Raw genomic sequence first — 120089 nt, forward strand, 5'->3', positions numbered from 1 at the left:
CACTGGCGTTGTAACAATCCCATCTCTTAACGGATCAAAATCTGGACACCACCTTTGCACCATAAGATAACTGCCAAAAACCCTCCATGGTCCGCTAGTCAGCGCCGCCATATACTTCTCCTTCGCTTCAAAACGAACCATGAAAAACTGACGAGGAAGATCCGTAATAGACATCCCCCTCCCCACTGGTTTCCACATCTCCCTCAACCTCTGACTCAAAATCGAGACAGAAATATTCCGACCTAGCACCTTCACGATCATATAACATGTCCATAACCTATTTATAGCCGTCAACACTTCCTCCACGATATTATCACCGGTTCCCCGTCCTCACCATCCGGAAAAATCAGACACACTCGTTCTTAACAAACGCATCATTCATCACCTCCTTTGGTGTTAGTATCCACCACCACTATTACCCTTCACTTTGTTCACGCATGACATAGGTTGGTCAGGTAGATCTCCCATAGGCCGATCTCTCTCATCCATATCTGCCATGGTAGCATCCTTCTCGATCATAGCTGAAACCCTAGACTCAGTCTCTGTAGCAGTCATTAGCTAACTTTTTAATGTATACATGAACTATGTTTATACATGTAAATGTTTTTAAGAAAATATATCCTATAAATCTCTTATAAATAGTTTTTAAATTTTATATAAGAACCTTGTAAAACCTTTTAAAATATATTGTAAACACTTTTTAAAACCTTATGTACAAAAACTTGGATTGAGTCTCCAAGTAGCAACTATCGTCAAGAAATAACCAAAATATCAAAATATTCATATATTATTTATTATATTTATCAAAACATAACCAGAATTATTTAAATTTAAATATTTGTATTTTTTTTTCAACCCTAAGATTTGGATATTAAAAATTCAAATCTAAAGTACATACAAATTTTTTTTTGAGATTTTTCTTATATAAAAATTCTTCAAACATGACCTCAAAAGAAATAATAATAAAAAAAAAAAAAAAAAAAAAAAAAAAAAAAAAAAATTATTTTTTTGAACGTAAAACATTTCTGTTTGAGGAGGAAAAAAAATAGAGCAGAGAGCACAAATCCACGTGCCAAAATATGAGTGGGCATTATATAAAATCTCAAAAAAACAAACTTTAGCAAATCGCCCAATTGATTTCTCTAACCGCTTTCAATTGGTTCTCCGTTTTGATCAATCCAAATCGGAGACGGTGGTGCTTTCGCCGCGAGTCTTGCTTCTTACGGTGGTGCTTCGCTGATTCGCACCGAGTTCTTGTTTAGTAGAAGGTCGTGGTGCTTCGTCGATTGGCGCCGCGTCCAAGGCGGTGGTGGTTCGCCGATTCACGCCGCGAGTCTCTTTTCTTCGAAAACGGTGGTGCTTCGCCGATACACGCCGCAAGTATCTCTTCGACGGTGTTACTTTTACGATTCTTCTTCTTCGAAGACGGTGGTGGTTTTCGAGTCTTACTTTTTCGAAAAGGTGAGTCTTGTGCGTTTCTTGTTTATATACTTTGAACATTCAATGAAAAGATTCTTGTTTCTTTAGATAAAAGCCTTTTGGCTCGTAGTATTAGTCGGAATGATACTTTGAAAGAGTGTATTAGTTCAGTGGGATGATGCCTTAGCTATTGTCTATGATCTTTGACGCAGTGTGTTAGTTTAGTACTCGTTAGTTGATGTTTACTTGAGATTTTTTTTTTTGATATTGTCCTGTGGAACCTTTTCAAATTTGTCCTGTAATCGTTAGTTGATGTTTGCTTGAGATTTTGGCTTTTGGTTACATACTTTAATGATTCAATGTATGGTACTTCCGTGTTGAAGTTTTTTAGATGGTTTCTCTTTTAGTCAATCTGTACACTAATTATGAAAGGTTTTGGTCTGATTTGTATAGGTTCGTGTGAAGATTGAACATTGCAGCAATGGCCGCTCCAATTCAACAGTATGTGATGTTAGGATGTAACCTGTCCGTTCCCAGATTGAACCATCTGATCGGTCTCATCAATGAATGGTCGCTAAGCAGCGTTGAGTACGATAATGGAGTGCTTAGGAATGGTATGTTTGCTTGGACTCCGGGTGAAATAGCACCGTATCCGTATGTTGGACTTGAACTAGACAATTTGGGCGGTGGAGGTGGCGGCTTTGATGGTGGTGGAGGTGGTGGTGGCTTTAATGGTGGTGGCGGTGGTGGTGGTGGTGGAGGTGGTGGTGGCTTTAATGGTGGTGGCGGTGGTGGTGGCTTTAATGGTGGCTTTAATGGTGGCTTTGGTGGTGGTGGCCGTGGTGGGGGTGACTTTAATGGTGGCTTAAATGGTGGCCGTGGTAGGGGTGGCTTAAATGGTGGCCGTGGTAGGGTGGCTTAAATGGTGGCCGTGGCCTTGGTGGTGGAAATGATCAACAAGCTGCCCAACGTGAAGTCGTTGATGTTCCCGATGATGAAGCAGAGGATGATGCTGCCCTAGGTGATGAAGCTGGACCTGATATTCAAAGCAAGAAGAGGAAGCGAAAGACAGAAACGACAGAAGTGAGGAGAAGAAGTGTGAGGAGGATAAGGAGGACCTGAATCTGCTGCGACTCATTTCTGTCCCAGTGAAAGTACACGGTAAAGAAGACGTAGAGTCGCTTTAGATATACTATACATAGTCTAGAAGATTCCTTCAGTTCATTTTAGGTAATAGAGGCATGGTCTTTTCTATTCTTTTTCCAGACTCGAGTTTCGATGGACTGTAAAAAAAAAAAAAAAACATAGAAGTGCGAGAGAAACAGAAGAGTATAGTAGAGTAGTGGAATGTATACGTGCGCAAAAATCAAATTGGTTTGCTATGTTTCTGCGGTTCTTCCAAGGGTAACTATGATTTTTGCTTGTTGGTTTACAAGTTTATGAAACTAATTTTGAATCTGATTTGTGTTCTTTTCATATTTTCTTGCACGAAGATTAATGACGATAACCAATTTGCTAGATGGTCATCAAATTGTTTAATATATGAAAACTTGAAGAGTTACAAATTATTTACATCAGACACAATAATTCAACAATCAAAACCGGGCCTTTTTTTCCTATCTAAATCACTGGGTCTTCTAATCGAATTGGTATTGTTGGACGTCAACGGTTTCATGAATTTTTTTAGTGAATATATCCTTACTTAATATTGATAGTATTTTTACCCGTTTTAATGTGGTATATTATGAAAATACCATCATATTTTAATCTATAGAATAATAGTAATCTGAACAAATGCAAAAAACAGTTACAATTTTTCACTGTGAATTTTAATTAAAAACAAAATATTGTATTATATTTTAGTAAAAAGTTTATATGGTTACATATTTTAGAAAGTTGTGTTTTTTAGGCCATCCTTATTGCTACAACACATATTGTGTTCTTAAAGATTTTAAAATAATAAAATGTTGAATAGTGGGTATAACTGTTCTTAAGTAATTGAAAATTGTTCTTATACAAGAACTGTTGAATGTGTGTTCTTAAGTATAGACTATTATTTAATTATTCTAGTTTTTCTAAGATCACTACAACTGATCTACCGTTACAAATAGTTGTGACTTTTTTTGTAATAATAGTAATATGAATAAAACAGTTGCGTCTTTTCATCGTGATTTTTCATTAAACAAAAATTATTATTTCATTATTTTTTAATAAAAAGTTTATACAGTTATATCTCTTTAGAAAGTTGCGTGTGTGTTGTTTAGTATATGAAAACTTAAAGAGTTGAACAACTGATATCATCAGAAACAATAATTCAACAATCAAAACTGGGTTTTTTTTTTCCTAGCTTAATCACACGTAGCAATTTTTGCATCATACTGTGGATCTTTGTTTTCCTTATTTCCCGTAGTAATATCCACTTCCCTTGTTTCACGGGATGCCAAATCCTGTTCTAATCTTCCAAAACTGTTCAAAACCGAAATAATTCCAAAATCACTATCTCATACCAATCCTCGATTATGTTGATCTGAAGCACAACCTGAACCTCGCAAACACCACCGAAATATTTTAGGCATTGATCTTCTACCCTTTGATATGACCAAGGTAAATACCTCATCTTACCTGAGGTGGATTCGTCACAGCCGGCCGCGCAGTAGGGCTAGGCTAACAGGTGCCCCTCTTTCATGCATCAGCCGTGGACAAGAATAAACCAAATGACCATATATTCCACAATTGGAATTTATGTTCGTTAAACCTTCGTACGAGAGAATGTAGCGCTCTCCATTAATCATCATAGTACCCTTAAAAGGCTTTCTCAAATTTACTTGCACACAAACCCTAGCAAACCGAGTCCTCTCAGAGTTTAACGTTGTTAAGTCCACCTTGATCGGTATCCCCAATCCCTCTGCTATAGTCATAAGAATCGAACAGAAGATGAGCCAAACAAAACCACACTGGCGTTGTAACAATCTCATCTCTTAACGGATCAAAATCTAGACACCACCTTTGCACCATAAGATAACTGCCAAAAACCCTCCATGGTCCGCTAGTCAGCGCCGCCATATACTTCTCCTTCGCTTCAAAACGAACCATGAAAAACTGACGAGGAAGATCCGTAATAGACATCCCCCTCCCCACTGGTTTCCACATCTCCCTCAACCTCTGACTCAAAACCGAGACAGAAATATTCCAAGCTAGCACCTTCACGATCATATAACATGTCCATAACCTATTCATAGCCGTCAACACTTCCTCCACAATATTATCACCGGTTCCCCGTCCTCACCATCCGGAAAAATCAGACACACTCGTTCTCTAACAAACGCATCATCCATCACCTCCTCTGATGTCAGTATCCACCACCACTATTACCCTTAACTTTGTTCACCCATGACATAGGTCGGTCAGGCAGATCTCCCATAGGCCGATCTCTCTCATCCATATCTGCCATGGTAGCATCCTGCTCGATCGTAGCTGAAACCCTAGACTAAGTCTCTGTAGTAGTCATTAGCTAACTTTTTTAATGTATACATGAACTATGTTTATACATGTAAATGTTTGTTAAAAAATATATCCTATAAATCTCTTATAAATAGTTTTTTAATTTTTTATAAGAACCTTGTAAAACCTTTTAAAATATATTGTAAACACTTTTTAAAACCTTTGTTTTTTTTTCAGCAAAAATGATTTATATTAATGAATTTTGAAAGTCATTACACAAATAGCTTGTTAGCCAAGTTGGAGGAATAAATTGTTCAAAGTAAAAATTACTAGATGTACAACCATGTTTTGTTAAAATATGAGCAACTGAATTACAATCTCTAGGTGAGTAGGTAAATTGGCAACTCTGTATCTGTGAGGCCCAATACTTGATGTCGAGAGTGATGCTTTCTATAGATTGATCAAATGACTTATTGTTTAGCATTTTTGTAAGCGTATCATTGTCCCCTTCAAATATCATTGAGTTGAAACCCTGAATCCATGTTTGTTAGAGTGCAACTAAAAGAGCCTTTGCTTCCGCTTGTAAAGGAGACATAGTGTATCCAATGATGGTAGCTCCCCATCCATGAGTACTCCCATGATGATCTCGTAAAACCCATCCACATTTTGTTTGATGTGTAATAGGATAAAATGCTGCATCATAATTACATTTTATAAGGCCAAAGGGTGGTCTTGTCCATGTTTTCCTTCCACTCTGTGTTCCATCTTGTACTTGTTTGTTAGAAAAATGATGTACTTGCTGACACCATTCACGCATATCCGATCGTGCTCGTATGACAACCGTATTTGGATTTTCCTGTAAGCCTTCAAAAATGAACTTATTTCGAGATTTCCAAAGATGCCATAATATCCAAAAAGGAAGGAACTTGAGGTTAGATGGCATATTGTTGTTCTCATAAAAATCAAAAATAGATGCCAATAGAGTGTCAGTGTCTAAATTAGAGTAATATAAGAAATCAGCCTGTATATTGGCTTGTTGCCAGATAGAAGCAGCATAGGGGCATAAAACTAGGTTATGTTATATCGTTTCATCACTTTGGAAGCACCTTCGACATATTGGATCTAAATTCATTCCTCTGGTTGTTAATCTTGTCAATGATGGTAAAAGCTTTCGATAAGGCTCTCCATAAAAAGTGTTTCAGTTTTGGCATAATATTAAGACGCCAAATATTTTGTTTCAATGATATTGATCCATGTGGTCTTGGAGGCAGATTGTTTGGTTCGGTGACATTATTCATTGCTAGCCAGTAACCTGATTTTACTGTATACTCACCTGTCTTTGTATAATGCCAAACTATTTTATCTGGAGGATCATTACGGGGTAGATAAATTTTGTTGATGTGTTCCTGATCTTCCTCTGTAAAGTGAAACCCTATTTTTTCTGTGTCCCAACAATTGTATGTTCCCTGTGATATCATTAAGTCCCTTACGCAGGCATTGCTGTCTATAGATGCACTATGAATTGGCATTGGTGGGTTTGTGATAGTAACATTGTCAAGATTTATACGGACAGATTCACCATTTCCTACCTGATATTTGTAACCAGTTTTTATGAGTTTGAGTCCCTCTAAAATAGAGGCCCAGCCGTAAGATTGATTTGCTCTCTGTTTAGCATCAAGGATACAATCATCTTTGTAATATCTTGCCTTAAAAATCCGAGCAAACAAGGAATTAGGATGTTGTATTAATCGCCATGCTTGTTTTGAAAGCAAGGCATCATTGAATTTTGTCAAGTCTTTAAAGCCTAGACCACCTTCTTTTTTGTTGTGTTGCAGGCGCTTCCATGCTATCCATGAGATGCCTCTATCCTGATTTCCTTTCTCCCACCAGAATTTTTGTAATATTGATTCAACCTCACTAATAATTCCCATAGGTAGTTTGAAACAGGACATAGAAAAAACAGGTAGAGCCAAAGCAACAGATTTAATCAAAATCTCCTTTCCAGCTTGTGATAGAAATCGACCGCGCCAAGAGGATGTTCTTTCTCGTACCTTGTCTATAATGTATTGGAACATCTCATTCTTTCTTTTATCAAACTGTTCTGGTAATCCTAAGTACTTACCCCCACCACCATAGTTTGGTATTGGGAAAAATGCCAAAAAAATACCCAACTTTCAAAAATGGGACAAATAAATCCCGAACTTTCAATATGTCATTTTAATCACCAAGTTTAAGCTGACGTTTACATAAAATAGCAAACTTTGTTTGACCATGTCGATTTAGGCATCACGTTAACTCTGTTAATTCTTGATGACGGGGTTAATTGCCCGTTACTTGCTACCGTTTACTCAAAACGACATCGAATGATTATTTATAAAACGACGTCGTTTTACAAACTGAAGAAACAAAAACCCCCAAATCGATTTCTAGGTTAACAATTCCCAAATCGATTTGGAAAAACCCTAAAAAATAATCCCAAAATTCTCTCTAATTTTTGTGGAATTGTTGCCATGGCGCGTACCCGTGGAGGAGGAACGCGGCTTCCGTATCGACGGTCGCCTCGGCTGAAGAAGGCGACGACAAACAAAGAAGCTGAAAGTAGCAGACCTGAACCCGAGACGGTGGAGATCCAATCGAATACTGAGGAAGATCAAACCCCAACAGAGACTGAGGCGTTACCACACACTGATGCGGTTCCTCTACCTAAACGTAAACGAAAGAGGAAGAAGACTGGTGAAGATATCGAAGAGGATCATGAGGCTGTGTGTGGAGACGATTATGAGGTTGTTGGTGATGACAACCTTGATGAGGTTAGGTATGCTGACGAAGGTAATCATGAAGAAGTTCATGTAGACCAACAATGGAGCATTGTAGCTGTTCCAGCTGTAGATGGAGGTGGAGTGGCTGATGGAGGTGGAGTGGCTGTTCCAGCTGTAGATGGAGGTGGAGTAGAAGATAATGATGAAGGAGGTATAGGTGTAGAGGAGGAAAATTGTGAAGATTTTGAAGCCGAGTTTGGACCAGGTGCGAGGGATGACAAGGGAGACGAGAGTGATGCAGATAGTGGAGATGATATATGGGATGAAGAGAGGATTCCTGATCCTCCTTCACATAGTGACGATGATGAAGAATTTGTCGACGAAGGTGATGCTCCCCAACTTGAAGATCCCGAAGAGATATTGAGCTTGGGAAAAACGTTTAATGGCCCAGAAGAGTTCAAGATAGGTGTGCTAAGGTACTCTCTCAAGACTAGATACAATGTTAAGCTTTATAGATCCCAGAGTTTGAAGATAGGTGCTAAGTGTTCTGCGACTGATGTAAAGTGTCCATGGAAATGCTATGCTTCTTATTATAAGAATAAGCATAAGATGGAAGTAAAGATCTATGATGATGAGCATGCATGTGTTAGGTCCGGATTCTCAAAGATGTTGAAGACTACAAAAATTGCTTGGTTGTATAGAGAAAAACGGAGAAAGGATCCTAAAATTACTAAACAACAGATGGTTGCAGAGATCATGAGAGAGTACAAGTTTGAAGTCACTGAAGATCAATATTCAAAGGCGAAGACAAAAATTATGAAGGAAAGAAAAGTTACTCATGAAGAACACTTTGCACGTATATGGGATTATCAAGCTGAGATCTTTCGATCTAATATCCTCGTGTTTTACCTATATACTAGAATTTTAACTTGAGGTATAATTGTATTGTTTAACGGTGGAGAAAAATCCGAAAGGTCTTCCTAAATGCTAAGGGCTCCTTCCTAAATTTCAAGGATTCCTTCCTAAATTTCAATTAGTCTTTCCTAAATGAAAATAACTAAATATTGGAAGAAAGTTATCGAAACTGTTATACATTAACGTCATCTCAAACATTATACAATCCTTAGATAGATGAAAACAAACAAAAAGTTAAGTAGGCTTTGACTTCTTTGATGCAATCGTAGTTTGTAAACTAGTTTATCTTCAATTCAGATCATGGCTCATCTCCTATGTTGAAATGGAGCTTAGAGTTTGATATTTGTAGGGAAAGAATCTTCCATGTCCTGCAAAAAAAAAAAAAAAAGAGCAGATCGTGTCAGGAAAATCATCCTAAAATATATAGATCATTTCCTGAATTTTCAACAATGTTTCTCAATTTTCAACTATCTTAATCAATCAACGTTTATGTGAGAAACCGCATGGTATGAATGACTTCATGAGTTAGCAGAAAGCAAAAAAAGTAGTCACAAGAAACCACCTTTCAATCAATGTAAGTTTCTAAATTAAGAAAAAACACAGATGGTGTCAGAAAAATCATCATAAAATACAAAGATCATTTCCTGAATGTTCATCAGTGCTTCCCAATTTTCAAAAATCTTAATCCAATCAACGTTTATGTGAGAAACTACATGATATGAATAACTTCATGAGTAAGCAGAATGCAAAACCGGTGGGCCACAAAGAGCCAAAATTTCATTATGAAACATATCGTATTATGAAAGTCTTCCTAAAATATATATATATATATTTTCCTGAATTTTCAACAGTGCTTCCCAAATTTTCAACAAACAAGAAATCTACAGTAGTCAGTCAGGAACAAGAAAACACTAAACCATGTCAGCAAACCAAGCTTAATATATAAAGATAAAGTAAACTGAAACATAAGCAAATCCAAATTGTATAACTGTGACATGTATAAGCTAATCCAAGTTGTAAGTAGTTCTTCTTGAATGATCAAATCAAGCATGCACTGGTTAATCCAACTAGAATGACACAAAACCATCTCAATAAGCAACATGAACATCCAGTTGCAAGACTTATCACAATGACACTTACAATTAACTTGTCTATGCAACATTAAAACGACCAAGTCAAAGTACACTAAGCAAAGTTATAGTTAGAAAAGACAACACCAATGGAATAAAGTATAATGCAACTGAATAAAAACTACCATCAACCAAACTCTAGCTAACAAAACTAGCATTGTATCTAACGAAACTAGCATCACCATTGTTACACGGATAAGAAAATCCACAACAATTTACATGGTTAGGAAGAACAAATCGTTACATGATGAAGACAATTCACAACAGATAAATTTTAGTTGAAACCATAAGAATCTACTAAATTTTGCACCCAATAGGTTTAGGTTTTTTTGGATTTAGTAAAGTCAAAATCACACACACACACATAAATCTTATAATGTTTTCAATTTCTACAGTAGAGAGAGAATGAAATGAATCTTACCTATAAACTGCAATGACCAATGCAAAAGCGTTGTGTGGAAAAGATTGATCAACGAAGAAGAATAACCTCAAATACAAATCGCAGCGACGATATATAACGGCAGCAACGACGATGAGGAAAAGCAAGGCCGAAACGAGGCGTAAGGATGGTGGTGGCTAGGGCGATGCGAATCGAAGTCAGGAGACCTCGAAGACAAAGCAAGACAACAGCGTACCAGCGAAGCGGTGAAAATCCAGCGAGATAGACCGATGATGCGACGAGAATCCGGCGAGATAGACCGGTGATGCGACGAGTATCCGGTGAGATAGACCGGTGATGCGATGAGAATCTGGCGAGGTGATGAGAATCCATTAACCACCGTATCTGTTTTTTCGAGTGAAGGGAGGCAACAAGAAGCGATTTAGAAACAATGAGGGTTTGTTTGGAATTTAAATCTCTCTAGCCCCTTTTGCTCTAAGACCATCATTAATTCCATTCTAAAAAATCCCTACTTATTCTCACTACCCCCTATCTTTAATGAAAAGACGAAACTACCCATCTAACAATTTGTAAATTAAAATTGCACCCAGTTGCACCCACATAGTGGGATTCAAACCCTGGGCGTGCGTGCATGCGCATAGAGCTCGCACCACTGAGCTACTGTGTTTTTCGTTAAACACTTACTGGTTTAATTATATTTAACCTAAATCAGCCAAAAACAACCTTCATTAAGGGTAATATTGTCTTTTTACCATTGAGGGGATTTTGAGAATAAGTTTTGATGAATGGGGGATATGAGATTTTAGTCCATTTGTTTGAGGGGTATTTTTGTCAAATGGTTTAATGAAAAATGTTAGAAATGAAAATTGTTTGGGCTTATGGTATTTTTGACCCAGAAACTTAAAATGATGGTATCCATGATAATTGCCCTTAAAAAAGTACTTTTTATTTTTATTTATTTAATATACCCAATCCATAAAACAATGATCTGATCCATAAAACAATGTATCGACACTGTCATTAATAGCCTCCACGACACAATCTTTCCATGCATTGGTTGCAAACTCGTAGATTGATACTCTCGGGTTAATTTTGGTGTTACTGTCGTCCATCGCTTGATAGTAACCATAACTTAACCCTAATATCTTGTATTCCTTAGCAGGTCTACCAATATTGTTAGTTTAGTCTTTGAACTTAGTCAATAAGAACCGGTCAAGTAGGAGTAGTGGCTAGTGGAGTTGTTGTTTGAGTTGTTGTTTCATGTTGTTAAAGACCTCCAAGAATGTAGGAGACAGTTGTTTCATGTATTTGGCTATTTAAGGCCCTCTATGAATAAGAGTAGAACAAGCTTTTTGTTCTCATCATTCAGTCTCGTTAACTTGATATAACAATTATCATATCCTAGTCCATACAAATTAAATATATTCCTCTTCGGCTCGATCCATTTAGTTTGTTGTCTCAACCATGGATTCGGGATTCCAGATCGCAACCACGTGAGGCAAAGCAGGACATAACAAAAACCTGTCGCAATAAAACAGGTTTCGATACAACTTAAGTTTCTTATGAGGACCCTCGTGAGTTTCTAGGTTTAGCTCACACACCTTTTTAATGAGTCATTGAGATGGATGCCTATTGAATAAATCTTGGAATTCTAGGTCCGTAAGATGAATTGAGGACGGATGCAAGCCAAGTGATTGTTGATGAATCTCTTGTCGTTGAAGAGTGTGTTCCATTGTTTGCAAACGGTTCTGAATCGAGCGAGAGATTTTTTGTTTACGATCGTAAAAGTGAAAGAGGAGTAAAGAAAAAAGGGTTTTTATGGTTTACGATTTGGTTTACCTATTTTGTTTTTTTTTCTAATTTTTGTAAATATATTAAGTTTTTATATTTTTTTGTTATTTAAGTTTTTAAAAAATTGAGGGTAAAACTGGATTTTAATTATTATAAAACCTATATGACCAAACCTATAAAACTAAAGTCTATATGGACATTTTTCACGAAAAAATGTCTTTTTTCCAATTCTCCCAAAAATATAATTAAAAAGGAAAACAAGTAATTTTTTAAAAAACCATTTATAGTCAAACTATTATATATTTTTCATTTATATTAAAATAAGTTATCACAACAATTTAGGTAACAACAGTGTTTTTACTCTGTTATAACGAAAATTTTTTATTGTCGTAATTTTAAAACTATTGTGATAAAATAATTAAAATATATTGAAAACGTTCAAGACTTATAAAGACTAGGTTATAAACCCGCGCTATGTGCGAGTATTCTTATATGAATTTGTCTTAAAAAAAATAAAGATTAATTATTTCCAAATTGTGCTATATTTAAGGATTAATTTTCCTATAGTATAAAATTTAATCAAAAAGAAAAACTATATATAAAGAAAACAAAAACTTTAGGATAAAATTCTCCATTTTTTCCATATGTCATGAACAAACAAGGATAATCTAAATTTGATTAACTAAAAGAATTGCATACCTAAAAATTTTGAGTAATAGTTTTTTCAAAATATAATGATTTGAGTAACAAGTTATTTGAAAAAAAAGTAATATTAATATTTTTTTATTATCCAAATCATTATATTTGTAATTTAATATTTTATATTTAAATATTTATTTTGACAATGCTAAAAAAACAGTTGGACTATTTAGTTAATAAAATATTGAGGACTTTTAAGAAAAAGACATAATCGATTTTCACTTAAATAATTTTAAATAACAAAAAAAAAAATACTGGCAAAAAAATAAAATAAATAAATAACAACTAATCCCGCGTGGCCTGCTTTCAAGACCTATCTGGACGTTATTGAAGAAGACAAGGAGAAATTCTAATTATTTTTTGTAGTTCAGATTCCCAGATCACAAAATGGTAGGGCGGACAAACTGGCGCATCGTGCTAGAGTGGATCCGCATCCAATTATCTTTGTGAACGATTTTTCTATTCTTGTTTTCTGCTGGACCAAAAAAAAAAAAAAAAAACTAATCCCGCGTAAAGCGCGGATCTACTACCTAGTTCGTTTCCTAAAGAGAATGGCAAAATGCGCTGTCATTTATATTCAGTTTTTTTTTACTACATTCTGAAATCTGAAATATGCGGTGTCATGATGGTCTCTCTCTCTCATTGCATACTTGCTCTCCTTGGCTATGGATTTTTGGATTTTATAAGCTTTGTGATTACAATTCAAGCGAAGAGATACTGGCCATAAAGTTTCTCCTGACCGATGATCCATGTGTTCGTTTTAACACCATGAATATTGTAAATAGTATGTAGTCGTTTTAAATTCATGGTTTAGCTCTTCTTTTGCAATCTGACTTAGATCCTTCTATAGAGGCTGACCGATAAATCAAAAAAAAAACATGTTTTTCCAATACAACAGTATCCACACAATTCCAGTGCAATGATCAAAATCTGGCCCAGTTATTGAGAAACAGAACGCAATGAAAATGACAAAACTTCTAAACAATTTACTTATCTTTCTCGAACAAAAAAAAAGAAACCATGGCCGACTTGCACAGGCAAAGAGCATATATATTCAACACAAAGGAAATCAAGAATACGTGTACTATACTGACAATTTCAAGCTTGATACCGTAAATGTGTGCCATAAACAAAAAGAAAAAAAAGGCAAATGATCCTAAGATCACGTCACATAACTCTCTACATACTACAACATGTGTATTCAGTTCTGTAAGGTTTAACGCGTCCATCTTACGAAGAAATACAATATGACAACAGTTGCGATCATACCGACGTATTTGATCCAAGTGTCAACACGATTACGCCTCTCGATTAGCCTCAACACAGAGTTGGAGAGCCCTACAGTGTTGAGAACATCCAAAGCCTTACGTTGTGCGCTCTGATAATTCGAAAAAAATACAATGTTAGAAACAAAAAAGTTTCCCCATTGACTTGTGCCAAATACAATGCAGAATATTATTAAGCTTGAGGAGGTTTAGAGTGAGTTAGTACCTTCAAACGATCCCGTTGTTCAGCGTATTTGGAGAGGATAGCAACTCCACTTGAATACGACTCTTCGAGCATTCTCTTTGAATTCTTGACAGAGTTAATTGCTTGAGCCTCCTCATCAAATATTTGCAAAATGTGAGCTCCTTCTTCACTCCTTCTACCTAACAAATCAGCTCTCTCTTTAGCTTCCAACATCTTCTTCTGATTCCTCCACATATATTTTTCCAGACTTTGGTTCAAATACTCAGCCTCTTCTCCTACTTGTTCACTCTTTCTGCAAAAGTAAATGGATTATGTTGGGGATGTGTGTGAAACTTGGATTCAAGAATGGATTCCTCACCTTCTCCAAAGATCACGCTGGGACTTAACAGGGATTGAGCGCCAGAGACCATCCATATTGGAGCAGAGAGATTGAATCTCAGTAATATCTCGTTTCACAGAGGAGGCCAGGTCGGTAGGATCAGAGTCGAGCCTTTCCAACCTATCGATACCGTCGCGAGCCCTCAGTAGAATTCTTTTAGCACTGCTATATACCTCAGACAACCCTCCCATTGTCCCAGACGCCATTATATCAGTAACCACCACAACAAAGAGACCAAATAAACCACAGATCTTCTCCTTTCTGGAACATATACAAAAAAAAAAGCAATTAGGTGATTTTCTGCAAATTTAAACCAGCTTTTGAAGAATTGCTTGTAAAATCAAAGTAATGCAACTTCTTGAAGATCAAGTAAAACTTAGGATCAAAAGCACCTTTCAATAAGATTTGTCTAAACTCTAAACCCACAAGATTGTGCAAAAGAAAGAAAACACTTAAAAATATCCAATTGAAAGTACAAAATCTAGAGAAATCACTCGACACCGAACCAGCAAATACGATCAAAACCCTAAAAAATTTCCCATAAGAAATGGTTCATCCACTAAAAAAAATTCATTAAATTCAATCAACGAATGAAGAAACTAACAAATCCAAGAGGTACGCAATGAGGTAAATCTAAGAAAAGCTAAAGAAACTCATCCGCGTACCAGTTCGATAGAGGCGAGAATTGCGACTACTGTTTCGATTGAGATGACAAAGTATATCTAAGCAGAGCGATTCGTGACTATGAAAAACCAGATCCAAGGAAAAAAAAATTATGGAAATTGTTGGAATAGATCACAGCACCTGGAGAGATTTATCTCTGGTGGTTTCGACGCGCAGAACATACAGACGATGAAACAGCAAAGGACTGGTTTACTTAAACCGAACCAAATTGGTCGCGTCTGTATAATTTATGTCGATCCTGGTTTAGTTAATTATGAAGTTAGTTGGATTGGACCCTTCGGAATATATGGCTGGTCAAAGATCTGACTAGACAAACTGTCCATATCTTATTATATAAACCTTGGTTCTCAAACTTAGTAACTCATCAGATCGTGACACGTGTTAATTTTAACGATCAGTAATCAAAGTTAAAAATTCGCCAGATCATGACACATGTCAATTTTAATGATCAGAGATCAAAGTTAGTAACTCATCAGATCGTGACACAATTCAATTTTAAAAAGTTAGTAACTCACCAGAACGTGACACGTGTTAATTTTAACGATCAGAAATTAAAGTTAAATACTCACTAGATTATGACATGTGTCAATTTTAACAATTAGAGATCAAAGTTAGTAACTCATCAGATCATGACATATGTCAATTTTAGTAACTCACCAGATCGTGACACGTGTTAATTTTAACGATCAGTGATCAAAGTTAAAAACTCACCAGATCATGACACGTGTCAATTTTAACGATCAGAGATCAAAGTTAGTAACTCATCAGATCGTGACATATGTCAATTTTAAAAAGTTAGTAACTCACCAGATCGTGACACGTGTTAATTTTAACGATCAGAGATCAAAGTTAAATACTCACCAGATTATATAATAAGATAACATAGCACATTAAATTTTATGTCTTTGTTTGCACAAAAAACAAAAATTATGTCTCTATGGTTAGCCAATTTCGCACACTGAGAATACTGCAACAAGATTTGTGAAGGAACATGCGAAGAAAACAAAGATCATGGAAAACCGATTGGCATTCTTAGAAAAAAAGGTTGAACTAATCTTTTTATTATATTAAAAATCTTATTATATAAAGTTGGGTTTTCAAATTAGCCACATATCAAGTATACTGATGAAATGTTGACATGTGTCAAAAATTATTATTTTTCAAAACAGCTAATTAAAAAATAACATTAAATCTAAATAAAATTTACATGTTTATCTAAAAAAAATTCTAAATCAAAAAGGAAAATTAACAAAACTAATATATTTTTCATTGTAAGCTACTTATGTTATACATGTTTTCTCAATAAGATTTTGACATGTATAAACAAAAAAAGTAATTCACTAAGCATGTATATTATTAATAATAAATTATGCCAAAAGAATAAGTTGAAAATAATTAATAAATTATCTCCCTCTCTAGGATATCGTCGCCCTACTTTTGATTCGGATAAAAATAAGTTAAGAATTTATGATTCGAGAATATTTGAGACGAGGTCGTAACTTTAATTTATTTTGGTACAATTAGATACTTCTGAAGAGTAAATAGGTCGTTGATCCTTAATGTGATTATGATATATGTCATGTTTTGGATTGTATATAAAGTTTCTATTTTGTATATCTGAATTATCTAAGACCTATATACCATCATGATTATAATTTTCAAATTTTTATTTTTATTATATTATATGAAATTTCTTTCAATTTCTCAATTTTTATTGGGTTAGTCATAAAATCATTGTAATTGAGTAGATAATTTTCACCAGTTGTTCATCCAATATATTTGGAGTTAAAAAAACTTCATGGTTAAAGAAATTATGTCACAACACAATTTTAGTAATTATAAGAACTATAATTATGCCAAAATGAAAGTAAGCAACATAAAATTTGTTTAATTTGTTTAGAGTACATTTTATAGGTGGTGATAAAGAGCATACTTTAACAATAAAATAATTTTGGGTGTAAGAGCATATTGGTAAAACATAGAGTAAAATTGTATGTGTTTACTTATTAGATGTTGCTTTGATGAATTTGTTGCATGTAAAATATTTTGTGAATAAGTTATGAAAACGTTTTTGAAATTTGACAATAATAATATTTGTAATGACGAATATTTGGCAAAAGTTTTAGTGGGATATAATTTAGCTTTAATTATTATAATAATTATTATAATATATTAAAAATATAGAAATATAAATAACTGTATGAAGGTAAATACAAATATTCTCTAACTCAAATTATTTATATATTTACTTTAGAAAAAATTTCTTTATATATTTTTGAAAAATTATTTTAGATTTAGGATTTATTTTTTCAAATAATTTTTAAACTCGCACGATGTATGGGCCCTTATCTAGTAATAAATAATTTGGGGTTTAAATTTATTTTAAGATATAGTACGTTACTAGGTTATATAGATTTACTCTATTGAATAAATTAATTACTCCACCAAGATTTAGCTTCAATAAGATTTCTTAAAGTGTGTCTCTATTTTATACTAGTTCTTTTGTTTATACATATCATAACGTTCTCTTAGAATTAGAAGTGATATTAAAAAACCTTTATAGTTTTCACTTTTATCAAAATCCAGTTGTAAAGAAAGATATGAATGCCAATGGAGAATTTTGTTGTTAACAATTATCTATGTTGTTCGTCATGGAGCCTTGTAACAATACATGAAGTAGCAAAGAAAATGTAATTTAAGCTTCATTTTTTTGTAGAGGAATATCTTGAAATTTACCACAAAAATGTGGTTCTCCAAAGTTAAAGGTATTAAATCACAAAAGTGTAAGAAAAAAGTAGTTGTAGTTAAATGATTACGTTTCGCAATTTTGGTTTATAAAAGAAAGTTCTTTATAATGTATAAATATATATAAATATATGACATTTTTTATATAAATCATTGTATATGACATTGCCTTCAAAGTTCAAACTTTGAATTTGTAGACTGCATTTTTGATTAATGAGGTTTTCTTATTAATATTTTAAAATATAATCCTCTGACTAGTATTGTAAAAAGAATTGTACTACAATTTTATATCAATTTTCGGATTTAATAGCGATAAATAATGCTTCAAAAGTTATATCGTTAAAATGTTAGATCAAAAACTAGATTTTACAATTGATCAAATTTTCTATAGTGAAACTCAAACTCTTATATTCCCATGAATCTCAAACTCTTACATATAAATGATATTTTGTTTTGCAATTTTCCCATGCAATTACTAAGTTCCAATATATTTGACTGTCTTTTTTCTCTCTGCAAAGCTTTGGTAATAGAACCAAAAAAGGAAATAAAGTAATGTTGATGCCTTAGCATTAGCATAGAGACAAAACACAGCTGTTCATGTTTTAACTGCAAACATTTGGGATCTCATGAAGTTGGACTTACTAATATTGGTAAACGTGTATACATGTGCTTGTGTGAAAGTGAGGACACTCAATATCAGTGAATGTTCCATAAATTAGTTGATTAAGATTAAAAAAAAATATCTCACCATCTGAAATGGGCGATTTTGCGAGATAACCAAATAAAAAAAAGTGAAGAAGAATATAGCACATTAATGTGTGAAATTAAGAAAATGGCCAAGGCCCATTGTAAGATTACCAAAATAGGGTAGCGTGGTATGAACGTGCTATGTAGAAAGAAGTGCTGAGTATGACGTGTAGCAGCTACTGCTGTAGGTTTTATAGTAACATGACATGTAGTATTTTATGTAAAAAGAATATAATAATAACAAATAGTGTTGGTAGTTAGATACATATAGTACTATATAGAATCTGGATAAATATAATATTATACTATACTATTTAAGTATATTATTAGAAATCTAAATTAAAAAAAAAAAATAATAATGAAATAAAAATTATTTGTAAATACAAAATTTCAGTTTAAAAAGAACACATAAATGGAATAGTATAAAATAAAAAGAAAAATATGAAACAAGTCAGATAAAATCTAATATGTCAAGTTGAATATTTGTTTAATAAAAAACACTATATACCATAAAATATCATAAAAGTATACAATATAGAGAAATCAAACATTTGACTCAAACGCATATTGAATAAAAAAACGTTAGACCCTAAAAGATATAATATTATCAATCCCAACAACTAAATTAAACATTTTAAGAAAGCACATATAAATCGTTTACAACATTTCAGTTTAAATAGAACACATAAATGGAATAGTATAAAATGAAATGAAAAATATAAAACAAGTTTTTTGTTTAGAAATATATGATATGAAACGTAATTTGTCAAGTTGGATATATGTTTAATAAAAAAACACTATACCTTAAAGGATACAAAATAGAGAACCCAAACATTCGAGTCATACGCATATCGAATAAAAACGCTATATCCTAAAGGAATAATATTGTCAACCCCAACAAGCAAATTAAATGCTAAAAAACAATAACATATAAATCGTTTGCATACTTCTAAATATAATTTAAATTTTGTAATTATGCCATATAAATATAACTCAAAAGTTGTGAATGATATTTATAAAAAAAAATATAATGTTGTTGTGTTCTATATATTATAAATAATTTTATTATTTAGTTATATAGTGAGTTAAAATTGTTCGTTTAAAAAAAAGAAATAATTAGATAAACTAAAAAAAAGTTTGATTTTAGAGTGAGATTGTAAAATCCTAAAATGTGTAAATTTTTTTGCAAACTATAAATGGATAAATAGAAATATATAGAATAAGAAAATTAAAGGATAAAGAAAGAAAAAGAAAAGAGAAAATAAAATATGTGTACATATATAATAGAAATGAGGGTGCATGTGAATAGAGGGTGAGAGGGAGAATGTGTTAACCACTGTTAGTTATGTACAAGGGATAAAATTGTCATTATTATAGAAAATATAGAATATGAGAGGGTTATGGTTAGAATAATTAGCCAGTTAATTAAAGTTTTTTTTTGGGTTATATCTGCCAATTTCCCATAAATGATTCGGAAGAAAAACGAAAAAAAAAAAAACTAAGTTCACGTGATCAGATCTCAAAAAGTCATAGAACCAATACATATCCTACAAAGCAAACAAGCTTTACAACTTGTCTTTCTCTCTAGACTATCTCCCATTCTCTTTTAACTTAACACATCTCTCTACCCAAAAGTTTTCTCAAGAAACAAAGAATAATAATTCACAAATGAAGAGATTTCATCCATCAAGATCGATCTCAGTAGCTCTGTTTCTGGTTTTGTTAGCTTTCTTCAGTAGCAAGTTTCACACAGAGGGACTCAGAGATTTGAGAGATTTGCAGATAAGCAAGGAGGTGAAGGAGAAGTCTCTTGGAGGTAGCTTACGAAAAATCCCAAGGAGTCGATACAGCCCAATACAAAACAAGTAAGTGAAACGCAATCAAAATATTTCAATCTCTACACCAAATTGTTTTTGAGGTAATTTTTGACATCAAGATTGTGTATATATTGTACCAGGAGAGGTCCAAGTAGGAAACATCAGATCACATCAAGAGAACCATAGATTCTTCACTAATTCTTGTTTTTATTTTTTAACTTAGATCTTTTGGTTTTTTTCTTTTTTCTTTTTTTTTTGGTTGTAGAAATAGTATTGCCTACACTTGTTTGTGAATGCTTCAATGTAGAGTTTGATACTAATACTCTTCTAAAAATGTCTTAATTTGACACTGTTTTACTGAGTCCAGGCTCATTGTTTAGACCTCTAAGGAGTGTTTATTGGATTTTGTAGAATTGTAAAACATCTTCATGTTCATACAGAATTATTGTCTGAGAAATCTTCCAGAACTTGTTGGGAATTTTTATAAGCCTGCTTGTAACGATAGATCTAGTCCGGGAAGGGCTTCAACTATATATGCAAGCAAGGTTTTTGTTCTTGCTTTGTCCCATTTTCATTCGTTCTGATAAGTTCTAGGTGACACAAATATTGCAACAAAGTAATCCTAGGATTAATTCCAAATAAGTGAAGTTATAACAAAAGTAGCTATGAAACAAATAGACGAGCAGTTTAGCCAGAAACGGATCATTGGCTCGAAGATACTTGATCGATCTCTCCCTCTCCCTTAAACATTTAAGTATCCAAATATGTTCGCGGGTTTGCTAACTGGTAATTTAATTTCTCACTTTTGTTTTTTTCCTTATGTTCCAAGAAGAATTTGTTTGCGGATACTTTCTGTTGCTTCTGAGGATATTATACAATCTTTAATAGTTTCATTGCGTGGATACTCTGGACCAGAGTCTCTGGTGTTGCTGTTACTTTTTCTCAAACTCTCTATAAAGTTGAAAAGTGAGACAAACTTACAATCTTGGCAGACAAATTATAGCAATACTGGAAATGGAAGCAGAGTTTGGTAGTCATATCAACCATGAGGTATCTTTTAAAACAAGTAATGTGTGTGTAAGATTAGTAGAAACTGAGTAATTATGTTCGAATGTATATAAATTTAGTAGAAATATCACAAAATGATGCAAGAGAAGAGATATATAGGTAGGGTTTCAACAGAAACAATAACATGTCTAGGAGGGAAGTTATGGTCAATAACTTTAGTCACAGCCAGAAAAAAAAAGAAGGAGCAGCAGCTTGAGGTGGCAAGGCTGTGTGCCGCTTGATGGAGCCACAAGACTACGAAACAGACCCACAACAAATTAATTATCAAAACATTAACCATCGAGACCAGATTCAGAAATAAAGTAGTAGGGTTTAAAGAAATTTCTCGAGACTTACCACTTGCAGAGTAGGATTAGATAAGTGATGGGCTTCACATGGCACACCGCAAACAACATCAAGGATTTGAGTAGTCATCCAATGGTCTCCTTCATATTCAGGAGCAGGCAATCCAAAATCAGGTTGTGGAAAAACAGTTTCATCATCCTCTTACAGTCTTACTTAGTCTTGTAAAAGAAAAGGTCGTCCTATACAGCAACATACCATATGATCACTACGAATTTATGTAACCACATAATCAAACTCTTCAGCTTTGGAGATTGTGAGATATCACACTTATTGTGACATCCTCTGTGAGCAAGACGAATGGTTCAACGTCTCTGAAGGACCATGCAAACCTGAGGACAACTCTGTTCGTAAGGCCTAGTAGTTCACTGAACAATGATGTCTTGTGGTTGGTTCTTTTTGTTATTCCACTATATTAGTAAGTTCGGTTTGGTGGTTCCAAACCGAACCGGTTACCAGATTTCTATGCTTCCTCTTATACATTGGTTTTGTTTATCTCAAAACCGAAACCAAATCGAATTGGCCAAACTTTGTTTAGGTTTACGATTCTGTCAATTTCCCGCACATGCTAAACTTTTGCTCTTCATGGCTTTCTCGTGCCCTTCTTACAAAGAGTCCGTAGTTTAAAAGTCTTGGAGCCTCTTGTCTTATTGTTACTTTTCGGGTTAATGAAAATATCAAATTGCATTCTTTTGGAATTGGGGTCTCTATGCCGAATTTGAAGATTTTAGTTAATTGTTTACGCCTATATTGCTCATTATGCTCTCTTGTTTATATCGGAATATGCAAATTAAAATATACCATATTGTTAAAAAGTAACATGTCATGTCAGTAGTATTAGGGAACTCAGAAACGCCATTAGTCCAAACTCCAAACTAAATTTAATTAAGAAAAGAGAATAAAAAAGAAAAAGACAGAAAAAAGCTTAAAAGGATTCTAAAAAAATAAAAATAAAAAACTCAACGGTCAAAGAGAGACGGTTACCGCTCCGCATGATTATCATCAGCATCATCATCAATGACCACCGCTTCACCGTCGCCACCAATCTCCTCCATCGCCACAGCCGCCGCCGCCGCCGCAACCCAAAGATCCAACGGCGTACATTCCATCTTATGCTTCACTCTCCAATCCAACGCTTGACATCCACGCGAACAATAATTAACCTTCCCGCAAACAGAGCACCTCCTAAACTCATGAGCACGAGTCTCGGGCCTCCCGCAACCGTCATGCGAACACATCCTCAACCCTTCCGCTAAACCAACACGACCCGGACCAAACCACTCTTTCAAAAACCGGTTAACCGGATGAATCTCATGAACCGGAACAGCGCTCAGATCGGTCAACAACATCTCCTCGTCTCCCTCCTCGGATTTGAGAGAGATGTAAGAGCGTAGAGAACACGCGAACTCACGCGCGTTGGCTTGAATCAAAAACCTACGACCTTCAGAGACGTTACGAGGGACGCCGTAACCGTCTTGGAGACAGTGACCGAGCTCACGAAGCGCATCGACGTAGCCTACGTAAGCGGAACGGGCGCAGAGAGCTACCCCGGCGCGTAGATTCTTATCGGTTTTTGAACCGCCGCTTCCGTTGAACTGAATCACCGCTAACGCGTAAAGCGCCGGCGCGTGAGATTGAATGGCCGCTTTAGCCATAAACGACGCGCCGCTCCCATGGTTTTGAAGACAGTAAAATCGGATCTGAAGAGAGAAAACACAAAATCAAAATTAGATTTCACTAAAAGAAAAATCGAAACGGAGAGTCACGAAAACGAACCATTCCGAGGGCGTAGCAAGCGTCGGCGTTTCCGGCATTAGCGCAGAGTTTGAGGAAAGCGTGAGCAGAATCGGACCATTTCTCCGCCGTAACGGCTAAGGTTTGAGTACCGGCTTTTGATAAAACCAGAGGATGTAACGCTAACCGATTCAATCTCTTGCATCTGTGTAACGACAAAAAAGAGACTGCGTCAAAAAAAAAAAAAAAAAAAAACGAAGGAGATGGAGATGGAAATGGGAGAGAGACTTACGTGGGGAGAACGGTGAGGAAATCGGAAGGAGAAGAAGCGGAGGAAGAGAGTTTACAGAGGATAGAGATGATGAGATCGTCAGGTAAGTCGTCGAAATGGTTGACTAGTGTGTTGTTCTCTAACCTTGGTTTTTTGTTGAGATGCGTCGTCGTCATCGTCATGGAAGAAAGATTTTGAGTTTTTTGATTTGTTGGGTTGTGGTTAAAAGATTTGAGAGGAGAGAATCACAAAAGGAAGGGAGATACTAGTGTACATTTATAGGCAGGCACACAGGTTTTTTTGTTTACATGTATACAAGTCGTGATTAAGAAACTGTTTTGGCTTTGGCTTTGGCTTTTATAAAAAAAAGGCCCTCGTGGCTCTTTCTTTCTCCTTCTCTTTTTTTTTTTTTATAATACAAAATCAGTGAAAATTTATGGTCAATGGCCTCAAAAGGGGTAACAAAGTATGTATTTTTTACCTTAAGACCAGTAACATTATAGATCTTGCAATATATTTTGTTGAATTAGCTTTTATTTTATTTGAATTTTTTGAATATAATTTAGTTTAACGGCAGAAGTCTATATATCAAAAATCAATAAATATACTTTTGTTTTGCATTGATATATCATATTTGTACTAGGACCCGTGCTAGAGCACGGGTTGAAATTCTTTTTATTTATATTATAATTTTAGAATAAAATACGATTCTGAAGATCACAATTAATGTTAGATTATGATTTTAAAAACTTTTAATATCAATCATATAAATTATATTTTATTCTAAAATTATAATATAAATAAAAGTAATTTCAACCCGTGCTCTAGCACGGTCCTAATCTAGCATTAAGGTTTAATTTTGAATTTCTGAATACGATCTCGAAGATCACGATTAATCTTGTTAAATTAGCGAGATTTGATTCTTTTTTTATGATTGAGAGTGTATTTTTATTCCTTTAATAAAAAATTTCTTGATGTGGTTTATCAATAAAATCTGTGAAAAATAAATTGGTAATATTGTGATTCTAGATATTTGGAACCATATAAGTGATCTTCCGAAAATAAAGTTTAGAATATCCATGAACTATCAATTTGGAATATAACCCATTTAAGATTTAATGTTACAATTAAGATTTTATTTGTTACAATTAATATATGAATTAATTTATAATCTATATATAACCTATTTGTAACCATTTATTAAAATTATAAAGTCTACCAAAATAATGTTGTGTACTTGCCTTTTATTATAAAGGGAATATAAATAACTAAAATAAGTGGGAAATGTATATTTTAGCGTCAGTTACTTTAACCATAAACCATCATGAGATTTTGATTAAAGTAAATTTTGCTATTTTAACCGGCAACACACGTACGAAGCTATCATATATATTTTGTACATAAATTCGAAAACTGAAACATAACGTTAGCAACTAAGATTTGCAGCAAATTGCCAATCAAATGACCAAATAGATTTTCACCATCGTTTAAGTTTTAAAACTGAGATATTATAGCCAATAATCATGGTGATTAAGATAAATTTTGATACATTGACTAACAATTAATAGAATAATGACAAACGTATTACAATAAATAAATAAATACGACAGAAAAATGTATAAAATTGATAATTTAACAATTTTTTTGTAAAAAAGATATCAGTAAAAGTATATTGAATTATTAAATTTCGTATAATAACATCTTATTCCCTACAAAATGTTGTAGAAAAGTTAACTTCTCTGTATTTTAAAATGATAACTTTACCAATCCCCTATATATTACTCCCTCTGTCCCTCCAAGATTGATGTTTAAGGTATTTTACACAGATTAAGAAAAAATGATTGTTTTCTTATTAAAAAAGAATTATATCTTTATAAACCAATGACTATGGAAATTTTTAAATTTTTTTAATGATCACTTCTTGAAATTAACAAAAGTTTAATATTTATTAATTAAAAATAGTAAAACATCAATCTTTGTGGGACAAAAATAAATCATAGAACATCGATCTTTGTGAGATAGAGGGAGTAATAGAAAAGCATTCTCAAGAAAATGCTGATGTGTCTTCGCTAGAGAGCTTTAGACACCAATGAATTTTTTGCTCTCATTTTTATGGATATTTACACATAATTACTATTTAATGATTAAGGAATATTCCTTTCCAATTAATTAAAAATCAAACATTTCAATTTAAAAATATATTTTAGTCATTTTATAACATATTTAATTATTATAACATTACTAGATCTAAAACATTTTCAAAATCCTAATTTATTCACCTATTAAAAAAATAGATTTTAGCATACTTAAAATCTCTAAAATAAAATTATCACAATAAACATTATTATATGATTTATTTAATACCATTGGTATAATATTTCACGGATGAAACATATTTTTACACCAAAAAAATTTAAACAAAATAAATTTTTTTGCATAGATTGAAGAAAGAGCGGATTATATATTTAGTTGATACATAGTAGTTTGATCTAAACATATTCTCACGGGTTATATATTTTGTTTTTACACAAACAAATGTTAGATCTTCAAAAATAACTTTACTTATAACACTAATTTTATCTGCATATATTTATCCCGCACATAGTGCAGGCTGTTGCCTAGTTTATAATATTAAATAGTAACTACTAATATATTTTAAGAAACAGATTTAAAATAGATGTCATGTTAAAGAGATAAACATAAATTTGATGAGATTTTTTTTCCTAAATATAACCTATAGGTTTGAATTTTTTAAAATACCATCTGTTTTGGAAGGCAACTCATTTTCATTTTTCATTTTTCATATAAATAACATTTATTTCGCTAGTTAATAATTTTAACGTTTAAAAATTTGAGTCGCCAATCGTTTAAACTTATCAATGAACTGGCAACTACGAAATGAACTTATCATTTTTGTGAAGGTGTCAAATATGTAGTTTTAGGTAGGTACAGTAGACAAAAAAATAGAGAAGAACATAAAAAAAAAAAAAAACAGTTAAAGGCCATTATTGCTCGTTAGTTCCAAGATGCATCCTTTAAATAATTTACAAACAAATAGATAAAATAGAATTTAATCACATGCTAATATAACAATTAAACAACCACGTTCATAGAAACGTCTTGTGGTGTGAGCGGAGCATTGTACATGATCATATTCATGCTGACCGGGTTCGGAGGAAGCAGTCTCTACTCTTGCTTTTACCGAACAAAACTAAGAGCCCAGTACAATCTCAAAGAGAGACCTTGTTGTGACTGTTGTGTCCACTTTTGCTGCGAGCCATGCGCTCTTTGTCAAGAATATAGGCAACTTCAAAACAACAAAGCCTTCGTTTTGTCCATCGGGTGGCACGGGAATATGGAACGACAAGCACGACTGGCGGCTGCATCTGCATCTGCGCCTTCCGCTCCTCCATCGCTTCAAGAGCCCATGTCTAAATTGAATTAGTTTTGTTTATCTATATATTAACAACAAGTTACATATCTACGAGAAACTATGCATGTCTATTAAAGTTGTTTGGATCCCGTGACGTTATTTGTATTCCTTCATATACATTTGTATCGCATTTAGTGTGTTGAATATTTTGCTGATTAATAATTAATATTCTCTGCGTGAAAAAAAAAAAAACAACCACGTTCATCTTATCACACTATCAAATCGCAAAGCCACGATTGAGAAACTATCATTAACCGTTATGCAACCACGATCAAGAACCTTAAACGATGATCAGTGTGGATACGACCATTTTCCCTAATAACGGTTCACTAATAAAAAGGTAGAGTGTTACATGTGATTGACTTTGGTCAAAATCTTACATGGCTTTGGAAAGACATATCAATAAGCAAAGGTGAAGAAGAGGGACACATTAGTACGGAAGACAAAAAAAATCATGTGGCCGTCACATATGAACACATATAGTTGGCCATCGTTTAATTGTAAGCAAAGTTACTAAACACGTTTTCCTTTGATATTTTTTTGGAGTGAACTTGCACCCTAATCATTACATATGGGTGTAGACTAAGAAAAACAATATAAACCTTTCACTTGTATAAGGTTATCTCTTCAGATAAGAATATGGAAATAAAATAGAAATATCTTAAAACCTGTGAATAGATTAGTCAAAGTTTTGTTTTGTTTGATCTACATATATTTAGTCAGAGTTAAAAGGTGCAAATAGTCGGTTGCTTAGTTAATTCGGTGGATTAGGACATCAAGTTTAGAAAAGCTAAATATAGCATATTAGCTAAACCTTAATTATATAAATTGATTTTGACTCTCCAATATATCACGATTTTAATACACTTAAGAAGAAGAACCATTACACTTTTTGGTTGTGTTTATTTCTAAGTCCGGAACAAACATTTACTAATAATATCGATAAATGTCAAAATTTAGATATAATTTGTTTGGTGTGTATTTATTGGAACATCATCCTTATCTAGATGCACCAAGCATGCATCCCCAATAAGAACACGCATAGTCCAAGTTGAGAGACAAGAAGGGGGAAAAAGAGTTTTGCAATACAAGTTACCAATCATCTAAGTAAGATACTTTTAAATTTTTGTAGGGCCATTGATAACACAACAAACGATTACAATATATTCATGTTCTAACTTCAGCAATAGGAATAATAATAATAATTAAGAATCATAAAGAAGATATCTATTTGACAAAGAATAAAAAAAAAGATATATATCTTATTGATTGATATGAAAATAGAAGGAAAGAGCAGGTTTATGGATTGCATGTGGATAAGATTTCGAAGGATGAAGATTGGAGTTGGTGGAACACTCGTCCTTTTCAGTTTTCACCACCACCAGAAACCAGACAAACCCAAAACTAAAACTTAAATACAATAACAAAACAAAATAAATAAATAATTAAAATGATTTATTTTTGAGAAATAAAAAAAGATGAATATAACTCCTCTTTATTTATTTTGGGGGGGTCGACGAGTTTGGTTGGTAATGAGTGTCGCATTTTGTTCCCACAACTGTACCATTTGCATGCCATCATCATCTTTAGTTCAAACTCTTTAACTTTATTTTTAGCAGAATCAATTAAAATTATACATAGAATAAGGTTTGCTTGCAAGAATTGCAATGAACATAATTAATTTAATCAACGTGGGATCTATTTCAGTTTAGTTCGCGTATCAACATACGCTTAATTCTTTAAGAAAATGACTAAACACTTATTTATATTCTTTCAGAATTCTTTGTAGCACTTTTAATTATTTACGTACCGTACTTATCCTTGTATTTATTTCTTATTTTGTCTGGTCAACATAGTTTTCTTTAACATCCTCGCGCGTAAATTTTATTTCTGTTTTACTGAGCCAAGCTAAATAAATTTTATTTTTCGTAATGAACCAAGCTAATTTCAAGCTATGCCTTAATTTAGCCAACTTTTGTTCACTCTGTGTAGCAGTGGCCATCTATTGAAGTTCAGTATACGTATAAGAATGAGATATAGTGATTTTGCTTCTTTGTTTATCATGACATAAGATAGTCACTAAGCAAGTTAGTATAGCATGATGATGTAGGAAGACAAAACCGACGTGTTAATTAAAGACAAGCGGCTTAGTCCAATTATCATAAAGCGGACCAAAAGATCGAAAGTCGAACTTAGCAAAGAGTCTTTTCCCTCATCCTTAGAGATAGCGAATAGCCTACCAATGATGATACGTCACCGTGCACCTAGTAAAATTATCACTTGTCTCCTTGTGCTAAACCCATAGTTACGTTTTGTTTAGTAGGAAAATCAGTTGCTCCAAGCAAACAACAACATTCGGAGATGATGTCAAGCGCGTATATACGTTTGACACATAGAATACTAGCTAGTCATGCTTCTAAATACTTCCAAACCTAGAATATACGACGTACTTTAAACATGGTTTTTATTTTAATATCAATATTATCTTTGTAAATGAAGACATATATAGTATGGATGAGTCACCGCTGTTGTAGGAGAACAAGAAGTATTCATAACAATTTTGAAGAAAACCAAACTAAGAAAATGTGAATAGTTATGTTGTAGCTTTGTACCGCGCGTATTCCTTATTACATATGGCTGATCATGTTTTGTACTAGCTAACATATGTAGTATTAATGCTTTCCTAGGATACAAAACTAATAAAAAAAGTTAGCAAAGCGATCTTTATAAGTGTAACTGTGTAAGGCTCTTAAAAATTTTGATGTTACAAAATATTAATTGTTTATTTGTAAATCTTGTGAGCATGGAACAAAAATTCAAAATTTTCTGATTAGAAACAACAATACGTAACTTGACGGAAAAAAAAAATACGTAACTTGAATTAACTAGGATAATTTGTGATTGACGTTTGCATAATTTCAATTATACACTCCTAAGGTATACACATGATTCCGCACACAGTTTTCTCCTGTCTCCGGGTCACCACCAAGCGTCAATATGAGTGTCTATCGATCTGTCGATATAAATATCTAAGCATTACGTAGATAGACGAACATTACATATTAACTTTAGTAATTATATAAACATTAATAATTAAAGTAGAAAGGAATGTAATAATTTAAAATGTAACGCAGTTCAACCAAAACGTGACGATCATAACATAACAGTTCTATTTTATTTTCTTGGATTTCAAATCATAACATAACAATAATGTCATGGAAACGCTTTGTATTTTGTACGTCTGTCACAGACCAACATGTGTTATTTTAACTCCCAAGTTTTGAAAGTATAGGTATTTTAGGTATTATATATTGTTATTTATAATCATGACGCTATTTGGAGACATTCGCCATGTACACAAGCAAACTTAAGTTCTTGAAACGACACATATATCTTTATTTATTTTTAATAGTGAAAAATCTTTCAGGAGTTTGGTAGATCAGCACCCACAATAATGTAATTAAATTAGAGTCGAACCGTACCTCAAATTGTCGGGACTTACATATTTGAATTAGTATGAGACATATATATAGAGAGTGATTATTTTGGCCGCAAGTTTGTATAATTATTATTGTGTTTGTTTCTTTTTGTTTTCATATGTTTAGAGCACCTCAGAAACGTAAATGCAACTTAAACACAAATAAACAATGATAAGAATTCTCTAAATGGCATAAACAAATCTATATTCATAGTTTTAATGTAATCTCTTCAAGTTTTTTTTTTTTTTTTGAGTTTTTCAACTCAAAACCACAACTAATTATACTGAATCGATTGCTTCATGCTTTAAATATTTGTTGAAGTCCAATATAAATTTTGACGTGGAGTGGGTTCTTGATACGTGTAGTCTCTCTTTGCTAACTTGGAGACCAAACTACCAGTTTGATGAGATTCTAAACCATTGGTTTCGAGATTCAATAATGCAAATCGTATAATAATTATATATTCCAAGATAGAGAGGGAGAGAATATAACGAGGAGGTCAAAATGGCAGAGAAGTTTCTTTTGATCACTTCCATTAAACACCGTTAAGAAATGCAAGACGAGTCACATATGAACAATGTCCAACGGCGCACGAAATAACGATCTTTTATTTAAATAGTTTTTATTATATATGCCAATGATTTATTGGTATATGTTACTTTTTATTGTTATTTTATAGCGAGAATATATAAGACTCCTTCCAATTAATTATCAATTCTAAGCCAACCAGCTTATCAGCTTGTCTAAACCCCTAGACATGCTTTCTCGTATTACTTGATGTAGGTTTGTATAAAAGTGGTCACAATAGCCAAAAACATGTAAGTACTACTTGGTCTTATGGTTTTCTTGTAGCAATTAAATATTGGATCTTAGATATTTTTCTATAACGTTATGATCAGATGCTAAACTAGAGGCTTCTATGTCGTCGATTTAAAATCATGGACCGGCTAAAAAAAAATCTCAAAAAAAAACAAACGAAAAAGTTCCATGACAAAAGAAAATAAAGAGAGAAGATGTTGGAGCAATTGAGAAATTATCGGATGACATGATGAGATTCCAAAGCTAAGTGGCCACATGCTTCATCATGAATTTGGGGAGTTTCACCAAAAGGAGTCAATAAAATTAATTGAAGGGAGAATTGCTGCATGTTCAAGATTTACCAATAAAGACCATTTTTTAAAAGAGACCAACTAAATAATAAAGAAAAAAGAAGAAGCATGTTAGGGGAAAATGCTTGGCCTCCTTTAGGCAAACCGTTCATGTGTTTCGTTGTGTGTGATTTTATTTTGTACCAAAATATATGTTAGTTTGGGCTCCCCAAACACACGCAATGTATATGTTGAGAGTCTATATATGAGTATGAGATCATACCTGATGTGAATAGCTCACTACGGCCGTGACTCACAGTTTTGGGATCCCTAGGCATAATTATTATTTTCCCCCTCCTTTATAATGATCTGTAAATGTTATTTAAAATGAAATTTATGAATATAAATAGAATTTTTTGTGTTCCTAAAAAAATAGAGAGTTTTTTGAAAGATGAAATCCCATTTTAAGCTCAATTTAAAACTATCATACCATAAAATATTGTTAGTCTCTATAAAGATAATATACATTACTAAACGTGATAAATGATTGACACAATTCAAATATGGCCTTGTCCGTTTTCAAGTCTCTAAATAAGCGAATGCGACAGAAAAATAGGCAAAAACAGCTTATACTAATGTGAAGAGAAGTCGTTGCCAGTGTGAAGAAGAGTCGCTGCACTGTTCAGATGAGCTGCCACAAAAGTCGCTAAAAAATCCAGCGACTTCTTTCTTCCCCCTGCGACACTTTTTCTCACTCTAACAGACACGTCCGTGTCTTCCTCTTACTTTTTCGTTTTTATTTTGTTTTTTAATTGCCGTTATCACCACCGTTTTAAGCTGTTATCGTCGCTCATTCAGCGACTTGAAAAAGAACAGGGCCCATATGATCAACTATAACATATATTTTTAAAGAAGAAAAAACTATGATGAGTTAAAGTTTGCAAAAAAAACAATACATATTACATAAGAGAGTCTAATTATTTATGTGTTATTGTTCAAATTTGAACTTGCATAATTTTGTCAAAAAAAAAAAAAAAAGCTTGCATAACAAATGTGTGAAAAGAAAAACGACAAAAAAAAATGTAGAACGTACTCATGGGCCTTGTAATAAAATGATAAAATCAGAGAAGCATGAAGGAAATTTGTCTTTTTACTTTACAAACATTTAATATATTATGTCACAAAATCATGTTTTAGTTTAAATGCTATGAGCCTCGAGATTCATAAGAACAATGAACATTCTCATAAGACATAGAGTTAGGGGAAAAATAGAAAGTTATATGCGATAGCATAATTTCCACAAGCTCAAACATCCTTTTAGTTTTAATCTGACTCGCTAAATTCAAAAGAACAATTTTTTTTTCGAGAAAGACGAAGTAAAAGGAAAAGTTTGGAAAATAATACGCGATAGCATAACCACAAGCTAGCTAGCCTTGAGTCTACAGTGACTAAAGACTAAAGGGGTGTTATGGATTAAGTAAATTGCTACACTAGACTCTAAATGGTCTCAACTGGAACATGTTCTCTAGCTGTTTATGGTGGTCTCTACTCTTTCTATGCAGTTGGGAACTTACACATCTAATATTCTAAGTCGCCCTCTATCGTGATCTAGAATATAGACTAACCAAGGGAATCCAAGAACAACTCCATTGACTTATTCTTAAGCTCTAAAATCGGCAGAGAGCATTCATATCCAATGTTTGTAGCTTTGTGCTCTAAATGTTTGCATTGTGTTCAATGTTCACGAGCATAGATAGACTTTCAAAACACCCAAATCCACTATCACATCGTTTTTTTTTTTTAACCCAACTTTGGGGAGACCAAGGCGGAGCTTTGGTTGCAAAAGTGAGAGGACCAAGTGGCAGAGCCTTTGGACCCATAGCTACTAAATTAGTTTGCTCTACATTCAAAACAAGTTATGATTTTGTTTTTTTTGTTTTTCTCAATTGTGAACCCAAAAAATAAAAATAACAAAATGAACATTAAAACAAAAGGAATCCGATTACACAAAACACAGAATTCTCTCTGGAAACAAGAAAAACCTCTAATCTTCTTTCCTTAAAACATAGAACCGGACTTGTGTCCTTTGCTTTCTGCAAACACACACCAAACAAAGGCTTAGAAGAGTAGTTCCCCATAGTACTAAGCACATCATGTAGTAAGTAAGCAAATATATTTCCCCAAAGCATTCAACCATCTTATGCTCAGCACAAATCTCTAACATGATCAGATTCTAGAATCATCATACACACGTCCGCAACCAAACAACTACAGTTTCTATCTATCTTTTACCAATTTCTCACTCAACTTGAAATGCTTCAGACTCAAGATCTTGAATTTATTATCATATCACATAAACAAATGACATCTACACCAAGTATGATCAATGCACAAAATCATCATTATCATTATCACTCACAAACAAAAATCGAAGATTTTGTTTACCTAAGTAGCACCGACGATGATGTTGTTGATTGGAATAAAGATGAGCTTCACAAAGAAGCCAACGAATCCCATCACTACAAACCCAATCGCAGTACGAACAGCCACTTTCGTGAATTCTACAAACATCAACGAAAGAAAAAATCAAAACATATTCTAACCAATACACAGATCTATCTTCCCAATTGAAAAAATAGATCCACCAGATATAAATTAGATTACCTTTGCGATCTGGCTTGTGGCAACGCTTAACGAGACGAATGCTATCTTTAGCGAAGTCTCTGAGAGGATCAACGACGGAATCAATGGCGTCCATGGCGATCTCAAAATTGAAAATCTCTTCACAATTTCTCTCTTATTTTTTTTTTTGGGTTACTTTCTTAAGATCGGAGGAAAACATGATGAAAGAACGTCACAACGGCCAATCAAAAAGCGACTGCTATTGACACGTAGGATAAGTTTACCACATCAGCATTGTAATGGCTCGTAATCAATATATAAGCCCAGATCCATTACTCGCAGATCCAGATCCATTATGTAGTTTTTTGTTTAAAAATGTAAAATCAAAGAACCAAGGTTTTTGGCATATAACAAATTTTTATTTTTTCTGTGATTGAGATTACCACTACCTCTGTTGATGAGTGATACTGTTTCCTTTGACATTTTTTTTCTTTTAAATTCCTCCAAAATACCACCTCTAGGAGTGTGATTTGGTTAGTCATATTTTTCAACTAAAAAGGTAAAAGAAAATTTTTAAAATAAGTTTTAATAGTATAAAAATTTCTGATAGTTTGAATAACACTGGATTTGATGTCAGATTTACAAATTAAAAATGGAATAACAAGAGATTGTGAACTGTTTTAAATGATTTTACATACATTTCAAGTTCAATAACATAGGATTTCAATTTTTCTTTTCAAAAAAAAATCTCAATTGAATAACATGTGATATAATACTCAAAAATCTCTCAAAATATAATGTTGAATGCCTACATATACAATTCATAAACTAATAACAATAAGATAATTTATATATTTATAAATCTCTACTACTCATTTACCATCGAAACAACCGCGTATCTTTACCAATTTCAATTTCGGCACTCGTAAACGAATAAAAGTGCATTGAATCTAAAAGTTCTTTCTTTTTCATCTACTAAAACAATCAAAAATGTTTTTTTTTTTAAGTAGATATACGACGTACAAAAAGTTTACACACTCTTTTATTTCTAAAAACTAGGTGTTTTAACCATTCAACAACTATATCATTCATATTGTCCATTGAATCCACTTAGAATAACCTCTTTTTGCTTTATTATTACCAATATAATCATTTAAAACTATTATTTTTAGGAATTTTAGTTCAAATTTATGATAAATTTTGATTTTCGGCCAGTCCACATATATCTCATATACTTGAAACTATAGAAAAGTGACATTTAATTTATATCATCCAAACAATGATCCATACTATCTGTTCACTAATGGTAACGTACTAGGGATTATATTGTTGACAATATAATAAACTTATAGGTCTATATATTGTCTTGTCTAAATATTTTAAACTTAAATTTGAGAATAATTTTTGGACGTTAACCATTGTTAAATTATATCTAATAAACTTGTCATCTTTCTCCATATTTTCACAAGAAAAATGATAACAGTAACAAAAGTACGAAAAATCCATAACTTGAAAAAAAAAAATGATGGAAATGGTTACAAACTCATCCAGTTCACACTTAGTTTTAGTCGTCGTTTCTACTGGTGTTGAACAAAAAACTAATAAAAACAATACTTTGAAATTTGAACAAGTTTTTTTTTAAAAAAATTGGTTAATCTCCAAACAGTAATTGGAGTCATTATGTTGAGGAAATTTTACTTATGTTTTTCGGTTACTCTGTAATGTAGTCAATTAAAGTAAAATATATTTATATGAAGAAAGATTTATTGCTTCTTAAAAGTAAATACTCTAAGATATTTTTCTATCTATAATGATATTTTAAGTGGTCACATTTGGTTTTGAAATCTGTCTCCTAATTGGTTATTAGGATATGTAATTGTTCTAAGAACCAATCATGTTTCACACTTATTTTATCTTATCAACAACTATTGTCAAGGTGTTGAAGTTAAACTATGTATCACTTAACATAATTTAGCTTAACGGACAAAATAATTTATCAAACATGTCAGATTTAATCAATTTCTTTTAAATATTATAAAGATTATTAAGTAATTACATTTGGTTTACAAAAATAAAAAATAGGAGAATAAGATGTCTGTTATTTATCAAAACAGCATACCAATCTACGTACTTCGCCATTGATTTTCTTCACAAAACAGCATTATCTCTTAAAAACCAAAATGCTGTGAATCTGAAAGAAAATTAGTTTTAGGTTTCAAAAAAATCTTTTGCTAGATCCTAAAGTAGTAGTACAAAATATGATTTTAACTAAATCCGGTTTGTCTTCAACATTGTTTTCATCAATATTCACATGAAAGACCCAACAGCAAAATACATAACATTAACATTAAAAAATACATAACATAAACAACAAAGATACATATCCTCACAAAAGGAATTACAACCCTAAAAAAACCCAACCAAAACTTTTCAATTCCCGCTGCTTTCTTCAATCTCCCCAGCCGCCTCCTCTCCGTCACCAACCGCCTCCTCTTCCTCCCCATCACCAGGCGCAGCCGGCAACTCCTGCATCTGCGGCGGCATGAAATACATACCATTACAACCTAACACCGGATGTCCGATCACCATTCCCGGCGGGAGGTCTTCACTTCGGGGAATTAGCATGTTCACAAAACGGGGATCATCAACGTTGGCGGACTCGTCTCTTGGAACAATGTGACCAAGAAAGGTAAAACTCAAATCACGAGTCACTGCGACGGAGATGTCGGATCTCTTAATCTTGTTTTGTCCCCTCTTCAAGGTATTAAGCCACGATCGCATCGTGAGATCAACAATTAGCATCTCACAGGCCTTCGATAAGAGTATCGGAGCCTCCGTGGCAACCATGTTGAGGTCGGGGTTCGACTTCATGATTTTCTTGATTCTCGCTGGTGGAAGCTCATGCTTTCGGGTATTAGAGGCGCTTCCAATCTGCTCAATACAAAAATTCCGTATCTGTAATGGGTAAGGTATCGGCCGTGGGTAAAACGACGACAGCAGCGGGTTTGAGAATGATGGCCGCGGTTGCAACGGCCGCAGGTGATGGTCGGCGTTGGTTTCCATCTTATCTTTTAACTTTTAGTGTTTTTTTCTGGTTCACTCACTGTCTAGGAGACTAGGGTTTCGTATTTAAAGGAGTAAAGCATAGTTGGGAAATTCATCAGTTCAGTGGGCTACGAAAGCAGCCCAATATTTTTTTAAAAATATAAAATTTCAATTTTGTTATTCTTTAGTTTTTTTCTGTATGATATTTACTAATATGTGTAAATCTCAAATATAAAACTTCACTTTTGTTATTTTTTTTTATATGATATTTACTAATATATGTGTATCTGTTACAGGTGGGTTAGTTGGAAGATGCCAAGCTGAGAAGTTTCCTGTAGGCAATCGAAAGTATGATTTTGTTTTGTTTTGAAGAATGCAAAATATGTGATGGATACAGTGTTTGAAACCGGAATGCTTGGCCTGTTTCTTTACGCTATCATTCTCGAAGGAAATTTTTTGGAAGCATTTTAGAAAGAGTGGCACTTTGGTACCCGAACTATCATGTAAAAGAAGATGCACATATACCCGAGGTGCAAACATGCCGTATCATATGACGCAATAGAACGTGATCAGACTCATCATAATTGATCTGATGTCTTCATTTAAAGGTAAAAATCGAAGATATACTAATCTTCAAGCCACAAAACTCAATATAGATAACAATATTCCAAATCTATGATACCATAAGTGGTGGATTAGAGAGATATTTGAGTAAGATAGTTTTCACGATCATGCTTCGAATTTAAAGATTCAAAGATATTGTTCATCCAAAGAATTTTTTTCGTTAAGATCAACTTCAACCCTTAATTAGATGTTCATATCTTGAAAGAAAAACAGTAACTACAACATGAACATAACAACTCATGCCAAATGTAGAAAAACTCCAACAATGAATTAACAATTTGCGGGCGAAACGCAAACATAACAAAATCATAGTAGAGTTTTTTTTTTTTTTTCTTTTTCAAAATGAAGAAACTCCCTATTGGTTATATATAATACACTCTATTATCGTGTGAAATGAGTATTATATTTTTTTCTACCTCTCATAGAGGATCATAAATATGAATCGTGTTATAATGCTCAAACCAGATTATTGTTGATTGGTTATGGAATTATTGAAGACTTAAGCGTTGTCATAGAGATAGTCAAGGTTTTTTCTTGTTGATTATTTGGCCATCTAAATTGTTTCTGATGGCCTCATCCATATTCACATAAATTACTAAAAACACTTCAAAAGATAAATTCTCACCAGTCTAAAAAAAACTACAAATAAATTATTTTCCTTCCACATTGTTTACGATTCCGAAACCATATTCACATGAAAAACATATCCTAACAATTGAAAAACCTAAAAAAAAAAACTTAACCAAACTTCAAATCACCACAGAGGCGGTTTCAAACCCTAGTTTCCACCGCCGTTTCTTCCACTCCCCTCTGCCTCACCCTCACCAGCCTCCCCCGGCCACGCCTGCGTCGGCGGAGACGGATAAATTCCCGGTGGATAATAATACTGCGGTACACCGTCGGGATGTGGCATAGGCCCAAAGCCGGGATCAGCGTCCTTAGGGACAACATCGAGAAGGAAGTCGTAGGTATAAGTGCCAGCCACTGCTGCGGATATATCCGATTTCTGAAGCGTATGGCGTTTGTTCTCCTCGGCATGGCGCCACGAGCGGTTCGTGAGATCAACAATGAACATCTCGCAAGCCTTGGCGAAGAGGACTGGAGCATCGGCTGAGACCATGTGCACATCAGGGTCGGCCTTCATAATCTTCTTTATTCGTGCCAATGGAAGCTGACGGTTTTTGAAATCTGTGACGTTTTCCATCTGCTCAATCCAGTAGTCACGTATCTGAGGGTTGGATGATTCAGTCTGCGGGGGCTGCGAGTACGACGGTGGTGGCTGGTTGTTGTTCTCCATTCTTTACAATTTCTAGGGATTTATTTGTAGTCTGAAGGATTTTGATGAGAGGGTTTGCATATATTTAAAGGAAACCTAACGCGTAGATGGATACAGTGGGCTTCGAAGCAGCCAATAGTTTGTCCAAAATGAAATCTAGACACATTAAATATTTTCTTTAGAGTATTTAGTACTAATAATAGTCTTATGTGTGTGACTGGTTGGTATTATAAAAAAGCAAAAAGAGTAAAGTGAAAATTTTGTTTTTTTTTTTACTTAAGCAAATTAAGATGTAATTTTAAACAAAAAAATTTAACTTTGAAATACTCTAAAAAGAGGGAAATAATAAGGAAAAGCTAAAAGGTATATGTCTTGCACAAAAAAAGAAGAAGCTAAAAGGTATATGTTTCTTAACCTATAAGATTGAAAGGTAAATTTTTTTTCTAAAAAAAAAAGTATTTTCTCATGGTGAAATGTAAAAAAAGATTCTCTTTTTCTTGGACAAAACTTTCGTACATTTAATTTTCTATCCGTATAGTTATACAAATTTAGAATTTAACATCTTTTTCGGCAAACAAAATCCACATTATATTTTTTAGTATTCTACTAGGAGATAATCTCCGTATAAACCACTCGTGTGAGTATATATAATTTTGAAATATAAAGAATAATCTAAATAAACGCCGAAAATGAACACCCTTTATATATAGATATTTCTTTTTTAACATCTATCTTTATTAATTTAAATAAGAGTAATACAAACTGTCAGTCAACCAACTTGCGGTTACATCAAAGATTTGTTACATAGAGTTCATCAAAGAATCATAATGAGAGAGTTTATCTGCCACCTTATTTTCTTCATGACGAACATTTCCCAACGAAGAATATGGTAATTTGGACATCCAAAACCGTATATCATAGAGTAGGATATTTATCTTGCGGTGATATTTCCTTGTGTTGATTAAATTGGTAAGTTCCAAATTGTCGCCTTCAAAGCAAACATAACGAAATCTTTGAAACCACATCGCTTGAAGAACATGGAGAAAACCCAAAGCTTTAGCATGAAGAGCAGAATGTGAATGTTGTGGTTTCGCACAAGCCCGAAAGAATCACTTGTCCATTGTTGTCTCGTATTATTCAACATGAGTTGGTATATCCCATGTGTTGTATGAAGCCGCTATCAAATTAAGTTACATTTTAGCCAACCTTCGGGAGGGGGATGCCAATGCTGCATTATTCTACTATTTGGCAAGTCAGAAGAGTAACTAGCTGTAGGAATATTCTTTGTTGGTGTACCCGTAGCTTTATACCATTCATTTGCTTCATGTATCATTTTTCTTTTTTTTTTTGCTTCGGAGAGTGGAGAACGGTTGAACTTTCGAAAAATAAAATCATTGCGAGATTTCCAAATAAGCCACATCATCCAGAAGGCAAGGTTTTGTATATTAAGAGGGGCAGTCTTCTGTTGTTGAATTGGAGTAACATACACAGATTTGCTTCAAAGTCATCAATGAAAAACATTTGCCTGCCCAAGCTAACAGCGGTACAGCGCCATACTGCTTCTGCAAACTGACAAGTGAGAAGCAAATAATTAATTGTCTCCTCCCCATAACAACATAGTTGACAAACCGGATCAGCTGGAATATTCCTGGTTCTCAATCGTGTTGCTGTAGCAAGAGCCGCCGACAAACATCTCCACAGGAAGTGTTTTAGTTTTGGAGCTATAGGTAATTTTCCAACTGTCTGTTTGAGATCAATGTTTCCATTTGGTGGCTGAATAGCATCTGCTTCCTGAACATCAACATGAGTAGTAACCCAATTTATAATTCTACAAAAGTTATTTTTGATGTTATAAAGCATTTTATTAATAAATAATGCGTCCCATTGCCATATATTTTTCACAAAGATTGTATTCTTATTTCTTATATTTCAAACCCCAAAAATACTAAAAAATAACAATGATTTTTTTTTTTTATATATATACTTCAAAACCCAGTATTGTATTAAAATCACTAGCAAAATTGATAACATGCTTAAATTATTTATTAGTAAATACAACTCGAGAAAATTACTTATTAGCAAACAACGCGTCAAAACTTTGAACATGTTTACGGTGTGATTGTGTAATGCTCCTGTTCCTGAACGTTTATAATTATATTGGTGTGTCATAGAAAAGCAAGGACGGGAATTGTTGAACGCTCGCTTGTTTGATGAACTACCAAGTCAGAGAACTCATCACTTCCTATCCTATCCATGCAAGAATTGTTTTCTCAACAATCTGATCAAAAATTCAGAATATAGAAGAGGTACGAAGGTCACTACTAAGCAGGTCTCAAGCAAGGATGGAGATACCATAGTCTCTGGCTAGCTCACTACTGTTCTACATGCTAGGAAATGAATAAAATGGGAACTCTGAAAAGTTTTGCACGGATGGAGATACCACAGTCCTTACTATGTGAGTATGAGACTGACACAAACAAATATTCTCAGGGAACTATATGATAAATCTTTTGCTGTCTTTCAATGATTTCTTTTGAATATTAAACATAAAATCAAAGTTTCATTCCAATCATAAAACCAAGCATCAAGATACAATAGTTATTCCAACAACTTTCATGAAACAAAAATAAAAATTTAAAGATAAAGTACCATACTAATACTGGACTCAGCTTCAATGAAGTTTCTTAAATCAAAAAAAAAAAAAAAAAAAAAGCAAAAAACATAAAAGATAAAAAATTGGATCTCCACCATCGAATTCTTCTCTTATGTATCCCCTTGTATACCTGCACACAAACCTCGTTGTTACTTTCCATTTCAAGCTTTCCATATGCTTTCATAATCAACTATAACATTGTTAAAATTTTCCACTACCTCATCAGCTTGCTCTTATTTCCATTGCATTTTCAACTTCTCTCATCTCCTCCTCAGTGTAAACTTCGAGAAGATCCGGTGACATAGCTGCTGGATCAAGCTCCAAGCAACCTTCTAGTGCATCCAGACCTTCTTCACCAGTAATTAATTTAAAAGACACCTGGTGAGAGAACCTGAAGAGTTCTCCCCTAGGGTATGTCCTCCACGATTGATGCCTTCTAAATACGGTGAGGAGTCCTGCGACTTTAACAAGTGGTCTAACCGTTACACCTCCATCTTCATCAAAATCTTCCAGCACTTCTACCATGTCATACTGGTTCATCTCTTCCGGTGAAGTGTTGAGGTCCCATTCCGGCGACCAGTTTTTAAACAGTGCCCACACATTTCCTTTTTTCGGATATATGTGCACCAATGCTTTAGCACCTTTTTCCAACTCGACTCTATGTGAGAATGAGTGCAGCGTGTCGTACTCGACGCGTTTCCCAATTGAGAAGTTTCCGCTCGTCTTGTGGTAACCTGATTCGATCCAGTTCATTGGACCCAGTTCGTCATTTTTGTTGCTGTTAAGCCAAGAGATACACAGCTTAAACGGCTCCCGAGAGACAACCTTACGCACCAGTGCATAATACCTGGGCATTCCATATTCATCATAAAGAGCCCATACCTGGTTTTTTTGAAAGGAATCTTCGGTTCGATCTTGGTCGAAGTCGTAGAAGTCTGGATCTGGGACACTCATATCTACCTCATAAGGGTCATAATACTCCTCATTAAAAATCTCTACTCCTTCCCATTCATCACCATTGTTGGAGTCTTGAAATGTTTCGGCAGCTGCTGCACCAACGTTGTTGCATTGAACACCTTCCTTCAGGTCTTCGTCAAAATTGTAGAAGTCATGATCTGGAACACTCCTATCTACCACATTAGGGTCCTCCTCCTCCTTTTTAATCGTTACTCTTTCCCCTCCATCACCATTATTGGAGTCTTGAAATGTTTCGGCAGCTGCACCGATGTTGTTTCGACTCATATCTACCATATCAAGGTCCTCCTCATTAATACCCTTTAATTTTTTCTCTTCTTCCCATTCCTCTTGAAGTGTTTTTGTTCCGGAAGACGATGCACCAATATTCATGTATTGATGAGAAGCGGGAACAGACATGTCAAGACTCGTCTCCGTATCCTCCAAAGCAATTTGAACCAAACTTGGGGTAAGCACGTGCGTATCACCTCTGATCTCTGCGTCTTCTTCGTTGATTCTTCTTAACTGAGGAACAGGAAGCTGATTTGTTGATAAAGGCTCCTTTCGTTTTCTTTCTCGATCTCCTCCATTTATCATCCCTGATTGGTTTACAGGACCAGTAACTCCCGATGGAGAATCAACATTTTCAAACCGAACTCTTGATGGAGGTTGAGCTTCGGGTCTCTCACGAACCTGCTCCTTCTTTTCTTCATATATGTGTGTATAGGCATCCATAAGTATTTTCGTTACTTCAACAGTTCCACCAATAGAGTCGTCCCAGTCAGAGAAAATGGCTGAAGATAATTTGTTGTAATGCAAGAAGTACTGTTTCAATATCCTCGGATGGATCTGCTGATAAAATACCATACCAATCAACTTCACCATTGATCTTCTTCTCATGAGCCATATACACATCAATGAATACATTTAGACGGTGAACACCAAGAAGTGTAGGATCAAGAGTCTTTGCCTTGACCGCAAACTCCTTCACAGCATTTAAATTACCAGCATTATACATCTCCACAGCTATCGCTTTCGCTCTTCTAGCTTCTTCTTGGTTCCTTGCTTTGTCCATTTGTATAATCTCTTCGTAGATATAAATCCTATACAAGAGATATACATTGTAAGTGCCGATACTTAAATAATGCTAAAAGCAGAAAGTGGGAAAGCTTTTTCTCAAAGTAAGTTTCATTATTCAACGTAATCCAAATCTTCAAGCCATTAGACCAACTTTACCCAGTAAAGCCGTGCCTCATGTATATTGAAAAATGCATTTGCCCAAGGTCACATAATATAAAAAAATTGTAAGACCACATATATATTTTTTAAGTTAGCTTATGTATTTAGTTTGAAAATGTGTTTACGCTTTTTATTATAAAAATCTATAATATTTTGTTTGTTATTAATTCTTCTTATTTCATATTTCATAATCTTTTATTTGCATTATTAAAGTATTATATAATTTAATAAATGTTTGAAGAAAAATGAAAAACTACATAAAAAGTAAGAACTTGTATTAAAAATTTATACGAAAAGATATTATTAATTAACTAACAAAATGCTAATGTGTAATAACAAATAAAATAGACTCTCAAATATTATGCCATCTATTTTTTATTGTCACATTAGCATTTTGTTAGTATGGTTGCAAATTTTCAACTTTCATGTGGTTTTTCAATTTTACTTTCAAACATCTAATACATTATAAAACACATACGTAAAAATATTTTACTTATGTTTTGTTTATATTTTGCATATGTTTTGCTTAGTTTTTGTTAATATCTATTCAATATTTCAAAGAACCAAAAAATGACTAATTTGCTGCCATATATAAACAATCACACCTACAATTTAATTATATTTATATAAAATTTAATGTAAACTATACTCAATGTATCAAGCAATCAGATAATTTATATATATATAAATGATTTTTTCATAGTCACAAAATAATATAAATATATAAACAATTAAAAATACATATCATCTACATTTCTGATGGGTAACCATCTAATATATATATCATTAACTTTTTTTTAGCACAAAACAAAACCAATTTTTTAGCCCTAAGCCTATATAAACCTAAGCACGGCACTCAGTAAAGGCAACATAGATAATAAACAATACCAAATCTATGCAAATATAAGTGATGAAAAGAGATATTGAAATAGTTTGTTTTTGCGCAAAAGATCGTTAATTAAATATAAAGCTTGACATAGATCTCTTAAAATTTTTGAATTCTTAGATAAAGAATCGATCACACTTGTTGACGAAAATAATTAAACAATTCTTAGATAAATAATCGATCGAAATTTTGTTCCATAATAACGTAGGATTAAAGTTTGTGGGTGAAATCCGTTGAAAAAACAGAATTTTATTGAAAAATGTAACATACATCTGCAAACTCAAAGAGTTCTAAAAGGCTTTACCATGATTGATCTCATTTATTCTACCACAAGCATAACCCAGTGATCAAATAAATTGACAGACCAAAACAACATTTTCTAAAATATGGTATCCCAAAAAAAATCCAGACCAAACTCCCAATAAATAACATGGAACCTATATATATCAAAGGATCACAAAAAACGAACGTAGAAAGAGAGAGAGAGAGAGATTTAAAAACGAGCAAGAGACAAAGCACATATTAATCTAAAGAGCTAAAGAGAACAAAAGGCGATATGCAAGGTCAAGAAATTATACCTCTACGTTGAGAGTGAGATAGGAAGAACAGCTTAAGTAAAAAAACCTCGATCGAGAGATCAAAATAGGATGATGACTTATGCGTGATTTTGTTCTAATCTTCTTCTTCTTTAACGTTTCAAGCTATAACCTCGAGAGATAATTTATAGGAGGATGCAGGGATGATGAGTTTGTGGTAAGGGGGTTAGTGAATGCATATGAGATTTAATTATTATGGTACAAAATTTACAATGTTTTCTACTTTGACAAATCAGATATGCTTAGTCATGTTTCTCCTTCAGTCAAAACAGTCCTTTCTCGACTTTATATTGTTTCCATATACAAAATCTCATTTTGTAGAATAGAATCATTTATTCATTATATTTAGGTTTTTTTTAAATTTCTTTTCTAATTTAAAGAAAATTTAATTTTGAATAAAGACTGTTTTTTTATTATTATTATAAATAATATCTAAAAAGGTAACCAAAATATCTCTACTCTAAAGTCTAAACGAACCCTATAAGTGGGTCAATTAACCTGGATAACTTATTGAAATAAGTCTTTTTGCATGTGAATTGTAAATGTATCCGCAGTTGGTTTTCCTCCATAAGTGTGACTCACCAAACCTAAATTCGATCGCCCAATATCACACCAACAAGTTGCTTTTTCTCCTCGGTCCGCCACTACTAATTGGCCGATGATTTCCTCGTTTTGAAATTGGCAGTGTTCAATTTGGCAGATGATCTTGGGATTGAATTTCACTTTCTACAATTTTTTCTTTTTAATTGTGCTGGATTTTGTTTCTCTTTTTGTATTTTTGCTTCCTGGGTTATCCTTAAATTAAAGAACAATACTTGGGTTCACCCCTAGGGGTGAACCTCTGCATTCACCCCCTAACAAAATAAGGCAATAAAATCTGTATACATTATTATAAAATTAAAAAACTTAAACCGCACTTAAATAAACCCAAACCGACATATATAAAATCTAAACCCTAACCATCTCATTTGTGAACCCAAACCGACATATAATTTCGTTCTAATTGTGAAATCTAAACCCTAACATCTCATTTGTGAACCCAAACCGACATATTATTTTGTTATACTTGTAAAATCTAAACTCTAACTATCTCATTTGTGAACCCAAACCGATATATAATTTCGTTCTAATTGTAAAATCTAAACCCTAACCACCTCATTTGTAAACCCAAACCGATATATAATTTTGTTTTAATTGTAAAATCTAAATCCTAACCACTTCATTTGTAAACCCAAACCGACATAATTTTATTCTAAGTTTAAAAATGTAAACCAAGCCAATATTTAACTTTCCTTAATTAAAAGTATACAGAATTTGTTTCCTTAATTTGGTTTGCTTTTTAATTTATTTTTGAAATAAAATATTAGATGGAAGATTCTGATTGGTTGAGAGAAGAGGAGGTGAATGGAGAGGTTCACCCCTAGAGGTGAACCTAAGTATTTTTCTAAATTAAATGTACATGTCTAGTTTGATGCCAAGTAGGAGAGATATTGTTGTCTTGTCACACTAATTGATAATATTTGTAGCAGTCAATCACGATGTAACAATTACAAGGCATCACATATATATATTCTTCTTTTTTTGACAGATTTATTTGGTAGGATGTTAGTACTGGGTGATGATATCTTTGATTATTCAAAACATACATGATTTGTTTACTCCTCGGTTTTGTCTATCTTTTACTGCAGTTTAACGGCTATCTTTTAGTTTTGTCTTACATTTAAATATATTGTGATTAGGATCTACCTTAAGGTTCTTGAGCAACTATTTCATTTGTAACCAGTAGTTTTGAGTTTGTAACTTCCCTTTACGTTTTTCATTTTCCTATTTCTTTGACTAATCTGGGTGATTCAAATGTGGGTTACTCGGTAATATTCGTTAAATAGTGAGCTTAAAATCAATAGATCCATATATTTTTTTCCTAGCTCTAAATAATATATTTCCTTTAATCTCAATTTCAATCTTATATGATGATATAACTATATACAACTATTACATGAATAATTCACTTATGTTATATCTAAAAAACCTGTAACAACGAATTGACGGTTTGAATCAGTATAGAGTTTGCACCCAAAATATAGTTGCATAATAAAATCAAATAAATTTGCATACTAATGCCCACTGGGCATCTCCATCAATGGATGTAAACAAAAGTTGCTTTAAACATATTGTATTCTTAATTTTGAAAAAAGTTAAATTATGAATTTGTTAAAAAACTTTTAAATTTTATGGGTCCATTGATGATTGTTAAATTTGGAGTTCTTAAAAAAAAAAAAAACTTTGTTGTTCAAGACATGGATTGCTTCCACACTTTTTGGATGGCAATAAGCTTTGTTGATCTTCTCATTAACATCAGCCTGGAAGATAGATCATAACACATGTCAATACCTACAAAAAACTCTTCTCTGTTTTGTAAGCTTGTATAGCTACTAGTTTATCTCCTCAACTTCCATAAAAATGGCAGATGATGGATCACTTTTGGACATCTTTTCTTGTCCTTGCTTGTGTTGGAGACCAGGAAGCATATCTGAAAAGCCATTAACAGCAGCTAATGATGATAACAACACCGTACCAAAAAAAGAATAAGAAAATGCAAAGAAACATACGGTGGAGCAGGATGATGGGATTTTGCTTCAGCCTTTTCCACCCTAAAGAGAAAACAAAACAATGAGATGCGCGTAAGAAGAAAGCCTTAAAAAAAAAAAGAAAAAAAAAAAAAAGAAAAGAGGAAAGCCCTAATAAAATTGAGTATAACTGTTGTATCTTTTGATGCTTTAAACAATCTCACCTTGTGAGGCGGGTTTCCTCTCTTTCCTGATTTCCCAAATCCGAAATTTCCTTTTTTCTGAGATGCTTTAAAGATCTGAAATGAGCACGTCAAGGAATCATCCACACTCATCATTGCTCTTGCGTTATCAAACTCTACACAATAGTTTGAGGACGAGAATATCGTTACTAGCTGTCTATTTGCAAAGAATTCATACCCGTCCATAGTTAGTAAGTCATAAGCTTGAGTAGCACTATGATGAGAGGTTAAAATGCCACAGATACATATGTCTAAAAGGGTTTTCCTCAAGCAAAATATCACCTGATGAGCTCTGCAAATTAAGTCAGGGGATAGCCACCACCATAGATCAAAGAACTGACCATGATTATCTCCTGTTAAAACATGAATCGAAACTATTATAGAAGTACTACGCTCACCAGAAACTCAATCCCCACACAAAGCAGCAGATTCATACGCATTTTTACAAAACTAACCAAGCTCTCCTATCTAAGAAACACAAGTTTGACCAATCATCATAGTAAAAATTCCTCTATATAATTTCAACAGCTCTAATTAGCTAAGATGAGATCAGAACCAAAGATGATAGAAGAAGAAATCGGAGAAATCGAAGCCAATCCAAACAATTCTCTATCTTAATCGCAAACTGAGAGAGAGAGAGCAACACAAACGAGACAAAGAAAAAAACAAAAAATCATTTTTCTCCCCAGCCAATCAGGTGTCGACACAACCTTGATCCTTAATGATTCTTAATCATCTAACATAAGGATGATCGCTAGGTAAATTTGTTTTTTTTCATTAATATGATTTATTTTTTTAACTTAAGCAACTCTTAAGATATTGCTAATAACCTTTGCTGGAAAAACTAATGAAAACAGCTTTGGGTTTTGGAAAATATATTTGGCTAGATCCTAAAACTTATTCTAACAGATTTTTTGCAAACACAAATTAAAGGCTGTACATAACTCATAACACAAAAATGCCAAAAATTGGTTAAAATTTCATATATATGAAAAGTACTTGTGAATGAGAACCAAGTACCAGATCGAGAAAATTGTAATAAAATTATAATATAATTAAACTAAAGTTCTTTAAAAGCGTGCCAAATTTCGTTAAAAGACTAAGATCAATTCCTTTAGAAAACCAAGCAGAATTCACCAAATGAAATCAAGCTGGATTTTTTTTCAAACAGATCTAAGGTTTCAAAATTAGGTTTGTTGTTGCTAGATCTCGGTATCTTGTTGCCTCTATAATGATCTAAACAAACGGCTGTAAACACACAGAGTTCTGAACAGGGACAATTAGTGATATATAGAGTCTCGAATACTCTTATATCTTATGAAATTGTATGCATAAATTAATTAGAAGGATCACTAGAAGGTTATGTTTCTATGAGGAATAATTGAAGACATTGTATTCATAAATTAATATGAAGCAAATATTCATAAACCACTAGATTGACATGAAAGCCTACACATAAGATTGAACATTCAACCACGAAAAGGAAAAAAATAACATTTCAAAACGACAACCACAAAACAAAAAACAGAACTCATAAAAAAAGTTAAAATCCTTCCAAATGCGGTTACAAACCCAAATCCAAATATTAATTTCCACCATTTCCTCCACTTCCCCCAGGCACATCCTCTCCCACAGGCGCCACGGTCCAAGTTCCCGGCCACGGCTCCAGTACGTCACCGAATATCCCACTACCATCCACAACAGGAGTTCCTATCACCATTCCCGGTGGCAGTTCTCCATCTTCGTGATCTGGCTCCTCCTCCACATGGACAACATCAAGAAGAAAATCCATCGTGAACGTTCGACCCACTGCGGCGGCGATATCTGGTCCGCGGATCGTTGTGTGTTTGTTCTCATGGGCATGGTTCCACGCACGCATGGTGAGATCCATGATGAACATTTCACTGGCCTTCGAGAAGACGACAGCAGCCTCAGCTGCGAGCATAGACACATCCGGATCAACTTAACGATTCTCTTGATCTTAGCCAAGGGAAACTCATGATTCTTGAAATCCAAGTCACCTTCCATCTTATTTAACCAGTAGCTTTTTAGCTTCGGGTTATCTTGGGGCAGCTGGTTACTTTTGTTCTCCATATTCACAGTTTTAAAGGTTTTTTCTGGTTTGAAGGTTGAGATTTTGATGGGAGCTGGTGCACATATATAAAGGAAAACTGAAGTGTATACAAGACATGGTGGGGTGGGAATTAGCGAATCTTGTCACTGATATGTAATCATTACCCTTTATGATTTTGTTCAAATGTATCTTCTAATAAAAAGAAAGTGATTTATATTTACTTAAAGTGTATACCAATTAAGGGAATTTTTTTTAATTATTGAATAAGGAAATATGTAAAGAAATTAGAAATATAAATATATATATATATATATTTTTTTTTTCTCTATAAAAATGAAAGGTAAAAATTAGCTCTACGAGCTATTTTCTTGTAATATATGTTAATAAAAAATAGGTTAGCCAATCCATACTCTATTATTATAATAACTATGCCAATACTATTTAATACAGTTATTTATTCATTTTGACCAATACACTTTTTAATACTTGGTTGATGAGTATGAAATTTGCAGTTTATATGTATTATTTTTCTATTGGAAAATATAGCTATATGGATCTGTAGATGTTTATTTTGAGATTTTTGTAGCGACTATTTCGTTCATAAGTTTTATTAAAGATATGTATTTTTTTCAGGTGAAAATATACCAGTTTGACACAAATTTGGTAATTAATTGCTAGATTAACACTCCATCATATTCAATAACTAGCATGACACAATTTTTAGGTAAAAACACTAAAAACCCAAATTTTTTTTAATTTTTTTTTTTTTGAAAAAACGAAAAAAATATAGTATTTAATATTTTGACTTAAAATTTAAAAATATAATTAATTAAAAAAATAAATTGATTAAAAATATGATTTTTATTTTCTTAATATAATTTATAAAAATAATATTTGATTTAAAATATAATGTATATAAATAATATTAAGAAGATGTTTATAAAAGTATTATGTATGATATGATTTAAAAATATGAAGTTTAAGATGATATAGTTTAACTAAATTTTATTAAAAGTATAATGTATGAAATTATAACTAAAAATAATGCATATAAAAAGTATTAAAATAAGATTTATGAAAATATTATATAATATATAAAAATATGATTTTAAAATATGATGTTAATTTTTTTAATATGACTTAGGAAAATTAAATGTATAAAATATGCTTTAAATATATGATTCATAATATGATTTATAAAAAATATAATTAATAAAAATATGACTGAAAAATAGAACTTAAAACAAATCTGTTGTTACTATATTTACATTTTACATCTAATAAATCTGTTATCAAACACCATATATTTTTAAAGAAACAAAAAAACTATCATAACGTAAATAAATCTGCCATAACATATGGTATTTACATAGGTCATTTTAGCAAATTTTTAAAAACGTTATAAATCTGTTATCAAATGACAGATTTTTTGTTAAATTAAAAAATTTGTCGTAACTTAAAACAAATCTGTTATCACTAGATGTCAACCTAGTAATTATTTTTGTAAAAAAATCTGTCATGTTACAACAGACTTTTAATCAATAAAATAAATCTGAAATAACTGTGGAAAATAAATCTGCTAGATATTTTACAAATCTATCATATGTTTTGAAAGTCTGTGGTGTCTTCATAAATAAGTCTATCGTGAAAAATAAATCTGTCATCAATTATAAATCTGTCATAACTGTAGTTAAAAAATCTGTCGTCTAAAATAAGTCTATCATAAAAAATCTGTCATAGAAAAATAAATCGGTTGTACAAAATAAATCTGTCATACACAAATAAATCTGTCACAACTAGTCTAACAGACTTTTGAAAATATTTGATTTTCTTTAAAACAATTATGGGAGGATAATTTTGACTTTATATTTTTTCCTAACAAAGCAAAAAATGATATTTTAGATAAAATAATAACTAATCTAACCTTCACATTTTAGGGAAAAAAGCCATAAAAATCCTCAACTTATCATTTTCGTTGAATTAAAGCCCGAACTTTGTATATGGTGAAATATATATCGAACTCTTCGTTGACGTAACAATAAAACCTCGAACTTGTGTTGACCAGGCCAATTTGAGCACCACGTTAACTCACTAAACGGACAGATCAAACGTGGTTAAGTCTCTGTTAGTTTTACCCGTTAGCAATTAAACACAGTCGTTTTTAACAAAAGAAAACCCCCAAATCGTATCGAAAATTTATCTTTCTCAGAACCCTAAAAATTGAAAACCCCCAAATTCGATTCCTCTCTTCTTATTCTTCGATTCCTCTCTATTTCTTCTTAGTTCCTCTTCCATTCTTCAATTCTTCTTCTAAATCGTTAAGTGATGGTGAATAAAAAGAAGCCTTCTAAGCGTCGTTCTAAACGAAAGAGGGTTGATCCCGAATTGGTTGATCCCGAATTGGCTGCTCCCAAATTGGCTTCTCCCGAATTGGCTGCTCCCGAAGCAACTGCTCCCGAATTGGCTGCTCCCGAAGCGACTAATGGTGAAGGTAATGCTCTTGTGGTGTTCGGTGGTGATGCTGCTGGTGATAAAAACCGTGAGGACGGTAGTGAGGATGATTGTGAGGTTGTAGGCGACGATGATTGTGATGGTATTGGGTATGAAGATACTGGCAAAGCAGATAGAAATTGTGTTGGTTTAGAAGAAATTATTTGCGAAGACATGGCAAATCAGTTTGGAGAGGATGCGAGAGACGAGGAAGACTTGACTGATGCGGATAGTGGAGATGATATTTGGGATGAGGAGAAGATTCCAGATCGTCTATCAGATAGTGAAGACAAAGACAATGTTGATGGCGATAATCATGTCGAACCTGAAGATGCTGAAGAGATGCTGCATTTGGGGAAAACGTTTAGTTCTCCCAATGATTTCAAGCTTGCTGTTTTGAGGTACTCTCTTAAAACTAGATACGACATTAAGCTATATAGATCGCAATCTTTGAAGCTTGGAGCAAAATGTACTTATGTTGACGAGGATGGTAAGTGTCTATGGAGATGCTACTGTGCTTATGATAAGAAGAAACACAAGATGCAAATCAATCGATATGAGGGTAAGCATAGATGTGTGAGGTCTGGTTACAGTCATATGTTAAAGAGAGGAACAATAGCTTGGTTATTTTCAGAGAGGTTAAGAAAGAACCCAAAGATTACCGCAAATGAGATGAAGGCAGAGATTAAGAGAGAGTACAACCTGGAAGTTAGTGAAGAACAATGCTCAAAGGCAAAATCAAAACTTAGGCGTGAAGCGAGTGCTAGTCATCAAGAACACTTTTCACGGATTTGGGATTATCAAGCTGAAATTCTCCGATCAAATGAAGGGTCAATCTTTGAGATTGAGACAATTCCAGGGCCAACAATAGGAAGCTTGCAACGGTTTTATCGTTTATTTGTGTGTTTTAAATCACAAAAAGATGCATGGAAGGAAACATGTAGACCAATATTAGGAATAGATGGTGCTTTCTTGAAATGGGATATAAAGGGACATCTATTAGCTGCAGTTGGAAGAGATGGAGACAATAGGATAGTACCAGTTGCTTGGGCAGTGGTTGAGATTGAGAATGATGACAATTGGGACTGGTTTATGAGGTTGCTCTCTAGGAGTTTGGGTCTTGAGGATGGAAGCAAAATTGCTATAATATCTGACAAGCAATCGGTAAGTATATTTCTGCTTGATGTGTTTTTTGTGTTTATATATTATGGAGAATTTTATCTAAGCTTATTTATTTTGCAGGGTCTTTTGAAAGCTATCCATAACATTCTCCCTCAAGCAGAACATCGTCAGTGTGCTAAGCATATTATGGAGAATTGGAAGAGGGATAGTCATGATATGGAACTACAGCGCCTGTTTTGGAAGATTGCTCGCAGCTACACCATTGGAAAATTTAATGCGAATATGGCAGCATTGCAGAGCTATAATCCATGTGCTTTTGCTTCCCTATTAAAGACTAAGCCAGAGACATGGTCTAGAGCTTTTTTCAGAGTAGGTACATATTGCAATGATAACTTGAACAACCTGAGTGAATCATTTAATAGAACCATACGCCAAGCTAGGAGGAAGCCTTTACTAGAAATGCTTGAGGATGCATCTTCAACTTCCTCATAGATAGCATCCTCCACCCACTTAAATAAGTGACCCTAATGCATAAACAAACAACATTACCATAACACACATAAACAACATCAAAAAAAAAAACACGACCTTGAGCTTACATCTCTCTTGTTTGTCCATGAGCTTACATCTCGTTTGCTGATGCAACGGAAGAACGGTCGGCCAGGATTATCTTGAGTTTTTGAAGTAAATTTCAATACCCTTTCACCACATACACACTTCGAGGGCAATCCACGATCACCGATTATCACCGACGTCTCCGAGCTAGAACTCATAGTAATTGCAAGAATAAATCAAAATCTGATGAAAGTGAGAAGAATAAAGAGGTATGGAAAAGAAATAGAGAAGAAATAGAGACGAATCGAGAAGAATAGAGAGAAATTTGGGGGTTTACAATTTTTAGGGTTCTGAGAAATAGAGACGAATCGAGAAGAATAAAGAGAAATTTGGGGGTTTTCGTTTTGATTAAAACAACTCGTTTAACAGCTAACGGTGGTATTGACAAAAACTTAACCGCGTTTGATCTGTCCGTTTAGTGATTTAACGTTGTGCTCAAATTGGCGGAGTCAACAAAAGTTTGAGATTTAAAAGTTACGTCAACGAAGAGTTCGATATATATTTCACCATATACAAAATTCGGGCTTTAATTCAACGAAAATGATAAGTTGAGGATTTTTATGGCTTTTTTCTCTCATATTTATGGGTTACTTTAATAATTAACCTCTTAATTTGGGTCAATTTAGTTTTTCTTCCTTTTTCAGTGAATTTCACCCGCAAGCGTTATTTTGTAGCGACTAAATGTATATCATTATTCTATGTATTATTACATTAGTCCAAATGATAATATTCCAGAAAATATTTACAATCATACACACGATTAACAAAACAAAATAAAAAGGCAGTTTTTTTTAGTATGAGTAACTATCAAAACCTTAAACCAGACTTAATTTAAAACAGAAGTGTAGGATACTAGGATCTATCATTGGGATGGAGTTATTTATCTGAATACATGGAATAATAAAACACCCCTTATTAATTGTAGGAAAGAAGATTAATTTGATTTGTTAATAAGTCGTAATAATTAGTTTAGTCAATATCTTGACTGACATAGGTGGCACCTTCTTTCTTATTATCCTTGATTTGGAAATATCTTTATAAGTTATTTTTTCCTAAAATATCCTTTTTACTTTGTTTGAAAAAAAATAAAGTCAAATTTATCCTCCTAGATTTTTTTTAAATTAAAATATTTTAAAAGTCTGCTGTAGTAGTTGTGACAGATTAATTTGTGTATGACAGATTTATTTTTGCACAACAGGTTTATTTTTGTATGACAGACTTATTTTGGACGACAAATTTTTTAATTATAGTTATGACAGATTTATAATTGATAACAGATTTATTTTTTACTACAGACTTATTTATAAAGACACCACAGACTTTCAGAATATATGACAGATTTGATATAATGTCTGGCAGATTTACATTATTGTTAGTTATAATTTTATACATTATATTTTTTTGAAAAACTTATTTAAACTATATCATCTTAAACTTCATATTTTTAAATCATATCTTTATACATAATATTTTTATAAACAATTTTTTGAATATTAATTCATATTTTATTTTTATAAATTATATTAGAAATATAAACATCATATTTTTAAACATTGTTTTTCATTAATCATATTTTTAAATCAAAATATCAAATACTATTATTTTTTTTTGGTTTTTCATTTTTTCCAAAAAAAAAATTTTAAAAAAAAATTCTGGGTTTTAAGTTTTTTTTTACCTAAAATTTGTGTCATTTTAGTCATTGGATATGATGGAGTGTTAATCTAGCAATTAATTGTCAAATTTGTGTCAAATTAGTATATTTTCACTTATTTTAACCTTCAAAGATTTAAGTAATTAATGTTGTAAATTTGTAATGGTTGGACTCATTAAACCCCATTTGAATGCATTCAATTCAAGATTGACCAAAAATTTACACATTAGTTTTATTGTTAATAGTGTGCATATAACTTGAAGAGATTAGACCTTGTGCTCTTAACGATAGATCGTGTATTCATGGAGGAACTGCGTTTGTTGCATGCATCGCCGGTTCTACACATGTGCCGGAGGTACAATAGCACAGGGTCTACTCATTTTTTTTTCTTAATAAAATAGGGTCTAAAATTTTTTTTTTTCTCTCAAAAGACATATGGAAAAGGGACAGCTCAAGGTCCTCAAATATTTTGCATGTCATCATAAACTTCATTCTACGTGAGAATAGAAGGGTCATACTCCAATGCTTTTCTTTAATTTTGCTTCACTTGTTTATCGGCGTGGCCGTGAAACTTATAACTCTAGTTAATTAGGAAAATCGGTATTTTCATATCCCAGCTAAGGAGGTATGTTGAATTTATGACCCGGCTATAGTATTGAGCAAATTCATAAACAAGGTTAAGTAAAATTCAAATTGGCTCACTACAAGAAAACACGCGATTTGCGACGTATATCTGCGACGGAGAAACGTCGTCGCAAATTTGCTATGGATTTGCAATTATTTTGCTACTCGGAAAACGTTGTCGTTAATTTCTCGCAAAATTAGCGACGGATATTTCTCTCGCAAATTTGCGACGGAACTAAGACACCATTGCGAGGATAAGTAAATTCCTCGCAAATGACACGCAATTCCCTAACAAATTTACGACGAATTAGCGATAAGACTGCCGTAGCAAATTTGCGAGGAGTTTACGAGGGACTAGATGTCGGCAAGCACGTTTTCCCCGAGTGTACCTGTTTTGTCGGCAAAAAGGACACTGCCTCGCAAATTCGTAGCAAGAAATAAATATCTAAAAGCAACCTGTCGCAAATCCGTCGCAAATTTCCTCGCAAATCCGTAGCAGATATTTTTAGAAAGTCTATAAATAGCCAGTCCGTGAGACATGGAAACCACAACACAAAGCAATAAGAAAAAAAAAAACTGGTGGGAGAGAAAAAAAAAATTCTGAGAGCAAGAGAAAAAAAAGAGAGAAAAATAATTGTCAAAAAAAAAAATTTGTGATAAAAAAATTCTAGAGAAAATAATGTTTGGAGGTGGAGAGCACGAGATATATACAATACGACGGTGGATGTACAATCATAGAGACCCAAACACCGGTGATGTGACGAAAGAGTTTTGTGATGGCTTGCGCGGTTTCATGTACCAGGCGACCAACCAAGACTTTGCTCGTGAAAACGGTACAATATTTTGTCCATGTCCTAGGTGCAAGAACATTAATTATTTGGAATTTAATCTAGCGAAGAAGCATCTTTGTAATAGAGGATTTATGCCAAATTACTATGTATGGTTCCGTCATGGAGAGGGTTGTAGCAGTAACGTTGGAAGTAGTAGTATGAATTATGCTGTTGATCAACCTAGTAATTATGGGCATCAAGAATCTGATCAATTTGGTTTTTATGGGTATAATGAAGAAAATAGATTTCATCATATGGTTAATGATGCATTTCATGAAACTACTGCTGCATTTCCTGAGAATAATACGGAAGAACCCAATGTAGATGCACAACGTTTTTATGATATGTTAGATGCTGCAAATCAACCTATCTACGATGGATGTAGAGAAGGGCATTCTAAGTTATCTTTGGCATCTAGGATGATGACAATTAAAGCTGATAATAACTTAAGTGAGATTTGCATGGATTCTTGGGCTGAACTCATTAAAGAGTATTTGCCACCTGATAATGTATCGGCTGAGAACTACTATGAAATACAGAAGTTGGTTGCGAGTCTTGGATTACCATCTGAAATGATTGATGTGTGCGTTGACTATTGCATGCTTTTTTGGAAAGATGATGCTAAGCTGCAGGAATGTCGGTTTTGCGGGAAGCCGAGATATCAGCCTACTGAAGGAAGGACACGAGTGCCATATAAACGTATGTGGTACTTGCCTGTTGGTGATAGATTGAAACGCCTATACCAATCAAAACGGACTGCAGCGGCAATGAGATGGCATGCAGAACATTCTACACACGAAGGAGAGATTACACACCCATCTGATGCAAAGGCGTGGAAGCATTTTCAATCGGTATATCCTGACTTTGCTCAAGAGTGTAGGAATATTTATCTTGGGTTGTGTACAGATGGTTTTAGTCCATTTGGTATGTCAGGGAGGCAGTATTCTTTATGGCCTGTTATATTGACACCATACAATCTTCCTCCAGATATGTGTATGCAAAGCGAATTTATGTTCTTGAGTATTTTGGTACCAGGTCCTAAGCATCCGAAGCGAGCTCTAGATATCTTCTTGCAACCTCTGATTCATGAGCTTAAGCAATTGTGTTATGAAGGTGTTCAAACATATGATTCCTCAAGAAAACAGAATTTCAATATGCGGGTAGTGCTAATGTGGACGATTAGTGACTTTCCCGCATACGGAATGTTATCTGGGTGGACCACACATGGAAGATTATCATGTCCTTATTGTATGGATGGTACAGAGGCATTTCAGTTAAAGTATGGGCGAAAACCTTGTTGGTTTGATTGTCATCGTCGATTTCTTCCCTTGCATCATCCGTACCGGAGGAACAAGAAGTTGTTTAGAAAGAATAAAGTTGTGCGTGTTCCCCCACCAACTTACGCCTCTGGCAATGATTTGTTTGAACAGATCGATTACTATGGTGCTCAAGAAACATGTAAACGTGGGGGTAACTATCACACACCAGCAAACATGCCGGATGGATATAGGACCGCTCACAATTGGCACAAGCAGAGTATTTTTTGGGAGCTTCCATATTGGAAAGATCTTCTATTGCGGCACAACCTTGACGTGATGCACATCGAGAAAAACTTTTTCGATAATTTCATTGTTACGCTTCTGAATGTGCAGGGTAAAACAAAAGATAGCAGGAGATCTAGGTTGGATTTGGCGGAAATATGCGCAAGGGTCGAGTTACATCTTACAAGAGATGAGAAATTACCAGTACCCCAATTTCGATTGTCAGCAGAGGCTAAGAGGGTGTTGTTCGAGTGGGTTAAATCTGAAGTGAAGTTTCCAGATGGATTTGTCTCTAAATTTTCAAGATGTGTTGAGCAAGGCCAAAAATTTTCAGGTATGAAGAGTCACGATTGTCATGTCTTCATGCAACGGCTACTACCATTTGTATTTCTAGAGCTATTGCCGGGAAACGTGCATGAAGCTATTGCAGGTATATTTTTATTAAATGTTATACATTTTTATAAACCTATTTAATTAATTCACCCATTGATTGAGTATGCATTGGCTTGTAGGAATTGGGGTATTTTTCCGGGACTTATGCACTAGAACATTGACCATTGATGTCATAGAGCAGTTACAGAATAATATTCCAGTGTTGCTTTGTAACTTGGAGAAAATCTTCCCTCTTGATTTTTTTGACGTGATGGAACATCTTCCAGTCCATCTCCCACATGAAGCAGAGCTTGGTGGACCAGTCCAATTTCGGTGGATGTATCCTTTTGAGCGGTTTATGAAATCTCTTAAAGGAAAGGCCAAAAATCTTGCCAGAGTTGAGGGATCGATAGTCGCCGGCAGTTTAACAGAGGAAACGTCTCACTTCACATCATACTACTATAGCCCCACCGTGAGAACAAAAAAAACACGTACTCGACGATATGACGACGGAGGCGTTGCACCTACATATAACGTTCCGGATGTTCCAGATATATTTGCTCAGATAGGAAGACTTGCTGGAAAGTTAAAGGAAGTTTGGTGGGAAGATCATAGCTACTCTCGAACTGCTCACAATTACATCTTGCGGAATCTCGATTACGTTCAACCTTTTGAGAGGTATTTATTTTAAAAAAAAATTAAATTTAAATTTTATTTACTAGATAACAAAATAACACGTATCCTTTTTATAGACTTTTCGAAATGCAGATTCGTGAAGCATATCCTAATTTAGAAGAAGTTGATTATGAAGCTTACAAAGAGCGGGATTTTGCTAATTGGTTGAAATACTATGTAAGTATACATATAATATTGGTTTAAACTATATGTATAATTTATTTATTCTTTAATTTTAATAAACTTTTCCTATTATATATAGGTTCAAAATGGATGTGGAAATGAACCCTTGCCTCTTTGGTTGCATGAGCTCGTTCAAGAACCAATAGCAAAAATCACCACTGCTCCGATGTACTTCACTCGCGGTTACACTTTCCATACGTATGCTCATGGTTGTCGGAAAGCTACAGCAAATTACGGAATCTACGTACAAGCTGGTGATAGTGATTTCTATGGCATTTTGGAACAAATCTTAGAAGTTGAATATCCAGGCCTTCTGAATCTAAGATGCGTACTTTTCAAGTGTAACTGGTATGATCCATCGCCCCGAGGCATGCGAGTAAATAATTGGGGAGTTGTCGATGTAAACGCCAACAGATCGTATGCCAAATTTGATCCTTACATCCTAGCATCACAAGCACAACAAGTGAGCTTTATTCCCTATCCTCGTTTGCGGCCTAGACGTGATATGTGCACCAAAACGTCGTTTGGAGAAACAAAAGAAAGAGCTCCTTTTGTCCAAAACGACAAAACGTTGTTTCCATTGTCTTCCTCTTCTTTCATATTTCTTCTTTCCTGAGTCGAGAGAAAGCTGGTTCAATCCTCAGTCTTGTTTCTTCTCTTCTCTTCTTCAATTCCTCAATTGATTCAATTAGCAATGAGTATTGATCGGGAAGATTGTGTACAAGTGCAGCTAACCGTATATGCATCAGAAAATGAGGCAATTTTAATTCAATTTTTAGGGTTTTCAAAATTTAGAAGATTTTTCAATTGAGTTATTTAGGAGCGTTTATTTAGAAAACGAGATGGCTTTCGTGTTTATTTGTGTAGTTTTGTTGAGATTGTAGTGTGTTTCTAAGTTTAGAGTTAACTTAGCTGTTAAAAAATATCATGAACACCAAGTGTTCGATGATATGTCTAAACGAAAATGAAGAACCCCCTAATTGTTTTTTTTTAAATCTTTTTCAGCTCTAATGATGATGTTATATTCCAATGCTACAATGGTGGAGAGTTTGGAGTTGTTGATGGGAATAAAACTAGTTATGTTAGAGGATCGGTTCTAACACTTGAAAGCAAAGCCGAAACAGTTGTGACTAATTTGATGGCGGCATTGGACGATCCTCTCTGTGGGCAAAAATTTCTGGTATAAGTATCCATTCGAGTCTTTTTCAGAGCTGAAGTTAATAAATGAAGATCAGAATTTTCAGAAAATATGTACAACCGCGGTTTGGGTGAAGCAGATTGAAAAATTTTCTTGAGAAACAACAGCATGAGCTTCTTGAAGATGGGCAGCGTAGTGATAGAGCTGGTGGTAATGGTTCTGGTGGTGATAGTTCTCATGGTGATGATAGAGATGTTGGTAGGGTTTTTGTTGACAAGGAAGATCGAGTGGAGGAGAACTTAGCAGGTTTTGTTGACGAAGAAGAAGGTGATAATGAGGAAGATACTCCTCATAACTCTGATTCCGAGGAAGTTGAAAGAAGATATATGAGGTGCAAAAAAGATAGTGGAGAAATCAGATTAGAGCAAGTCTTTGATAGTATATCTGAGTTTAAAGAAGCTGTGGTTGAGTATGCTCTTAAAGAAGGAGAGAATATAAAGTTCACAAGATGGGGATCAGAGAGAAGTGAAGTAAGGTGTGCTATTGGAGGGAAATGCAAGTTCAAAATCTACTGCTCCTCTGAAGATAAAATTGGTAAGTACATGGTGAAGACATGCAATGATGTGCATGCATGTACAAAGGATGGGTTTAGTAAAGTGATCAAGAGTGAAGTCCTTGCTCAGTTGTTCTTGAATGACATTAGGAAGGATCCGACATTCAAGGCCAAGGCGATGCAAGATGCAGTTGAAGAGCGTTACACAATATTCGCTACTTATGATCAGTGCCGAACAGCTAGAGCAAAAGCATTGAAGATGAGTCAAGAGGAATATGATGAGCAATTTGCTCGAATACATGATTACATGGAACAACTGATAGAGTTAATAATTTTGTATCTCCTTTTTGCTTTACTTATAATAGTAGAAGTTGTCTCAGTTTCTAACATGTGTTTGAATTCTGTTTTGTATATCAAATCCTGGTTCAACAGTGGACGTTGGGACAATGACTGATGATAATGGTGTAGTCAAGTTTGACAGGTTTTATGTCTGCTTTGCAGCCCTTCGCAAAACTTGGATAGCATATTGTCGGCCAATAATTGGCATAGATGGATGCTTCTTAAAAAACGGTGTGAAAGGACAACTGTTGGCAGCTGTAGGAAGAGATGCCAACAATCATTTCTACCCGGTTGCTTGGGCAGTTGTGCAAACAGAGAACTATGACGCTTGGTCGTGGTTCATTCAGAAGCTGAAGGTTGATTTGAAGCTCGAAGATGGTGATGGATTTACTCTTATTTCTGATAGACAAAGGGGTTGCTCAATGCTGTTGATCAAGAGTTGCCAAAGGTGGAACACCGGATGTGTGCACGCCATATCTATGGCAATCTGAGGAGAGTTTATCTAGGTAAAAATTTGCCTAAGAAGCTGTTTTGGGCAGTTGCCAAGAGTTTTAATGAAGCAGAGTACAATAGAGCAATCGAGGAATTAAAGAAGTTTGATGAATGTGTGTATGATGCTGTCATGCAAAAAAATCCGCAAAACTGTAGTCATGCCTTCTTCGGGTGCAAATCAAATTGTGAGGATGTTTCTAACAATTTTTCTGAGTCATACAACAATGCCATCAACAAAGCTCAGGAGATGCCATTAGTGGAGATGTTGGAGACAATAAGAAGACAAATTATGATCCGTATAGATGTGAGGCTCAAGAAGGCTATGAAACGTGAAGGGAAATACACTCTCAAAGTCGCCAACACCATCAAGGAGGAAGAGAGGTTGCGAAAGTATTGTCAGGCAATTCCTTGTGGAAATGGGCAGTATGAGATTCTTGAAAATAAGCATGGATTCAAGGTGGATATGAATGCAAAGACATGTGCATGTCGAAGATGGAGTATCACAGGGATCCCTTGCCGCCATGTTTTAAGAGTTATACTGACCAAGAAGCACAATCATGAGGATTATGTTAACTGTGATTGGTACTTGGCATCAACAAATGTCAAGATTTACTCTGAGTTGATCTTAGCAGTTAATGGCATTGATTTTTGGATAAGATCTCAAGAGCCTAGGATTCAACCACCACCACGAGAAGTTACAAAAGGTCCCAAAAAGACAGAAAAAAAGAAAGAAGGGCAAGAATGAGTCTCCAAAGAAGAAGTCAAAAGGAAAAGGAGAACAAGAACAACCGGAGAAGAGAATCAAAGTTTCAAAAGTTGGACGAGATAGTCGTTGTGGCCGGTGTAGTACCGTCGGTCATAATACTAGAAGTTGTCCGGCTCTGGGAGTTGTTGGTAGAAGGTGGAAGAAGAAGAAAACTGGTGAAGAACCAAGCCATGGACAAAGCCAAGGACAAAGCCAAGAACCAAGCCAAAGACAAAGCCAAGGACTTTGTCAAGCACCAAGCCAAGGACAAGGTCAGCAATCTCAGAATGATTAATGGTGAGTCTTTTATTGATCAAACTTCTGCTTATTAATAGCTTCATTATCATTACTCAGGTTTTCACATGTTATTTTTGTAGTGTATGAATGGAATGAAGGAACTGAATCGAAGGAAGGGACATATGGATGTTAGTTTTTTGTTTTAGTCCGACGAGATTGAAAGTTTTTATGGTAATCTTATGGTAGTTTATGGTGTAGTTCGGTGAATTTCAAGTTTTTATTATACTCAAAACATGGCTTCTACTTTTAATCTAATCAAAACTTATTGAAGTTTTATGTTAATCTTAACATAGTTAACAACAAAAACACTTAACCAAACCATTCATTCATACTTAATCAATCCAACACATTACACAAATATTACATAGTAGACAAAAGCCACAACTAAACCACCACAAACAATCATGTTCTTGAAGCTTCTTAGCTCTTGAATCTCTTTCTCACAAGAACTCACCACACCTTTGAGCTCTACAATATCTTTTTTACATCTTTCTGAGATTTCTTTGATAGCTTCTACCTTATCTAATCCCTTTGCTAAGCTTCCCTCTTTAAGAGCATAATCAACCACATCTACATTTTCGTGGGATTCCTCTTCCAATCACATTGACTCTGTCGCTCACTGCTTCACCAAATAAGGGATTCATCATTTCACAATCAAATAATATTTCTATCAAAATACACAAAGAAAAGGAAACTAAACACATAATGTTCTCAAATACTCACCTGAAGAAGCTGATGATGAAGACATCTTAATCGATTTCGCCCAAAAACCCTAAATGTTTTAAAAATCCCCAAATCAATTGAACCAGCTTTCTCTCGACTCGGGAAAGAAGAAATATGAAAGAAGAGGAAAACAATGGAAACGGCGTCGTTTTGGACAAAAGAAACTCTTTCTTTTGTTTCTCCAAACGACGTCGTTTCATACATGGCATCCACGTAAGCAGCCGTTAACGGTCAGATAACACCGTTACGGCTTGTGCATGTTCTTACACAGTTTGTCGAGTTGGTGCAGCTAATTTGAATTTTACTTAACCTTGTATATGGATTTGCTCAATGCTATAGCTGGGGTATGAATTCAACATACCTCCTTAACTGGGGTATGAAAATACCGATTTAGAGAGAAAACATCCACGGAAGACGAAATGAACCGATTAAGATGAATCAACACGTGGCATTTTTTGGCATGGTGATATAGTATTCGCATATAGAGAGTTGGCCATCTTCTAAAATATAGATTATAGAATAAACATATTATGTATGTTTTATTAGGGTCATCGTCCATTCTTATATTCTTAGTGATTTGTGCACTGTTTGTGTATGATTGTTTTAAATTTACATATAGAATTCATCGCTTTAAATTAGAATTATATAGTATCAGTTACTCTCTAAAATAATGATTGAATAATACGTTATTAATAAAATTATTAACCAAAAACAATTATGAAATCCAAACGATTGTATCACTTATGCCTGTTTGGTATAGGAAAAATAAAACATATCCTAAAAGATGACTTAAAACCAAATTAAATTGTAGTATAAAAATGGAAAAAATACTATAAATTTTTTTTAACTTTTAAATTTGGGACGATTTAATCACCAACTTTCAAGATATCATTTTAATCACAAAGTTTTGTTGAATTTACCATAAAATAGCAAAGTTTTGTTTACCTCGCCATTTTAGGCACAATGTTTATTATCTCTTAAGATTTCAAAAACGGGGTTAGCTACATGTTATCTGCTTCCGTTTAGCATAAATGACCACATTTTTTAACCCCTAAAACAACGTCGTTTACCAAATTAAAAAAATTAAATCTCTAAATCGATTCCAATTTTATAAATCTAAATCCCTAACCCTAGAAAGAAAACTCTAAATTCTCTTGTGTTTTAGAAGTAAAGATCTTGACATTTAATCCACAAACACACTTCGATGGCACACCACACTCAACGACGCAACCCAATGTGTCAAAGCTTGAATTTGAACTCATTGGAACAGAGAGATTGAAGAAGAGATTTTGCACTAAAAGAAATGTGAGTATTAATAGTGCGTCATATCTGCTATGGTTGGATTTCATAGCGCTATTACGAACGTTATCTATACGCCCGGTATAAAAAGTACGAAAGTTTTGATAACGTTTTTCCGATTCGCTAAATTTAAAGTTAAATTATCATAGTGTTTTTATGCAATATATAAATATATAATATAGCTTTCCCTCTGCAATATTAAATTTTTTCCTATGCAATATAAAATTATATAAATACGTTTTACATGTGTAGTATTAAAAGCATATAATAGCATTTTTATTTTGTTATTAAAATTTTAAAGTATATTATCATAATGCTATTATAGTCATAATTGTAATGTTATAAATTTTGCTTTTATTCAAAATTAAAATTGAAAAAAATATGATAAAACACAAATTTTAATTAGTAACAAAATGTATTACAAAAGATCAGTACTTATCACACAGTAACAACACAATTGTAACAAGTTCTTGCATCACTTTAATTCAATCTTGTCATTAGGTCAAGCAACCGTTGTATTATAGCATCAACAACACACTCGATTTTAGAATTTGGTCTCCACACTTTAGCATCTCCATTCTTTGACACATCTACCCAAACCTTGCTAGCATTATGACCTAATGGGATGAAGTGTACTTGATCATCTGGGTCAGTTGAACAAACACGATCTTCTGCAACAATTTCTCATGAACCGCTGCAATCAAACAAGATACATCTTTTGGGATCTTTTGGTGCTACTAGTGCTTTTACTTGTACCCTGGCAGACAAATTGTCAAATACATCCATCAGACATCTAGTAACATCTTAAAAATGAAGGAAAAGCAGAGTGAAAAGATATTAACCTTAAGGATAACCCAAATATTAACCTATGTCACCTCTTTTAGTGGGTCCTATGTCCATTAATTCTCAGTCTATGGGTCCACTTCTCTTAGTGGGACCCACACTTATTTCCGACAACGCCAATATAATCCTAGAAAATGAAGCCTAGTATTGACCCCTTCATCAACGCCAACAAGTCTTATGACAGTGGCTATCTCTCATCCATTGATTTACTCATGGAAGAGTTTGTCGACAATCTTGATCTCACATGTACCAGATTTTTTTCTAAGAAGTTGGGTCAAAGCTCTCAAGAACCTATTGTCGATTAATCTTATGTTTATTTTACTTCTGTGTTGTTGTGGAATTGGGGAATGTCCTTGCTTCTTCTTCTTGTATTCTATGCTATGCTTGTATGGACCTTATCTCTATTTGAGTAATGAATGCAAGTTGTTTGACAAAAAAAAAAATTATATAACATATGATTCTTTCCAATCAGAAAAACCTTGATATGCTAAGAGCATCAAACAACATTCAAAAACAAAATAAAAAGTAAAGATAATTGAGATAATTTCACTGAATTAGTACAAAACCAATACTGACTCAACTTCATTGAAGTTCCTTGAATCAAATCTCAGAAGGAAAAAAAGAGAATGAAAACAAAAAAAAAAACAAAAAAGTTTTTAAGCTTCCATGACAACCTTGACTTTAATCCTCCCATTCACTCATCATATCCTCCCAAGTGAAAACCACGAGAAGATCCAGTGACAAAGCTGTTGCATCAAGCTCCAAGGAAATGAGCAATCTTTAGGAAGCATATGCACAACTTTCATAACTTACTTTGATTGTAGTCGTATTCTTTTCAGCCCAAAAAACTTCCTGGATTAATCTCGAGTTCATCATGTCTCCCTCCATTTTCTAGGATTATATTGATTTAGCGGCTCCTGTCATAAGATTTCTTCATAGATGTCCATGCATCACCCAATATCTTGTTTGCTTCATCAATGCTACCCACAGAGTCGTCAACGTCATAGATAATGTCAAGAACTAGTTTCTTGTAACCATTTTTGATCGTTTCATGATCCACAGTTGGATCAATTGCTAAAACAACATACAAATCAGTTGATTCACCGTTGATTTTCTTCGCAAAAGCGGTCCGCACATGAGGAACTACATTGAGACGGAGAGGACAACAAAGTTCAGAATCAAGATCTTTTGTCTTGACAACATATTTTTTGGCTCCAGCAAGATCTCTCGTTTTGTACTTCTGTACATCAATATTTGCTCTTTTAGCTTCTTTTCTAAAGCATTCTGCTATTGATCTCATTTACATCATTTATGGGTCCAAATAGTGTCACAAGATCCTGCAAAACAGTGAGATTGATCATTGAAACAACCAAAAATTGCAATAGTGTAATCATTTATTGAAAAAATGCTGTAAATATATATACCAAAACAAGGAAAAGTGGTAACGGTTCAAAGTGTTAAAAAATTGTTCAAAAAATTATTAACAATTGTTCAAAATGTTAAAAAAAAATGACTGTTGTTCGCTCTGAGGGTGATTTGTTGGGCGATTACCATTTTTTTCTTCTTCCTCCTCTTTTTCCGATTTGGAGTCTTATTCTGACAATCAAATACAGTGTCTATTTTTACTTTGACGGTTTTTTCAATGATAAACTAGAACAATATGAATTTGAAGTTAGTCAAAGAAAAATGTGTTACAGAGGTATGCTGAAAAAATGTATTTAAGACTATCATATAATGAGACATTATAGTTGTATAGTTTATTTTGGAAAAGTATTACAATGATTGATCAGACATAGTTTAAAAAATGAAGGAATATAAACCTTAAAATCAATAGTAAATTTTAAAATTGGTAAGACAAATATGAATTACAGAGATAAACATATATAATGGGGAGGAGAGAAAATAATTACTTGTTTATATAAAATTTGGTCACGACTAGTGGTCCAAGAGAAACCATGAGAAAAACCGGAGAATCATGAGAAGAGTTGAACATCAAATAAAACTGAGTCAAGATTGATCCGCCAAAACCAGAAGACCCTTTCAAGATTCCGACAACAGGACCACGACTTTCAGGGAACTTATGAATGCTTGACAAGAGCGATGCTGTATTATAGTAGGTTTTGCCATTTGTTCCCACGGAAATAGTAACAAAAAACGAAGTGTTACTTTCTATATATAGTTTACAAAACCAGACAGAATCAAGAAAATTAAATCAAGTTCTTGCTAAAGCAACCAATGTGCAATGAGATCAAATGTGGAATCAACTTAATACCATAACCGATTATAGTTGGAAGATAATTGAGTTTCATAGTAACTAGGAGAGTTACCCGCACGTTTGTGCGGGCAGGAACTGAATAAAAAAAAATTAATTTAATTCTTTAAAATGTTGTATCAAAATTTTATTATATTTTAAAAACCTGTTTAATTTTTTTAATTTTTATAGTAGTTTGTATGTTCAGACATAAATTATTTTTTTGTAAGTTTTGTATTAAATATTTTTTTTTTCATTTTTAAAAATAATAAAATGAGTAGTTAATAAAATGTTTATAGTATTACTCTACATATGCAAAATATAAATTGAAAATTTAAAGTCCATTTTTAAAGTTTAATTGAAATTTTAAAATCCATTTATAAAGTTTAAGCCCAAATTGACCGTAACAAAGTTTTAAATGAGCCAAATACAATTGTTACGGTCAATTTTAATTACTTTGATATAATAATTTGGGACAATATAATATGTAATTTTTTAAGACCACTAAAATAAAATTTTAAGCAACCCATAAATATATTTTTGTTTAGGCCATTGTAATTGGTACTACAAACATTCAAAATTATACTAAAGTTTGCATATACAAAAAGTTCATTAAGCCACCGTATCTTCATTTCTGAGTCCATTCTTTATGACTGAGTCTCCGAGCTCTCACTTTGATGCTCCATTACATGGTTTATGTAATAACATTCAGCAAACTCAGTCCTGTAAATATATTAAGTGTATGAAACAAAATTATTTTAACATCATACATAATCATATATAAAGTGTATAAAGTTATTTTTACATAATCAAATCTTACCACTCCTTCGAACTGTGGTTTATAAAGATCTTCGAAGAGGCCAATGTGTTTTCGATACATGGTGCACCTATAAACATTTGCAGAATGAATATATTAGTTACCTTATGATGATTATATCAGAACTATTTTATGTTACATACCTTCATATTCTCCGACCTTCACAAACCGCATTACACAAAACTCAGGTTCGGATTTGTATATGAGATGGCACCTGTTTGATTGCCATTTAGACATGAATTCATAAGCGTAGTTATCTTTGACGACACTTCACAGTTTCATTCCTACATGTTTATCAAATTAATAAAAAATCTTAACAGAGACAATCTTAAAACGTAACTGTCGTAAAGGTAGAGTAAATGTCTTTTACCTGCAATTCAACAACGTGAAAACAACTTGAATACTTTTAATGGCACTCTCAGTTCTTCTTTTATCTTCCACATCTACTATACACCCACATACATCTAATTTGGGGAAAATATAGAATTTAGTTTTCCAAAGTGTTGCAAAGTTGCAAAGTTACAAACTTAGGACACAAAGTTATAAAGATTACAACATTAATTCACAAGGGAGGGGCCAATACACAAAGTTACAGCAAATCCTATAAAGATTCTAGATTCCCGAACACAAAGTTACAATTAACTATACTCACGGATTGTACCATATCAATATTAAATTAATTAACGAAACACTTACCAAAAGAGATGGAATGATTTATTCTTCCACGATATATATCATCTAAATCCTCGAATCAAAAGTAATTCTTTGGACTCAATTGTTGGACCATCGTCATAGTGGTATCGTCCGTGAATTTAATTTGATAAGGATGATGAGTATTCCTCTCATTCAGGGTTGGATTGATTACTTTGAAAGTTCTAATATCATATCAGTCACCATCGTCGATATATTTTCGGAGTTTAGCGAGTGTATTTGGTAAAAATGTAGCTTCAATTGTGTTACCCTTCACAGTTTAATAACAATTGTGTAAGAAGTCATATATATATAAGAGCTGTTAAAAATTGAAATTTTCTAAGTAAGAATGATGTTCAATTAACGACGTTAACTTCTACATCCACAAGAAGCAGTACTCTTTTTGTAAAGAACTTGATGATACTCCAAGAATGTAAAACCTTGGCGTGTATACACCAATTAGTTCTTCAGAGCAGAAGATCATCAATTTATCAAATCTCATGATTTTCTCAAATTAGTATTTTTCCTGTTTCTTTTCTGTTATCGAAAACGAAAAGTGGATTCCGGATTTGTAAGAATACAAACAGTCACGATTAAACGTTGCGTCTTACTCGTTTTAGTATCTCACCTTTTGTTAGCAAACTCACTTTTGGGGGTCAAGTTTAATCTAACGGTGAGATTGTTTCTACTATCTCATCTAACAGTCTAGAATTATTGATGATCCCAACAGTTGCAAGTTTTTTTCAATAATCGTGTACCCCATCTTTTAGTTTTTACACTTTTTTGTTTCACAGCTCTTTATTTTCACATCTCTTTGTTTTTATATATATACAGATTTTTATGAACTTTGAAAAAAGTTTTTGTTCTTTGAGTATCATTAATGATCTCACCCTTTGTTAATGATCTCACCCTTTGTTAAAAAATTTCAAAGTTTCGATATAACAATTGTGTTTCTTCGTTGCACACCCAGCTTTCCATGTTGGGACACATTAGTTTTCACACCTTTTTGTTTTACACCTCTTTGTTTATAAAAAGTTATAATGTTTTGATCCAACAATTGTATTTCTACATCGTACCTCTACCTTTCAATGTTTGTATTTGTTAGTTTTCGCACTTGTTAGTATGCACATCTTTTTGTTTCACACCTTTTTGTTTCACACCTCTTTGTTTTCACACTTTTTTGTTTTTATATATATACAGAATTTTATGGAATTTGAAAGAAAAAAATTTGTTCTTTGAGTATTATTAATGATATCACCCTTTGTTAGTGATCTCAAAATTTGCAAAGTTTCGATCCAAAATTATGTTTCTTTGTCGCACCCCCAGCTTTCAATGTTGGCACCCGTTAGTTTTCACAAATTTTTGTTTTACACCTCTTTTTTATAACTTTGTTTATATAAAGTTGCAATGTTTTGATCCAAAAATTGGGTTTCTTCTCGTACCCCTAGCTTTCAATGTTTGCACTAGTTAGTTTTCACACCTTTTTGTTTCACACTTCTTTGTTTTCACACCTTTTTGTTTTTATGTATATACAAATTTTTATGGAATTTGAAAAGAGTTTTTGTTCTTTGAGTATTATTAATGATCTCACCCTTTGTTAATGATCTCAAAAGTTGCAAAGTTTTGATCCAACAATTGTGTTTCTTTGTCGCACCCCAACTTCCCATGTATGCACCTGTTAGTTTTCATACCTTTTTGTTTTACACCTATTTGTTTATATATAGTTGTAATGTTTTGATCCAACAATTGTGTTTCTTCGTCGTACCCCTAGCTTTCAATGTTTGCACTTGTTAGTTTTTCCCCCTTTTTGTTTCACACCTTTTTGTTTCACAACTCTTTGTTTTTCACACATTTTTGTTTTTATATATATACAGATTTTTATGGACTTTGAAAAAAGTTTTTGCTCTTTGAGTATCATTAATGATCTCACCCTTTGTTAATGATCTCAAAATTTGGAAAGTTGTGATCCAACAATTGTGATCCAACAATTTTGTTCCTTGAGTATCATTATTGATCTCACCCTTTGTTAATGATCTCAAAATTTGCAAAGTTTTGATCCAACAATTGTGTTTCTTCGTCGCACCCCCAACTTTTCATGTTGGCACCCGTTAGTTTTCACACTTTTTTGTTTTACACCTCTTTGTTTACATTGCAATGTTTTGATCCAACAATTGTGTTACTTCGTCATACTCTTACCTTTCAATGATTGCACTTGTTAGTTTTTGCATCTTTTTGTTTCACCGCTTTTTGTTTCACACCAATTTGTCTTCACATGTCTTTAACTTTATATATATACATATCTTTATGGACTTTGAAAATAATTTTGTTCTTTGAGTATTATTAATTATCTCACCTTTTGTTAATGATCTCAAAAGTTGCAAAGTATCAATCCAACAATTGTGTTTCTTTGTCGCATCCCCAGTTTTCCATGTTGGCACCCGTTAGTTATCACACATTTTTGTTTTACACCTTTTTGTTTATATAAAGTTGCAATGTTTTAATCCAACAATTGTGTTTCTTCGTCGTACCCCTAGCTTTTAATGTTTCAACTTGTTAGTTTTCGTACCTTTTTGTTTCACACCTCTTTGTTTTCACACTTTTTTGTTTTTATATATATGCAAAATTTTATGGACTTTGATAGAAAAAAATTTGTTCTTTGAGTATTATTGATGATCTCACCCTTTGTTAATGATCTCAAAATTTGCAAAGTTTCGATCCAAAAATTATGTTTCTTTGTTGCACCCCCACCTTTCCATGTTGGCCCCTGTTAGTTTTCACAAATTTTTGTTTTACACCTCTTTGTTTATAACTTTGTTTATATAAAGTTGCAATTTTTTGATCCAAAAATTGGGTTTCTTCTCGTACCCCTAGCTTTCAATGTTTGCACTTGTTACTTTTCACATCTTTTTGTTTCACACTTCTTTGTTTTCACACCTTTTTGTTTTTATGTATATACAAATTTTTATGGAATTTGAAAAGAGTTTTTGTTCTTTGAGTATTATTAATGATCTCACCCTTTGTTAATGATCTCAAAAGTTGCAAAGTTTTGATCCAGCAATTGTGTTTCTTTGTTGTACCTTAACTTTCCATGTAGGCACCTATTAGTTTTCACACCTTTTTGTTTTACACCTATTTGTTTATATAGTTGTATTGTTTTGATCCAACAATTGTGTTTCTTCGTCGTACCCCTAGCTTTCAGTGTTTGCACTTATTAGTTTTTGCACCTTTTTGTTTCACACTTCGTTGTTTTCACACATTAATATCTTTACCATTTTAATATTTTAGAAAATAGAAATTTTCTTTAAACAAATATTCGTAATATATTCTAATATTTATCTTCCATTTTTTAAAAAGAGATATTGCGTAAATACATTAGATTTTCGATTTTGTAAAACAAATTTCGTTTTTTTTTTTAAATTTTCGTTTTAAATTGTTTTAAACTTAGAAAAGGGTAAAAAGGTCCAGTTTTGAATCTCATTAATGGCAAATTAGTAATCTTAAGTCTGAGGATGAATGTGGTGCGTTTCAGCAACCTAAATAGAGAGGAAAAGCTTCTCCGAAATATTTTTAAGGGCATTTTTCATTAAGGGCAAAGGAGGTTAATTTTTGTGAGATTGGCTGTGAGCTCTCTCGACTTCTCTTTTAATATATTAGATGTTTTACTTAGGTCTATAAATTTCATACATTAGGTGTCGTGTCTATTAGATGAGCGAAGAGTTACAACTCTTATTCTTTGGGTTGTTTCGGTAATGTCGGTTAAGTCCTATATATGAAAAGACGATATCTTTGTATTGTAAGTTGTAACACATTCAGTTTTAAGAATTATCAAAGTTGTGTTTTGAGTAGAAGAGAGAATCGTTTACCCGTTTATTTTAATAATAACAATATAATTAAATACTCCATAATATCTCATTATATCCAATCAATAAATCATCAATAACTAAATATGCACAGCAGAACCATCAATAACCAAACATACACAGCAGAAGATATATCAACCAAATCTAATATATTAAAATACAATATCAATTATAACCAACAAAAATCATCAACCTAACATGTTTCTAAATCAGGATCCAACATAAATAACATAACCAATAATTCAACCGAGACCCTAGATCATTCTCTGTTCTTCTTATTTACTCTTTCACTCATACTCTGTTCTGTGAATCAAAGTTCAACAATTACAAATCTAAGTATACCATAAATCATATTTGGTCAAGAGCATCACAATTACTTAACCAAGAATTGGAGTGTGTTTATGCAAAAATTGATTCATCTCTCACCATTCAGAGAGGCAATTGACCAGTGACGACGACAGCCAAAGCTCGACATAGTACGTATCCTCCAAAGAAAGTGTTTTATATTTGGAATAATTGGAAATGTCCAAATCTTATTATTCAAATCAACTGAGCTATGATCCAGGGATGGCAGAGAGATTATGAGTATCATTAAGATCATGGGTTAAGAGTCAATATCTTGATTTGATGGTATAGTTGCCGAGTTGGTATAGTTTCATATTAGCCGCTCAGGCACCACCTTCCTTGGTAAATGAATAGTTTTTGAGAGTGTTCTAAAATACGGCCTGGGCGGCCGCATATATGGGCTCCATATGGTGTACGGTGATCTAGTGTACCGTTTCTTGTCTAAACGCTTAACATATACTGCTTGGTCTAATACAGTTGCTTATACGGCGTATATGCGGTTGCCTATACAGTTATCGTATATATAATACGTTTTTATTTTTTTAACCTTCATTCAAAATACAACCCTATAAATTGATAAAACCCTAAGCTTTATTATCGTTTCTTTCTACTGCCGTGACACTTAGGTTGTTTGTTCTCAAACTTCATTCGATATACATACAGTTGCAGGTTTGATTTACTCTCCTTCTCTTGTTTTGATTTTGATCTTTCTTTGTTGGCTTTATCATCTATCATTGTTGTCTTGTTGATTAGAGAACTTCATTCGATCGTTGTTGTCTTCTTGATTAGAGAACTATGTTGATTAGAGAACATCATTCGATCATTGTTGTCTTCGCTATACTCTGTTTTAATATCGAAACTATGTTTTGATCTAGTCAAGCAGTGTTACGAATCGTTTTAGTTGGAATCTCACTGCAGATTTGTCTTTTGTAATTTTTTTTATTCAAGTTCCAATGGATTCTGGTTTGAATGAGGAATCTAGTGGAGCATCAGATTCAACAGTTTTGAAGAGAAACTCTAAAGATGTTGCTTGGGAATATGGAATGTTGTCTGATTCGAAAAATCTTGACAAAGTTAAATGCAAATTGTGTGGGAAAGAATTTTCAGGTGGTGTTTATCGGATAAAAGAACACATTGCCAGAATTCCTGGAAATGTTTCTGCTTGTCCAAGATCATCAAAGGATGATCAAGAGATGTGCAAGAATGCTATCGAGGAAGCAAAGAAGAAGAAGAAGAAGAAGGTAACTCTAGATGATGAGCTGCAGCAGAAAGTTAATGTTCATGGCAGTGGAGATATGGATGATGTGATTGAGCTTGAAGAAATGGGTTCAAGAAAGATGCAAAGGACACTTGGTCCGATGGATAAGTTTGCAACAAACATCAATCCAAAATCTAGACCTCTTCCAACTAGGCAACAAAATATCAATGATGCTCTTTGGAAAGAGAAGCTACACAAGGTTCAACAATATATTGCTAGGTGGGTGTATGCTTCAGGGGTTCCTTTCAATACCATTGCAAACGATGAGTTTAAGCTAATGGCTGAAGCTATAGGACAATTTGGTCCAGGACTCACACCACCAAGTCAACACCAACTTCGAGAGCCTTTACTTAAGGAAGAAGTTGATAGAGTTCATGGTTTGCTGAAACCACAAGAAGAAGATTCGAAGAAGAATGGGTGCACGGTGATGACAGATGCTTGGTCTGATCGAAAGAGGAGAAGTATCATGAATCTGTGTGTCAATTGCAAAGGAGGTACAATGTTTCGCTCTTGTAAAGATAGTTCAGATGAGGCTCTTACAGGTGGATATATTTTTGAGTATGTCAAAGGCTGCATTGAGGAGATTGGTGAAGAGAATGTAGTTCAAGTGGTTACTGATAATGCCGCTAACAATATGGCTGCGGCAAAAATGTTGAAAGAGATCAAGCCGAGTATATTCTGGACATCATGTGCAACTCACTCCATCAATTTGATGCTGGAAAGCATCTCGAAACTCACAAGGTTCAAAGGTACAATTAAGATGGCAAAAGAATTCACAATCTTCATATATGCTCATCATAAGACATTGGCGTTGATGAGAACATTCACAACTAGGACAGACATTGTGAGACCTGGTGTTACTAGATTTGCATCATCGTTTCTTACTTTGCAAAGTCTCTTGGACAAGAGGGATCAACTATCAGCCATGTTTTCTAGCAGTGAGTGGAGAAACTGCAAATGGTCGAAACATTCCAAAGGCATCAAGGCATTTAGCACAGTGATGAGTGTTAAATTTTGGAATGGGGTGATAATGTGCTTGAAAGTTTTTGGACCATTGGTCAAACTGCTTCGACTTGTTGATGGAGATAAGAAGCCTACAATGGGATTTCTGCATGGAGAACTGATAGAAGCAAAGAAACAGATCAGTGATGGATTAAAACATGTGGAAAAAAAATGTTAAGCCGATATTGAGTATCATTGAAGAAAAGATCAAGGGTCGACTTGACAATCCTTTGCATCTGACAGGTTATTTGTTGAATCCATACTACTTCTATAAAGATTCAAGCCAAGCCTCCAATGATGAGGTATCAAATGCAGTCTTTAAGTGTGTCTCTACATTTTTCCCCAATGATGTCAACACACAATGTCAAGTCATCAACTCTGAACTGGCGATTTACAAAAACAAAGAAGGAAACTTTGGAAAACCATGGGCCATCCTAGGCTGCCAGAAGGAGGATTATGATCCAGGTATTAATCAAACAAAGCACGATCATGTTTATTTCATATAGAGCACGAGCATGTAGTTGAAACATAGCACAATCATGTTTTTTAAAAACATGAGCACGAGCAGGTTTTTTTTCAAACAGCATGGATTTGCATCATCGTTTCTTTGTATCATTTTGTATCATCGTTTCATTGGTACACTTGCAGGTTTTTTTCAAACAGAACACTTGCAGGTTTTTTTTCAAACAGAACACTTGTAGGTTTTTTTCAAACAGAACACTTGCAGGTTTTTTCAAACATAACACTTGCAGGTTTTTTTTCAAACAGAACACTTGCAGGTTTTTTCAAACATAAAACTTGCAGGTTTTTTTCAAACAGAACACTTGCAGGTTTTTTCAAACATAACACTTGCAGGTTTTTTTCAAACAGAACACTTGCAGGTTTTTTCAAACAGAACACTTGCAGGTTTTTTTCAAACAGAACACTTGCAGATTTTTACATAACACGAGCATGTAGTTCTACTTCTACTCCATCGCGAGCATGACTTTTATTTACTTAGATCATTTACATTGGTTTATATTTTACATTTTTAGTTTATTGGTGGGAAACATATGGAAATGTTGTTTGTAACACCCCGATTTCTTAATTCTTATTGGGCCGGTTTGTTTTATTATTAAGATTAGCCCTTAAAGACCTAAGTTGATCAAAAGACAAAACGACAAGGTTATATGTGTATTGTGAGTGTGTGCTCGTGGATACATAGGTATGTATACGCGTCTATCGCCGTTGCTCTTTTACAAAGGGAAGAGATCTTGAGTAAAACGTCCCTAAGTCAATAAGAGTGAGATTGTTGTCGTCGCCGTGATCCTCTACTGTTGCCGTGAGTCTCGTGGAGGAGAAGCGTAGATAAAGGTCTGTTGTTCTTTTTGGTCTCCATCGTTCCCGTCGCTCACCACCGATCACCACCGTTGGTCAGTCAACCACCGTCTTTCACCGGGGATGTCAATTTCCTGTCACCGGAGCAGTCGTAGCCATTGTCGAGGCCATTAAGGGTAAGGAAACCCTAGATTTCTTTTGTAACTTGTGCAGGAAGTTTTTGGGCATTGACTTATGATATGTTGTGTTGTTTTGGTTTTGATTGTTGAGCCATGATGACGTAACCACCGTGGGCTGAACCTTCTCTTGGAGCCACCAAACATGTCCGTCGAGAGAAGTTGTAGAGAGAGAGAGAGAGGTAAACGGCGGAGCTTAGTCTCGTGCGTGTTTGTGTTGTGTTGTTTTGTTGATTATTGAACCGGGAGCATAAACCAACTAAACCGGAAAAAGTTTGTGTAATTAAGGTCCATTACCGAACTCAATTATGTGAGTACGTAAAAAGTGTGGTGTTGTGCGATCATGTATAACTGGGGGATAATTATATTGGTTTGGTTTAATTATTAAACTGTGGTTGATCGATTTAATTAAGAAGCACAAAGTCAAGCATAGAAATGTTAAACCGAGGCATGTGTTTGGATTTGGTTTATTGGAATAACCATGGATTATTTAATGGATTGTTGTCATCTAAATCATTGCAGACCAAGATTGTTGCTAAAGCAAGGTTCTGTTGTTGTTATTTCTAAACCAAGGATTAAATCCAATTGCTAAGGTGAGGGTGGTATTTGCGGATATGCAGTAATCTCTTTCCTTATATACTCTTCGATAGTTGCTGAGTATAGACTCAAGAATTGTTTGTTAATTGAATGTCTTTGTGTGGATTTGTGTGCATGATAAAGTAGGTTGTTAGTAACATGATATATGTGAAGCTCATTAACTACATGATATGGTGTTATAAATTAACTTATATTATATTATAAATAAAATTATGAACATACATGAGAATGAGAAAAGAAAAGATACTTGAGGATGTTGGACTGTAATGGACCGACGGGTTCATTATGGGTCATAAACCGCTGACGAGCAGGGGAAGAATCGAGCTATGGGCCGTGGTCTTCTAAGAAAGGGGGTTTGGGAGCCAGAAAAAGTGATAATGGCCAAACCTATAAGTAAAGTAAAACTTATTAAGTAATGTAAAGAAACAGAAATGTTTACAAGTGGTAGTTGCCACAGAAGTGCATAAAATAAGATGAGAGTTAATAAGGAGAAATAAGAAGTTTGTTTGTTTGCTTGCTTGATAGACATTCTGAATCTATGCTAAGTAATGTTTGTTGATTATATTTGGAATGTGATTATTGTATGTCCAGTGGGCAGAGTTTGATCTCTTCACTGAGTAAACTTGTTTACTCACCCCCTTCTTTCCCTTTTTCCCAGGTTAGTAAGTTCAAGAGTTACAGTTTGAAGTTTCTTCGTTGGTGAATTTTAAAGAAAGAAACGTTTTTGGCCAGACCGGATGGATTACATGTTGTTCCGTCTTTTGCGACGGTACGGGTGTTACATTGTTCCTAATTTAGCAAAAATGGCTAAGAGAATTTTGGCTTTGACTACAAGTTCATCCGGATGTGAAAGAAACTGGAGTACATTTGAAGGGGTTAGACTTTATTTTGCTCTAATTTTCAGTTACCTTGATTTTTATGCATATAGTTCAATGGTTCAGTTAATTTATATTGCTCCCTACTATTATATGTAGGTACGTACAAAGAAACGAAACAGACTTGCGGTAAGTCGAATGAACAGTCTTGTGTATGTCCAATTCAATTTAAGATTGATAAACCAAAGGAAGAGACAAAAGGAGAATAATGTTGATATATTGGTTGCGAATCATGCTACTAATGCTCAATCATGGTTAGTTGATGGGATTTCCAATGATGGAGAGGACTCACAGTTCGATTTACAAGGTGATATAGGTGAAGAAGAACCATTTCGCTCAACCATTGATGATGCAGATCAAATTAGAGAGTTAGATGATGAAGATGATTTCATATCCGACAACGAAGAAGAACTTGATGATACTGATTGCGAGTCTGACGATGACCAGATTCTACAAGTCGACGGAGAAGAAGAACTTGAAGATTAAAATTGGTTTGTTTTTCTGTTTTCGTTTTGCTTTAGACTACTTGGTTTGACAATTTCATGAGTATTTTTGACAATTTAAGGTTGATACTATTGGTTTGACAATTTTATAAGTAATTTTGCAGATATTTTGATTTTTATTTGTTTTTATATATATATATATATATATTTAATTATTTATATATAATATATTTATAATTTATCACATCTATATATATTTTTGGTAAAATATATTTACCGTATATATTCCGCATATACAGCCGCGTATACAGCTATATGCTAAACGGTGGTGCACCGCCCGGCTAGCGCCTAGCGTATTTTAGAACATTGCTTTTTGATAAAATCATGGTCAACAGGATTAATATAACATCGATGATATGAACCATTATTAGAAATGAGCGTTTGGAGAGCATAATTTTTGTGAGTAAAATTTGATTGAAGTAGACGAGGGGATGTAAATCAATCAAATTATCTATCCCCATTCTTATAAGTTTACTGTCTCCAACGAGAAATTGAGTTATGTTTTGTAGTGTGAGTCCAGCTAACATGGAAGAGTAACCACAAGATTAATATCTAAGAGCACGTGCATCTAGAATAGATTCATCTTTGAAATGTTTGGTGATGTATCTTGTTTTTCTCGATTTTTTTGTTTTTACTTTTTTCTTCTTTCATATATATTTTATTGAGTCAATGAGTGTTTATTAGAGTCATTTAGTTCTCTATCGAGCTTCTACAGGTTTTAAGAAACTTTGGAGGAAAAGGAGCCATCTTGAATGAAAATAAACATCAATGAAAATAAACATAAGAAAAATGCTTCACAAAAGATCTTGGTGGTCTACTCCCTGTCTATCTCCCGTTCTTGTCTATCAGCTTCAGAGAAGATTCTGGTTTTTGACTGCCAGTTTGCAGACTGAGAAGGCATTATCTGGGCTATGTTTGCAAACTGGTCATCAGAATGGGACCTTTTAATTTCACATGAAGTTATGAACCAATACGATATATTAAAAGTTCTACGAGATTTTGATGAAGGAAGTGTGACGTGAAAAAGTTCCAAGGTGGTGACCAATTTGCAAACAAAGCCCAGATAATGTCTTCTCAGTCTACAAACCGGTGAAGAGAAACTTAGTCACGAAAAACACAAACCAAATCACATTTATCAAAACGAAGTAACAATTTTATACTTGTTAAGAAGAACGATACCTTAGTTGCTCCACAATTAAACTGAGAGATCCAACCACCAAAACCAGCAAAGAAAGATATATATTCAATCAATCTGATACCATAAAAGAAAAAGAGATATATTCATATTATGTAAAGACGAGAAAAAGAAGACTGATTCAGCGTAGCGTAGGGTGATGAAGGTGAACATACCTCTACTATGAGGAGAATCAAGAGAAGAACAACTTTAGACTTGTAGGCGATTTTGTCTTTCCTCCTTCCTTAGATTACTAGATTTTATAAAGCTTCAAAACATATACAATTTATTTTTGTTTAATTCACAAATGCATCCAGTCAAAGTTTCCACTGCTCAATTTTGATATGTTTCCATACTCAAAAATCTTAATTTCAAAATTAATCATTTTAAATTATGTGTTTCATTTATTTCTCTTTTTGCTTCATAAAAAAATCAGGAAAAAATAAGAAAGAATTACTCAAATGTTATCCAAAAGTTGGTTTATTACTCATATCTATAAATCTTTTGAAAATTACTAGAATGTTTAAGGCCCTGAGTGTAATTACAATTTACCTCTTGGATTTAGTTTTTCGATTTAGAGTAAAAAAAAAAAAAAAAAATACACATCAGCAAATTAAAATACACTTCATTTTCGATTTTCTACGTCACTAAACAATTTTTTTTCAGAATCAACAATTGCTTATTTTGAGTAAACCACAAATCTAACCATGGTTAAACCAATTTTTTACTAAACCCTAGAAAATATCTTAACCTTGAGTCTCAGCCTCCCTCACCCCCATTATAAATTGGAGACTTCGTCTTCTTCATTCTTCACAAATCTCTTTTGTCCCTCGCTGTTAAACCCCAGATCTTCTTCTTTCTCAAAATATTTCAATAGCGTCCGCAGATGTTGAGATCCGGTGCTTCGTTGAAGGTCTAGCCTGGACCACCGATGATAGAGCTCTTGAGACAGCCTTCTCTCAATACGGCGACCTTGTTGATTCCAAGGTCTGTTACATGCCGAGATCGAGGCAATTTACTAATGTGTCTCTGAATTTGGGTAATTGTACCGGAAATTGATAAGTTTGGTACGGAGATCCGGTTTAGTGTGGTTTGATGGATCAAGCTTTGAAATTGGGGCAAAAAGAAAACCAAAATTTCTCGCTTGTTCTTGTTAGAGAGAGAGAGAGAGAGAGAGAGATCGCCGGAGATGGGTTACGGATGGGCGATCTTTGAGGGGATAGTGGTGATGGGATCTCTATGTCTGTTTCTCAATCGGAGGCTTTACAAGGAGTACGAAGAGAAGCGAGCCTTGGTTCAAATCATTTTCAGCATCGTCTTCGCCTTCTCTTGCAACCTCTTACAGCTCGTTCTCTTCGAAATCATCCATGTTTTATCTCGAGAGTAAGCTTTTCCCACTTGCTAGTTTACTTTATCGATTGTTCCACAGCTGAATTTGATGAGTGAGTAACACAAGCAGCTTTGATTCATGTGAAAACTTATATTGCTGAGTAATGTGTAGTATCGTTGATTAATTCTATCATTTAACATTATATGTCAGGGCTGTGAAAATTACATCAATTTAGTTCTGCATTAGATCCGAGACATATCATCGCACCTATTTATAATTTTTTTTTTTTTTTTACCTTTGCAGGCAAGGATACGGTGGTGGAAGACGTGAGGGTGGAGGAGGATACGGTGGTGGTGAAGGAGGAAGTTACGGAGGAAGCGGTGGAGGAGGATGGTAATTCCATTAATTAGATCGGGGGTTATTTTGAAAACTCTCTTTATCACTCTCTCTCTCTCTCTCGTTATGCTTCTGTTTCGTTGTGTTTGGTTCCTATCGTCTCTTTCGGTTCTCTGTTTCAACTGTTTAGATTTGATGTAACAGATTTAAAATAGAATTCAAAAATTTTGCTTCCTATAAATTTTGTAAAGCGTTGCACATTATTATTATACCATCACGTTTACACTCTTTTAAACATAATTCGTCACTATGCTCAATTCGAGATGAATTGTATTTGGGTATGTAAAAGATTGATTTGTCTATGGCTGATTTATTTCACACGGCTGAGTTGAATTATGGAGTTATAAGATATTAGTATGTATTCTTCTTTTTTTCTGGGTTTTTTGTTCTATCATATTTCTAATAAATTATCTAATTAAAACTTTCGATAGCATAAAAAATGTTGTTGGGGAATCCCAAAAAATCACTACTTTAGCTTTTCTTACAATATATTATTTAAATTAATTAAAAAAATTTGAATTCGAATTGCGAATAAAAAAAATAAAAGTATTTCTCAAACAATTGAATGATATGCTGAGTTATCGACATAAACGGCTGACTTATGAAATATTTGTAAATTAGAATTATTATAACTTAAAATTAAAATATAGAATGAAAAAATGAATATTACAATCATTATAAGCAATAAAAAGTAATAATTATAGACAAAGATTGATTTTTACACAGTCTGATCAAAATGTGTAAAACATTCAAAACATGACATTTAGGGGTTAGGGTTAGGGTTAGGATTAGGGTTTGAGGTTTAGGGTTCATATTTCTAACATTATGAGTTTTAATATAATAGTTTGGTTTTTGTTATATTGGTGTTTGGTTTAAGGTGGTAATTTGGATATACTAATATGATAACCATTTGAAAATTTAAAAAATTTTGAAATTAATTTTCGGTTATTTCCGGTTATAGGTCGGTTAGATGAATATATAACCATAAATAATCCAAATGTTATCCAAATTAGGTGGATTAACTTAATATAACCGATAACAAGCTGAATATAACCGTAATTAACCGAAAATAATGGAAAAGAAAATGTGGTTCGGTTCGGTTTGGTCGATTATTTAGTCATTCTAATTTAAGGGTTGGCTGAGTTATGGTAAAGTTATGGCTGAGTTATGCAACAGATATATTAATTTATTATATACCTTCTCGAGAATACAAAAAGTATTGTTAGGGAGACGCAAACAATAATTATGTTTATTGTTAAGAACCACACGCGTAATAAATGAGATTTTAACGATTTTTTAATTAAAAAGAATTCAAAATTTGAATTTTATTTTTTTATTAATAAAAGTATTTATCAAACAATTGACTGATATGGCTGAGTTATCGACATAAACGGCTGACTTATGAAATATTTGTAAACTAGAATTATTATAACTCTAAATTAAAATATAGAATGAAAAAATGAATATTACAATCATAATAAGCAATAATAAGTAATAATTATAGACAAAGATTGATTTTTACACAGTCTGATCAAAATGTGTAAAACATTCAAAACATAACATTTAGGGGTTAGGGTTAGGGTTAGGGTTAGGGTTTGAGGTTTAGGGTTCATATTTCTAACATTATGAGTTTTAATATAACAGTTTGGTTTTTGTTATATTGTGTTTGGTTTAAAGTGGTAATTTGGATATACTAATACGATAACCATTTGAAAATTTAAAAAATTTTGAAATTATTTTTCGGTTATTTCTGGTTATGGGTCGGTTAGATGAATATATAACCATAATAAATAATCCAAATGTTATCCAAATTGGGTCGATTAACTTAATATAATCGATAGCAAGCCGAATATAACCGTAATTAACCAAAAATAATGGAAAAAATAGTTTCCGGTTCGGTTCGGTTTGGTCGGTTATTTAATCATTCTAATTTGAGGGTTGGCTGAGTTATGGTAAAGTTATCGCTGAGTTATCGTTTAGGGTTTTCTCAATAATATTAAAACGTATTTTTCTTTCTTTCCTGGGTCTTTTGTTTTGTCAGATTCCTAATAAGTATTAAAACGTCTCTCGATGTCACAAAAAGTGTTGTTAGAGAAGCGCAAAAAATCACTAATTCCGTGCTTGCTCAAATCCACACGTATAATAAATTCATCAAGTGAGCTTTTTTCACAAGATATTATTTTCTGGGTCTTTTGTTCTGTCAGATTCCTAATAAGTATTAAAACGTCTCTCGATGTCACAAAAAATGTTGTTAGGGAAGCGCGAAAATCACTAATTCTGTGTCTGTTCAAATCCACACGCATAATAAATTCATAAAGTGAGCTTTTTATTACAAGATATTATTGCAAATAATTAAATAATTATTATTTGAATTTAGAATTTTATTTTTCTATAAGTATTTCTCCAACAACTGAATATTAAAATTATTATAACTCAAAATTTAAATTTAGAATGGAAGTATGTCTATTATTAGGTTAACTGATGGTTTGACACCAAAATATCGCTTTACGGCTGAGTTATAATCATTACGGGAAAACGAAAGGTCATGTGACGGCTGAGTTATAGTGAGTTATGGCTGAGTTACCACAAGAAACAATCTGAAAGTAAATGGATGATATATATGACTTTACGGCTGAGTTATAATATTTACGGGAAAACGAAAGGTCATGTGACGGCTGAGTTATAGTGAGTTATGGCTGAGTTATCACAAGAAACAATCTGAAAGTAAATGGATGATATATATGACTTTACGGCTGAGTTATAATATTTACGGGAAAACGAAAGGTCATGTGACGGCTGAGTTATAGTGAGTTATGGCTGAGTTATCACAAGAAACTATCTGAAAGTAAATGGAAGATATATATGACTTTACGGCTGAGTTATAATATTTACGGGAAAACGAAAGGTCATGTGACGGCTGAGTTATAGTGAGTTATGGCTGAGTTATCACAAGAAAAATCTGAAAGTAAATAGATGATAACATGTGTTACTATTGACTTAAGTTGAGTTATGGACTTAACTCAAATTTTATTCAAAAATGTTACCAATCACTAACAAAACTAACTTTTTTAATTAGTTATTTTATTTCTCCTAAATTATTATTTTTTATTATCATTTGAAATGAAAATAGACATAGACCTAAATTTTATTCAAAAATATTACCAATCACTAACAAAACTAATTTTTTTGAAGTTGAGTTTGAATAATCATGTGTTATGGTTGATGTACAAGTTTGAGGTATATCTTTTGTAAAATTGTTAACTCAAAAGATTATTCAACATCATGGAAATTTTCATGAGTTAAAGATGTGGTAAGTTGAGTTATCTATTTTTTAATTAAAAAAACGAAAATTCAATTATATAATACAAAAAAATTATTTTCTCGTTTTTATTTAATTCATATATCAAGAAAAATAATTTTTACTGTTTTTCTTTTATTTAATAACTTTTTTGATTAATTATTTTATTTCTCCTAAATTATTATTTTTTATTATTATTTGAAATGAAAATAGACATAGACCTAAATTTTATTCAAAAATGTTACCAATCACTAACAAAACTAATTTTTTTGAAGTTGAGTTTGAATAATCATGTGTTATGGTTGATGTACAAGTTTGAGGTATATCCTTTGTAAAATTGTTAACTCAAAAGATTATTCAACATCATGGAAATTTTCATGAGTTAAAGATGTGGTAAGTTGAGTTATCTATTTTTTTTTAATTAAAAAAACGAAAATTCAGTTATATAATACAAAAAAATTATTTTCTCGTTTTTATTTGATTCATATATCAAGAAAAATAATTTTTACTGTTTTCTTTTATTTAATAACTTTTTTAATTAATTATTTTATTTCTCCTAAATTATTATATTTTATTATTATTTGAAATGAAAATAGACATAGACCTAAATTTTATTCAAAAATGTTACCAATCACTAACAAAACTAATTTTTTTGAAGTTGAGTTTGAATAATCATGTGTTATGGTTGATGTACAAGTTTGAGGTATATCCTTTGTAAAATTGTTAACTCAAAAGATTATTCAACATCATGGAAATTTTCATGAGTTAAAGATGTGGTAAGTAGAGTTATCTATTTTTTTTTTAATTAAAAAAAAACCAAAATTCAGTTATATAATACAAAAAAATATTTTTTTTCGTTTTTATTTAATTAATATATCAAGAAAAATAATTTTTACTGTTTTTCTTTTATTTAATAAAATTTTTAATTAGTTATTTTAAAATTGTTAACTCAAAAGATTATTCAACATCATGGAAATTTTCATGAGTTAAAGATGTGGTAAGTTGAGTTATCTATTTTTTTAATTAAAAAAATGAAAATTCAGTTATATAATAAAAAATATTATGTTTTCGTTTTTATTTAATTCATATATCAAGAAAAATAGTTTTTACTGTTTTCCTTTTATTTAATAGCTTTTTAATTAGTTATTTTATTTCTCCTAAATTATTATTTTTTATTATCATTTGAAATGAAAATAGACATAGACCTAAATATGATAAGATTTTAAATATTATGGCATGCATTTAGTTAATTTTTTAATTTGCAACGTAACAAAGAAGTTTAGTTAACAATGTAACTCAGCCACAACATGAAAAACATTACAGTAATTAAAAAGCAAAAAAAATTGCTGCCAAACTCAGCCGTTTCATCAACTGAAAATATGTAACTCAGCCATATCGTTTGATAAGTCAGCCGTAACTGAATAACATTCTAGTAATTAATCTTTTGCTAATAAGTCAGCCGTCAAACGGCTGAGTTGTCGATAAGTCAGCCTATGACGGCTGAGTTATGCTCATAACTCAGCCAGATTTAATAAGTCAGCCGTAACGCTTGGCTGACTTATGAGCATAACTCAGCCAAATTTTTGACAACTCAGCCGTGTCGTAGTGATAACTCAGCCAATATTTTGACAACTCAGCCGTGTCGTAGTGATAACTCAGCCAAAATTTTGACAACTCAACCATTAGGTGAAAACTCATCCATAAGGACGGCTGAGTTATGCGCATAACTCACCCAGATTTAATAAGTCTGCCGTAACGCTTGGCTGACTTATGAGCATAACTCAGCCAGATTTTCATAAGTCAGCCGTCCGCTCTTACTCAAATGTTTTTCCGATAACTCAGCCACAACATACCTATAACTCAGCCGCAACATACTCTGTAACGCGTTACGGCTGAGTTATGGTTACACGTCAGCGATTACTGATGTGGCGTCTGACGTGGCAATGGCATTTTTGTAATAACATTTTTTCCGGTAACATAAAATAGGAGCACGCTGGGTATTTTGAAAATACCCGAAACATTTTAGTAATAAAAAAGTTTTTTGTAGATTCTGGTAATATTACCTAAAATGAGTAACATTTGAGTAATTTACCCAAAAAATAAACTTTGAATAAGACATATTTAATTCTCTAAACAGCAACAAGAGATTTATTTCAGATTTTTTTTACTCGTGTTTTGGTTACACTTTAATATGTTTGTTTAAGGTCAATGTAAGGAGTGTGGGTTCTTTTGAATAAAGAAAGAATTATTATATTTCCAAAAATGTAAAAGATATTTTTTTCTATCTACAAAAATAGTAAGTGGCAAGATTTGGTTTTATCCTTATGATAAGTAGTTGTTCTAAGAACTAATCATGGTTCACTCCAAAATGTTTTCATAGGGTAAAACTATGTAATGTGAATATTTAGGAGGTCTAAACACAATTATCATAACAAACCTTTTTTACTCCACCAAAACTTTGATATAATACTGTTTATCTTTTTCACAAATACTTTTTGATAATTTAAAGCAGTTTAATGTATAAACTGGAAAGGCTAGTGCCACACTTTTTAGAAAGATCTCCTTTCCAGCTTCTGATAAAAAATGAGTAGACCATCTTTGCGTTCTCTGGTTTACCTTTTCCACAACATAATTGAAATTTTTGCTTTTTCTTTTTGCCAATAAATTCAGGGAGACCCAGATAATTGCCACAACCTCCATCATTTTGAAGATTTAGAATCCTTCTTAGTGAAATAACGCTTTCCCTTTTTTTTTTTTATATATCTATACTATTAAAGCAAGAGTACTCACTAGACTCAAATTGGAGCATGTCTTTGTTTTGGTACGTTTTTCATTAAAAATGGTTAGAGAATCGCCTTTAATTAAATCACCCTATAGTTTAGATTTCTCTAAATGACGTTATACCCTTTGGTCGACAACATATTTACCACCGGGTTGAGACGCGGATTCTGTATGACCCGACAATAGTAGACTTCAAAACACGCAGATCCGTTTGTAATCATGGTTGATACTATTCGGATCGTGTATTTGGTTTGATTCAAGAATAATTGTTCTCGTCGCCAAACAGAGGTATAATCCCTATAAATAAGGAAACTGGTACCTGAGTATTTAATAGCTTCAGTAATATCAAATATTAACTATTATCATACTTAATTCCTATAATTATTACGAATATTAATAATAATGAGAAATCTGTAATACTTATCGATTGTGACTTTGTTGTTTCCAAAATAATCAATAGATTAAATACGAAATTGTATATATATGTAAACTTATTTGATTTGCTTTTATATTGATATTTACGGAAGCAACAAATCAACTTAATACAATTAAATAAAAACAAATCATCATTTAGTTTAGACTTTACGACAAACCAAAATAAAGAAAAACCCATCCTCTTACAAAACTACTATATGATATTGCGGTGTGTCTATCCTCTTACAAAACTACTATCCGATATTGCGGATTTTCTATTCTCTTACAAAATCACTATCTAATATTGCAGTGTGTCTGTTTCCGTTAAAACTGAAAAGCTACATTCTACAAACTACTTATTCTATTAGGATTTCCAATTTACTGTATGACCCCAAATATACAAATAAAGACTATATAAACAAAGAAAATAAGTCAAAATAAAAAACTACATTACAAAAATACAAATTACAAAAAAAAAAGTAACTAACAAAATATATAATCACGTGCTGTAGCACGGGGTATCACCTAGTATTTATTATAATCTTTAGCGATCAATTACCCACTAACAACCTAGCATCAATCAACAACATCGAATAACCATACAAAGCCATTAAACCATTAAATAATCCAATAAAGTCAATATTAAATTCCAATATCCTACAATGTTCTATCAACTTCACTCTATCAACCTAACAATAGCTAAACCACAATAAATCACACCTATAAAACGTCCTACTCCTTTTAGTCTTGATTCCACGATCACACTTTGCATTTACCTGCACCACAAACACAAATTAAAATGCATGAGTATTGTCATATACTCTCAGTGAGGCAATCCACCCATCTACTGGGCTATACACACAAGCAATGGAGACTCCAATATAAGCAAACAGCAAACAATACAAACAAACAAGGAAAACAAGTGTCGGATAAGGTTGGTGTCGACCGACACTGTCCAATAATGTCCATCGACACACCTCCTTAGTGTCGACCGACACCCACCTGGTGTCGATCAACACCAACTCTGCAGACACTTTCTGATCGAAGTCGATTGTCGAATCTCCGTTCCTAACAATCTCCAATTCATCCAAAACTCTCCCAAAGGCCACATGAACCCATAAAAACCTTATAGCATTTAGAACAAACAAGAAAAACACCAAAACAACACCAAACAAGCAGAAAAGAGATCTCATGCTTAGATCAGCCACGGTCATGCACTCACCTCTTTTGCAGGAAGTTTATGACCCAACTCACGCCCACACACTCCTAGCAAGCTTCTAACACCCTCCTAGCTTCAAAATTCTCAAGCGCTTTCCCAAAAACCACCAAACTCTCAAGCGCTTCTCTTTTTTTCCTCTCTTTTCCTCTCTAGAATGGCGACAAACCACCAAAAAGCGCTTTCCCAAAACCCTTAGTCGACTTTCCCTTTAAAAACACATGGTTAGGGATTCTACTAAAACCAAACCAGACAAAATCAACCATTTAAAATAATCTGGTCGAACCAGAAATTGCTGGTGTCGATCGACACTCCCCCTGATGTTGATCGACATCCACTCCCCAAATCACATTTTTGGTTCACGGATGTTACACTTAGTCTTGTTTTAACATGTTGCTTTACTCGTGAGCCAAAGGTGATAGCTGACTTGTGAAGGTTAATAGTTTGTCCTAAAATTCTCTCATAGTCCTGTAAAATCTTCATTATGGTAGAGCAAGACTTTTTATGAGCATGACAAAAAGGCATCATCTACAAATAATAGATGATTTAGTGTTGGACCGCAGTACTAATGCTGCAAAAAACAAAAAGAAACTATTATCAAAGTTGAATAATAAAATAACGAATAAACTCAAGAGATATGTATGTGCGATTATATTTAATTTTTGTTGGCTCCAGCAAGATCACCCGCTTTATACTTCTTCAAAGTGCTTTCACTCTTCTAGCATCTTCTTTGTTGAAAATTGATTCAAACATGAGAATAAATTAATGGGTAAACTAAAAATATTTGTCTCTGATTTCTAATCAAGTTGGGGTGTAATTTTCTTAATTGTAGGACATAATGAGTCTATGGGTTAATGAGTGTCTTTTATATATTTGTTAGTAACGTTTTATTTTCTATATATTCATGTATTCTCATTCAGTTTTAATCATCAAACAATAAAAATATCATTTCGCAAAAATATTCGTGTTCCCGGGTCTATCATCTTTGTTGACACCTCTGTTTTACCAACATTTTTGGACTTAGAGCTTTGCTTTACCATCTATGTTCCTTGATTCGTCCATTTGTGTCATTTCTTCTAGTGAAAAAAAGCCAACTTGAACATTGCCAGGTTCATCATTTAAAATGAAACAAAATTGAACAAAATTGAACATTGCCAGGTTCATCATTTAAAATAGCCAGATTCTTTTAAAATGTTTAACCAACTTTATCCGGTAATCTCCATGCAAATACCGATCACTTAGTTAGAAAAAGAATAAAATATTTATTTTATTATTTCAATTAGATACCAAAAGATAATTATAGCTTACAATATTGGTGAAGCCTCAAGTAAAATCTCTGGAAGTGGATATGAGTTTTAAAATTATATAACATACGATTCTTTCCAATCAGAAAAACCTTGATATGCTAAGAGCATCAAACAACATTAAAAAACAAAATAAAAAGTAAAGATAATTGAGATAATTTCACTGAATTAGTACAAAACAATACTGACTCAACTTCATTGAAGTTCCTTGAATCAAATCTCAGAAGGAAAAAAAGAGAATGAAAACAAAAAAAAAAAAATTTAAGCTTCCATGACAACCTTGACTTTAATCCTCCCATTCACTCATCATATCCTCCCAAGTGAAAACCACGAGAAGATCCAGTGACAAAGCTGTTGCATCAAGCTCCAAGGAAATGAGCAATCTTTAGGAAGCATATGCACACCTTTCATAACTTACTTTGATTGTAGTCGTATTCTTTTCAGCCCAAAAAACTTCCTGCATTAATCTCGAGTTCATCATGTCTCCCTCCATTTTTTAGGATTATATTGATTTAGCGGCTCCTGTCATAAGATTTCTTCATAGATGTCCATGCATCACCCAATATCTTGTTTGCTTCATCAATGCTACCCACATAGTCGTTTGAAAGCTAGAGCAGTAGTGAAACAACCATTCCCGTTTTTTTTTTAATACCTTAATTTACTAGTGGTCCCATACCCACTAACATCCTATCAACAATCAACAACCGCGGATAATCAAATAGCAACTTCCATTAAACCAATAAAATTCCAACAATCCAAAACAATAACCAATACCATAATCCAATAAAGAAAATAGCCAACAACTAACATCCTACAATATTCCGTTGACTTAATCTAGCAACCTAACAATAGCTAGGCCGCAATCAATCAAGCCTCTAGAACATCCCTTCCTCATCGCCTTGATTCCACGATCACACTTTGCCTTTACCTGCACCACAAACACATATTGCAATGCATGAGTATTTTATAAACACTCAGTAAGGCAATCCTCCCATCTACTGGGCTATACACACAAGCAATAGAGTATCCAATAACCACACACCACAATCAACACACAACGATCAACGAACCAGGACTCAGCATCGACCGATGCCAACATGCATCGACCGATGCCAACTGAGGAAGCATCGATCGACGCAGAAGCTGCATCGACCGACGCATGCTCGACGCAACACGAAAACCCTAAAGTTTATCGCGCCGTCCTCGCACTTGCATCGACCGACGCAAGCAATGCATCGATCGACGCAACGTCGAGCACCGTGATTTTCCCGAAGCTTCTCGCCGGATCTCGTTCCTACAACCACAGAAACTCATTCCCAAGCCACAAGAAAGCCTCCTAACGTCCTTAACTACGATCTAACACATCTAACAACACCAAACAGGTAAGTTAAAGGTTCCTCTAGCTTAGATAAGCCATGGTCATGCACTTACCTGGGCCAAGACGAATCTGAACAATAAACAAGCAAGAACAAGCCTCTAGGAAGCTCCTACAACGATCCCAGCTACAGATCTCTACAGGAACGCACCAAAACTCCCAGAAATCTCCAGAAACTCTCAAGAACTTTTCCTCTCTTTCGTTTTCTCTCAAAAACGGCCAAACAACACGAATGGAACAAAAAGTCGACTTAAGGGTTTTTCCCTAACCCAAAACGCAGCGTTTGACTTAAGTCAAAACGCACAGGAACAACCTTGCATCGACCGATGCACAACTTGCATCGACCGATGCAGAACCTAAACCAGGATTTTGGTTCACGGATGTTACAATTCTCCCCCACCAATAAGGATTCGTCCCCGAATCCCGCAATACCGTCCATCCTCCAAGGACCTCCGTGCCACCGTCAACACGGCCCGCACGTCCCTAGACCGGACCAACACTGTCAGCCAAGGTCTCCCCGTGCCACTATCGCAACAGCCCGCACACCTCCGACTGACCCTCGAGGTCTCCCTCTAGCCAATATACTCGCATCATAACACTATTTGCTCACAACTCAGTACTTCCCCCGTTCGTGGTTGCAACCAACGAATCATGCCGGCTCGCTATCAGGCCAACCGCCTTTAGCTACGGCATCCAGGAAGTCACTCACACACACTCCCCCCGCTCTCGGGTCGCAACCCTCGAGACATACCGGCTCACTGCCGAGCCTCGGCTCACAGCTACGGTATCCAGGGAGCCCCACATATCCCGCTCTTGGGTCGTCACCCTCAAGCGCGCTCTCGGATCATCATCCGAAGCAACATACCACTCCCACTCTCTGGCCACAAAGTCCATCGAGCTATCGGTATCACGTGAGTTGGGCCCACACGGCCTTGAGCAAAACAAATACTGATGCCAACGAGTATCTCCCGACTAGATCTACCTCATCCTTTCCACAAAACTTTCCTTTCTAGAAAACTTTCTAATTCTGGAAACTTTCTTTTTGTGGAAACTTTCTATTTATGGAAACTTCCAAAAATAGAACCCGAACTATTTCTCTTTTCCTATGACAATAACAGTCAAACACAAAGAAAAAAATACTCATCTTATTAATCTCAAAAATGTCATAATCGTTACAATCTCAACGAAAATACATCAGAAAAAGCCAAAAATACAACAACCGGAGCCAACAACCCGCATCCCGAGCACCACCTCATCTTGATACTTAGTCGCACAACCAACCACCCCTAAGCGACCAAAAATCAAGAGAGATGGGCTGGAATACTCCGTACCCGCTCCAGCCACGGACTACAACTCGGACCAGGCTAGACAACTCAAGTCGCGGTCTGCTTCTCAAACCACTTCTTAAACCTTGCCTTCATCCTCGCCTCGGGCTCCCAAGTCTGCTCCTCTACTCCGTCACAGTCCCACAGGACTCTCATCAAAGGAATCTTCTTCTTCCGAAGTTCCTTGACTCTCCTCTCGAGCACCCTCAATGGTCTCGCCTCTAAAGTCATGTTAGGCTGAAGATCCTCAGGAATCTTAGCCAACAACTGATCACCCTCGTGAAGACACTTCCTCAGCATCGACACATGAAATACCTTGTGGAACGCACGCATAACCTCAGGCAACTCCAGCCTATATGCCACTGGTCCCACCCGCTCAACCACTCTGAACGGACCCATGTACCTCGGACTCAACTTAGTCTCTGTCAATGACCTGTTCGGACCCCGCAACATGGCCATCTTGAGGTACACTCTATCACCAACCTGAAACTCAAGATCCTTTCTCCTCCTATCAGCATAGCTCTTCTGCCGATCCTGAGCCTCCTTCATGTTCAGTCTCAAAACCCGAATCTTCTCCGAGGTCTCCTGAACAAAATCTGCACCAAAAATGCTCCTCTCCCCCACCTGAGTCCAGCACAAAGATGTACGACACGGCCTCCCATATAAAGCCTCATAAGGAGCCATCCCAATACTAGCCTGGTAACTGTTGTTATAAGCAAACTCCACCAAGCTCAAATGATCTGCCCAATGACCAACCCAATCCAGCACACACATCCTCAATAAATCCTCCAAAATCTGGATCGTCCTCTCTGACTGACCGTCCGTCTGAGGATGATAGGCTGTACTCATATGCACCTTTGTGCCCATCTCCGCCTGAAATGCCCTCCAGAACACCGAAGTGAACTTGGAATCTCTATCAGACACAATACTAGCAGGCACACCATGCAATCTGACTATCTCCCTCACATACTTCTTGGCCAAAACCGCTGCTCCATCAGTTTTCTTGATGGCCAGAAAATGCGCGGACTTAGTCAAACGGTCCACAATGACCCAAATAGCATCAAACGTCCTCGACACAGGGAAACCTACCACGAAGTCCATCGTGATCAAATCCCACTTCCACTCAGGAATGGGCAAACTCTGAAGTAATCCTCCAGGAACCTGATGCTCTGCCTTCACCAGTTGGCAAGTATCACACTTCGCCACCCAGTCAGCTATGTCCTTCTTCATCCCGACCCAGTGATAATACCGCTTGAGGTCACGGTACATCTTGGTCGCCCCTGGATGAATAGAGAACTTGCTCGAATGAGCCTCTCTCAGTATCTCCTGCCTCAAATCCTCACCCTTGGGCACACAGATCCGACCATGCACAAGGATAGTACCATTAGCAGAAACCTGATACTCTGGACCCGCAGCCTTAGAGGCATTCATCAGCCCCTCATCGCTCTCCTGAGCTAACCTCACTCTGCTCAACAAATCCGCTCTATCAGCTGCCTCCAAACCCAGAGGTTCCTGTGAGATAGCACACAAACTCAATGCACTAATCTCACCTACCAATGCCTCCATATCCTGCTCCTGAGCCGAAGCCACCCGCTTCCGACTCAAGGCATCTGCAACCAAATTAGCTTTACCAAGATGGTAAGCTATATCCAGATCATAATCCGCTACCAACTCCATCCAACGCCTCTGCCTCAGATTCAGCTCAGGCTGAGTAAAAATGTACTTCAGACTCTTGTGATCTGTAAATACCTGCACCTTCCCACCATACAGATAGGATCTCCAAATCTTAAGAGCAAAGATCACTGCTGCCATCTCCAAATCATGAGTAGGGTAATTAGCTTCATGCTTCCGCAACTGCCGCGAAGCATAGGCTATAACCTTCCCCTGCTGCATAAGTACACAACCCAACCCCACTCTAGAAGCGTCTGTATACACAACATAAGGCTCGTCCTGCTCAGGCAATGCTAACACCGGCGTGGTAGTCAACATTTGCTTGAGACTTGCAAAACTTGCCTCACACTCTGGTGACCACACAAACGGGACATCCTTCCCTGTAAGCTTAGTCATCGGCTGAGCCATACTCGCAAAACCCCGAACAAACCTCCTGTAGTAACCTGCTAACCCCAGGAAACTCCGAATCTCAGTGGCACTCTGCGGCCTCGGCCACTCCCTGATGGACTGAATCTTCTCTGGATCCACTGAAACTCCCTCTGCAGAAACAATGTGTCCTAAGAACCCCATCTCACGCTGCCAGAAACTGCACTTACTCAGCTTAGCAAACAACTTCTGCTCCCGCAGCTTCTCCAACACTGCTCTCAAATGTACTGCATGCTCCTCAGGACTCTTAGAATATACCAGGATGTTGTCGATGAAAATGATGACTGACACGTCCAGAAACTCCTGGAACACGCTGTTCATCAATCTCATAAACGCAGCTGGCGCGTTTGTCAACCCAAACGGCATCACCACAAACTCGTAGTGCCCATATCTCGTCCTGAAGGCTGTCTTCCTCACATCTGCCTCATGAATAGGAATCTGATGATAACCTGAAGCCAAGTCGATCTTGGAGAACCAAGTAGCACCCCTCAACTGATCCAACAACTCATCAATCCTCGGGAGAGGGTACTTGTTCTTCATAGTAACACGGTTCAAACCCTGATAGTCAATACACAACCGAAAACTCCCATCCTTCTTCTTAACAAACAACACCGGAGCTCCCCACGGTGAACAACTAGGACGGATAAAACCCTTGCCCAACAAATCCTCCAGCTGCTTCTTCAGCTCTGCCATCTCTGCTGGAGCCATCCTGTAAGGAGCCTTGGATAACGGCATCGTTCCCGGTTCCAGCTCAATAGTAAAAGGATCCGACCGAGATGGTGGTAATCCCTGCAATGACTGGAACACATCCCCAAAGTCCTCCACAATCGGAATACCGCTAACCGTAGACTTCCCCACTGACTCAGGCATAGATATGGTAACCAGATAAGCCTCACGCCCCTTCTCGATCATCTTCCCTGCCTGAACGGCTGAGATCACGAGACTCCCCGAAGTCGGTCTAATACCCTGAAAAACTAACTTCCCTCCTGGACGCTCAAACTCCACTCTACCCCGATAGCAATCCAAATGCACCTTATACCGATGCAACCAATCCATACCCAGAATAACATCATACAACTCCACTAGACTGATAAGCAAATCCGCTGGCCACGACTCTCCTGCGATCTGAATATCAACTCCTCCAGCTCGTCCAATAACCCTCAGAAACTTGCCTCCAGCAACTCTGACAACTCCTGAACGCTCTCCAGAATCCCCTCTGATCCCCGTACTCTCGGCACACCCCGGAGTAATGAAGCTATGAGAAGCTCCAGAATCAAACATAACATGGGACTTAAACCCGCCCACCAATAAGGTACCTACACAAACCTCATGTGTTGAGAACCTAACACATGACCACAAACAAAAACAAATATAATCTGAACTTTTGAATTGACTAAGTTCGAATCTTAGAAGTTATACCTGTGATCGCTCCTGCGCTAGTGCCACCGGGCTCCTGAGTCGAGTACACCTGAGACGTCGGCTCAATCCAACCCACCGGCTGCACACCGTGCTGCACAACCTGCTGCACCCCTGGCTGAGCTCCAGCCTGCAACACTGCTACTGCCCTCTGCTGCAACTTGGGACAACGAGGCTTGATATGCCCCGTCTCTCTGCAGTAGTAACACACTCGAGTATCGATCCGCAGCTCCATCACCGCCCGCTGCTCTGTCACTGCCCGCTGCTCACCTCTCTGTAGACAGCTAGTCACCTTGTGGTCCCTGCTACCACACCCAAAGCATCTCGCACCATCGTGCCTCGACCTCTGCATAACATCAAACTTCCGTTTCTGCCCTTGCGCAGGCTTGCCGCCCTTGCTAGGAACAGAAAACGGCTGAGACTGCTGTGGCTGCACTGAAGGACTGACCACAACAACCTGTGCCCTCAAGTCATCCTCTATCCCAGCTGCAACCTCAACCAACTCCGCTCTCGTAGCATAACTCCTCACTCTGCACCGAGTCCTCAAATCATCCCGCAGAGCCAACAAAAACCTCCGCACCTGAGCCGACTCTGGCTCCCAAGCCCTGCCTGCATACCCCACAAGCCGACTGAACTCTGCATCCAGCTCCCGCACTGTACGGTCTCCCTGAGTCAACCCCAAGAACCGTGCCTCCATGCGATCAAGAGCCTCCTGAGAAAAAATACTTGGAGTTAAACTCCCCCACAAAATCTCCCCAAGACATACCCCGCTGCACCCTCCGTGCTGTCACCGACCTCCACCACACCCGTGCATCTCCTGACAAGTAAAACACTGCCAGATCCACCCTGTACCGGTCGGGACACCTAAGCGAAAGGAAAATATCCTCCATCCGCTCTCTCCACTCATCCGCTACACTCGGATTGGTACTTCCTGAGAAATACCCTGCTCCCACATGCCGCAGCTGCTCCATCATCCGCACATACTGAGCATCCACTACCTCGGCCCCCGGCTGCACACCTGCCTGCAAACCCGCCGCAGGCTGCACCTCTGGAACCTGCCCACCAACCCCTGGCGGCACTACTGGAACCTGCCCACCAACCACTGGCGGCACCACTGGACCCTGACCACCACCCACTGGCGGCACTACTGCTGGAAGTCGCTGCAAAACCTGAGCTAGCAAGTCCATCAAGACATCCTCCCTGCCTGGAGCACCTCCTGCTGCAACCCCCACACCCGGGGCAACACCGTGACCGACACCGGGCTCATCCGCCCTGCCATCACCCAAACCAGCCTGGTCTCCAGACACACTAGGATGAACCTGTGACTCCGCCACCTCCTCACTGGCCATGCTCTGGGCTACACTCACACTGGCCTCAGGAACCTGACCTCGTCCCCGACCACGACCACGACCACGCCCACGACCACGACCGCAACCAACAGCATCCTCACCTCTAACCATCTGTGCCATCCAAGAACAGAAGGCTAAGCAAAACAATAATTCAAATACACAAAACACAACTCACCGTGGAATCACAAACAGGCTCGAAGGAGATGTTCTAGGACTTCATGCCACACACAATTGACCCACTCACACAATCAATCTTAGCATGGAATCCTAAACATCAACAGCAAAAGCACAATGAACCCTAGACCTAGAACCGTAAGGGCTCTTATACCAAAATGAAACAACCCTTCCCGTTTTTTTTTTTAATACCTTAATTTACTAGTGGTCCCATACCCACTAACATCCTATCAACAATCAACAACCGCGGATAATCAAATAGCAACTTCCATTAAACCAATAAAATTCCAACAATCCAAAACGATAACCAATACCATAATCTAATAAAGAAAATAGCCAACAACTAACATCCTACAATATTCCGTTGACTTAATCTAGCAACCTAACAATAGCTAGGCCGCAATCAATCAAGCCTCTAGAACATCCCTTCCTCATCGCCTTGATTCCACGATCACACTTTGCCTTTACCTGCACCACAAACACATATTGCAATGCATGAGTATTTTATAAACATTCAGTAAGGCAATCCTCCCATCTACTGGGCTATACACACAAGCAATAGAGTATCCAATAACCACACACCACAATCAACACACAACGATCAACGAACCAGGACTCAGCATCGACCGATGCCAACATGCATCGACCGATGCCAACTGAGGAAGCATCGATCGACGCAGAAGCTGCATCGACCGACGCATGCTCGACGCAACACGAAAACCCTAAAGTTTATCGCGCCGTCCTCGCACTTGCATCGACCGACGCAAGCAATGCATCGATCGACGCAACGTCGAGCACCGTGATTTCCCCGAAGATTCTCGCCGGATCTCGTTCCTACAACCACAGAAACTCATTCCCAAGCCACAAGAAAGCCTCCTAACGTCCTTAACTACGATCTAACACATCTAACAACACCAAACAGGTAAGTTAAAGGTTCCTCTAGCTTAGATAAGCCATGGTCATGCACTTACCTGTGCCAAGACGAATCTGAACAATAAACAAGCAAGAACAAGCCTCTAGGAAGCTCCTACAACGATCCCAGCTACAGATCTCTACAGGAACGCACCAAAACTCCCAGAAATCTCCAGAAACTCTCAAGAACTTTTCCTCTCTTTCGTTTTCTCTCAAAAACGGCCAAACAACACGAATGGAACAAAAAGTCGACTTAAGGGTTTTTCCCTAACCCAAAACGCAGCGTTTGACTTAAGTCAAAACGCACAGGAACAACCTTGCATCGACCGATGCAGAACCTAAACCGGGATTTTGGTTCACGGGTGTTACAAGTAGCTCAAGATAAAACAGAGTAAAAGCGGCTGAATAATATTTCTACATTCATAGGTTTTTAGACATTACACATCTTGTCCTTATATAGAAGGAGACATGATAACCTAATGATTACAAAGGTAGATTGATGACTGACAACTGTCATCCTTAGTTGCACCAGATTTGTGAGGTAAGAGCTGAGAATCGGTTCCCTGTTTGGACTGTAGCATGAGCTGTGTTTGATGTCATCACCGTACTTTGCAGAGCACATGGAGCATATATCTTTCCCTCATTGCCATTGGAGACTAAGGCAAGTAAACAAACTGCAGTGGGCTTATCAAGGCCCAATCTTGTTTGTTGGACTGAGTTTTCAGTGATACTCCTTATATCCCCCCTCAAACTTGGGGTGGGTGGAGAGACCACACCAAGTTTGTACCTGAGATCAGTAAAAACCTGCTGTGGTAAAGATTTGGTGAATATATCTGCAAGTTGATGGGTTGCAGGAATGTGATAGACGACTATAGACCCTTCTTCTACTTACGCACGAACGTAGTGGTAGTGAACCTTGAAATGTTTGGTCTTCTTGTGAAGTGTTGGATTGGCAGAGAGATTATTACAATATAACTCGGGTGCATGTGTGAGTGGCATGCCAATGTTTGCGAGCAGGTCTCTTAACCAGTTGACCGCGGCTGCAGCGTCGGATAAACAACGTTATTCTGCTTCTGTTGAACTGCGAGAGACAGATGTCTGACGTTTTGCAGACCAAGAGATGAGATTGTTACTAAGGAAGGTACATAAACCGCCTGTGGAGCGGCTAGTGGTTTAACAACCCGCATAGTCACTATCACTGTAAGCTCTTAATGTGAAATCTACATTCTTGGAGAAGGAGACACCATAGTCAATAGTGCCTTTGATATATCGGATTATACGCTTGAGCAGAGTGAAGTCAGCAACAATAGGTGCGTGCATACGTTGACAGACAAGATTTAATGCAAATTGAATATCCGGTCGTGTAAGAGTAAGGTACTGGAGCTTACCAGCCAGACTGCAAAAATGAGTAGGTTGATCAAAGAGGTCATCCTGTCCTTTGACCTTTTGAAGCTCGAGAGGTAACGGTGTGGAAGCAGGAGCACAGTCTGTCATGCGTGCTGCCAAAAGCAGTTCCTCTGCATATTTATGTTGATTTAGAAACATCCCATCGGTGTTATAGTGTGCCTGTAGACCAAGAAAGTAGCTTAATCTTCCAAGGTATTTCATACGGAACTCATCATTCATCGATTGTAGTAACGCATTAATCAGCTGTGGATTGTTTCCAGTAAGAGCCATATCATCAACATAGAGTAATAGGATGATGATGTCATTGTTCTTGAGGTAAACAAACAGAGATGGATCCTTGAAGCTGCACTCGAAGCCAAACTTCAAAAGAAAGGAGCTGAATTTGTCAAACCATGCTCTTGGAGCCTGCTTCAGCCCATAGACAGCTTTATTCAACTTCCAAACATGCGATGGATAGTTACTGTCTTTAAAACCAGGAGGTTGTTGCATATACACTGTTTCATTCAAATCACCATGAAGAAACGCACTTTTGACATCTAGCTATTTGACTTCCCAATTGTAAGCTGTTGCAGCATGAAGAACCAGACGAACAGTTGCAGTTCGAACCACAGGACTGTAAGTTTCAAGGAAGTCAACCCCTTCTTCCTGATCGTATCCTTTAGCAACAAGACGTGCCTTTAGTCTATCTAAACTTCCATCAGCCTTAAGTTTTGGCGTAAAAACGCATCTGCAACCAAGGACATTCATATCTGGTTGATATGGAACCAGAGCAAACGTGTTTGTATCGACAAAGGACTCAACTTCATCACCCATAGCCGCCATCCAACCAGGATGTTTTAGTGCAGAGGCCACTTTTTTTGGTGCTTTTTCAGTGGTATGTGTCACATGGAGTGCATACTTCGGATTAGGTTTACGAACTCCATCTTTGCCTCTAGTTACCATAGCATGATCATTAACAACTGGTGCTTGAAGAGGAGGAAAGTCATCCTCTGCAAATAAAGGAGCATCTGGGAAATTTACAATGTCACTGTCTGTGTCAGTATCGCTTGAAACAACTCCTGAGTTGTCAGGTTCTGCAGGTAATGGATCCAACACCGTAGTCAAGATTGGAGTTGCAGGTGGTACAGCAGACGTAACTGTAGATATTGGAACTGATTCCTCAGGTTGAGAAGTCATTTCACACGGAGGAGACCGCGGAGGTAAGAAACTCTTTTGCCAAGCTGACAGCAAAGGTGTTGTTGCCACAGGAAGAAGAGCTGAGTAGTCAGAACCAAAAGGATACTCATTCTCATCAAATAGAACATGACGACTGATGTAAGCCCGACCTGTTGGAGGATATACACATCGGTAGCCTTTGTATTTGTCATTGTGTCATAGAAAAACACACTTTAAGGACTTAGGATAACCATAAGCTCGAAGTGTTGGATAACAGGTGGTACCAAATATTCTAAGATACGAGTAATCCGGTTTGGTTTGGAAGAGAACCTCATGAGGACTTGCAGAAGCAGAGTGAACTGAGGTTGGAAGAAGATTGATGAGATGATTAGCAGTGAAGAAGGCCTCAACCCAGTAGCATTGCGGAACCTTGCTTTCAAACATCATACTGAGACCAAGCTCACACAGGTGCCTATGTTTTCTCTCAGCTAATCCGTTTTGTTGTGGTGTGTGCGGACAAGAGATATGTTGTTTAATACCATTGTTCTCAAGGTGTGTAACTGATGTCACTATATTTTACCATATTTATGACCTTGTTTAGTTCATGTTTTGCATCATATAGAAGTCATTCCTTAGGTTTTATAGCCATTTATGTCCAAATATGCACTTAAGATGTTTAGAAGCATGCATTGCATACATTTGTGCATTTGGAGTATTATTAGGTGTTATGGAGCTCTAAAAGGGTAAGGAAGGACTTGCTGTTATTTCTGGAGCTAAACAAGAGGATTGGAAGTATCAGGAAGGGAAAAGAAGGCACTCGACCATACCACTCGAGCAGGCACACGGTCGAGTACATGGTCGGGTTCATAACGAGCTCCTCAAAGATCGATCCAAATGTAGATTTTCCGTTGCGATTCAGCTTCAGTCTTCTTCATGAGAGTTGTCGTAAATCGAGCTATCTTTCCAATGCCGGTGGTCTCAGGTCAATCGAAGCTTTCATTTAAGAGTTATTCTTGTTATACTGAACCGATATCATTCCAGATCGAAGACTGGAATTACTTGACGGACCATGCACTCGACCGAGCATGGTCGAGCACTTGCGGCCAACTCTCTGTTTTGTCCTCTAGTTAACTATGGCTTCCCCCTCTTTACTATATATATGTGCTGGCACTTGTGGCCGAAAAAAAGACCCGGTAGACACCTCATAACCTACTTTTTGCCATTTTTAGCTATTTTTACATTATTGCATCATCTCTTATCTTTTCTCTAGATTTTCATAGATTTGTAACCTTCATAACTTTGAATCTATTGAGTATTTTCTTTCACTTCTTTGTATTAAATTGTTCATCTCATCATTATCTATCCATCCATGTCTATATCATCATTTTCTGGGTTTGTGTTCTTCATGATGATTTTTAGATTTGATTAGTAGCTTAGGATCTTAGAGATGGGATAGGTTGGTAAAGAGTTATGTTTATCTAGATTGTTTAAGCTTGATTGTTTATAGATCCCTTCTAGATTAGATGTGCTTTATGATGTTCTTATACTGAGAGGGTAAGGATAGATCTTAAGCTTCTTAGCATCACACCAATGTCTAAGTTGTTAGATAAGGCTAATACTAGAGATTATCATGAAGCATGCTAAGAGATTAGATGTTTAATATGATTTTTGACATTGATGATCTGAGTTTATTGCCTGTTTAGTATGGTTTCACCAATGAGAGTTGGGTTAGGATGTTACTAAACTTGATTGCTATTGTCATGAGAATGGATTAGCAAGTATTAGAAGATCATTGTCTAGGGATAGCTTTTATGAAGTTTGTTAAACAATATGGGTAAGCTTAGCTTGTTACCAACCAATTAATCCCATCTCTAGGACCTATTTGCTCATTGTTTATTACTGCTTTCTCTGTTTAATCGTTAGTTGTTTGCTTTACTTTCGTCCTGCTCTGTTTTGTTGATGCTCTGTTTCGGTTCTGTTCATTTGCTTGTCAACTCGACCACCCACTCGACCATGCACTCGACCGAGTGCTAGGTCGAGCTCTTGTTTACTTACTTGTTTATGCATTGTTCTGTTTCATTTCAGTTTGCTCTTAGTTGCATTTGTTAGTAGTTTTCTATTGCTTAGCATAGTTTATTGCACTTGTTCTACAGTTTAATTCAGCATTAGTATTGTCTTAAGTTGTCTTAGTTCATTGCATTTCATTATTTTCATTAGGTTGTTAGAAACAAATCAACTTGATATTTGGCTTAACTTGAATGCATTGATCACATCTTGACTGCTTACATATCATACTCTTTATGGATTGACATCCTTTATGCTACAACATCATAAGGGTATTGAAACACCTTGCCTTCCATCACATCATCTCTGTTTATGTCTTTGTTTGCATGTTCTCATACATTCATTGCATAAGTAGAACCTAGATAAATTCCTTGTTTCAGTAACAAATTGATTGCTAGTGAATTCATCTCCTCCATGACACTGAAACATCTTGATTTTCTCATTAAATTGTGTTTCTACGAATCTTTGGAAAAGTAGGAAGATTGAGTAGAAATCTGGTTTATTCTTCAAAGGATAAAACCAACAGTAACGAGAGTAATTGTCAACAAAAATCACATAGTATCGAAACCCTTGAGAAGAAGTGACAGGAGCAGGACCCCACAAATCACAATGCAGCCTCTCAAGAGGTCTACTAGCTACAAAAGTAGAAGAAGAAAACGGAAGTTGAGCACTCTTGCCAAGCTTGCAAGACTCACAAGGCTTGTTGGTGCGTTTATTAACCGAGATTATTGCAGAAGAGGAGAGATGTTGAAGAATCTCTGCACTGGGATGTCCCAACCGTTTATGCCAGACATCATCACTTGTGGCGAGCTGTCTTGTAGAGTAGTGAGCTTCGAATGCAGGATTGTTCAACATAGAGTGATCCTTAATCCTGTTTCCTGTTGTGAGGAGCTTCTTGGTATGCTTGTCCTTTACACGCACACTATCAGAGTCAAACTTAATGGAACATGGATAGTTTGTACAAAGCTTAGAGACCAAAAGCAGTGATTTGGTCACATTAGGACAAACAAGAACATCTTTCAGAGGCAGAAATTTACCTGTCAGAGTTTGCAGTGGCACAGTACCAATGTGAGTGATTGGCAAAAACTCTCCATTTCCAACCATGACAGAATCATTTCCATGATAAGCCTGAGAATGTTGCAGGTTTGCAGTAGAGTTCGTGATGTGTGCCGTTGAGCCACTGTCAGGTAGCCATTCAGTACCATTGTGACAATCACCCTTAGAGACCCGCATAGCAGCTAAAGCAGTTGTTTGTTGTTGGACATAGTCTTCATTGAAATGGTTGTAACAGTCATACGCATTGTGCCCATACTTTCCACATATTTGAGAGGTTGGTCTAGAGGAAACTGTCGTCTTGTTCTGATCATTCTGATCTGTTGCACCTCGACCATGTTGTTGAAAACCACGTCCTGTTGTTGAGTAGTTACCTCTACCTCTGTAACCTCCACCAGATCTACCACCTCGATTGCCTGAGCCTCCTCTATCGAAGTAAGTTTTCTCAGCCTGAAAAGCTAGATGAGGTGTTACCGCAGAAGTAGAGGAATACGTCTTGAGCTTATCATCAAAGGTTGTGACTTTGAAGACCACATCCTCATAGCAAGGACCCGGGATTGAATCCATCGAATACTCAATAACCGTGAAAACAGATTCATATTCTTTTCCCAAGCCAGACAATAAGCCATGAATTTTTTCCAAGTCGGTCATAGGAAAACCAATAGAATCAAGTTGATCAAAGATTTGCTTAAGTTCACTAAGATACTCTTCCATGGTTCTTCCTAACTTAAGACAAGCACGCAGACGGTTCTGAAGCTCAAACTTTCTAGTGGTCGAAACCCTATTGAACTTATTAGCGAGAGCAGTCCATACCTCTTGTACAGATTGCATACCATAGACAACTCTCAAAGCTGGTTCGGACAAGGACTCAAAGATCCACGCCATGACAAGCTGGTCTTTCTGAATCCACTTAGCAAAATCCGGATTTGGCTCTGTAGTGACTCCATCAGCACCAGTAACAGAGCGAGTAGATTCCGGACGAGTGATTGAACCGTTGACATAGCCGAGCAGCAGTTGTGGTGAGAGAAAGGACTCAAACTGAGTCTTCCATAGCAGATAGTTGGACTCTGTTAGTTTAAGAGTCACAACCTGAGAGATAGAGAGAGGGGCATAAGAGAAAGACTCTATCGTAGCCATAGCGGCGTACTACCAGAGCTCTGATACCATGAAAGCTAGAGCAGTAGCTCAAGATAAAACAGAGTAAAAGCGGCTGAATAATATTTCTACATTCATAAGTTTTTAGAGATTACACATCTTGTCCTTATATAGAAGGAGACATGTTAACCTAATGATTACAAAGGTAGATTGATGACTGAAAAGTGTCATCCTTAGTTGCACCAGATTTGTGAGGTAAGAGCTGAGAATCGGTTCCCTATTTGGACATATTAGAGCCCACAAGAAAGACAAGCCCAAGCCCAATGTGATGACATGTAACTAGGGTTCTTAGCAAGATGAATACACTAGATTGTCACCAAGAGATTAGGATTTGATTGAACTTCATACAATGATTAAAGAGGAGAGTTACCACAAGAGGCAACTCTCAAAGATACACTCTAAATTCTCATTACATCAATATATATATATGATTTTCATCTTGCTAAGAACCCTAGTTACATGTCATCACATTGGGCTTGGGCTTGTCTTTCTTGTGGGCTCTATCACATTGGACTTGGGCTTGTCTTTCTTGTGGGCTCTAATATCGTCAACGTCATAGATAATGTCAAGAACTAGTTTCTTGTAACCATTTTTGATTGTTTCTTGATCTGCAGTTGGATCAACTGCTAAAACAGCATACAAATCAGTTGATTCACCGTTGATTTTCTTCGCAAAAGCGGTCTGCACATGAGGAACGTAACTACATTGAGACGGAGAGGACAACAAAGTTCAGAATCAAGATCTTTTGTCCTGACAACAAATTTTTTGGCTCCAGCAAGATCTCCCGCTTTGTACTTCTGTACATCAATATTTGCTCTTCTAGCTTCTTTTCTAAAGCATTCTGCTATTGATCTCATTTGCATCACTTATGGGTCCAAATAGTGTCACAAGATCCTGCAAAACAGTGAGATTGATCATTGGAACAACCAAAAATTGCAATAGTGTAATCATTTATTGAAAAAATACTGTAAATATATATACCAAAACAAGGAAAAGTGGTAACGGTCAAAACACAAACTTAGTCAGGAAAAACCAAAACCACCAACGAACAGATATATTCCTATTAGACAAGAGAAAGATCGATAAAACATATGTAATAGATTAGCAAATGAGCTCAAAAGAACGTAACGTAGGTCATGAAGGTAAACATACCTCTATGTTAAGGAAAATCAAGAGTATAACAGCTTTTAAACTTGAAGGTGATTTTTTAAAGCTTCAAAACATGTAAAGTTTATTTTTTCCTATATTCAAAATTGCATCCAGTCAAAGTTTCTATTGCTTAATTTTGATTTGTTTCTATTGATGAATCTTCAAAGTTTCTATTGCTCTGATACCATGATAGATTTGATGAGAGTAAGAACACATAATGTGTTAGAGGAAGAATTATATTAGACTCTCATGATCATAATGTTACAACTTATGTTCTTTTATATACACAAGAGAATTCCTAAACTAAGATAATGTAAATGTAAATAATATACTTAGATAAATATAAATATTCCTAAACTATATCTTCTAGATTCTTCTCAATCTTCATAATTAAAATATTTTTGGGTTTGTCATCTCGACCGTCAATCTTGGTCGATCTCCGGTTTATTGATCAAGGATATGAGATCAGTGACATGTGATCGAGTATCCGTACGACTGCCCGTACGACTGTCCGTATAAGTCACTACTGGGCTATGGACCGAATAAGAGAATGGTGAACAGAGAGACCTTATGAATATCAAGTGACATTGGAAGAGAAGGATCCAGAAAATAAGAATTGCAGACTACCACAGAGAAGTCACATGTTGTCTAGATGAGCGAGATAGGCGAGTCAAACAAGGCACAAGTCGCTTTCAGTTGAGATGCTCTGTAACAAGTCTATGTTCAGTCCTTTTCATTCTTAATGTCTCTATGTAACGGCTATGGTGCAGTAGTAGCTATATATGTCATGTAACCTACAATTGATTTTTGTTAATCTAAGAATTCTATTCTGTTCTTTGTTCATTCTCTTTCTCTTTATCTGCAATTCTACTTCCGCAATTCTAACATGGTATCATAGCATATTTTTCGATTCTTGATTCTCTAAACCTACTCTTTCTATACTCGATATTCTCCTTGTTTACTCAGTATAATTTCTCTCATACTCTGTTTCTACAACAATCTCTACGGTTAAAACTCTGCTCAAAGAGCTATACTACTAAAACATGGAAAACTCAAAACCTCTCGTGTTACCAACTGTTCTTAAGGGAGGAAACTACCTCATGTGGTCAAGGACCACCAAAACCACACTATGTGGCCGCGGACTTTGGAGCCATATTGAAGGAACAAGAGCTCCAACGAAAGTCACCAAAGAAGATGGTAGAGAAACTACCAAAGAAGACAAAGAAGAAGCCAAAGAAGAAGCTAAGCTCGAAGAAGAAGCCAAATGGTTTCAAGAAGACCAGACTGTACTCTCCATACGCCAAAACTCTCTTGAGGCTCCCATTCTCGAAGCTTATTTGTACTGTGAAACGGCTAGTGAATTATGGGAGACACTGAAGACTGTATTTGGAAACATCTCCAATCTTACTCGAGTTTTTGAGGTTAAGAAAGCTATCAATGACCTAACTCCAGAAGATATGGAGTTCAACAAGCACTTTGGCAAGTTTAGGTCTCTGTGGGCAGAGTTCGAGATGCTCCGACCAAACACCATGGACCCTGCGGTTCTTAATGAGAGAAGGGAACAAGATAAGGTCTTTGCTCTCCTCCTAAGTCTCAATCCGACCTTTAATGACCTCATTAAGCATATCCTTCGGGCAGACAAACTACCTAGTCTCGACGATGTCTGCTCACAAATTCAGAAGGAACAGGGCTCACTCGGTCTGTTTACGGGAAAAGGTGAACTTCCAATGGCAAACAAAGGAACCTACCGACCTGATGAGAGAAGATCAAAGGGAGGATGTGAACACTGCAAGCGTAAGAACCACACTAAAGATAAGTGTTTGTTTCTACATCCTCATCTAAGACCCAGTGTGACCAACAAGGAGCCCAGAGCCAACATAACCAGAGTTAAAGACAAACAAAGTGACGCGGGTGCATCAAAGAATGGAGAAGGAATGGTGTCAGGAGATTATGTGAAGAAATCAGACCTGGAAGCCTTCTTCAAATCTCTAGCTGCCAATAAAGACTCTGGTAAAACCTTCTTCACCCATAGTTCAAATAGGTCTCTTGTTGTTGACTTTGGTGCATCACACCACATGATTAGTAACTCGAACCTACTTGACAATATAAAACCGGCTAGAGGTAACGTTATAATAGCTAATGGAGATAGCATTCCGGTTCAAGGAATTGGTAGTTTAAGGTTATTTGATAAGGAATCAAAAGCTTTCTACATGCCTAATTTTACTTCCAATCTTCTCTCAGTAAAAAGGGCAACAACTGATCTAAACTGTTATGCAATATTTGGGCCTAATGATGTTCAATTTCAGGATATTGAGTCTGGAAAATTACTTGGAGAAGGTGGTACCAGAGATGATCTTTACATTCTTGATGACACCTCACCAAGTGCTTCCAAATCTACCTTTGCTAGATGTTTGAATTTTTCTTTTAACGCTATGTGGCATGCTAGATTAGACCATCCTCACTCTCGAGCTCTTGAGTTAATGCTACCTAATGTTTTGTTTGATCACTCTAGATATGAAGCCTGTATTCTCGGTAAACATTGTAAAACTGTTTTTCCTAAGTCTACTACTATCTATGAAAAATGCTTTGATCTAGTTCATTCAGATGTGTGGACATCACCTTGCATATCTAGGGACAATAACAAATACTTTGTGACTTTTATTGATGAGAAATCCAAATATACTTGGATTACTTTGCTTCCATCAAAAGATCGTGTGATTGATGCATTCATAAACTTTCAAAGTTATGTATCTAACCAATTTAACACTAAGATCAAAGTATTTAGAACAGATAATGGAGGCGAATATACAAGTACTCGGTTCAAAGAACACCTATCCAAACAAGGCATCGTGCACCAAACAAGTTATTCGTACACTCCGCAACAAAATGAAGTTGCAGAGAGGAAGAACAGACATTTGATGGAGGTTGCATGCTCAATGATGTTTCACACTAATGTTCCTAAAAGATATTGGGGAGATGCAGTGATGACTGCATGTTATCTCATCAACCGAATACCAACGAAAGTGTTAGGCGATGTGTCACCGTTCGAGGTACTAAACACGGTAAAACCACCCATTGATCACCTAAAAGTATTTGGTTGTGTTTGCTTTGTGTTTATACCAGGAGAACTGCGAAACAAATTGGATGCTAAGAGCACCAAGTGCATGTTCCTTGGCTACTCGACTACGCAAAAGGGATACAAATACTTTGATCCCACCAACAACTGTATATTGGTTTCAAGGGATGTTAAGTTTCTGGAAAACCAAGGCTACTTCGACAAAAGGGACTGGAGCGATTTGGAAAACTTGGCAACAGCGACTGATAGATCGGCTAGTCTCAAGTTTCTTCTTGATCATCTTGGAGCTCAGTCAGGAACAGAAACATCACTGCAGATACAAGGCGATACGGCTCCTGAAAATGTAGAAGAAACCTCGACAGAGACTCTAGACCAGAACCTCCACAGAATCCTCCTGCAGCCCTGCTCGACTTGACGGCCAATGAGTCAGAGGGGGAGAATACGAATCCACCAAAAGAAGCAGAAGAGGTGGAGACGACTCACCAACCATTAAGACGTAGTGCTCGTAAGAGACCTCCTATGTCTATTTGGAGAGATAAAGATTTTTACTATAACAACCAAGCCGTTGCTCATCCAATCCAAGCAGTATGTTCACTCGCACGACTACCAGCTGATCATTAAGCATTTCTTAACAAAATAGAGGAACATAGCATCCCAAACACTTATGAGGAAGCTAAAGAAAGCAAAGAATGGTTAAACGTGGTAGACGATAAAGTGAGAGCCATGAAACGCAACCATACATGGGACGAAGCTGATCTTCCACCAGGAAAAAGGACAGTAAGCTCTAAATGGGGTTTCACAATCAAATACCTGAGCAATGGAGACATTGAAAGATATAAGGCTCGACTGGTGGCGCGTGGATTCACACAAACTTATGGGGAAGACTACAAGGACACTTTTGCACTAGTAGCCAAACTCCATATGGTAAGAGTCGTGTTATATCTTGCTACTAACCTATTTTGGGAGTTATGGCAGATGGACGTCAAAAATGCCTTCCTACAAGGAGAGCTAGAAGAAGAGGTGTATATGACACCTCCACCGGGTCTTAAAGACACCATTGCTCCTGGAAAGGTGTTGCGACTAAGGAAAGCTATATATGGTCTAAAACAATCCCCAAGAGCTTGGTGCCACAAGCTAAGCACTACACTCCTAAATCATGGCTTTAAGAAATCTCATATGGACAATACTCTGTTTACTCTCCAAAGTGCTGAAGGTACTGTTGTTGTTCTCATTTATGTTGATGATTTAATCATCTCTGGAGACAACAAAGAGGTATTAAAGAGATTAAGGCTCATCTTAAGTCTGTTTTCGATATAAAAGATCTTGGAGAACTTAAATATTTTCTTGGGATTGAAGTATGTCGCTCTCCAGAGGGTCTATTTCTTTCACAAAGAAAGTATACTCTTGACTAGTTATATGAGACAGGAAAACTCGGAGCTAAGCTAGTAGACACACCACTTCCTGATGGATACCAAGTTGAGCGAAAGGGGGAGAGGAAAGATCCACCTTATAAAGATCCCTCTCGCTACCGGCGACTGGTAGGTAAGTTAATATATTTGGCTCTAACTAGGCCTGATCTCTGCTATGCTGTGAACCAGGTGAGTCAATATATGAAAGCCCCTACAACGTATCATTGGAGCCTTTTGGAGAGAATCCTTCACTATCTTAAAGGGAGCCCTGGACAAGGAATTTGGATGGGAAAGAACGCTAACACTGAACTTGTGGGTTATTGTGATGCTGACTGGGGTGGTGACAAGACAGATAGAAGATCTATCACAGGCTACTGCACTTTCATCGGAGGTAATCTAGTCACGTGGAAGACAAAGAAGCAAAAAGTGGTCTCGATGTCAAGTGCAGAATCAGAATACAGAGCAATGAGGAAGCTTACAACCAAGCTCACATGGCTAAAGGCACTACTCGAAGACTTAGGCATCAAGACTTCCGCTCCTATCACTATGCATTGTGACAACCAAGCAGCTATCCACATCGCAACCAACTCTGTGTTTCATGAGAGAACCAAACACACTGAGTTAGACTGCCACAAAGTTCGAGAAAAGATTGAGGAAGGCGTTACTCTCCCCTGCTACACGCCGAGTGAAGATCAACTAACCGATATTTTTACTAAGGCTGCAAGTTGATATGCTCAAATTAATCCCTAGAGCTACTCTCTCAAATAAGAGATCAATGTAGTACTTAGGGGTCGGATTCCACAAGGACTCTAGATTACACAATAAATTGTAGAGTTTTATAATTATGCTAAACAGATTAAATTAAAATTCAAATAACAATGCAAAATATTAAATAAAAGCTGTTGTAAATTCAGAAGATCAAAAAGCTAGGCATAGGGAATTTTTCAGGAAATTACAAATTATTAAATCAAGAAATAAATAGGATTCAAGCAATTAAGAACAGATCTAGAACTCTAAACAATTCTGTAAAATAAATCAGTTCTCACTGCAAATATTATCTAAATTTAAAACCAGAAAATCCAAATCTCTTTGCAAAATTCTAGGTTAAAAATCAGCTTTAAAAACAGGTTTAAATTGTTCAAAAAATTATTAAATCAAATCTCTTTGCAAGAAATAATTCTGCTCATCAAAATGTTTTATCAGGAAAATCAATTATATTCTCATATCAATTTATTTTCCTAGGTTATTAATTCTAGGTGATCAATCAAAAATTAATATGAAGAACAACCTATGATGAAGATCTAGATAGATATTGAATCCTAAATAAACAGATCTAATAATTCATAAAAACCCTGTGAAAAAAACCTGAACCTAACAAGCAAACTACTCAGACATATTCAATGAAGAACAAGACATCATTCTGAATAACATGCAATAGATATTAAAAGAGTAAAGAAGGAGTTTAGAAATTCTTCTCTTTACAAAGGAGTTCAGATCTCTCTTTCTCCCAAAGCTCTCAGGTTGCAGAAAATAAAACTTGCTAGAAAATAACTTAAGGGTTCTCAACACCTAAAAATACTATTTATATGTCCAAAAACACGTCAGAGACTTGTCTTGCAATTATGGAAAACTTTGGGCAACTTTTGTTAATCTTCCAAAACTTGGGTCTTGAGTCGGCAGACAGGGGTGTCGACCGACACCAAGGTGGTGTTGATCGACACCATCACTCTATGATTCGAATCCAACTTCATTTCCTCCAGATTATTGCTCCAAAATAATCCAAACTGCTCCACTTTGCTCCATTCATGCTAAAATCCTAGAAAACCTGTAAAGACTCAAAAACATCCTACAAAACAAATCAAAAGACTCTAAAAGACTCTTTATATCATGGATAAAAACCACAAAAACTATGATATATCACAAGTCACAAGGTTTGCTCACATATCTATAGCAAACTTGGACTTGTGGACCTTACTCGTCCCTGATCAAAAATCCTCTCTCTCCGTGATGATCACACTCTTTTTCCCTGGATATAGTTTTGTCCTACTAAGTTTTCTATATCAAGGTTTTTAACGAGGTGGTATATCACGGAGATCCAAGTTTAGTCATTACTTCGACTAAACTTGAGGGGGAGTATTGATCAAGGATATGAGATCAGTGACATGTGATCGAGTATCCGTACGACTGTCCGTACAAGTCACTAATGGGCTATGGACCGAATAAGAGAATTGTGAACACAGAGGCCTTATGAATATCAAGTGACATTGGAAGAGAAGGATCCAGAAGATAGGAATTGCAGACTGCCACAGAGAAGTCACATGTTGTCTAGATGAGCGAGATAGGCGAGTCAAACAAGGCACAAGTCGCTTTCAGTTGAGATGCTCTGTAACAAGTCTATGTTCAGTCCTTTTCATTCTTAATGTCTATGTAACGGCTATATGGTGCAGTAGTAGCTATATATGTCATGTAACCTACAATTGATTTTTGCTAATCTAAGAATTCTATTATGTTCTTTGTTCATTCTCTTTCTCTTTCTCTGAAATTCTACTTCCGCAATTCTAACATGGTTCTCCATATCCCAATACTCCCGGCAAGCTCATACGTGGTAACACAGGTGAGATTGGACAAGTCTTCAATATAACGGCTTTATACCTGGCCGTCGGGTCATCATCGACTTTTATACCCGGTCATAAGGCATTTCTGGTCCCTATCACAAATGCAAAAGAACCCAAAAGTGTTTCAGAAGCTATGTGTGATGATAAGTGGAAGAATACGGTCGGCAGTGAAATTGGTTAACTCGAAGCAGCTAAGACATGGACACTCGAAGACTTACCAAAAGGTAAAAAGGCAATCGGGTGCCAATGGGTGTTTAAGATTAAACACAAGTCAGATGGAATGATCGAGCGCTATAAAGCGATACTTGTGGTCTTGGGAAATCGACAAATAGAGGGTGTTGATTATGGTGAGACATTTGCACCAGTTGTTAAGATGACCACAGTTCGTTCCTACCTTGCTGTAGTCACGGCTCGAAATTGGAAAGTACATCAGATGCATGTACATAATGCATTTCTTCACTATGACCTTGAAGAAGAGGTGTATATGACTTTGCCACCTGGATTTCCCTCACGTTTTAATGGTAAGGTCTGTCACTTACAAAAATCCTTGTACGGACTGAAGCAAGCTCCATGTTGTTGGTTTGCAAAGCTTGCTCAGTCTTTGGAGACCTACGGTTTTGTGAAATCTTTGGCAGATTACTCATTGTTCGTATATGAGAAGAGCATAATTGAGATAAGGGTACTTATCTACGTTGATGGTTTAGTGATTACAGGAAATAAGGCTCAATCGATTGTGGATTTCAAAAATTATCTTAGCACATGCTTTCATATGAAAAATCTAGGTGTGTTAAAATATTTTTTGGGCATAGAAGTTACGAGGAGTCCACAAGGAATATATTTGAGCCAATGAAAATATGTTCTTGATCTTTTGGTAGTCACTGGAATGCTTGGATCAAAGCCGGTTACATTCCCGCTTGAACAAAATCATCGCCTTTTTGTAGCCGATAGTCTTGTTCAACCGGATCCTGCTTCATATCGACGACTGGTTGGAAAGTTGATCTATCTTGGTGTTACTCGACCCAATATTGCATATTCTGTTAATATTTTGTCTCAGTTTATGAAAGCTCCACTTGAAAAGCATTGGAATGCAGCTCTAAGGGTAGTTCATTATTTGAAAAGCAGTCCGGGACAAGGCATTTAACTTAGAGCTGATTGTGATCTTCACATCTATGGTTGGTGTGACTCGGATTATGCAACCTGTCTTTTGACACGACGATCTTCGACGGGTTGGTTCATACAGTTTCGCCAATCGCCAATTTCTTGGCGGACAAAGAAACAAGATGTTGTTAGTCATTCTTCTGTTGAAGCCGAATATAGAGCTACAGCGTGGACAGCTAAAGAGTTGAAATGATTAAAAGGTCTGCTTGTTGATCTTGGAGTTAAGTTGACACAACCTATGCATCTTTACTCTGATAAAATGGCTGCTTTGCACATTAGTGCTAATCCAGTGTTTCAAGAACGGAAGAATATGTAACAATTCATCCCGTGGACCCCACTAGCCTACCGCTAGCTTGCTCCCATAGACCCCAAGCTGGTCTTTCAGGACATCGATCATAACCCCTCACCGTGGAAAGGAACTCACATCCAAATCCACCAGTAGGTTATTGGTGCGCCAGGCATTCCTCGAACCCTGGTCACCACCCTTTAACAACCTTCCCACCGGACAAGCTGTCACCAATTGACCTGCAACTCACAGATATTTTCACTAAAGCCTTGGGGGAATGAGAGTTCGACGAATTTCGTGATATGCTGGGCATTTTGGATCTTCATGCTCCAACTTGAGGGGGATAATGGAAAACATCCATAGTTACGGATGTGTATATATTGTGTATATTTTATATTTCCTTTTTGTCTAGATCTTTACTTGGTCAAGAATGTGAACTTGTATATATGTTCGACCTTCACGGTCAAGAGAAATACACAAAAATCTTTTCATCTTTCGATTCTTAAATTTATCAAGAATTAGTATTTGTCAAAATGAATTATTCTAAAGTATGTATTTAATAATTAATTTACTTCTCTTTTGTTTGATAAAAATTAAAATAAAATTAAAATAAAATAAAAATAAAATAAAAATAAAATAAAAACTTTGAACAGAGACATATTTATATCTCTTTAAAGAAAAATGAGATTTTTTAAGATTTTTTTTAAAAAATCATTTACTTTTTAAGTTCTATGTAAGGAGTGTGGAACTTTTTCGAATAAAGAAACAAATATATTTCTCTTAAAATGTAAAAGATTGTTTTCTATCTATAAAAAATTATTAAGTATCAAAGTTTGGTCTTAAAATCTGGCTACTGACTGGTCGTTCGGATAAGTAATTATTCTAAGAACCAATCATATTTCAAACTTGTTATCCATAAAGATTTTCAAAAGTAAAACTATGTAATGTGGTCATTTTAGAGGTCTAAACACAATTATCATAACAGACAAAACAGTTTAAGCGCATTAAACACTTTATATAACTCATTCAGCCTATTTCTTCTAACTATTATAAACATATTCAGTGATGATGTCAAAATGACCCGACCCATTTTCTTTTAATGTAATAATTTACTAGTAATCTCATACTCACTAACAACCTAACATCATTCTATTCAAATAGCGGAAACAACCAATATTAAACCAGAAATTATCAATAGCCAAAACCAATAAATTAAATAATCAATAAACCAATGAATTAAATAAAAATGAATCGGCAATGTCATAAAACAAATCATCAGCATTCTAATGACCCAACTCTAGAAACTTCCCAGAAGATAGACATCAACCAAACAATTTACTGAACACAAAATCAGAGAATCAGAAACTTAGATAAGTCATGCTTATGCAATCACCTTTCCAACAAAACTTTTTAGACAACCAATAACGAATCCAAGACCACAACAGGCCTCCCAACATGTCCTTAGCATTAGATCCCCACTCACAGGAACAAATTTCTCCAAAAAGTCTTAGAACTCTCAGGAAACTCACAAGAAACTATTTCTCTCTTCTCAAACTCTTTGGAGGACGAAAAGTGGCTAAAAGAAACAAGAGCCTTGGATTTTCTCCTTAAATATTCGAGCTCTAGGGTTTTCCACTAAACCGAGCCAAAAAGGAGAAATTAGAAACAGCCCTAGCACAAACCGCTAAATGGTGTCGATCGACATCGTTTTTTGGTGTTTATCGACATCCAAACCGGAAATTTGATTTGTGGGTGTTGTGACGTATTTCGCTTCCAAATATAAATTAAAACAGGATATGAGTAAACAAGATGGTTATTTAACTATTTATGCTAATTATTATATTTTAATATCCCCTTTTTAATAAAAAAGAAGTACACAGCATAGTTTTTGTAGACTTTATATTTTTAATAAATGGTTACAAATGGTTACAAATAGATTATAGATTAATCTATATATTAATATTAATCGGTTACACCTAAATATTAGGGATATTCCAAATTGATAATTGATATATTAATGGTAACAAATAAAATCATGGATATTTCAAACTGTATATTCGGAAGATTTTAGTCCTATATCACTTTGTTTCCAAAGATCTTTAAATAAATTACTACAAATTTATTTTCCACAGATTTTATCGATAGACCACAACGTTAACCAAAGATAGATTATGAAATTGATAGATTGA

General features: G+C 35.3%; 11 protein-coding genes, 3 long non-coding RNA genes and 4 pseudogenes across 17 annotated transcripts; 8 read left to right on the top strand and 10 right to left on the bottom strand.

The window, feature by feature from the left end:
* Positions 1-1122: 1122 nt before the first annotated feature.
* Positions 1123-2877, top strand: LOC147948839 (uncharacterized). Its single transcript, XM_087485650.1, has 2 exons — positions 1123-1461; positions 1873-2877. Exon 2 carries the CDS (start codon positions 1901-1903, stop codon positions 2339-2341), a length of 441 nt encoding a protein of 146 aa, XP_087341776.1. The 5' UTR covers positions 1123-1461; positions 1873-1900; the 3' UTR covers positions 2342-2877.
* Positions 2878-13583: 10706 nt separating this feature from the next.
* LOC104725212 (membrin-12) lies at positions 13584-15387 on the bottom strand. Of its 2 annotated transcripts, none has more exons than XM_010443834.3 (4): positions 15208-15387; positions 14383-14664; positions 14046-14316; positions 13584-13932 (listed from the first exon to the last, which is right to left on the bottom strand). In XM_010443834.3, exons 1-4 carry the CDS (start codon positions 15246-15248, stop codon positions 13771-13773), a joined length of 756 nt encoding a protein of 251 aa, XP_010442136.1. In that variant the 5' UTR covers positions 15249-15387; the 3' UTR covers positions 13584-13770. The 2 variants fall into 2 exon arrangements, with proteins under 2 accessions (XP_010442136.1, XP_010442144.1); XM_010443842.3 differs by having other exon boundaries at positions 15069-15312.
* Positions 15388-20122: 4735 nt separating this feature from the next.
* LOC104725224 (uncharacterized) lies at positions 20123-20853 on the top strand. Its single transcript, XM_019231978.2, has 2 exons — positions 20123-20444; positions 20537-20853. The coding sequence occupies exons 1-2, from the start codon at positions 20248-20250 to the stop codon at positions 20580-20582; spliced, it is 243 nt and encodes an 80-aa protein (XP_019087523.1). The 5' UTR covers positions 20123-20247; the 3' UTR covers positions 20583-20853.
* Positions 20854-22664: 1811 nt separating this feature from the next.
* LOC104725231 (F-box protein At5g50450) lies at positions 22665-24247 on the bottom strand. The gene is made up of 3 exons (XM_010443859.3): positions 23833-24247; positions 23583-23745; positions 22665-23506 (listed from the first exon to the last, which is right to left on the bottom strand). Exons 1-3 carry the CDS (start codon positions 23991-23993, stop codon positions 22787-22789), a joined length of 1044 nt encoding a protein of 347 aa, XP_010442161.1. The 5' UTR covers positions 23994-24247; the 3' UTR covers positions 22665-22786.
* Positions 24248-33694: 9447 nt separating this feature from the next.
* LOC104725241 (protein transport protein Sec61 subunit gamma-1) lies at positions 33695-34720 on the bottom strand. The gene is made up of 3 exons (XM_019231981.2): positions 34476-34720; positions 34257-34372; positions 33695-33904 (listed from the first exon to the last, which is right to left on the bottom strand). The coding sequence occupies exons 1-2, from the start codon at positions 34567-34569 to the stop codon at positions 34257-34259; spliced, it is 210 nt and encodes a 69-aa protein (XP_019087526.1). The 5' UTR covers positions 34570-34720; the 3' UTR covers positions 33695-33904.
* Positions 34721-36747: 2027 nt separating this feature from the next.
* Positions 36748-37532, bottom strand: LOC104752350 (nuclear transcription factor Y subunit C-7-like). The gene has a single exon (XM_010474462.3). The coding sequence runs from the start codon at positions 37494-37496 to the stop codon at positions 36864-36866; it is 633 nt and encodes a 210-aa protein (XP_010472764.1). The 5' UTR covers positions 37497-37532; the 3' UTR covers positions 36748-36863.
* A 1165-nt stretch (positions 37533-38697) lies between these two features.
* Positions 38698-39438, bottom strand: LOC104725248 (nuclear transcription factor Y subunit C-6-like). Its single transcript, XM_010443877.3, has one exon. It carries the CDS (start codon positions 39397-39399, stop codon positions 38881-38883), a length of 519 nt encoding a protein of 172 aa, XP_010442179.1. The 5' UTR covers positions 39400-39438; the 3' UTR covers positions 38698-38880.
* Positions 39439-42192: 2754 nt separating this feature from the next.
* On the bottom strand, positions 42193-44063 carry LOC104752356 (uncharacterized; annotated as a pseudogene).
* Positions 44064-47950: 3887 nt separating this feature from the next.
* Positions 47951-49131, bottom strand: LOC104725256 (uncharacterized). Its single transcript, XR_757857.3, has 3 exons — positions 48498-49131; positions 48316-48357; positions 47951-48236 (listed from the first exon to the last, which is right to left on the bottom strand). It is a non-coding gene; the product is annotated as an uncharacterized LOC104725256 (long non-coding RNA).
* Positions 49132-49924: 793 nt separating this feature from the next.
* LOC104752361 (nuclear transcription factor Y subunit C-8-like) lies at positions 49925-50626 on the bottom strand (annotated as a pseudogene).
* Positions 50627-52914: 2288 nt separating this feature from the next.
* LOC147948840 (uncharacterized) lies at positions 52915-54693 on the top strand. The gene is made up of 2 exons (XM_087468841.1): positions 52915-54243; positions 54322-54693. The coding sequence occupies exons 1-2, from the start codon at positions 52915-52917 to the stop codon at positions 54691-54693; spliced, it is 1701 nt and encodes a 566-aa protein (XP_087324967.1).
* A 3101-nt stretch (positions 54694-57794) lies between these two features.
* Positions 57795-61413, top strand: LOC147948841 (uncharacterized). The gene is made up of 4 exons (XM_087485670.1): positions 57795-59892; positions 59975-60512; positions 60587-60686; positions 60772-61413. The coding sequence occupies exons 1-4, from the start codon at positions 57816-57818 to the stop codon at positions 61306-61308; spliced, it is 3252 nt and encodes a 1083-aa protein (XP_087341796.1). The 5' UTR covers positions 57795-57815; the 3' UTR covers positions 61309-61413.
* A 31-nt stretch (positions 61414-61444) lies between these two features.
* Positions 61445-63959, top strand: LOC147948842 (uncharacterized; annotated as a pseudogene).
* A 4069-nt stretch (positions 63960-68028) lies between these two features.
* Positions 68029-68421, bottom strand: LOC147948843 (uncharacterized). The gene has a single exon (XM_087468848.1). The coding sequence runs from the start codon at positions 68419-68421 to the stop codon at positions 68029-68031; it is 393 nt and encodes a 130-aa protein (XP_087324974.1).
* A 7616-nt stretch (positions 68422-76037) lies between these two features.
* On the top strand, positions 76038-77850 carry LOC104752371 (uncharacterized; annotated as a pseudogene).
* Positions 77851-78546: 696 nt separating this feature from the next.
* On the top strand, positions 78547-80927 carry LOC147948844 (uncharacterized). 3 transcript variants are annotated; one of them, XM_087477389.1, is made up of 5 exons: positions 78547-78837; positions 78932-79019; positions 79360-79430; positions 80093-80309; positions 80409-80927. In XM_087477389.1, the coding sequence occupies exons 4-5, from the start codon at positions 80172-80174 to the stop codon at positions 80793-80795; spliced, it is 525 nt and encodes a 174-aa protein (XP_087333515.1). In that variant the 5' UTR covers positions 78547-78837; positions 78932-79019; positions 79360-79430; positions 80093-80171; the 3' UTR covers positions 80796-80927. The 3 variants fall into 3 exon arrangements, with proteins under 3 accessions (XP_087333515.1, XP_087333507.1, XP_087333510.1); XM_087477381.1 differs by having other exon boundaries at positions 78564-79019; XM_087477384.1 differs by having other exon boundaries at positions 78564-79019; positions 80167-80309.
* Positions 80928-81513: 586 nt separating this feature from the next.
* LOC147948845 (uncharacterized) lies at positions 81514-82207 on the bottom strand. The gene is made up of 3 exons (XR_015573750.1): positions 82163-82207; positions 81992-82064; positions 81514-81891 (listed from the first exon to the last, which is right to left on the bottom strand). It is a non-coding gene; the product is annotated as an uncharacterized LOC147948845 (long non-coding RNA).
* Positions 82208-82765: 558 nt separating this feature from the next.
* LOC147948846 (uncharacterized) lies at positions 82766-83893 on the top strand. Its single transcript, XR_015580581.1, has 2 exons — positions 82766-83369; positions 83620-83893. It is a non-coding gene; the product is annotated as an uncharacterized LOC147948846 (long non-coding RNA).
* Positions 83894-120089: the final 36196 nt, after the last annotated feature.

The sequence above is a fragment of the Camelina sativa genome, chromosome 2, assembly GCF_030686135.1.
Source record: "Camelina sativa cultivar CO46 ecotype springtype chromosome 2, ASM3068613v1".
NCBI classification, from domain to species: Eukaryota; Viridiplantae; Streptophyta; class Magnoliopsida; order Brassicales; family Brassicaceae; genus Camelina; species Camelina sativa.

Excerpts from the sequence above, each read along its gene's own strand:
- LOC104752350 (XM_010474462.3), bottom strand. The coding sequence starts at position 37,496 with ATGGAAACCAACGCCGACCATCACCTGCGGCCGTTGCAACCGCGGCCA.
- LOC104725241 (XM_019231981.2), bottom strand. The coding sequence starts at position 34,569 with ATGGACGCCATTGATTCCGTCGTTGATCCTCTCAGAGACTTCGCTAAA. Across the intron at positions 34,373-34,475 it reads CCACAAGCCAGATCGCAAAG|AATTCACGAAAGTGGCTGTT; the intron begins GTAATCTAATTT and ends TGATGTTTGTAG.
- LOC147948843 (XM_087468848.1), bottom strand. The coding sequence starts at position 68,421 with ATGAGATCAATAGCAGAATGCTTTAGAAAAGAAGCTAAAAGAGCAAAT.
- LOC147948844 (XM_087477389.1), top strand. The coding sequence starts at position 80,172 with ATGGATTACATGTTGTTCCGTCTTTTGCGACGGTACGGGTGTTACATT. Across the intron at positions 80,310-80,408 it reads ACTGGAGTACATTTGAAGGG|GTACGTACAAAGAAACGAAA; the intron begins GTTAGACTTTAT and ends TATTATATGTAG.
- LOC104725224 (XM_019231978.2), top strand. The coding sequence starts at position 20,248 with ATGAAGAGATTTCATCCATCAAGATCGATCTCAGTAGCTCTGTTTCTG. Across the intron at positions 20,445-20,536 it reads TACAGCCCAATACAAAACAA|GAGAGGTCCAAGTAGGAAAC; the intron begins GTAAGTGAAACG and ends ATATTGTACCAG.
- LOC147948841 (XM_087485670.1), top strand. The coding sequence starts at position 57,816 with ATGTACAATCATAGAGACCCAAACACCGGTGATGTGACGAAAGAGTTT. Across the intron at positions 59,893-59,974 it reads CGTGCATGAAGCTATTGCAG|GAATTGGGGTATTTTTCCGG; the intron begins GTATATTTTTAT and ends ATTGGCTTGTAG. Across the intron at positions 60,687-60,771 it reads CTAATTGGTTGAAATACTAT|GTTCAAAATGGATGTGGAAA; the intron begins GTAAGTATACAT and ends TATTATATATAG.
- LOC104725231 (XM_010443859.3), bottom strand. The coding sequence starts at position 23,993 with ATGACGATGACGACGACGCATCTCAACAAAAAACCAAGGTTAGAGAAC. Across the intron at positions 23,746-23,832 it reads TTCCTCACCGTTCTCCCCAC|ATGCAAGAGATTGAATCGGT; the intron begins GTAAGTCTCTCT and ends GTCGTTACACAG. Across the intron at positions 23,507-23,582 it reads CTTGCTACGCCCTCGGAATG|ATCCGATTTTACTGTCTTCA; the intron begins GTTCGTTTTCGT and ends TTCTCTCTTCAG.
- LOC104725248 (XM_010443877.3), bottom strand. The coding sequence starts at position 39,399 with ATGGAGAACAACAACCAGCCACCACCGTCGTACTCGCAGCCCCCGCAG.
- LOC147948840 (XM_087468841.1), top strand. The coding sequence starts at position 52,915 with ATGGTGAATAAAAAGAAGCCTTCTAAGCGTCGTTCTAAACGAAAGAGG. Across the intron at positions 54,244-54,321 it reads TAATATCTGACAAGCAATCG|GGTCTTTTGAAAGCTATCCA; the intron begins GTAAGTATATTT and ends TTTATTTTGCAG.
- LOC104725212 (XM_010443834.3), bottom strand. The coding sequence starts at position 15,248 with ATGTTCTGCGCGTCGAAACCACCAGAGATAAATCTCTCCAG. Across the intron at positions 14,665-15,207 it reads CCAGAGATAAATCTCTCCAG|AAAGGAGAAGATCTGTGGTT; the intron begins GTGCTGTGATCT and ends TATATGTTCCAG. Across the intron at positions 13,933-14,045 it reads AACAACGGGATCGTTTGAAG|AGCGCACAACGTAAGGCTTT; the intron begins GTACTAACTCAC and ends TCGAATTATCAG.
- LOC147948839 (XM_087485650.1), top strand. The coding sequence starts at position 1,901 with ATGGCCGCTCCAATTCAACAGTATGTGATGTTAGGATGTAACCTGTCC.